Here is a 136498-nt window from a genome sequence, read left to right as displayed (position 1 = left end):
AATGATATGGTGCCTCTCACCCAAGGGCCCTGCTTTGACAAAGGGGGACAAGTTCTGTCATTCCCATTTAACAGAAGGGGAATCGGAGGTGCAGAGAGGCTGGGCCAAGTCCTCAGTTCGTGTAAATCAGCATAGCTGATCTGATCCTACATTTACCCGGAGTCAGGAGCTGGAGCCAGGTCTGCAGATGCTCAGTCCCCTTCTATAACTACGAGGTGATGCTGTGTCTCTGTAAAGCATCGTGACCCAAGAAACCTGCCTCTCTTCCTCATGCCCCCAGCCAGGCTCTGTATGTCTGTCCCTGGACACAGCCTGTCCCTGAGTTGGCTGACTTCAGAGCAGAGAGGAATTGAGGCTTTTGCTGGACTCTTCCTCAAAAACAGTCACTTCCCAGGGGCGGGTCCCTTGGTGACACTCAGTGAGCTGGTGGAAAACGAGCAGAAACACAGCATGGGCTAGTTGAATGCCCCAGTTCCATGCAACTCTAGGGGAAGCTTGCTGTGCTTGAGAGGAAACCGCAGGGAGGGGTGAGTCGGATGAAGTGAGCTGTAGCTCACGAAAGCTTACGCTCAAATAAATGGGTTAGTCTCTAAGGTGCCACAAGTCCTCCTGTTCTTTTTGCGGATACAGACTAACACGGCTGCTACTCTGAAACCAGGCAACACCGCTTATTGAAAGGTGTAAGGTCAAGCTGGCCGCCTGCTTGTGGTACCTCAGGCCCTCTTAGCTGCTCTTCCTGCTGCAACTCACCCTCCTGCCATCCACTGAATGCCCCTGAAGGCTCCATTCAACTTCACCACTCAGCCCTGACCAGACCCACATACACCATGGGCTGCTGGCAGCGCTGAAGAGGGCCCAGAGGCACCCTGGCTTCTGCCAGGCTGCATGTGGCTCCTGGGGGGCGGTTCCTGGCAGAAGCCCCCAGCGGATCTCTCCCAGGGCTGGGATGCACCAAGGTGTTTATTGGAATTGGTGTTTGATGTCAAGGCAAAGGTTGTTCAAAGCCTCCCAGGGGATTTAGACGCCCAGTTCCCATTAAAGTGGATGGGGAATGGGGCCTCCAATCCCTTCAATGGCTTTTGAAAATCTCTTCCTGAATTGTTCTGGGTTCCTGCCGTTCTCCACCACCCTGAGGTGGGCCCTGCTAGAATACACAGGTGGGAGGCGTGTCCTTGGGGGCAGGCTCCAGGTTGCTGTCCTGAAACTGACGGCTCCTTCTCTGCACTTTGCAGTCACTGCTGGTGCCCAATTAGCATCCTCCCCAGGGACGGCGCCGGCTGCCTGTATCGCTGGGCTAGAAATCTCTGGCATTAATTTTGTATTTAAGTTGATGTTTTAATTAAACTGGCCCCCAATTATCTTAACTAGCTTTTAAATAATAACTTCCTGCTGAACCATTCACATCAGCCACTAATTGGCTCCCTTCTGTTTACATAGATCCGACTGGCTCAGACAAACATGGTGACGGGAGAGGGGAGTGCGCACAAGCACCTCTGCTGTATTTGCCTGTGTGGTAATGCATCAGATCCCCGGGCGAGGCGGAGACAGGTGCCCTGGTGGGCGCTGCACCGCTTATGTCACCTGAGGTGGATATGCACACAAGTTATTTAGTCTTTGGGACATCAGGTTGCTGGCCTGAGGGCAAATTATTCCATAGCTGTGCTCTCTTAGCTCTGGGCTCTCATGCTGACTCTGACCTATGCAGAGAAAGCATGTGCTATGGCCACTGAGAGTTCAGGGGTTCACTGCCTGGCTTGGTCTCCCACTGGGCTAGCAAGGCTGGAAGGAGAAGGAACACAGGGCCTGACCTCTTGCTGCCCCTCGGCAACGTGGAGTCCCACCTTCAGTAAAGCCAGACCTGCTCTGGACAGATCCTCTCTCTGTCACTGTAGACAGTGTTTCTCATCCTGGGAGGAGATCGGTGGGGTGGGTGTGGGCAGTGGTCCTCAGCTCTCCAAGCTGTTTCTCAGTAGCTGGATAGTGGGCACAAGGAGAAGAACAATCCACCTGCTGAGTGCTCCTGTGTGGTGAGGGAGATCTGCTAGCCAGCCTCTGTCCAGGTCTGGAATGGTTCTAACCATCATAGAATCATAGAATATCAGGGTTAGAAGGGACCTCAGGAGGTCATCTAGTCCAACCCCCTGCTCAAAGCAGGACTAATCCCCAACTAAATCATCCCAGCCAGGGCTTTGTCAAGCCTGACCTTAAAAATATCTAAGGAAGGAGATTCCACCACCTCCCTAGGTAACGCATTCCAGTGTTTCACCACCTTCCTAGTGAAAAAGTTTTTCCTAATATCCAACCTAAACCTCCCCCACTGCTGACCATTACTCCTCGTTCTGTCATCAGCTACCACTGAGAACAGTCTAGATCCATCCTCTTTGGAACCCCCTTTCAGGTAGTTGAAAGCAGCTATCAAATCCCATCTATCAAATCATCCCTGTGTCATGTGCCTGGCTGATCCCTGCTCTTCCTGCAGGGCTGGGCAAGGATGGCCATAGGCTGGCCTGTCCCTCCTGTGTATTTACCCTTTCCCTGCTCGGGAGATTGAGGCTGGCTGATCCATCAGGTCAGAGGAGTTCATGGAGCCTGGGAACAGGGTTAGCGAGCCAGGCTGAGCTCTGGCAGAAGCTGCAAGGAGTTCTTGCAACCTGAGTAGTGTTTTTTTTTTTTTTAATCCTTTCCTGAGATCAAAAATAACTTTTTCTAAGATCCAGGGGCACAGATAAAAGGAGGGATGATGGAAGCCTTCGTTGTATTCACCTCAGAGCCATTCCAGACTACTGAGACACTAACATGAGATGAGGGCCTTGGGGAATGGGCTCTTTGCGTCGAACTTTCCAGCAGCTGTTCTTGTTAGTTTGGGAATATTAGACGTTGTAGCTACCTCTGTGTTTGCAGCTGTAGCATGAACACTAAACTTTTGCCAAATCTTGATGAGCAGCAAGTGTTAGGGGGTGTGGTTTTGTGGTGCATATGTGTGATTGTTTTTGTGTGTGAGCGCACATCTGGAAGCGGCTGTATATTTTTATGTGTAGAGGTCCACATTTATGGCTGAGTATTGTGGTTTGTGGATGAGGGCATGTCTGTTACAGCATGCGTGTGACTGTGTACATGGGGTGTGTCTGCGTATTGCTGTGTTACTGCGGGTATATTTACGTGGGCATTTGTGCATATGTATGCATGCCTGTGTCACCAGTGTGTGTGTGCATAGCCGTGTGTATGCAGCCACGCTGGTCGGTGTGCGAGTGACTGCATGCTGTTTGTTAGCATGTGGGGGTCGGGTTCACTTTGCTACCTTGCCACTGTGCTTTATTTAAATGTTCTCTCCTGGATTGCGTTCCCGAGGGTCCAATCTACATATCATCTTGCATGCAGTTTGTCAGCCTGCTCTTTCGCTCCTTGTTTTTGTGCATTTGTTTAAAACCTCTACAATGTCAGACAAAACACTTGGTGAGAAAAGGGGTCCCAGAGGTAGCTGGAGGACGTGTGTAATCCTTCATTACTTGTGTCACAGACACAAACCCTTCCTCCATGCTATCTGCTCCCATTTAGAGTCCTGCGCTAATTAATAGACTTTTATTACAATGAGTATTTGAAAACAATTAGAATGATGGTGTCAGCATATGGCTAATTCAGGCTGGCGGTGCTGATACAGCGAATCCAGGAGGCGGGGACTTAGTCTGATTGCTCTGTGTGTGAAGAAACTTAGGACAGGTGTCACTGCACCCCAAAGCTGTCAGAGAGAAACCTACACACAATAGATGGACACGTTGTCCTGTACTCTCCTATTTGAATCAATTTACTATAAATACCCTGGGGCCTGTGGGAAAGGATATGCAGTGTGGGTGGCATTCTCTGCAAGCCGGGGGCTGGATTCATGCTCTCAGGGGTGTAAATCCAGGTGTATCTCCACTGAAGCCAGCATAGTTCATTCTGTGCAAAGCCATTATGGGAGGAGAACCAGGCTCTGTGTTTGCAACCATGTGGCCACATTTCAGACAACTCTTCCGTTTGGCCCCGTGTGGCCACAGACCAGGCTCAGCATGGGCAGGGGCAGTGCCAACTTTTCCCCCGCATGCAGCCTCCTACGCAGCCTGCAGCAAGTGCCAGCCTCCAGAGCCCACTGAGCCTTCGATTTCTCTGCCAACACTGCCAGCGGGGATGCAAGTTTTGTGATGGGGTCTGTAACAGGGTGGCTTTAAGGGCTTGAGGCCTGCAGCCAGCCAACCTGAGTTGCTAAGGAGGCACAGCTGAGCAGGAGTCCGCTAACTTCATTATAAAAAGCAGTGGGAAGCTGCAGAGGAAGGATCCCCAGGGAGATTTAAGTGGGGATGGGGAGAACATGGAGGCTGCTAGGATCGAGTAGGCTCCAGCAGAGACACCTGGGATGTGAGGAGTGAGACTACAGGCAGGGAAGGCCTGGGAGTCACCTGATAAAGTGCTAAATGGATGGACTTGAGGAGTGACCTGAGAATGTTATTTTGACTGTTTCTTAATTTAATAAACCAGAACCTGTGAAGGAAGAAACTGAGGCCGGGATCTCTTGCAGGGCTGTCCTGAGGCCATGAGGGGGCGTGGGAGGTGGCCTACCTCATGTCAGTGGAGCTTGGGAATAGAGGAACTAGACTGAGATTGCAAGCTCATGGCTCCTGAGATCAGTCAGCTGGCAATCACTTCTGGCCAGTGGTCACTACTACTCTGGTGTAAGTGTTGACTAGAAGAGAGAGGCTTTCCCCTGCTCCATCCAGTGAGCCTCCAGAGATCTTCGCTGCGTAAGGATGCTGAGTGTGGGGAGAATAGTCTTGGAGATCATCAGTGAATCTTCCCCCTTGAGGCACTGAGCATTCTTCCTGCCCCCTCCTGATTTCCCCTCGTTAACAGCCACGTCTCACAACAAAGCCACTGTGATCTGTGTTTCCAAACTGTGTAGCTTGGCAAACCTGCTAGCGGAACTCTCTTGCCCCCTCCTCCATTTGTTTTCACGCAGCCCATCAGGAAGCCAGGCTGTTTTTTCCTACTTTAATAACCAATATTTCTTCTCAGCTGCTAATCCTGTCCTCTTTGTAAAAGCCAGCGCTGTTGCAGGTCACAATCCTGATAGGTTTAGCCTCTGCCCTAGCTCTTTCTTGCTCTAAATCCTGTATTTGGTTCTCCTATCCTACGGCTGTGAGAAATTCCGGAGCTCTGGAAAGGGATGAAGGAAGTGAAAAGGGATATGGGTTTTTGCAGAAAAGGGCCAATGTTTGTGCCTGGGTCCCCTCCTCTCCTTTGAATACATTGACAGGAGTCTCCTTTGGAAGCTTCTGTCTAGCTTTGCGGCTTCACATCTCTGCCTGTATTAATGCAGAGATAGGGTGGGTTTTAAGGACCTTGCATGCAAGCCAATGGCTGTAATTGTCAGTTAAAATTTGCTAATGGATTGAATTAAAGACCCCTGAAGGTATAAAAAGGTGAAGCTGGAGATAAGAAGCTGTTTTTTATTGACTTTCATTCCAGACATTGGAGGAGAAACATGGGTTTTTGTCATCTGAGCGAAAACCTGTATGCACAGACAGGGCTCGCAAGGCAGGAAGAGATACAGATTGATGGATGAACAAGGAGGATTCAGGGAGGAAGCGGAGAAAATAAAGCAGCAAAAGGAACAATTTCCTATGCTTTCATTTCCCCACTGTCTGGCATTATGTTCCTGCTTCTGGCTGCTCCGCAATTGTGAAGGTGCCTTGAGGATTTGAGCGGTACGGTGCTTGGGCTTCTCTCTGGCAGTCGAGGGGAACAGAGGAGACCTGTTTGACGACGTTCTCAGAGGAATGGCTCACTTGCCAAGGGAGAGTTACCCCTTTTTTGCAGGCAGGAAGAAAAATGAATGGGATGGGCCATGCCCAGAACTGCATCTGCCTCCGAGCTCCTTCACAGAGGCAACTGCTTCCATGCTGGAGCCAAACGCAGCAGGGTCTTGCAAACCCTTACCCAGGTGGGCTCTCCTCTGGCACCTGAGTCGATCCATTGGCTGCTGCCAGAGTAAGGGCTACGGGACTGAGTCACAGCCTTAGTTAAGTTTAAAAAAAATCAAAGGCTCCAAGTAAGAGACTCCATTTAAGTCAAGACTAGAGGGGAAATCCTGGTTCCACTGAAGTTAAAGGGATTTTTGCCACTGACTTCATGGGAACCAGGATTTCACCCTGGATGCCTTTCTTGAAGGCACAGTCTATTCAAGCACAAGCAGCTGGGCTGAATGCAGCTGTTGCCAGATGCTGTGGCTTATGCTATCCAGGAAGTTAGACTAGATGATCACAATGTTCCCCCTTAAAACCTATGACATCTGACCCTAACACCAAAGACCTCCAGTTCCTCCATTTACATCAGATCAGCCCCATTCGTTTCATGGCGTTTGCAGCAGTATAAGTGAAAGCAGAATCTGGCCTGTACTCTATTGCTGTTTACACAGAGGGGAAGAAATAGATGGATCTTGATCTCTCTCTGACTGTATCTATCTCTTTGTTTGAATTTGGGTTTTTGATCCCCAACCTCACCCTCCCTCGGAACGCCAAGAAGTTCCAGAGAGGATCATTGTTTCTAGCTGAAAGGTGACATTCCTGCCACTGCCAGGCTTCTGCACCACTCAGTGCCCACTTACGCCCTTGCTTAAAACAAGCTGTGCTCGCTCCCGCTTTCGCCCAGGTCCCAGTCGTGCCGGCCAGCTTGAGTCACTAATGCCGCACAACATGACTACTGGCGGTTTGTGTGCAGATGGGGTTGAGTTAACAGGAACAGTGGCCGTGATAGGCACTGCAGCCCTTGCAACCATAGGAGCCCCCAAGGCAGCAGGGGATCCCCTGAAAGCCAGATCCGGCCCATGAGCTCCTTCCATTTGGCCCCCTGGGTGTCAGCTGCTCCATCCTGCTCCTCACTGGAGGCTCTTTTGAGGACAACCCCCTCCCCAACTCCAGCTCTGCCCTGCACTCCCAGTGGCAGCATTCCCATGCTTGCCCGCCTCTGGGCACCTCCCCCACACTGGCTCACTTTGAAAAAGGCGTTAACTTTGCAGTGAAGACAAGCTCTTTGGGAGACCGTGCTGCTTCGCACAGGGATAATCCCACCTGCCCCAAATGAAGCAGCTAGGGAGTGCTCGCGGGCTTGGCCAGAGAGAAGCTGATCTGTGGGTCAGTTGCCTCCTCCGTGGCTTTTAGTGTTACCAGCACTTCAGCACTGTGTCCTCTCCATTTCTCTCTCCTCAAAATGTGGTTGCGATTCATCAGTACAAAGCAAGGGTGGAGGGAGGAGAAAAATTGGATGTTTGTGGTTTCCATCATTGGCTTTAAAAAACAACCCATTTTCCTGCTGACAGGATTTACATGGGTACTTAATCTGGAGCTACACATAATCCCTAACGCACCACTTCCCATGGCCTGCCTGCTGGAATACTGACATTTACAGGACTGGAGTGGGCGATCCAGGACACACAGAGGCTTGTGCCAGCCCAGTGCCTCTAGCTGAGAGAGACAGCTTGCTTGCTTTTTGTGAGCCTCCCCCAACCTTTAAGCATCCCTTGATTACTGTTTTCTTGAAATTAGCTCCTTAAAATTCTTACAGCCGAGCTCCCCGGCCTCCCAGCTGACACATCCATCTTGCGCGGCTGTTCTCCTCCTTCATAAGCATTCAAACAGAGCATGTGAAGTGCTTCACGTTTTGCTTGCTAATAAAGACCATGGAGGGATGTTAAACCAATAGAAACTATTCCACAAAGAGGGGGGTTGGGTGGGGAGGAAGAGACCTTTGCCCCTTTCTCAGCTTCACGAGCTCAACTCAGTCTGACTAGGGTTGTTCAGTCCAGTATCACAGGACGTACAGGACTCGGAGGTGGAAAGAGGAGGCAGTGTTTCCTAGTAGCTAAGCACCAGCTTTACAGGCAGAAGACCTGGGTTCTATGGCCAGCTCTGCCATGGACTCTGCTGCATGACCCAGAGTGAGTTGTGATGCCGTTGTGTGGGTCCATTTCCCTGTCTGTAAAATGGGCGCAGCACGGAAAAAACCAGTCAGGTCACATCTGGTTCATCCTCCTCGCCTGTTTCAGCATTAGCCTCTCCAGGAGCCTGCTAGTGCTTTGAGTCTGCTTTAAAATGTAGCAGTGCTCAGATTTGTCTTTAAACTCAAACCACTGGTGCACTGTAGAAATGATTGGGAAATGGTCTGCCAGTTTGTTTACCTTTTCCTGAGGACCCCAGGGTGAAATGTCTCCAAACAACTCCCTCCCTTATACCCTTGTCTCCTTCCTTCCGTTTTATTAATTAAAGATTTATTTAAAAAAATCTGTAGCTGCCTCTAACATCCGGAGGAATTGAGAGAAATGATTAATTCATCATTTTCCCTCAACCCCTGTCCTCCTTTTGTCTCTGAGCTGTTTCTTGGGGAATTCCTCTTTCTGGAAGTGCTGGGTTTTGTTGGCTGCTTTATTGTGTTGCGGCTCTAAAGAGTTTTATATATACCCAATTAGCCAAAGGTGATTTGTTCAAACGGCACACCAAATAATCCATAAGCAGCCGGTGAGGTTTGTTTGTAGCAGGTTTTCTTTTAAAGTCAGTGATTTGCCAAAATCTGCTGCATGAGCATTTAGCAATTTTTTTTTGTCTGTGGCTGTTTAGAGGAGGAAAAGTTGACATTGATTGCACACTAAAACAGATGATGTATACAAATGCTCTGCATTCCTGTGCTGTGTTGCTCTCTGGGTTGACCCTGCATGCGATTTTCCTGCACATGATTAATGACTAAGTGGGCCAGATCCTCAACTGGGGTAGATCAGCATAGCTCAGCTGGTGCATTTTTACACTGCTAGTGATGATGGATTTCATCAAAGCTGCTGATGCTACTAGCAGGGCAGACTGTAATAAGACCAGGATGGGCCAAGGATCAATAGCATTTTGATTTCCTAGATCTGCAGTCCTGTAGTTAGCACATTGCCTATTTTTTTAATCCTTTCAGCACCATGGCCAGCAGCCAGACTGGTTCTAAGCGTTGCACTGAGCTCTCTCTAAGGCATTAAGTCATGTCCATTGGATGCTGATAATTGCATTCAAGTCCCCAGTGTGACTGTGCAAATGTACTGCAGGCCTGTAAAATGGTGAAACAACTCCCCAAAGACATCTTCTCAATCCTGGAATGAAGGAGAGTAAGGAGCAACAAAACAAAACAGATGCTGCCTTGTTCTAACAAAGTTTCCCTTCCCTGTTTCCCCAGGGACCCGGTATTCTCATTATCCCTAAAGTGATGGCAGCAGTCACAGACATGAAGCGATTTAATGCATAGGCAGCCACTCATCTCATTTTACAGATGAGACAAATATGGGAAGAGCTGGCGGGGGCAGTTAGCAGAGAGGATGCAATATCGCTGTACTTGACTGCTGAGGGTTTAAGGCATATCCTTAGATGTCACCAAGGCAGAGAGAGGGTGGTAATGAAAGAAACAACATGGTGGCCAATTTATTGTAAGCACAGAGTTGAAGGAGTAGCATACCTGCATCAAGGGGTGGGTGGGTGTGAGGGAATTAATTGCCTCTTCTCATCAGCCCAATTGCACCATTGTAACTGTCTGTTGAATCCAGTCTCCTGCCCCACAAATGCTTAGCTAGAGCTAAACCTAGAGGGGGATGCTTGCACTGAGGAGCTGTTAAACTGATGGCCCTATGCAAGACAAAGATAATAAGGTAAAATTAGTTGCCATTTTTGTAACACGAGTGACCGCAGAATTCCATAGGAAGCATAACTGTGACGATGTGACTCAGCAGGGAGGGGGGAGTGTTGACCTGGGAATGTGCCCTGGGGATGGGAGACCTAAGAGCCTGTCACCTGAGCCAGGAGGGGGAGGGGGAGGTAACACCTCTGCCCAGGAATGTGAACAGAGGCTGCAGCAGGGAACCTGCTGGGTGGGTTCAGTTGGCAGTTTGGAGGCTGGGGAGAGGAACACAGGGAACCCCAGGGCTGGGGTCTAAGCTCCCTGCTCCCCCAGAAGGACTTGATTGAGGGGTCCTGGTTGTACCCACAAGCTCTGTTGTGGACTGTGTTCCTGTTGTCCAATAAACCTTCTGTTTTACTGGCTGGCTGAGAGTCTCAGTGGATCCCAGGAAGAGGGGTGCAGGGCCTGGACTCCCCCACACTCCGCGACAACTGGTGGCAGCGGTGGGATCTACTGCACCCCGTGAACGGCGCTTCCTGCAGTAAGTGACTGGGGAACAGTAAAACGAAGGGGAATTGACGGGGACCAGGCGTGCTGAAGATTCAGAGAGAGATGGTTTCGGGGGGCGGCTAACCCCTGGGAATGTGTGACCAGAGAGAAAGACTTTTGCAGTAACAGGGTCCCCCGGGGGATTGCAGCGAGCGGTCCCAGGGGCGGAGGAGTCTGCAGCTCGACCCTGGCAAAGAGGTGGTGACCTCAAGAAGGACTGGCACACTAAGGGCTTTTCCTGGAAACCGTGGGAAGCTGCCCGGCCTGCGAGTGGCCAGCAGGGAGATGTACGCTAAACGCCTTAAGAGTGACCTGGTGGAGCTGTGCAGGCAGAGGGGGCTGCGCATCGGGAGGTCCACCAAGGAACAACTGATTGCCCAGTTGGAGGAGAGGGATCGCTTGGATGACCCGATCCCTGTCCCTGAGGGGAGCCGCCCGGCAGACGCAGCGTGGGCCCTGGGGCCTGACCGGGCTGGGAGGGGTCAGACTGCTGCCGAGGACATCCCGAGACCCTTCCTACCTATGCCTGGGGGAGGGGTTGGGGGAAGCCCAGCGAATACCGAGGGCACCCTGACCCCAGCAGCCAGCAGGGGATCCTCCCGGCGGAGCTCCCCATCCCTGGAGCAGAGGCGGCTGGAATGGGAGAGGGAGATGAAAATGAGGGAGCTGGAGGATCATGAAAAACAACGTCAACATGAGGAGAAACAACGTCAACATGAGCAGGAGGAGAAGGAGAAACAACGTCAACATGAGCAGGAGGAGAAGGAGAAACAACGTCAACATGAGCAGGAGGAGAGGGAGAGGGAGCGTCAGAAGAAGGAGAGGGAGCGTCAGGAGAAGGAGAGGGAACGTCAGGAGAAGGAGAAACAAAGACAGCATGAACTGGAGCTGGCCAGGCTGAAGAGCAGTGGGGCCCCGGCTGTGGTGAGTGAGGGGGGACCCAAGACTGCAAGGAACTTTGATAAGTGCTTCCTGGCCCAGCGTAAGGAGGGGGAGGACATAGATAGCTTCCTGACGGCCTTTGAGAATGCCTGTGAGCTGCACAGGGTTGACCCTGCAGACAGGCTCCAGTTTCTCACCCCCTTACTGGACCCCAAAGCCGTGGAGGTGTACAGCCGGATGACAGGGCCGGAGGCAGGGGACTATGAACTGTTCAAACAGGCCCTGCTCCGTGAGTTTGGGCTGACCCCCGAGATGTACCGGAGAAGGTTCCGGAGTCAGCGTAAAACACCTGAGGTCACCTACCTACAACTGGCCAACCGGATGCAGGGGTATGCCCGCAAGTGGACAGCTGGGGCCCGAGCTAAAGAGGACCTGCTTGACCTAATTGTACTGGAGCAACTGTATGAACAGTGCCCTTCCGACCTGAGGCTGTGGTTGGTGGACAAAAAGCTCGAGAACCCCCAGCACGCAGGGCAGCTGGCCGACGAGTTTGTGAACAGTCGGTCAGGGGGTAGCCGGGAGGAGTCCCAAAAGAACAGGCCCCCCCCGATGCAGAGAGAGAGTCACCAGGGGGCCTCCCAGCAGGGAAATAGGGAGAACCCCCTCCCAAGGGGAACGTCTGGCGTCGGGCCCCTCCGACCCGCTCGAGGGGACCAACGTGACCTGAGCTGCTATCACTGTGGCCAGAGAGGCCACATACGGTCCCAGTGCCCTGGGCTCAGGGACAAACTGAGCAGACCCAACCTACCCAGGGTTAACTGGGTAGGGACCCAGCTGGACGAGGGGCAGACGACCCAGAAAAGGGGGCCTACCAGTTTACCACCTGCTCAGGAGGGAAGAGTACCCCAGGCCAGCTCCACCAGAGGGCTGGAGGCTCTGGACTCAGGGTGCTCAGTTTACAGGGTGGGCGCGGGGCTGTCCCTCCGGAGAGAGTGCCTTGTTCCCCTGGAGGTGGATGGGAGGAAGGTCAATGGATACTGGGATACGGGCGCGGAGGTGACGCTGGCCCGGCCCGAGGTGGTGGCCCCAGATCGGGTGGTGCCCAACACCTACCTGACCCTGACAGGGGTGGGCGGGACCCCATTTAAGGTGCCCGTGGCAAGGGTACACCTGAAATGGGGGGCCAAGGAGGGCCCCAAGGAGGTGGGGGTACACCACCATTTGCCCACTGAAGTTTTGATGGGGGGAGACCTAGAGGACTGGCCAAGCAAGCCCCAGACCGCCCTGGTTGTGACCCGTAGCCAGAGCCGGCGAGGGCCACTGCTCCCTGACCTCGGGGAGGGTACCGCACCGGAGGCGCAGGACCCTACCCTGGTGGGAAGGGAGGGCCGAGGGGCACGGCTCAGAGAGGCAGAGGCCTCAGACCTGGCCACTGAGGGGGAACCGGTCCCCATCCCTTCCCCAGCCGCTGAGTTCCAGGCCGAGTTGAGGAAAGATCCCTCCTTGCGGAAGCTGAGGGACCTGGCCGACCTCGGTGTGGTACGGACCATGAGGAGAGGCTGCCAGGAGAGGTTCCTGTGGGAGAAAGGGTTCCTATACCGAGAATGGGCTCCCACAAGGGAAGTAGAGTCCTGTGGGATCAGGAGGCAGCTGGTGGTCCCCCAGAAGTATCGCCGCAAGCTCCTGTACCTGGCCCATGACATCCCCCTCACAGGGCACCAGGGAATCCGGCGCACCCGGCAGAGGTTGCTACAGAACTTTTACTGGCCCGGGGTCTTTACCACGGTCCGGCAGTATTGCCGATCCTGTGACCCCTGTCAGAGGGTGGGGAAGGCCCGGGACAAGGGGAAAGCGGCTTTGAGAACTTTGCCCATCATAGAGGAGCCTTTCCAGAAGGTGGCCATGGACATCGTGGGGCCTCTCAGCAAGACGACCCGGTCGGGGAAGAAATACATTCTGGTCGTGGTAGATTTTGCCACCCGCTACCCCGAGGCAGTGCCCTTAGCTTCCATTGAAGCAGACACCGTGGCCGATGCGCTCCTGACCATTTTCAGCCGAGTGGGGTTCCACAAGGAAGTCTTGACAGACCAAGGCTCCAACTTCATGTCGGCCCTGCTCCGGTGCTTGTGGGAGAAATGTGGGGTCCGGCACGACTGGGCCTCAGCTTATCACCCCCAGTCCAACGGGCTGGTGGAGAGGTTTAACGGGACGCTAAAGATGATGCTGAAAACCTTTATGAACCAGCACCCGCAGGATTGGGACAAGTACTTACCTCACCTGCTGTTCGCGTACAGGGAGGTGCCACAGGAGTCTACCGGATTTTCGCCTTTCGAACTGTTATATGGAAGGAGGGTGAGGGGCCCCCTGGACCTGATGAGAGACGAGTGGGAGGGGAAGGCCACTCCCGATGGAGAGTCAGTGGTGGAGTATGTCCTGATCTTCCGAGAGAGACTTGCTGAACTCATGGGCCTGGCCAGGGAGAATCTGGCCAGAGCCCAGAAGAAGCAGAAGGTCTGGTATGACCGCACGGCAAGGGCCCGTGCCTACGCCACCGGGGATCCGGTGATGGTTCTCATCCCAGTGAGAAAGAACAAACTACAGGCCGCCTGGGAGGGCCCTTTCAAGGTCGTCAAGCAGCTCAATGAGGTAAACTATGTGGTGGAGCTGTCGAACCGGGCGCACCACCGCCGGGTGTACCATGTGAATATGATGAAGCCATATTATGCCAGGGGGAATGTGGTGTTGGCCGTGTGTGGACAGTGGGAAGAGCAGGGAGATGACCCTTTAGTAGATCTATTCCCTGGGACCAGAGCTGGTTCCCCCCTGGAAACAATCCCCCTCTCGGATCAGCTAACCCCTGCCCAGCAAGCTGAGGTCAGGGAGGTGCTGCATCCGTACCGACAGCTGTTTTCCAACCAGCCTGGACGCACTAATCTGACTGTCCACCGGGTGCAGACAGGGTCGCACCCGCCGATCAGATGCTCCCCCTTCCGAGTCACAGGGAAAACTGCTCAGGACCTGGAAAGAGAGGTCCGGGACATGCTGGCTTTGGGGGTGATCCAGCCATCTGCCAGCCCTTGGGCCTCGCCGGTGGTGCTGGTCCCCAAAAAGGACGGGTCGGTCCGGTTCTGCGTGGACTATCGGAAGCTCAATGCCATCACTGTATCTGATGCCTACCCCATGCCCAGGCCGGACGAGCTCCTAGACAAGCTGGGAGGAGCTCGGTACCTTACCACCATGGACCTTACAAAGGGCTACTGGCAAGTGCCGCTGGATGCAGATGCCCGACTGAAATCGGCCTTTATCACCCCTCTGGGGCTCTATGAGTTCCTGACCCTGCCTTTCGGCCTCAAGGGAGCACCGGCCACCTTCCAGCGCCTGGTGGACCAGCTCCTGAGGGGGATGGAGAGTTTTGCCGTGGCGTATATTGATGACATCTGTGTCTTTAGCCAGACCTGGGAGGACCACGTGTCCCAGGTTAGACAAGTGCTGGACCGACTCCAGGGGGCTGGGCTGACTGTAAAAGCGGAGAAGTGCAAGGTGGGGATGGCGGAAGTGTCTTACCTGGGCCATCGGGTGGGGAGCGGCCGCCTAAAGCCGGAACCAGCCAAGGTGGAGGTGATCAGAGACTGGCCCGCTCCCCACACCAAAAAGCAGGTCCAAGCCTTTATTGGGATGGCAGGATACTACCGAAGATTTGTGCCCCACTTTAGCGCCATAGCCACCCCCATCACTGAGCTATGCAAGAAGGGGAAGCCAGACAAGGTGGTCTGGACCGAGCAGTGCCAGGAGGCTTTCCGGGCGCTGAAGGAGGCTCTGGTCAGTGGCCCAGTTCTGGCAAACCCAGACTTTGACAAGCCCTTTGTGGTGTTCACTGACGCCTCAGACACAGGACTGGGGGCAGTGTTAATGCAGGAGGATGAAAAGGGGGAGAGACACCCCATCGTGTACCTGAGCAAGAAGTTGCTACCCCGGGAGCAACACTACGCGGCCATCGAGAAGGAGTGCCTGGCCATGGTGTGGGCCCTCAAGAAAGTAGAGCCCTATCTCTTCGGGCGGCACTTCACCGTGTACACCGACCACTCTCCCCTGACCTGGCTGCACCAGATGAAAGGAGCCAACGCCAAACTCCTGAGATGGAGCCTGCTCCTGCAGGATTACGACATGGACGTGGTCCACGTGAAGGGAAGTGCCAACCTGATAGCGGATGCGCTGTCCCGGAGAGGGGGCCCCGAACTTCCCCAGGTCACTGGTCACAGTGACCCCGCTCAGTTCAGTCTCAAAGGGGGGAGAGATGTGACGATGTGACTCAGCAGGGAGCGGGGAGTGTTGACCTGGGAATGTGCCCTGGGGATGGGAGACCTAAGAGCCTGTCACCTGAGCCAGGAGGGGGAGGGGGAGGTAACACCTCTGCCCAGGAATGTGAACAGAGGCTGCAGCAGGGAACCTGCTGGGTGGGTTCAGTTGGCAGTTTGGAGGCTGGGGAGAGGAACACAGGGAACCCCAGGGCTGGGGTCTAAGCTCCCTGCTCCCCCAGAAGGACTTGATTGAGGGGTCCTGGTTGTACCCACAAGCTCTGTTGTGGACTGTGTTCCTGTTGTCCAATAAACCTTCTGTTTTACTGGCTGGCTGAGAGTCTCAGTGGATCCCAGGAAGAGGGGTGCAGGGCCTGGACTCCCCCACACTCCGCGACAATAACCAACTGGGGAAGTGCATTGGAACAGCTGATTAGTGACAAGGGGAATGCAGGGCTGTTCATGTCTTCTGGGTTGCTTGCTCATCATGAGATCTGTACACTGTGAACTGTGTAGCAGTTATGGTTGTAATATCTTGACAACATCAAATATCCTTATTAGAGTGATCTAAGGGAACTTGTGAATGACCATGTAGTTACAAGGTGTTTGTAGAATAAATACCAATTAATGTTGTACCTATCTGTGCTCAGTAGATTATATTGGGTATCTCTGAGCCCCACACTATGTGAAGGAGTGTGGGGAAAAAGTAGTCCGAATAAAGTGCAACCGAGAATCGGCACTTCTGGGGTCTCTTCCCAGATTTGCCACTAACTTGCCCTATGACCTCGGGCATGTTTAGCCTCAGCTGCCCAGTGTGATGTGTTTCTTATCTGAATGTAGGCATCCTTCAGTCTCTCGAGACCATGGGTATGCACCCCTTAAGAGCGAATTGACTCCTTCGGTTTTATGGCAGCCGCGAACATGGCTGAAGAGACCCACTCAAGAGAGACAATCTCTGCTGCATCTGTCACATTTAAAGAGGATGTTTCGGCCCTTTTGGGCTCTGCCTTCTGCGAGCTCTTTTCTCCTCTACTAAGCTGGACAGCTTCCTCTTGGAACTCCGGATACCTTTGTTAAACTCTTGTTTCCAAAGGCTGCGTCTTGAGTGTGATTCTCCCATTGTCCACATCCACGTCCATTTCTTTGAGGTCTCACTTGCACATATCCCTGAAACACAATTTTGAGTGTCCTCTGGGTCTTTTTCCAGATGCCAATTTGCTGTAGAGAATGTCCTTTTGGATGCACCCGTCATTCATTCGGCACACAGGCCCAGGCCAGTGGAGGCATCTCTGTTTGAGGAGTGTTTGCATGCTGGGTATGCTGGCCCATTTGAGCACCTCAGTGTTGGTGACTCTGTCCCTCCAGGAGATTCCAAAGATTCAACAAAGGCAATGCATATGAAACGTTTCTTACCTAATGCTGAGAGAATGATTTAATGTTTGCAAAGTGCTTTGGGTTCCCAGGACAGATCCTAGGCTGGTGTAAAGCGGGCTAGGTCCATTGACGCTGCAGCTGGGGATCTGGCCCACAAATGGAAAGTGCAATAATATGAGATGAACAGCCAAGGAGGGCACTGTTTTTTCATCTGGTACACCAGGCAATAGGACGATGCAAGCCTCCTATTCAGGAGAGCCCAAGTCAAAAGATTTATCTTTCAGCAAGATGTGTGTGAGACTCTCCAGTGTCTAGCTTACAGGCAGGCTGAAGGACCTTGGACCAGTACTACCTAGGGAAGTCTCGCTTTAGCTTAAGTGTCAGAGGACTGTGTTGTTGGAGCTACAAGACCAGTGTTCCAGGCCCTACTCCCACAATTCTATAGTAATTGTGTCTGTTTCAAGAGGACACTGGAAAGAGCTTCTATGCAAAGAGAGTTCAGGCCTCACTGAAGGGACTGAATTTCTGTCATGAGCTGCAGTGTTTTGAGTGCGCCTGAGATAATGTACCGCACTGCTAGTCTCTGAAGGGTTTATATCTCTTTCTAATGCACTGGCCAGGGAGTCGTTCCTCTCCTGTGTCACACAGGAAAAGGGAGTGAGCTCCGAGTTGACCAGGGCTTGTTTCACAAATGGGATCTGGAGAGTGAGTTTGTATTTCACTGTGGGCAGAAATTGCTGATGCTGGTTTTCTTCTTCCGTTGGCGGCAAATGAGGCCTGGGAGGGAGACAGACAGCAAGGTAAAAGAACAGCCCACAGCCTGTCAGTGCTCTGATCAATACATCTTTTCCCATTAGGAGCTAAGGAGACAGGATGCGTCTCGTGGTGGAGTGGTTGGGGCCAGATTCTGACATCACTCTGGCATGGAGTCAATTGAATGATTCCAGATTTACACTGGTGTCACAGAGCACAACCTGGCCCGTTTTGTCTAATATGTTCTCTGTGACAAATGCCTAAAATAACGCTGCATTATGACCCAACGGCGAATGCTCTCCTCTTCCCCAGAGAAGAAAGCTGCCTTCCTTCTTGGGGTTATGTTCAGGCCTGGTTTGTGGGGTGCAACTCCACTGGCTCTGTTCGTCCACAACTGTTTCTAACCTAAAGGCTTTTGTCTCTTGGCCGGAATCCCCAGCTACTGCTGGGAGTGAAGCAATTGCTTTTCGTAAGGAGAACTTGGAAGGGGCAGAGAATGGTAGAGCCACGCTGGGACGGTGAGGGGGCGGCAAGGCGGGTGGTGAGCAGAAGGGGAGGAGGGAATTGAAGAGACAGGACCAGGTCATCAGCTGATGTAAATCGGCATTGATTTCAACGGCGCTAGGCCAATTTATTGTCCAATGAGGATGTGGCTTATTGTTACCTCCCCCTCCCCACTTTACTCTTACATTAAAAATTTGTCAGCTGAGCCCAGCCATCACACAGGTGAATACTGGCAGGACCAGGCATTGTCAGAGGTGATGTGGAAAGGCCTAGATGAGGAAGTGACTTGAATATCAAATGCAGATCACAGCCGGCGAGAGACTTTAGATGTGGTGGCTGGGACATGAGCACAAGAAGGGACATGGAGAGAACATCCCAGGAAATACTGTCTGCTGGAAAGGCAGCAGCTGTCAATGCAGATGATTGTATGATGGATTGTCACTGCGTTGACAGAGATGAATTGCTCTTACTATGGAGTGGGGAATTTATTTATTTTTTTTTGGTAATGACGCATTACTTTTTTTTGCTCTCCTGAGTCAGCCAGATGTTGGGCCAGATTCTGATCTCAGTTGGAGATCAAAATCTAGGATAAGGCCAAGTCATGGTGTCATGGAAGTTTTGCTGTTCACATCAGTGGGACCCTGATTTGGCCCTAATGCCAGTGATGTCAGTGAAGTTGCTGTGGGTTTGCGACAGTGAAAGAGAAACGATGGCAAACTGTCCCCTTGATGATATCGGTGTAACCTCTGACATCAGTGGGCTTGTGTGCTTAGGGAACTTGTCAGAGCTGGGTTGGAGTCCTTGCTTTGTTATAAACTCCCTAGGTGACCGTGGGCACCTCACTTAGCTTCTCTGTGCCTCCATTCCCCATCTGTGAAACAGAGATAACAGCACGGCCCTGCCTCACCGCAGTGTTGTGAGGATAAATACACTAAAGACTGTGAGGCTCTCAGATGCTGTGGTTATGGGGGTGAGTGGGCGAATAGCTTAGCTTGATAGTATAACTGAGGGCAGAATTACGCAGTGTCAGAATTGCCCGGGGATTTTTCGGAGTCTGTGTATCTCTCCTCCTTCTCCTGCCTTGAGCCTGATCAAGGGTTGATTTCCAATTATAATCAGATTCATAAAGCATGCATATGTCACTGCTGCATCAAACCACTCCTATTCTGTGCCACTATTAAAAAATATCCCTGCAACCCTCTGGCATGAGAGAGTCCCTTCTCCCCCTATGCCAACTGCAGAGTCTTCATTCTATGTGTTCAGCTGCCTAGCCACTTCCTTCCCTGCGCATGTGGGTTCCATGTGGTGTTCGGCCATCAGGGAGTCTTTGGGAGTCGGTGGCTTTGCCAACGGATAGCAGCCAGCTTGGGGAGTGAGGGCACGTTTACACTGCAATAAAGCACACATGGCTGGGCTGTGTCAGCTGGCTGGGGCTCGGGCTGTGGGGCTGTTTAATTGCAGTGTCGCTATTTGGGCTTGGGCTGGAGCCTGGGCTCTGGGATCCTCCCACCTCACAGGGACGCAGAACCTGGGCACCAGTGCCTCTCCAAACATCTGCCCTGCTGTTGTATAGCCTTTCAGCCTGAGCCCTGTGAGCCCTAGCCAGCGGACCAGTGTTTTACTGCAGTGCAGACATATCCTGCTGCGTCTGGAGCAGGTCACCGGGGCACCAGCCTTTTGCTGCTGCTTCATTTGTCCCTGTCCCCATTGCCCCCTCTTGGAGCAGTGACGTTGAGGAAGGATGTTGTGGTGTTTTAGTCTGTGGGGAAAGAGGCCATGTATTGTGCCTGGACAGCGTGTACCGTTGTGCAGCCAGACTGGGGGAGAGATTCAGGAGCACGGTGAGGAGAAGCTGTCTGGCAACGAGACCTGTCAATCGGGAGAGTTTTCATGTCAGCTGGGAGAGTTGGAAACTTCAGAGACAGGGAAGTGCAGAGTGAGGGGAAAGGGAACTGTCGGAGGAGCCATGCAAAGGCAGAGAGGGACTGGCAGGGGAGAAAGCAAGAAAGAACAAGCATGAGAGTGAGAGAGAGAGACCGAAAGGCAAATGAAGGCCTGATCCTGCCTGCTGCTGGGCCCCTCCTGGGAGGGGCTAGGTGATCTCTGTGGAAGGTGTCTTGTATGTATGTATCAATCTCTCTCTTAGCCCTTTGCCATAGTTACAAATGGGATGGGAGCTGAGCATGTCAGTGCCTGGCAGGATCAAACCCAAAATGACAGAGAAAAGCAAAAGTCGGCTCAGGGAACAGGAAAGGGAGTTATTCTAGCATGTGGAGTAGAGAAAACTATCCCTTTTAAGTTGGTAAGGGATTTCCTGGGCCTGCTCCCAGGCTACGAGGCTCTGTAGGGAAGCCTGTGATCTGGGCCTCACAGCAGTCTGTCCAGAGAGCCAGCCTAGTGCACGGTGGGGTGAATTATGCCGCTCAGCTTCAGCAAGCAGCCTGCTTTGTGTCCCTCTGTTTTTGGGTCCTTGTATATGAGAATTTTGGCATCTAAAAACTATGTACATAGAGAGATATAAGTGTGTGTGTTATGTTGCAACCTTCCAGCAAGAGTATTTTACCGTTTTCATCCAACTTCTGTGTGCTGCGAATGTGACAGCTCCTGTCCTCCCAAGGTCTCTGAGCTCATTCCAAACACAACTGAAGTCCTACAGCACCCTTCTTGGGCAGGCAAGTAGTATTAACCCCATTTTACAGCAGAGGAAACTGAGGGTCAAGAGAGGAAGGCTCCGATTTCCAGAAATGAGCCCTGATTTTGGGAGTCTTCATTTCAACCTTAGCCACCTAGCTGGTTTGACCAAGGTTGCAGATTTTGTTAGCAGCAGAGTCAGGGATGGAACCCAGGAGTCTAGGCTGCTAGTCCCTTGCTTGGATCATTTCCTCCAGGAGCATGATACAAAGATCCAAGAAACAGTCAAAAGGAAGAGCCCTACAGCTACGTGAGGGAGGACTCGGTGATTGTGCAGCCAGTGGATAGTAACAGGGAAGAATATTCATCTACCCTTAATTATTTAGAACCAGAGTTAATTTTACAGTTCTGCTGGCAGATTTTCTCTTTGTTTTTGTAGTTAGAGAACTGGCTTTGACTCATTTCCAGCTCTCCAGCTATTGATAAAAGTCTTGTGAAGGTTAATGTGTCACCGGAGCCAGCAATGTCTAAGGGCAGATCCTGAGCAAGGCAGAATTTATCTGCACGTTTACACTTCTCTCTCTTCCCCCGCACCCCCTTTCCTAAAGAGAGGATAAAATAAAGATACATAAACTCAGAAAGAAAGAAGAAAGGCTTTGCCCTGCTGAGGGTCTGTATTTTAGGGGTTTGGCTAGATTTCATTGTAAATGCTGCTGACTTGAATAAATTCTTTTGATCATCTAAATCCTGGCTGGATTAATTCACCAAATCTCTTTAAACACCCTGGGATATAAAATGCGAGATCACTCCATGGGCCCAGCCTGGCCAGCCAGACCTTTCCCCAGAGCCCCCTGTCCCCAAGGCTGTGAGACAACGTTGGAGGAATCCTCCTTAATCACTTGGCTATTGTTCAAAGGGCTGAGGGGCTGTCTGATCCCACCCCAGAGACATGGAATAGAAGGATGACAAGCCAGGGATGCCCCAGGCTCTCTCAGAGGGGGAGCTCTCTGTGTGTGTCAAATGAACCCCAGGAGCCGTTGCGTGCAGCAGTCACAAAGGGTGGCGGAATGCAGGGAAGGGAGGGCAGATGACGCTAAGGCAGCATTGTGTGATATTTATTAGTCCCAGCATTGCAGATCTGTCACTTTAACTAGTCACCCCCTTCTCCCCCCGGTTTTCAACCACCCCTATGTGTCTAGGACACTGGGAAGAGCTTATGTTATTCATAACAGTAACTAGTTCCCAGGCTAACCAAGCCAGAGCAAAGCCAAAGCTCCATTTCATGCCCTGTTTCCATTTCCCCTGGCTTGACTCTTCTGCTCTATTTGTCTGAAATGAACAGAGATGAAGTGAAATGAATTATTCTCTCTCTCAGGACCTAGAGCAGTGGGGAGGGAGAGCTAAGTGCCAGCCGCAGCTGACTCACAGCCTGTGACTCCTTCACTGCCAGGTAGCTGCTTCCTAAGAAGTGTCTCCTCCTCTCCCATTTTAATCCTCTGATCTGCACCCACTCCCCTCCTTCTCCCTGCTTCCCCTCTCTCCTCTCCCCCCTAGTCCCTTCTCCCCTCCTAAGGATGGTGTTTTAAGTCACACAGGACTTGATCCTGCCAGGTGCTGAGCAGGTTCTAGGAGTTCCCGTTGAGGGCCTGATCCAGAGCTTGTTGAAGTCCAGGAAAAGAGGCCCATTGACATCGCTGGACTTTGGAGCAGACCCTGAGGGTGCTCAGCACCTGGCATGGGTGAGCCCTAGGACTGTGTGATTCAGAGTCGTCAGACCTCTGCTGGATGCGAGTATTTGCTCTTAGTCCCAGTGTCTGGCGCATGCTCATCCACCCTTAGTGTTTGGCTTGCGGGATGTGGCACTAGTCCCCTGAGCTGTCACAGCAGGCTCTTACTTTCTGCCCTTAGGTGGATTGGGCTGTGGAGCGATGCCTCCATTTTAAGCCCAATTCAATAGACGGGCTAATCTATCCTGAGCCCTGGCTTCTAGCGAGGTCCCCTCCCTATCTCTCATCACAACTTTGGAACAACCAAAGGAAAGGTAACGCCCAAGAATCCTGCCCAGGTTTTACAGTGAGCCCAGTGGGGGCTGGGAGAGGAGATGTGTGTGTATGGGGGGGCAGTTAGGCCGTGCCTGCTGTGTAGACACCCAGGCAGTACAGACATGATCAGTAGAGCGGGTAGTTATGTCCCTCCATTGAATCCAAGGAGCAAACAGGAGTGACCCAGGGCACAACAGAATCTGCCCCCTCACCCCGCTGCCAATTCCTACAGAAGAGCCAACAGGCTGTGAGTATAGGAATTAGACTAGACTCATTCTTAAGCGTTTTCTTTGGGAATTAGGCACAAATAATGTTATGAGGGCAAGGTAGATAAACCACACCTAATATGACAATGCACGCTCAAAGGGACATTGATCGATATGACCCTACCCTAGGGGTTGAGCGTTCCGCCTTGAGTCAAACTGCAGCTGGAGGGCCCCTGGGTTTTCTGAGCAACACACAAGTTCGCACCAGGAACACCCACCCTATTTCCCCCTGAGCTCTATTCCGGTTGAGATGTTCCTCCAGTCCCCTGTTCTATACAGATGTCTCCAAGAGTGTGGGTTTGTTCCTCCTGCTTCGCTAAATGAGTTTTCAAACACCAGCCTGAAACTTAGTGGATGGTAATTATGCTTTGTCATTAATATTTAAACCACAAACAGAGTTAACACTCTAATATCATCCTTGAAGGCTATCGCTCATTTAAGTTTGATCCTTATGAGACTTAATTATTGTCAGCGATGACTCCTAAAAGGCAAGAAAGATTAAGAATGAAGATGGAACCTTCCCTTGATCATTGGAGCCGTGGGGTAAGGGCAGAACATATGAGGAGCTCCTGGGTGGGTGGTTACCATTCATGTTATCACTGATGCGTGTATGAAGCCCCATTTTTAGGGCATATTTAGAATACTTTGCTTAGCACTCTCCATACAAGGGTCTCAATGTTCTTTACAGTCCTCAATTAATACAGCCTCACAAGAGCCCTGGGAAAAACTAAAATGGCATTGCTCCTATTTTACAGATGGGGAAACAGAGGCAGAAGGAATTTAAGTGTCTTACCCAAGCTTACCCAGTAAATCAGTAGGAGAGCTGGGAATAGACTCCAGGTCTCCTGGACCTCCCTCCTAACTATCCTTTAACCCATCCCTGCGGTACAGCCTCCTGGCAGGCTGTATATAAGAATTCAGCCCAAGATCATACATTTTATCAATCTGTACAACCACAGTTAAATTACAGGGACATCACAGAACTAGCATGTCATTTTACATGCTCTTTGGCATTCTGAACAACAGTGTTTTATTTGCAATTCAATGGTGTGTGCACGTGTATGTGTGTGTGTATAATAAACTGTCTGAATTATTGCTTTATTGTTTACAAATTGGCTTCTGCAAATGCCATATAAATTTACTTCTGATCTATTTTTGCTCCACACATCTCTATTAACGATATCATAGTCCCAATGACTGATCAATAGAAAAAATATGAAGTGGTGCATCTCAGCCATTCTGGATGATTTACCTCTTTTTTTTTTTTTTAAAGTACCATTGTGTTCTACAATAATACCTGGTTCTTATGTAGCACGCTTCATCCTTAGATCTCCAGGCCGTCTACAAAGAAGGTCACTCTACAGATAGGGAAAGTGAGACACAGTTTGGGGGTGGTGGTGAAGTGTCTTGCCCAAGGTCACTAAGCAGACCAGCGGCAGAGACAGGAGCAAAACTCAGGTCTCCAGAGTTCCAGTCTAGCGCTGGATCTACTAGACCACACTGCATCCCAATAGTGCCAAACATGGCAACTTACCCCGGCGACACCGTAGCCTCTGGTGCTGCTACTGTGGGATGCTGCAGTAATTAACAGAGGACCCAATCTTCTGATCATTTTCTGGTGTTTAGAGTCACCAGTCCATGCCCACTGGGGTTTCACTTCACCATCAGGTGAAAATCCCAGGATCAGATCCTTTGGCCTAGTGAAGGTTTGATCAGCACAAGATGGGAGGAAGTGTGGGGCAAGATTGCTTTGTAGTTGCGACGGGGTGGGGTAGACCCCTGAGACTGGCACATGGGGGGAATCCTCAAAGGGCTGGTTAAGTTGGCTTTAGGACTGCTTTGCACAGATCAGGACTAAGGCTCTGGGCCCTAATGCTTGCTGATGGGGATTGTATTGACTCCTTGTCCTTCTCCAGATAGACATGCTGAGGGCATTCATGCAGGGCCAAAGGAATTGAGAGCCCAACCCTCCTTACTCTCACTTGTTGGGTGGGTTCTGGATTGGTGACTCTTAACGTCAGTACCTGGACTGCAAAAGTGAAATGTATCTTACTGAGAAATCCAACTGCTATTAAGACAGATCTCTATCTCCTTCTTCCCATGCAGCCTCTCTTCCCTTCAATAGCCAAACCAGAACCCAGAGCCTCAGCAGAAAACCCTGGGAATCCTGCAAAATTTGTGTTACTCTGCAGTTTGACCAAATCTGCAAACACCATCAATTGTACTGAGAATTAATGCCAAAAATTCTATCCTGCCCCATTTAAACTGCTGAAATTTCATTAATAACCTCCTGGCCAAAATCCCGCTGAACTTGCCACATCCACTGCAAAAGTCAATGTGAATTTAAACTGCCCTTTGACTGGAAGAGTTTTATGGATAGTCTTTTGTGGGTGGAACTTCAATCCTTTTGAATCTGAATGGACAGCTTCCTATAGAGGGTCCAGTTTAGAGGATAGCTCCTCTGTGCAGAGGAACCAATATAAGGAGTTTACACCACCTAAGTCCTAAGGATAAGTAGCTTTGCCAACCCTCCAGGATTGTCCTGGAATCTCCAGGAATTAAAAATTGTCATGTGATGAAACCTCCATGAATACGTCCAACCAAAATTGGCAGCCCTAATGATAAGTCTTAAGTGGGACTGAAGCGGTGCCTATATCTTGCTTTGGCCTCTCAGAAGTGGATTTCTCCCAGAGTGAGTCATCTCCAACTTCACCAGGTAAAGAATATGAGCCAGTTTCAGTCCAGGTGTCACTCCATTGTCTTCAGTGAAGTTCACATCACAGATTAACTTGATCCAATCGATGGGGGCCCTGGCAGTGTAGAATCTGCCCCAATGCCTATTTTCCCAAGGCATTTACCTGGTCCTAGCTTCCAGTTTCCATGTGGAAAATTTCCCATTGACCTGAAGATGATTCCTGAATGCAGATCTGGGCCCCCCATGAGCATGTCTGAGGTGAAGGAAGCCAGGTGGTGCTGGGGAGTCGGGGGGGGGGGAGTCCATTTTAAGTTTGAAGTGAAGATACATTTAGTCATCAATAGCCTGCAATGCAAAAATTGCTGAAAAAGCCAGCATCCATTGTGGCCACTCTGCTTAAGGGAAATACAGGCAAGTGAATTTTCCCAGCTGATCTGTTATAGAAACACCTGAAATAAATAAAGCCAGATTCTCTGCTGGCACCAATGGATTTATGTGGGTAGAGAATTTGTCCCAGTATCTTTGTGTTGATCCCTCAGTGCTCGGTTACTTTTCTGAACATTTCATGCCCGTGAGCTCGTGGCTGCACCCTGGGTGGCAGCATCGCATTCTTTCCGGAGCAGGGAGGAAGACTTCCTAGCGTGCTCCTTCCTGTGTAGGCACCAGCTCCCAGATAATACGGTGACGGGAGGGTAGAAGGGCCTAACGTAATTACACAGGGCGCTGCTGGCTGGATTGGAATTGCGCACTGTTTTGGGCATAAGATGACTGGGCTCCAGCCCTACAGCATCAAAATCTGTCTTGACAGCCCTACTGGTGTAAAAAAGTTTCATGGGATGGAAATGCCTGATCCAATGCCCACTGGGGTTAATTCTTCTGGTCTTCAATGAGCTTTGGTTCAGACATCAAATCAGAGCAGAATTGGGTCCACTTTATGATTTTACACTGGTATATTGGGGTCAGATTCTGTTCTCAATTTTGCTGGTATAAATCAGGATTCAATGAAATTACACCAGTGTAAGACTGGAATGAGAGGAGAGTCTGGTTAAATTGTATATTGTCCAAGTGAATATGGATGGGTTAAAACCAGAGCTCTGCAGAGCTTGTTAGTTTCTATTCAGGGACCTCTTCTGTGGTTCTGGTTCAGGTGCATTTAGGTTAGTGCCTCCTGAGTTTTGCTTTGTGTTCTGAGTGGAAATATTCCCAGTGAAACCCACCTGAAAAGGGAAATTCCACCGTGTTTTGTATAGAGAAACTGCCTGTTTCCTATAGTTTGGAGGGGAACTCGTGAATTCTATGAAGTTTGATTAAAATTGGACTCAGCGTGAAGCTGGACTGAGGTTTGCATAGAAATGGGTCTCAGATGATCTTGATGTTGGGCTCAGGCTTGCTTGAAAGGTTCACAGGCTTTAGTAAACCTCTGTCTGAGCCTGGGCAGAGCTTCAGTCTTGTGGCCAAATTAGCAAGTGAGCTTTGCCTGGTTTGAGATTTCATCATCTCTGCTTTGCATGGGTCTAATTAAAATGAATGCGGGAAGCTGAGTTCTCTCTTCTCCACCCCCCCCCCGCCCTTTGGAGCCGAAATGGTATCGTGTGTATGTGTGTGTGGTGTGAAATCTAAGCCCCATTGTAGGTGAGAAATCCTCAGACACGACTCTTCAGATCAACTACAGGCTTCTTGAATAGTTACAAAGCTCTTAATGGAGGGCAGCACCAACTCTACCACCTGCATCCAAGGGAAGGCAAGACTGATCCCATCTGCTCCATCAGCCTAGAACTAATGAGCGCATTAACTTCCAAAGGGAGATTCATTAGCTTCTGTGACCTGAGGATTCTGACCTGGGGATGTTCAAAGAGTAGCCTGCAAAGATGACTTTGGCCAGCTGCACTCTATTATGTTTGGAGACACCCATCAGAAGGCTCCATGACTCACAGAAGAGCTCACGGTTTTCCTTGGGGTGAGAGCTGTGTGAGGGCAGATTAAGCAAATCGTTTCCATGGAGACCACCTCCAGGTGAGGAGCTCAAAGTGATTAGCTGGCATTTCTGAAGCCTTGTGCGAGTGTGGTAGAAGCACGCTCACCCACCTGGCAGAGGGCTTTTTTTTAAAAATAGCACTAAGGGGCTTGGTTCTGTTATCCTTCACGTTGTGTGGCCACTTATACCAGTGACAAATGGGTGTAAAACATGACCACCTCAGAATGGTTAGTGGCTTACATCCCCGTGCGCTGGTGTAAATGCTTGGGCCTCATTCTTCATTGCCTTGCACCAAGAGTTTAAGTTACTCACCCAAGGGAATCAGTGACAGAACCAGAAATAGAACCCAGGAGTCCAGTCCTTTCCCCCCGCCCCCACCACTTCAATCCCTGTACAATGCTCCCTTCTATCATGCCCTAGCACTGCATGAATTTTCTCCATATCCCACTATTCAAAATAGATTTGTCCTCCCTTTGAGTGTCTAATTAGTTCCTATTTAACATGCACTTGTGTTCTGTTTTCAACGAGAGAGCTTGATTTGTGGATTGAAGCTTGATCTGTATTTAAATTTATGGGCAAATAGCATGTGGGGAGAGACACAAAATGACAAAATTGGTGAGGTTCCCAGTGAGGTTGATGCCATGGGCTTGATTCACCAACATGTTTACTCCAGTAAATCAGTGGAATTACACGAGCATAAAACTGGAGCGACACAGAAGTGAATCGGACTCTGACTTTAACCCATGCTGGTTTGCTGGGGAAGAGGTGGGGGGCATGGTAGTATGTTACATGCAAATGCCCTAGCTTCGTTGCATTGGGTCTGTGCTGAGCTGAGCAGAGGCGGTGGATGTGTGTTTCTCTGGAATTTGAACAGCAACCCTCTCCATTGGCCAAGTAGCTCATATGGGGCTTAGTCACGTGACTCCCATTCAAACAATGGCAGCCACATGGCTAACCTCGTTTGTAACTGTCTGTCAGAGCATCATGGGATGTGACTAGTGGGAGCCATTCTGCATTCGCCAAGCTTGTGTGGGCGGTCAGTGTCCATGCTGTGTTTCCTGACGAAACACGGTGCGGCAGAAAGCTGCTGGGGACCAGCTTCTTTGCAAGGGGAGAAAGGAAAGCTGCTGCTGCTGTCAACTTGGTTGAGCGGATGAGGGGAGGTGCAGCTAAGTGGGTTGCCTGTAAAGTAGAGGCAAATTCAGAGAGGTGCTTGGTCTCTCAGGACTGGGGTTCTGCGCAGGCAGTTCCATGAAATTTTAAAAAATCCGAGGAACCGGTGGTGGGGTTTAGATGTAAACTCTCCCCTGTCTTGCTGTGCAAAGGAAGCCGTTTGCAGTGCACTGCAAGTTCTATTGTGAACAATATTGTCTCTTCTGGAGCGCCTTCTATGGGCACCTAATCTATCAATGGACTCTCTGCACATACATCGGCATCTCTCTCATAGAGCACTCTTGTAACACCCGGGACTCCAACCCCAGGGCATTAGGCTAGTGCAGGAGAACTGGGGAGAGACATGGCTATAAAATGGAAAGCATTGCTGAACAGGTTAGGGCCCGTTCCTGAGGGGGGTGCCCCACCTACCCTGAGATGCTGGGGTGGCTTTACCGCTCAGCTGAGAGGGCTTGGCGATTCAAAGGAAGTGTTGGGCATTTTGCAGGATTCAGCCCTTCGATGGCAAGGTGATGGGTGTTTTACAAATACCTACAGCAGATTAGATTATCTCAATTGAGGGCCAGATTCTGAGGCACTTGCTCACTCACAGAGAAATCCCGCTGAAATGAACTGGATGTCTTGTGGAGTAAAACACTGCTCGCTATGAGTAAAGGGGATTAAATCTGGCCTTAAGCAAACTGAAAAGAATTAAAGTAAAAATGGTGAAAAATAAATTTGGATTAAAAACATTTCTTCATTTCCAACAATCTGAGCTTTGTTTAGTAACATAGGAAAGAATAATTTTATGTGTGAGTAAAGTTACATAGATGAATTTGGCCTGTGGTTTTAATCTTTCCACTGTCTCTTTACATTTTAAATATATTGATCTCTTTACATTTATTTTTTTGGTTCAGTATTTCCAAACGGAGATTATTCCATGCTGTGGTGCAATCTCTCGGCAGATTGAAATCACTGGATATACAGGCCACGCTGCATCACTCAGTGGAATACAACGGAGAGCCACTTATCTTGTTCACCAAGGTGTTCGTTTGTTTCTTTCTTTCTGAAAACTGGTAACATTGCACGTGAGCTGAGAGATTCTGGGCCAAGTTGTGGCATGGAATTAAAATTTCTGTGCCAAGCCATGAGAAAGAGAAGCTGGGGGAGAAAAGGGTGTTAAGATGGAAGTGTTGAGATGACCTTAACTGTAGTATCATGCACTGCAATGCTTTAATTTATTCAATCAATTTCAGGGCCCCTAGGCTGGGAGAGGATAATGCTGGGATATTAAATCTGTCCCTCTCACCAATCTGTCACTGCTGTGTCAGAACACATTGATTCTTCTAGTCCTGCCTTTATTAACTGTCTCCTCAGTGTGGCCTCTCAGTCTATCAGACTCTAACCTGCAGCCACTTGCGGTGGCTTGAAAAGCCACTCCATTCCCTGTTTACCCCACCCCTTTGCACAGTTGGCACAGAGAGGAGTGCCGTGCTGCTGAAGTGTTGACTGCACAGCCCCAGCGCCCCAGAGATTGTCACAAAAGAACAAGCCTGTGGTCCATCTTGTCCTCTGTTTGTGAACAGTGACCACTGATGGGCACAACAGAAGAAGGTGTAATGCACCCCATTGTGCAGTTCTATCCCAAGGGGAGACATTTCTTCCTGACCTCAGCTGGTGAGCAGATTATGCCCTGAAGCATGGGAACTGATAGCCCTTGTAATCTGCTTGCAGCTTCTCCAGTTTAATTGCACATGCTATTCTTATTCTCATACTAAGGCTGGTACTTGCAGCCTATGAAAGGGTTGGGCCCTGGGCCTGGCTCTGCCATGCAAGGGGTCGCCTAGGGCAGCAAAGGGTTTAATAGTTGCTTGCTACGCAAATGACTTGGAGCTGAAAGGCAGACATTTTCCAGTTGGATTAAACCACCAGAGCCCCTATAGCTGGCCTGACCAACTCCTACAAGGTCCCTTCACTGACAGTATTAGAGAAATCAGAGATCGGTAAGAATAGCTAATGGGCCAAACTAATCCCTGGTGTAACCTGATTGGCTTAAATTCAGGTCAGTTTGGCCATTGTTGGAAGACAGGATACTGGGCGAGATGGACCATTGGTCTAACCCAGCATGGACATTCTTGTGGTTCTTAAATGGCTTATTTGGCTAATTAAGTCGACCCGGGGCAGATTGTTTGGAAACACACCGGTTGGCTAAAAGATTTGGAATAGACTAGTGATGTTTATGGATGACAGTTAAAGCCCCAGTCCTGCAAACACTTATGCACAAGCTCAACTTTACTTAGGGTGACCAGACGTCCCGATTTTTAGGTCTTTGTCCCATGTCCCGACTGATGCACGGTGGGGACACCATTTTGTCCCGATATTGCGGCTTTGGCCGCTCTGGTGGGTTTTTTTTTGTTTTTTTGCTTTGGCAACTTCTCCCATGTGTCCCGATATTTTCTCCATTTCATCTGGTCACCTTAACTTTACTACCATGAGTGCTACTCACGAGGGCCTAGCTCAGCGCAGAGCCCTAAAGTCACACCCTTTTAAAGCCAGAAGAGACCACTGTGATCATCTAATCTTACCTCCTGCATAACATAGGCCAGATAACCTCACCCTGTAAACCCTGAATCCAGCCCATGACTCCAATGTGGGCTAGGACATGTCTTTTAGGAAGACATCCAGTCTAGACTTAAAGACTGCAGGGGATGGAGAACCCACCATGCCCCTAGGTAGGTGCATCACTGTTTGCAGGATCAGGGTTGAAGACACTTTGAAAAAGTGTGTTTGTTTTTTCAGAGGGTGACAATCTTTATCCCCAGCATTTGCTGAGAAAGGCCCCTTTAAGGTTTCTCAAGTAGGGCACCCCAAAAACAAAAGCATCCAGACACACTCCTGACTTTTGAAACCCTCAGCCTTTGTGCTGCAGGTTGTGGAATCAGGAAATGGCCAAAACATGAGGCCTCTGACTCCAGTGTTGTGAAGATTGCAGGTAGAACCTGCTAATGCTACATCGACGACCCTGGGGCTTAATACTTAAGGACTTGGGGACTAGCAGAGGAATCCTTTGAGTCCTATACTTTGGAAACTCTCTGTTTGGGACACCCCCCAGGGTACAACCTGGACTGTGGGACCGCTGCATCCCCTTTCACTCTCTGGATCAGGGTATCCTGTGCACCGCTCTGCTAGTGACAAGCAGCCCCTTCAGGGTTTGTTCTCACTCAGCCATTAGCATGTGAGGCCCACCCAAAGTTAAATGCAGGCTTCCTCAGCCTCTCATGAACTATACACGGGGACACACCAGCAAATCCCCCCGACAGCCTAGCACCCCAGAAATGTACCATCTGACACTGCTCCAGACCTTCTCACGAACAAGGCAAACTCATTAATTAGTTTGCCATTTCATCAAAGGAGAGTGGATGTTCACCAGCCTTTGTGATATGAGCAGATTCCCCAAACACTTTAGACAAACTCACTGGTAAAGATAAAACATTAAAATAAGTTTAACTACTACAGAAAGAGATTTTAAATGATTATAAGTGTTATGCAAAGAGGTCAGAGTTGGTTGCATAAGAAATAAAAGGTAAAATAGCGGTCTAAATCCTAAACTTTATCAGACTAAGCAAGATTTGAATCAAGCAGTTTTTCTCACCCCACTAGGTGTTGTAAGCAGTTCAATTTTTAATACATAGGCTGAATTCCCAACTCAGCCTAGGACCAATATCCCCAATTCAAAGTCTTTTCTTCTAAATGCCTTCAAAGTAGGTGGGGGAGGAGAATGGGAGACTCATGATGCCCCTGTCCCTTATTTTATTCTCTCAGTTCACATGCCTAGAAAAATACTGGCTCAAACATGGAGTCAAGCATCACATGTCCTGATACCTTGCTGAGTCATGGAGTTAGGCAGCCCTCACTGTGTAGAGCTAGTGAATTGTAAATCTCTTGTTTACAGCTCCCTTGCTGGTCAATGGCTGGTGATGGTCACTTACCACCCAGCTGAGTGTGGGTCACCCCCTTTGTTGCCAGAGGGGAGTTAGCTGTTGGCATCTCCCAGTCTCACCCTATTTCAATAACCATATAACAGTATCTCATAACTCCATATACAATGATGGCATATTTTGACAGAACAATGAGTTTCAGCAAATTATGACTTCATAGGACATTTTACAAGGCATTCTTGGTACAAAATATCATAGCCACATACAAGTGGTGAATGTGGGGGTTACAGGGTGCTACTTTGAGGGACAATATGTCACAGTGTTGCAAGGTGATTTTCCCTGGGTCTAAATAATTGTGGCGTCTTGCTTCATGATTTATTTGCCCATAAAATTCAAGGTATGTTTGGCTCCATCATCCATCCCCCACCCCGTAGCATAAGCGAATATTTATCAGCAAGTCCTGACCTTAATTTCATTAAAATATCTGTTTAAACTGAAAACCTCTGAGCTAATGCCCAATTTATGTCTATAAAAATCTCAGATTTTTTTTTTAAAAATGAAGTTCTCATGTTGCTTTCAAAGGACATTTCCTGTCTTGGTCCTGAACCACCATTTTTCTTTTTCTTCTCCCCCACCCAAGGTCTTTCAAGATTTCCCCCTGTTTAAGGTTGAGAGCTATAGGTAATTGTGTTTCATCTCCATGCATGATGCAGCCTGATCTGGTGACAGGTTCCCAGCCGTGCGAATAAATAATGAAATAAATGCCTCGATTGAGCTGAAAGCGGGTTTCTTTTTCTTCTTTGTGTGCGTGCGCGCATGATTATTGACTGCTCGTCTCCAAAGATCACAGTATGACAGGGGAGGTATGAAAAGCCAAGATGCATTATCATGCAAATCCTGGAAGAATGTGTTTTCTGCATGGGGCTGGATTCTTCACTGGTGTAAATTTGGCCTAATCCCATTGGAGCCAATGATTCTCCCCAGCTGAGGTTCTGGCCATGGGCCTTTAGCAGGTGGGACCGAGGAAAGATTTGTTTCTAGGAAAACTCATGAGTGCCGCTTCTCAGGAAGGCGGATCGCCCTCCGGTGGCATTTGATCGACAGCCCTGATGTGCTTCCCGCTGGCCCCTTCCTCTGCTGCAGCTTTGGGACTAGGAGGAAATTAACAAAATAGAAGACTTCCTCCTTTGTTTAATTAAAAATTAAATATTAATGGTAATGGAGGATGGTGCTGGCTGCCCAAATCCCCCCTATCTTATTGAAGGGGGGCACCCATCGCAGTCCTCGTGCAGCATGAGAATGGGCTGCCTGAACAATACCGGAGTAGCCTATTAGGCTGAGGGCCAGCTGGTGCAGGCTAAATTGGCTGACATTGCCCTGAGGGAAACAATCTCCGATTCCAGCTTTCCGGTGGAAAACTTCCACTCATTTGAGACTCCTTATTCTGTAATTGGCAATTGAGAACTCTGGCTCGGTGAGGGGCACGTTTCCCCTTCCCTGCTCTGGGTGCGAGCTCGGTGCTCTGTGAGACTGACAAGACATGGATCCCAGAAGACAAGGTGGCTGCCTTGGTTGGGCTGGAGCCTGCAAACACTTGCTCCCAGTTACTGGGTTTTTTGTGAGTGGCTCCATGGGTGTAAATGGGCTTCTCATTGGTGGTGAGCCCTATTGCTGCTCGGGGCCTGATCCAAAGCCCACTGCAATCAATGGCAGTTTTACCATTGACTTGAACAAGCTTTGGATCAGGCTCTGTTAGCGTGGAGACTGCTCTCTGGGAAGGCTGGTCACAGCTGCTTTTAGACGAGGTTCCTGGGGTTAAATGTGAGCACTCTTATTTGCAGATATGCCACCTTGGGCTGTGATCGGGTTGGCTCCTATAAGCTAAGCAGGGCCAGGTCTTGGAAGGGAGCCCTCCAGGGTGCTGTAGGGAAATCCATTGATGTATTTCAATAGATCACACACTGATCTGCAGCTCCAGGCCTGCTAGGAAAAGGTACTGGTGGTTCAACAGGACGGGCTTTCCCCCCAAAGCGAACATGGGGCTCTGCTGAGCAATTCTACACAGAACACCAAGCGTCCTGCCTGCTAGCAGGCACACCTTGAAGAGCTCTTGGCATTGCTTTTGCAGGAGTCGGTTATTAAATACAGTGTACTGGCCTGATCCTGCTGGGAGTCAGTGCCTCCTGCCTGCCCCCCTCCCCCCTGCACTTTCAACAGGCTATGGCTTGACTCCCATCCCCTAAAGTCAGTGGAACAGGATCAGACCCTCACTCCCCTACCCCATTGTGTGTAGCATTGCCGTGCGCGGCTTAAACAGCTGTTGTGTCCATCCCAGATGTGGCTGCCTTTCAGGGGTGAGTGTAATGATTCCTATGTACAGCTAGGGTGACCAGATGTCCCCATTTTATAGGGAGAGTCCCCATTTTTGGGTCTTTTTCTTATGTAGGCTCCTGTTACTCCCCCACCCCGTGTCTCGATTTTTCACATTTGCTGTCTGGTCACCCTGTGTACAGCATATAGGGCAATCTTGTGCCTGTAGGGCCTGAGCCAAAGCCAATGGACGCTTCCACTCACTGCAGTGGGCTTTGTCTCGGCCCCTAGCTCACAGCCTGGTGTAGGGTGCATTGCCCCCGTGGGAGGGATTGCGTCAGCAGTTCCTGGAGCTCGAGGGACCTCGCCTGCTGCACTGCCTTGAAAGGGCAGCACTGTCAGCGGCAGTAGGACAGGGAGGCTACAATTCCCTTGGCTCCACTCTGCCTCCTGGGAGAGGCTTGCAGCGCTCGCCTCCATGCAGTGCTCTCCTCCATACAGTCAAAGGCTGCTCTCAGGCTCCCCCTCCTCTGCCCAGGGGATGGAGACCGTTCTCTTGCGCAGCCGATGAGCAGGCAGAGAGTTGCCTGTAGTCTGTCTGTCCCGTGGGGTGGAATGGTGCTCTGTATTTGCAGCTGTCCTTTGTGCAGAGTGCTCTCCCGGCCCCACAGCGTTGTGGGCAGGAGAGTGGCACTACAGGGTTAGCAGAGCAGGAAGTTAGTTGGTGGCTCTCCCAGCAAATCAATTTCTCATATGTAAAACATTGCCATAAACAAGGAGCAGGTTTCTCATCTAGCCACTTTTTTACTTCTGCAACCAAGAGGTGGCCCTGATGTCTCAGACAAATGAAATACACTACATGCAGGGCAGCTCAATGTTCTCGCTGATGGGGGGAAGGATAGGGGAGAGCTGTATTAAAGATTAAAGGGGGAGACAGCTGCGACCAAATGCTTTCCAAATTGTGTTAAAAAATGGTGCACCGAGAGGTAGGGGCACAGGGGTGGGAGTTTGTGTGATGAGAGATCAGGGAGTTTGAGAAAGGAATGCATTTAGGTTTCACCTAGGAGGTTGTTTTCCTGTCACTAGTGATAAATGATGTGTAACTTGCAGTTCATATATGGCAGCCTTGTACAAGAGCAATAAGTATGGGTAGTAACATTTATTTTGTAATGTTATCATCACTGGTTAATTACATGATCGTTTACTTACAGAGAGGAAGGATGGGCTAGCAGCTAGGAGACCTGACTTCAAGTCCCTGCTCTGTGTGTGACCTCAGCCAAGTCACTTAGGCACCTAAGTCCTAGTTTTAGGCTTCATTGCGATTCACCACTGAACCCTGTAGGCACCTAAATTCACTCGTTGCCTAAGGTTTTCCTAAGCATCTATGTCTGTCTCGGAGCAAGTGCACGGCTGCCTCCCTCTCATGCCTGGATGCCTGGCTCCTGCCTGAGCCCCAAGCGCTTCGCAAACCAGGGGAAAACCTAAATAGCGGGTCGGGCCCAATCTGGTAGGCGAGCTCAGAGACCACCCATTGAATTGGGCCCCTCAGGCGATTTCATGCAAGACTGTTGGGCTGGACCTCCCTTGTGACTTTTAGCCCAGTGTGTTAGGGTACTCACCTGGCATGCAGGAGATCCCCAGTTCAAGTCCCCCCTCCACCTGATGAGGAGGAGGGATTAAACCGGGATCTACCACCTCTCAGGGGAGTGCTCTAGCCATTGGGGATGCTAATGTGGGGCTCCCTCAATCTCTGCTGTTGAAGCTGTTTCACTCTGGTTAAATACTGAGTCATCTGGGCCAGAGAGAAGCAGAGCATCAGAAGGGAATGACTCTGTGGCCTGGTGGTTAGAGCACTCCCCTAGGCTGCGGAAGACCCACGATCCAGTCCCACTACTCCAGTGACATTGATTATAGTGGAACAGCATCGACAGACGAGGCTGGAGGAGCACTGTGATGGGATGTCAGCCCTACACTGGCCCATAAGGGATTAGTGCAACCCTTGGGAGGCTGCACAGGAGGCAGCCAATCAAGAGAGAGCTTATAGGAGTGCAGGAGGCAGCCAATCAGGACCAGGCTGTGCCATATAAGAAGGGCTGCTGGGTAGAGCAGCTGGAGTTGCTCCCGGGAGCTCAAGGAGGGAGGACTGGTGGCCTTGCAGAAGGAAGGAAGATAGATAGGACCTGGGACAGAGCAGTGCTGGGCAGGATCGGGGCGTGGGCGCTCGCTCCCGGCTACCTGCTAACAGACTGAGGCCCTGAGACAAGGGCGGAGAAGGTGCTAGGGCTGCGGGGAAGTGACCCAGGGAGGTAGACTGCGGGGTTGGAGGGGATGCAGCACGTGACTGCCAGCTATTGAGTCCCCTCCACCTTTTGCCGCCACTCACCACTGAGAAGGAAGTGGCTGGACAGTGGATTGCCGGTCTCCTGGAAGGGGGGAGAACCAAGTGGGGCACAGCCGGAGGGCTATGTCTGGAAGAGGACGCTGCGGTCCTGGGAGCAACATGGGTCCTGGGACAGAAGTGACGGTAGCAAGACATCCCCAGATGAAGGCGCACTGGTGAACTAAGCTAATTCCCCGGACAGCCAGCAGGAGGTGCCACAGTGGTGAGGCCACACCGTCACACGCCCCCAACAGAATATTCCGTAGCCCTAGGCTAGGGGACTCACTGGAGAGGTGGCAGCTGCTCCCAGTGGGCCATTGTACTTGGGGTCTCCTGCATGCTAGGTGAGTACCCTAACCGGAGGGCTAAAAGTCATGGGGGGCTCCCCCTCTATCTCCCCGCAGCTTGTTGCGCAAAAAAAAAAAAAAAACCCCACAAAAAACAACACATCTTACATGCCTAACAGATGGCTCCTGTTCATGGATCGCCAGCAAAGCTAGGCCCCTCCCTGCAGCCTGGATTTAAGCACCTATGTCAGAGATGGACTGGGCTTAGCACACGTCTCTGACGTCGGCATCCCCTATTGGCTGGCTTAGGTGGCGCCCCGCCTAGTGTGCTGGCTTTCATGAGTCGCCGTCTCAGCCCCCTCATTCAGTGTAGAGGGAGCCTAGACGCCAAGCTCAGGCTTTGTGAATCACCATGTGTTTCTGTGATTTGCTGGGCGCCTAGGTGCCTTTGTGAAATGAGCCCTTAGCCGCTCTCTGCCTCAGTTTCCCATCTGTATGATGAGGATAATAGCCCGGCCCAACCTCACAGGGGCATTGTGATGATCAGTACAGCCACCGTTATGATGCCCTGGTGATGGGGGCCAGAGACAGACATATGTGATGGTTCTGCCTCTCCTCGTGCCTTACAGGTTTCATCGGGCCCGAATTCCTGCGGGATTCAATGAGACCCAGGATTTAACGCATAGGGAGTACATTGGAAATCACTATAGCCATCGGTTAATACCTTAAGTGGTATAAAGACCAGCAGGACGTGCCTCTACCACTCAATTTCTAAGCAGCCTGACTGGATGGGGGTGATGGGGCACTTCACGGGGGAGAGCAGTATGTGCAGCTGGTCAGAGTGCTTTAAACCAGTCTGGGATGGGGGGGCAGGAATGGGGGAGAGAAGTTATTTCACGGTTAATGACTGGTTTATATCCAGAGGGCAGACTATGTCCCTAATTGTCCCTCATCAGAACAGTTCCATCCCCAGATTGAATTGCCGAGTTAGGTCATCTCTGGGTCTCCTAATGTGTGACATCAAACGCTTATTCAATGAAACTCTCTTCCCCAGAGCTAATTATTACACATGAAAAGCTGATATTGAGCGAGGCCATTGAGCCAAGACGATTCAATAACTAGTGGAACTGAGCAGAGATCATTTTAATAAAATAAGTCCTCCCGAGCCAAATGGCATTCCCGGGGTGCGCTGGGAGAATGATACATGAGATTGTCCTCTGGCTTGCGTTGGCGACTCTAACCGCGCTATTAAAAAGCCATCCAAGAAACCAGTGTTAGGGCTTGTAAGAAGGGAGACCATGAGAATGAGGGGGAAATTCAGGGGATTTCAGACAAAAAATAGGGCACATTTCCATGGCACTTTTTTACCTCTCATTATTACCTGTATTAGCGTAGTGCCTAGAGACCTAGGCCAGAACCCCATTGTGCTAGGGCAATTGTCACCTTTCAGCTGTCACCAGCTTCCAGTGTCCCTGTTTTGTCTCAGCTGCTACTTCTGCAGGCGTGCTGGGGAAGAAGGATGGCCTTGTGGTGAAGGCACTGGTCTGCGACTTAGGACAGTTAGGGTCAGTTCCCAGCTCTGCCACGGACTCAGTGCGTGACCTTGGGCAAGTCACCTTGGCCAACATTTCCAAAAGGGGCCTGGTCTGAGGTACCATATTTTTCCAGTGCCAGATTTGAGACAATTTAAGATTCAATTCCTAGATTGAGAACTAGAGTAACAAATGGCAGAGAAACCCCCTGACTCCAAGGGGCAGATGCAAATCTCTCTGTATCTTCTGGTTTCGTCAGCCAGCCTGCGAACATTATTTCCACCTCCTATGGAGCAAATCTCAGCCGGCTTGCTCTAATCCCTGCCCCAGTGCTGAAAAGCAGTTCTCAGACCTCCCCCCGGAAGGCTGCTCAGCAAGAAAAGACCGCAGCTACCCCATCCACCCTGGCGTGGCTCACAGGTGAGTCAGCAACGCCTCCTGCTCAACATCACATGTGCTGATATTTTTAGCACTGACTCTTCATCCATCCCCAGGCAGGGGTCACTATTAGACAGCTTAGACTCTGGGGGCCAAGCTTTTCAAAAATGGCTGGTGATTTCAGTGGCCAACCTGAGACACCTTGAAAGGGTCTGATCCTCAGAAAGGCTGCACAAAATCAGCCTGCTCTGAGGTGTCTGAATTTGGGCACCTAAACGTTGAGCCAACCAAACCACCGGATTCTATTGGCCTCGCTTACGTTTGGACTCCATGGCCCTGCTTCGATGCCATCTCTTAGGAGGGAGATGTGTGAACTGCTCCCTTCTAGCCGCGTCTGTCTTTTCATTTACTTCCTCTTGCTTTTCATTCCACTGCTCACCATTGGCCACATTTTCCAAAAGTCCTCAGGCTGCTGCCTGTGTGCACACCCACCTGTCAGACTGCACATGCGCCGACTGCGTTAGCCGGCGGGTTGCACGCACACAGAAGACTGGCGGGTCCATTTTGTGGCTCGCAAATGATAAATGTGCAAAAATTGCATGTGATGACATGCACAAAACGGTATGTGCACAAAACAGAAGTTGTGCTTTGAAAATGAGACCCTCGCAGTCTCTTTACCCACTTTCTCCAGCTCCCTCTTTCTCTCGCCCTCTTCTCTGATCTCTTATGTTTGTCTCTCTTCCCTTTTCATTCTCTCTTTGCCTGCTTTGCCTCTGTCTGATATTTCCTTCTCTCCCCATGTTTGCCTGATCCTTTGCATTCCCACCTCCTTTGAAAGTCAGTGGGCGTTGTGAGTGGTCAGGGCCTGTCTATCCACACCTCCTTTTCCCCTTCCTCCTTTCCCCCATACTGTGTGAAACCTCTGCCTTGCACCCTGGGACATTGCGAACAGCCTGGATAGGGAAGGCAATGCCATCCTATCACAAGTTGGGTGGTATATGACATCCAATTATCCGAAGAGGATATAATGTAATTTCACCCATGGGCAGCGCTGAAAGGAATGAATTTCCTCTGCGTGTGATGTATGAAGCTGCTCCTGCTATCTCTGTTTGCCGAGCCTCCTGCTTCATTCTCGGCTCCTTGGCAAATCTCTAAAGCTCAGAAGATGCTGGCGCACACCATGTTTCACAGCTGAGGAACCAAGATAAACCCTCGACATAGCAGCTTGTTGTTAAAATCCCAGAGCAAACAGAGGGAAATTAATGGGTCTAGCTATACCCCTCCTTTTCGCTATTGTGTTTCTTTCCCTTTCTTGTTTCCTCCCCTCTTTCCTCCTTCCTTTGTTCTCTTCCTTCCTTTGTTTCTTGTTTATGATAAACATGATTCATGCCTCAGTGGCATTTAGCCCTAGGAGCTTTGCTTTACATCAGGGAAAGGGCTTGGACAAGACAGGACAGTCAGGGGATATTAGCGAAGAGAATGTAACTAAGGCTTTTCCAAGGGAAGAGGAGACTGGAGGAGCTGAGCTGTAGGGAGAGTGTGACGGGGTTAGGACTCACCACTGCTGGCACCTCCCGCTGGTTGCTCCGGGAATTAGCTCTGTCCAGTCATGGAGCACCTTTAGCGTGTGGTGCCTTGCCCTTCATCTGCTCTACTGCTTTGGGGACCCTCGTTGCTCCCCGCTTGGCAGCATCCTCTTCAGGACACTGCCCTCTGGCAGTGCCCACTGCTCCGCTCTCACCCCCTTCTGGGGGTTTAGTGTTATCAGCAGTCCACGATCTGCACCTGTTGTAGTGGCTGGCTGCAGCCTCTAAGTCTAGCCCCTTATGGCAGGGACCAGCCACAGCCTGGATCAGGCCACACTCCTCTTCAGCCAGGTGTAGCACAAGGGGAAGGAGGGGACCCAGGCCCACCTGCGACTCTGGGTCCCGACCCAGGGACCCTCTAGCAGCAGCCTCTCTGTCCTCCTTCTCTCCTCTTGCCCTGCTATTGTCCCTGGGCCACTTCCCCTTCGACCCTATGCACCTGCCTGGCCTAGGCCAGCAGCCTGGGTTTTCCTTGGCCTGGGCTCCCCAGCTCCTTCTGCCCTTCCCCAGCACTGCTCTGTCCAAGGTGCTACCTTCCAGCTCAGGAGTCAGTCCTCCTCCCTTGACCCCCAAGGAGAGATTCCCTGCTCCCTTCCTGGGCAGCCTTTATATATGGCTGAGTCTGGCTGTCTCTAACTCAGCCTCTGATTGGCTCCCTAGCAGGCCTTCTCTGATTGGCCGCCCACATGCACCACTTCCCTGGCCTGCTGAAGCCCCGTCTAGTAAGGGAGTGGGGCAGCCACCCCACTACAGAGAGCCACCCCACTACTGGCTGGAGTGGCTGGCAGGAGGGGAGCTGGGTACTTTCTAACATGTATTGTCCTGTCTATTTTGAAAATGCTGTGAAATAACAGACTGAGCAATAGCAAACAGGGAATCTACAGTCTTCCTGCATGGATAGTTTGGGCCGGCATTTCAAAGGTGTGTGTAGGTGCCTACAGGTGCAGCTAGGTGACTAGTGGGAGCCACAAAGGCTGTGTCTACACTGCATTCGCAACAGCAGCACACCTCCGGCGGCGCAGCTGTGCTCCTGTAGCACCATAGTGTGGATGCGTCCTACATCGATGGAAGAGGCGCTTCTGTCGGTGTAGTTAATCCGCTTCGAGAGACGGGAGCTAGGTTAACGGAAGAATGCTTCTGTTGACCTAGCAGTGTCTACACTGGAGGTTGGGCTGTCTTAAATAAGGCACTCAGGGTGCAAAATTGTTCACAGCCCTTGAATGACAAAGGTTGATTTAAATTTTAAGTGTACACCAGGCGAAGTGCCTAACTCCCCTGGGTGCCTATCTGCATCTCTTGGTGCTTACATACCTCTGACAATTCGGCCTTTTGTTCTAGGCTCTGGTCCATGAGTAGGACTCCTAGGTGCTACGATAATACAATGAATGAATAATACATGAGGCTGGTGGGACCTTCGCTAAGTGCCTTGCGCTCCCGCAGCTGAGTCTCAGACCCTGAGCTGGAATCTACTCGATATAGTGCCATCCCCTAAACCACAGTGCCTCAGACAGCTCTGAAAGGGCAGTAGAAAGACTTACAGGCTATTAACATGCTAGCCCAGTGTGCCTGACACTTGCCTTTTAGTGGAGAATTGTCCAGCTGGGAGAAGCAGATGACACAGTGATGAATGAAGCCCAGGTGTGGGGAGGAAGAAGGAGAATGACCCCCACCTACTGAGTGGGGCAATAAAGACCTGCCAGCACAGCCCTGGACCCAGCGCTGCCCTCATGGCCCCTGAGGGCAGCTCCCAGTGACAGCAATGATCTCGGGGCAGAATTAGACCCAAGTGTGACTCAGCCTCAGCAATTGCTGAAGAAATGTCTTGTTGGAGTTGATTGACCCAAGGTCAGAACTCCGCCATGTTGCAGGCTGACCCTGAAGGGGGACCTGTTTTGATCATTTCTGGGGGGAGGGGGAGTTCTCCATGTGGGAATCTTAGGAGCGGATGGCGATGTCCAGTTCTCATTTACACCACTGTAAATTGGGAGTAACTCAATTGACGTCAGTGGAGTCGCTCTGAATTTACACAAGCGTAACTGAGATCAGGCTTGGGCCCCAAGGAATTCCCAACTGTCTGTCTAGTTCAGTATTCTAGCTCTGGCAGTCGCCAATTCTCAGTGCTTCAGAGGGCAGCATAAAACACGCTGCACGGTCTTCGTCAGACAAATGCATTCTCCAGTAAGAATTGCTACAGTAATGATCTAAACGCCCACTTCAATAATGATTCTAGTCAGGTAGTGGGGCAAAGGCAGGCAGGGAGTAGCAGGAAGGCCAGGAGATGGTGGAGGGAGCTGAGCGGTGTGGAAGGACACGGGGTGAGGCAGTGGGGTAGGATCAGAGTCAGAAAGGGGGCTGGGAACTGGGGTGTTTTGCAGACATGGGGGAAGAGCTGGGCTGTCACTAGACAGGATGATGGAGACTGAGGGTTGTTAAGCCAGGCCCTTGTCCTCTGTGGGGAGTGGGGGGGCACCTTGTCCTACAGCTGCTCATTCCCACCCCCTCTCTGTCGAGGACACCTGTTTGGATAATGGGGCCGACAAAGTTGCTCTAATTGTGAGCTGAACTGTAAAAGTATGTGACAGTTCTGATGTCACAATAACCTGTAATAACAAACAGTGATAGGAAAAGGTACAAAAGGGAGACAGGCCGACTGAATTAGTCTAAACAAAATGGCCTATTGGTATGGTTCAAGGACTAGCCAAAATCATGCCTAGGGTAAACAGAAGACATGGAACCAGAGGTTAATGAACCAAAACTGGACTGTCAGATGTTAGGCCTGTTTGGTGGATGAAATAATAAGGGGTTGGGCTACTCCACCCATCCACCCCTTTGTGGATCCTTAAAGAAAGACTTTGTGAGGGCAAGGAGGACTTGTGGCACCTTAGAGACTAACCAATTTATTTGAGCATAAGCTTTTGTGAGCTACAGCTCACTTCATCGGATGCATACTGTGGAAACTGCAGAAGATATTCTGCAGTATGCATCCGATGAAGTGAGCTGTAGCTCACGAAAGCTTATGCTCAAATAAATTGGTTAGTCTCTAAGGTGCCACAAGTCCTCCTTTTCTTTTTGTGAGGGCAAAAAGAGATGGAGGCTACTGGGGAGAGCTGCTCTGTCATGGCCGCCGCCCCCACTGTTTCCTGGAACCCGGGGCCTTTGTCAGTCTGATGCTCTGACCAGAGAGAGGGATCCAGGTGGCATCACCACCCTCGCTAGCTCCAGTTGAATCCCAACCATCACCTGAGGTAGAACGGGATTGGCTAATCCTCCACTGGCAGCAGACATCACGCCAGAGATGATGACATACCACAAAGGGGCCCGGGCCCACTGGTGACTGGTTTATGGGAAAATGACCAGACAAGCTTGGTGGTTTCCTGAGAGATCCTGGAGGTTGCATTCCAAATGTATCACCTACCTGAGCATCAGAGCTGGGGTTCTGCATGGCCGCCGGGGAGGAGCTGTCTGGGATATAATGAGGCAAAAGGACACAGGTGAAAAGAGTCAAAAACCCACTGAGATACTAGGAGTTTGCTATCGGTCTCCAGCTGGCCCTGCAGTGTGCTGAGTGGATCCTACACTGGCACATGTTCTGAACAGACAGTTGGCAGGGCGACTGACAGAAAGGGCCTATGTCCTTGTTACTTAGCAGTTGTGAAACAAGAAGACCCAGTACCTGGACTTGGACTTCAGGCTGATTGGGCAACAGGTGCCTGGTGGAGCACAGGAAAATCAGAACTGGTCCACCTCTCACATCCTGTTCCCAAAAGCCTTGGAGGCAGACTGCTTCCACTCAGTATTTGGGGCTTGGCTGGGGGTGGACTGGAGCTCTCCAGTCAGTGGAAGAACACACAACATCACCCTTGCTGATACAGAGTCAGCTTGGAAACAAGTGGTCCAGGTCCCAAGGCCAAATTCTGCCTTGGGTCCCAAGGCCAAATTCTGCCTTCTGCCCAAGGTCTCTGCAGCCCTGGAGTTGATGGCTGAATGGTCCAACTGCCTTGTTGATGAGGAGTGTAGCAGAATGGAGATGCTCACTTGGGGCGAAGCGTGGTGGTGAGGGGGAAGACAAGTAGCCAAGAGAAGGTCTGGGAGGAGGCCCGCGACCAATTCGACTAGACAGGTGGACCCATTTGCAAGTGGTGTGGGGAAGCCAGCTATGCTGAGTGGAGTTCTCAGGGCATAGGGCAGAGCTCTGAACAGAAAACAAGGCGGCCTAGCATCTGGCTGGGAATGGTCTGCGTTCATGGGGAAGTCCCCAAGCATCTCTGTCCTCTGCAACAGCATGGGAATAGCTGCCCTGTGGGACACTGGCTTGCATGAGGCTAACATCCAGCAGGGAAGGTTCTTCAAGCACTGCCAACAGGTCCAGTCAGTTCCTTCATGAACTGCCTGAGCTGTCAGTGTATAATTGCTCTGGTTAGTTAACCATGTGTGTAACTGCTGTACCTTGCTCCTTTCATTGGCACTGGTTCTGAGACACGGGAGGGTGGCTGATAAAGTGTTGGAATACGGCCTTGTGTTATAATGATTCCTGGGTGAATTCCTGCCTCCCCAAGGGTTACAGGAGGGTTCTCCACTCCGCAGCCAGTGTGTGAGAATTTGGGACAGTGGAGCAAAGAGGACAGCTGCTGCTGCAGCACTGAACAGTCAGGAACCATGAAAGGGGAAGTTATATGAGGAGCTTTAACTCTTCCCCGCTCGGTGCGCACGCTGTCACTCGGCCGTGAGCGCACACGGTCTCCTACGTAATGCAATAGATCGGGAACTGTGCACTGTCAGTTCGAACTGTTCAGTTGCGGGCTAGGACTGCAGCGTTTTCGTGAGGAGAGCTGGCCCTGACGCCTGGTCAGCCTACCCATTGGTAAATGCCAGCAAAGGTCCCCAAAGCCCATTGTGCAGACCCCCATTCTGTTGGGTGTTCCTCGTTACTCCTGGCCTTGCCAAGGCCCCCATGCAGGGGAGCCATCTTCCCAGGCAGAGTAGCACTATTGCATTTGTCTTCCCTTCCTCCTCTGGACCTGTAGAGCAAGGTTCCCTCTTCCTCTTCCTCCTCCTCCGCCTCGCTGTCCCGTGTAAATGTGACCAGGGTGCTCCAGCCCTCTGAAGTGGCGGCACCCGGCAGATCTGCCCTTGGAAAGGGCCCCGGTACGGAGCCATTTGCAGTGTGTTCGCCTTTCATGTTTACTGGGCGTGGGTTTGTCAGGGGTAGAATTTAGGACTAATTAGTTCCCAGCTCTTGGAAAGAGCCTGAGCACCTGACCCACTCTGTCTGAGGAAACTGACATTAGAAATGAGCCTGTTGGTCTTTCATCTCATGGTATAAATTAGAATAATTCAACCCAGGCCCTTTGGGATGCAGAGCTGGCTTAAAGCAGTTCTCTTCACTGGCTGGCGACACTGGCCTCCCCACCGTAGAAGAGCTGATTGCGGAGAGTGTTTGAGGGCTTCTGCTTTCAGAGGCTTCTTGCATCGTCTCTGTGCCCCAGAGGGCTCCAGTCCTTTCCAAGGAGTCGGGCTGAGTCAGGCCTGAAAGTTAACATGACACGCCAGCTTGGGAATGGGGGGATGGAGTGCGGCCAGGGTGTGTGAGCATCACAGAGTCTGTGATGCTTCCCCTAGCGTTGCAGACAGGTGAATGGTGCACAGCCACGCTTCAGTGCTATGGTGGGGTCTGTGATCCCACCTGGCTGGCTCAGGCGAAGGGCTCACACTGGGGATCTGCAGGATTAATGGAGTCTTGTGACCGCTCACTGTACCTGTGTACAGCTGAAAGTATGACGCTTGAATCTATCAGGCCTGGGACTCTCTCGCTGGCTGTGTGTACAGGTGTAGGGCTCACGCTTCCAGGTTCTGTGACGGCTCTTCCGGTTGTAGAATGGCTTAGGGTCTGCGAGTACAATGTGCTGTGACTCCACTTCTCCAGTGGTTCTGCGCTGTGGGTGACCTCTCTTTGGTCCCAACCAAGTGGTTCTGTGTGTGTCTGTGCTGGACCCATTTGTGTCCCGACAGCCCATGATCTCTGGGGATTAAATGCTAACACAGAGTTCTGCGTGAGAGTTTCCATGCCCCACAACGATTTCAAAGTTATGTTGCCCTCCCACGGCTGGGTAACTCTGCCCCCTCATGCACAGTTGATTGCTGCCTTGGCAATAAATTCCCAGGCTGTAATAAATGTGGCCAAGTTTCAGTTGCTGTGGGAACCAAAACTTTGAATTTCCTGATTTAAATTAAAAAAACGTATTTGTAGTGGGGGTTTTTTTGCTTATGAATCAACATGTTAATATTGATGCAAGGGAAGAAGAAAGGGAAACAAACTTCTAAACAGAAAATGCAACATCAAATAATGGTCTGTTTATTTTCCCTTCTGTACAGTCCCCCTAATAGGCAGAAACCCAGTGATAAAAGGAAATATATTTATATATAAACCAGGAAGCGGAGGGAGAGGAGAAGACAGTTGGGGAAGTGAAATGAAATTGATGAGAGATCAAATGAAGCTGTTTACTGGCTGGGGATTGCAACATAATTGGAACTGCTGGAAAACCCCAACCTATGAGCTAATCACTGAGCTAAGCAGCCTCTGAGCCTGTATGGGCAAGACGAGGCCGTTGACCACTCTGCTTGTGTTGGGCAGGAGTGTGCTGTGGGTCAGGGCACTGGTACCCAGGGCAGGCACTGAGGAGCACTAGGAGCCTGGTCCATTGGAGTGAATGGGAATCTTTCCACTGGCTTTGGATCAAATCACTGTGGGAGTGAAGCCCAGAGCAGCCCCTGTTTCACTCTCTGACAGGATACAGCATGCACCAAAGGCCTTATACACCAGCTAGGGGAGCAGGGCAAGGCCAGGCCATGGCCTTACCTCCTTTGCAGAGCCTATCTGCACTGGAACAAATATAGCAAATGACTGTGTAACCACGTAGGACTGTGTGGAGCTAGCTTTCAGTGCAGGCATCCCCATCCTGGTATGCACTCCTGTTACCTTGCTGCCCAGGCACTGGCCAGGAGACTGTCTGGGGTTGTCTGCACTGACCTTTTCCCTTAAAGTTTCCGAACTTTGCCCTGCCACCAGCACCGCTCCTCCACGGTAGCAGCGGTGGAATAATCAAGCTTCTGCTCCCCCAGGACCTAGAGAAAGCCGGGAGGTGTTTGTATAGGATTCTGGATAAAGGGCGGGACCTTCTGGGTGGAAAGTTATTCTCACTCTTGAAATGTGAAGCCTGATTCTGATCTCACTTTTACTGGTGTAAATCAGGACTGACTCCATTGAGGTTCATGGAGTCACATGGCATAAATCAGGATTAACAGTGAATAATCCGGCCCCGGTTGTGTGCCTTTTTGTTCCTTGCTCCAACAACAGGGTAGCCCAGGTGCTAGCATTTTGGCCACCTTACTGGCTAAGCCTCAGCACACTGAAGATGGTAAAACACCTGTGCCCTGTTGATGCTAGACTTCTACCATCATCAGTGGAGCTGCACTCATGGCAAATATTAAGGAAAAGCTCAGGGCAGAGGCTACCTATGGTGCTGGGGCCTGGAGAACTACCCGTATGTTAGTGCATTGGGGTGGTCACTCCTAGCCAAAGCTTTACAGCTCAATTATCTTCTTTTAATTGGTGTTTTATTTTTTTTAAAACATTAAATACTTTCCCTTTCCCAGCCAAGAGTTGCTGTAATAGTATTTTATTATTACTGGATTATTTATTTGTACAGCGCCTGGCACGATGGGGCCCTGATCCTTAACTCACGCCGATAGGGGCTACCTCAGTACAAACACAGAGCAAAAGGACAGTGGGAAACATGCCAAGTGTGGACAAATTTGGAAGGACAAATACTTTGGCCATGATTCCCAAAAGTGATTTTGGGCACCCGGTTTGAGATGCCTTAGCGGAGCCTGGTTTCCAGAGGGAAGTACTCAGCCCTTCCTGAGAACCCACCTTTCTGGCATCCCCTGCCAAACCTGAGTCACCTACCCAATCACTAGCTGCTCTTGAACCACTGGGCCAGTATGTTCCTGACCCAACTGATGGAATAGTTCAAACAATTTGAAAGACAAAATCAATCAGGCCCGTTCTGGAAGCTGTTGGGTGCAGAAGACAAAGGCAGACATTAGTGACGTGAAAAATTGATGGTTTCAAAAGCTTCGGCTGGGCCCTTGTATGACAAAAAGAGCTTTGTTTCCTAAACACAAACCGGGGATTTATTTACCCAGCAGCCAGCGCTGACTGAGCAGGAGTCACTCTGGTGTGCTCGATAAATAACGTGTTTGTAACATCATTGTGCACACCACAGCCCAGAGAAATCCTAATGGTCAACGGGAGAATACATCTCTGGAGCAGATTATGGATTTAACATTGGACCCAAGAAAGGGAAAGAAGCAGGGAAGGAACAAGAGGAGTTCTAAGCAGGGAACCTACAGGATGTGATCATTGCATAGATCTGTGATCTCCTAAGTGTATCTTTGTTCCAATTTTTAACATACGTATACAATGAGGAAACGCCTTTCCTTATTCTTGTCATTTTGAAACAAACTGCCAGTCTCACCTCATCTCAGGATACTTCATTGGTTCAGTTTCCTTTCCGGAGGGAAACAAAAGACAGCAGCTCACCTCCTAGTTAAGAATGAAATGGAAAACCACACATTCTTGCAAATGTCAGAAAACATTAATAATGATCCTAATGGTAAAAATGACCCAATCCTACATTGACAAGGATCAAAATATCCTGATAGGCATATTGTGTTCATCATGAAACATGATTCATGCACTATATTTTGGAACTGTCTCTCCACTTAGCTCAAATTAAGATTTTTTTTTTTTTAAATAATTTGGACTGCAAGATCTTGGCGTGGAATATGAAGAAAACCAGGCTTCTCAGACCTTTCAGAAGTGTGTATATAAACAATTAAATGCGACAGGGAACTTTTCCATTTTCTTCTCATTATGCAGCAGATTTAGAACGAGATGCCTCTGTTATTTAGCTTGTCTAGGAGTAGAATCCCATAACAATATCTTGCTTTTTTTATAGTTCCTTTCATTCTAAAATGCTTCACAGACTCCAGACGTGTTCAGGAAACGCTTCACCCACACTAGAATGCAGCTGCTTACTGGGTAGGACGTAGCACCTTTGAAACTGCATACAGCAATGCTCCATAAGGATTCAGAGCAAGACGTAAAGCTGTCAGGCCTGATAGACTCTGTCGCCTTGCACCTCATGTCATTTACAGCTGTGCAAAGGGAGAGGGAAACTCTACCATTTTGCTCTGGGAGCATTTGATGGCCGCTGTGCATGGGTGTTAATGATGCCACAGGCCCAATTCATAGATACCTTCTGTCTGCTTACTGCTAGCTAGGTTGCCCCAAAGTAGCCACTTGGCAGGCTTCGGGCGGGGCTTAATATTCCTGAAGGGTAACATGCTTTGGAATCAGGGCTCTAAATGGGAAACTCTTACAACTAAATCAACAGTAAACCACACCAAATCAAATGGACCCTGGCCGAGCCTGTACTAGGTGGGCAGCCTGTTCAGAACGTTTTGATTTCTACCTCCTCAATTCACCTGTGTAAACACGAAACAGCAGCTGTGTGTCCCAGCTAACCAAGGCAGAGGTCAGATAGCCCTCAGGGTCTAGCAGCCTGTTCTCTGACAAGGGCCACAAAGAATTGTATTTCCTAACCCTCTGGAACTAGGAGCAGCCCAGCTGAGCTGTGATAGGAGCTCCTTTGGGAGAGGAGGGCTGGATGGGGCCTCTGCAAAGGACAATATTAGGGAGCAGGCTGGCGGGGGGGGGGGTCATTGTGGCAAAGGGAGACATGCAAAGAGACTCCCCCCCCCCCCAATGAAAGAGGAAGGCAAGCGTATGCCCATACAACTGTGTGTACAGCCTTTAGGGTAGAATCAGACATGTCTCAGCCAGGAAGCTGAACCCCATGCGGGGGTGTGATGGGGTATACAAACCCCACACGGGGCAGCAAGGGGTTAACAAATTACTTTGGGCCCAGACAGCCTCACCCTGCTACACCTGCAGCAAAAGCTCCATCTGGAGGAGGAATTAAAAGACAGGGAAACAGCTCCTTTGGGGGCAGACTTGGAAGAGAGCAGACCTGCCACCTCAGCAGAGCAGAGGGAAGGCTGAAATTGCTAAGATCGCTTCCCCAAAGGCCCCTCCCTGAGGGAAGGGAGGACCCACCCCAGAAACTGTCAGAGAGGGAAGCGTTCCCCTCTCCCCCATGTATGGACCCTGGACATTGGGAATCCCTTTTAATTCTCTTGGTTTGGACTACCCCAGCAGAGCAAAGCCTTGGACTGAGCGGGAGAGGGCAGAGTGAGCACCCCAGGGAGAGCAGAGTGAGCAGCATCAGTTGCTGATAGCCGCAAAGGGCCCTGGGCTGGGAGGGCTCGGGTTCCCCCACCAACAACCCCTGTGCCGGTCACAGGTCGTAGCTCTGACCACTAGACTATGCCTCCCAACCAAGCCCCAAGTGAGGATCATTACAGGGAGAGAGCAAGGGGGAGGATGAGACAGAGATCAACGGGAGGCTTGTGTTGCAGAGGCAGCAGTCAAAGCACAGAGTATTCTCCAGCTCTGGGATTAGCTGGCTCCGGGGTCCGATTTCTCCCATTGTTCTCACTAAAACTAGCTCTGCATGCCTACTGCCTCCACCTTGCACGTCTGCCAGATGCGTCCATGGGCGCATCAGCAAGACAGCCCAAACAAACCGTGCCTGGCAGCCGCGTTTCATACAGAGCATTGTCCCAGAGAGGGCTCTGAGGACTCTGGGAATGCCATGGGGCTGAGAAGATTCTCCTGGAGTTGGGTGCTCTGGCCTGCTGCCACATGGCTCCCGGGAGTGCCTCGCGTTTGATTTCCTCAATAATTTATCAGTGTCTTTGGGGCTCATTAAAGTGAAGGACTAATAAAGCTAGCATCAGCATTGACTAATAGCAGCAAGCCCTGTGGGCCTGTGCTCGGGGAGCTTCCCTTCCATCTCTAGAACAGAGATGGTTAATTACTGGCTAGGGTGTAGGGCTCAGAGGTGGCACCCTAACCCCCTTCCCTAGAGGGCCCTCTGCGCTAGGCAGCTCTGAGTGTGAGCCTTGGCCTGAGCAGCATGCCCACGGCCTCTGGAGCAGTGTTCCACACGCAGCCTGGGGATTGCCCTCAGCTACACTCTTCCCCATTGAGGGTTGTAACCACCTGCCCTTGTGATACAGCACTGTCATCACATACCCGCCAGCACCCGAGCCTCATCCCCTGCAGGCTGCTCTTCTGCACACTCCATCGCATATTTAAAGGCCATTTGGAGTTGGCTGGTTGGGCCTGATCAATCCTTAATGCCTCCCTCGTGGGAAGGTGCTAACACTACAGTAATTAGGGGCCAGGGCTCTGCTGGTGGAAACTGGCGTCACTCCATGTGATTCATCGGAGCTGCGGTGACTTACACCCATAGGAGGATCAAACCCTGGTGTTGCTAGTTAGGTGACTGGAAGGCCTGGTCCCCTTGCAGTTGAATCCATGGCATGCTGCAAGCCGCAGCAGGGTCTCCTGCTCCTTGAGATCTGTAGAGAGAGGCAAGGCTGCCTGAGAATCCACCACTTGGTTGCCTGCTGCTTCTCTGAGCTGGGCAGCTAAGCCTGGGGACTGCAGAGAGGAGTCCAGCAAAAGGCCTTGCAAAACTCATTCAGGCACCCAGTTTCGGGGATCCGCAGAGCATTCCAATCCCGCTCTCTCAGATGTGCGCAGCCCTTTAATTATGGCCACATCAAATATTTGATTTCAGTCTAATGTGAAAGGAAAGGAAACTTCCCATCCTTCCTGGGACGGGGGGAGGGATGGGGGAGCAGTGCTCTTGGATTAAACAACATGAATATGTATGAGGCTCTAATTGGCTCCCACACGTAACCAAGGTGCCTGAAGGCCCAGGCATCCTGGCTAATTGTTGTAGACAATTAATAACTTGGATTTTGTTAATTCCATATCGTGCTGTGCAATTCATTCGAGGAGCAGGCGGCGGGAACCTCTGTGAGCTGCCTGGAGTCAAGGAGGTTTTGTTTCCAGGCTCGGTGGAATGGCAGGTCATAGCGAGGCAGGCCCTGTTCCCAGCCTGCAAGTCATTGCTAAGGCAGCCCAGACTCCCCTGCCCTCTCGCCGTCCCTGCACCTGTCTCTTATTCGCTGTCTGGGCTGTGCGGCTGCACCTCGCCCTGGCCCACGGGCCCCTGCAGGCAGGAGCCTGGGAATGGGTCCATGGGCTCAGAGCGGGGCTACCGTCAAAGCTGGGCAAGGAACAGATTCTGTGGTGCGGTGGCAATTTTGAAAAGCAAACCGAAAAAGCACTTCAGGTCGGACTGAAATCAACAAATGTTGAACTTTTCGGGGAGCTGAAGCAGCAACTGCAACGTTGTTTCGACGCTGATCGTTTCTCAGCTTTTTTTGAATTTGTAAATGAAATGACAGGCAGTGTTGGACCAAGCATTTTGTTTTGAGAAATGTCCAGATGAAACGTTTTGATTTTCCCCTGAATGTTTTCTAGGGGCTGGGGGCTCTTGGTGCAATTCGCGCTGACGCAGATTCACAGAACGTTTCATTGCTGCTGAATCTGTGGGTTTTTTTCAGTGGAAAAAAAGAGTTCTGGAATTTCACCCAGCTCGACCGCCCGCCCCCAGCCAAACTGAGCATGTGCACAGGGTGTCTGTATGGGGTCAGGCTGCCGACTCCTCTCCCACTCCAGCTGCAGAGGAAGGAAGCAGGGCCCAGTGATTAAGGGAGAGGACTTGGGTTTTAGTCCTGGCTCTGCCACTGGCTCACTATCCCAGAATGTCTGTGTGCCTCAGTTTCCCTGCCTGCAAAATGGGGATAATGTGATTTCCCTACCTGACAGGAGATTGTGAGGCTGTATGGAGACAGTCCATCACCTCTCAGTAGCAGCAAGGCTCTGATCCTCTTTGCAGGCTGGTAGAATGTGCCAAAATCACAAAGAAGTGAGAGGGATCCAATTATACCTGCACTCAGGCTAACCCGCACGTTCCAAGTCCATTTGGGACTGACCAGGAAAGGCAGAAGCCTCCCACCACAAAGCTGTCAGGGTGGCTCCATCTTGTGATGCTTTGAGTCCCTCGTGCTAGAAAGGCTACAATTCTGTCATGCTCCATCCAGGCTGGGCTGGGCCCTCTGTGGTCAGATGGGCTCTGGCTGTTTCCTGGTGCTATTCTTTACTTCCCAATGGCTGGGACCCTCCCTCCAAAGAGGCTGGTGTGGAAAACAGCCGGGCTGCAACTAGACAGTATATCTGGATGTTTTGTGACTCCACACTTCAACCCTTCATGCTCCGCACCCTTTGTTCTCCCGTGTCCACACCCTGCCCTCCTCTCCCCATCGTAGGCCCAGAGCTAAGAGACCAGACAGAAGGAAGAAGGGTGAGGCATATTCCAAACTCTCCCTCTACAACCAGCTGAAGCTCCCAATCTCCTGGCAGGCCCACTTGTGCTGGTGGTGGGGACTCCTGCCGGTGCTGGCGGTGCTTCTGTAGAAGCACGAGCCTGACGGTTTTATCTGTGAAGTGGTTTGAACAGCGACAGGCCCTGCTTTGCAGACTCTAATAAAGTCCCCTTTCCCCGGGCTTAATTCTGTGTCCCAGCAGCGTTCCTCAAATGTAAACAGCACTGGGGAGAGCATGGCTCAGTCAGCCTGGAGAGCCTGGGACATGGATGGTGCTTGGAGGCTGAAGCGCGAGGCCTGGCAGCTACTGATTTTTCATGGCATTTGAACAAGCAGCCATTGGTTCCCCCCCTCTTTCAACCCATCAGCAGCATCAGCCCTGGATTCTCATGGCAGCCTGAGCATCCAGCAGCCTCAGCTTGCTGGGCTTTTAACAGCATGGCCCCAGCTAGTCTTTGTACCTTCTCATTCCCTTTATTTGCTTTTCCTTTTTCCCACACAGGAAAGTTTCCCTAGGTATTCATTCTAAACATGAGCCAAGCACCCCTGTCTATATGTCTTCCCGTGTGTCTTTTGTATACCCTTCAGCATAGTATCTAGGTACCGGATTCATACTGGGCTTTCCTTTATTGTCTTTCTCTGACCCTCCTCTTTCTCTCCCACACTGTTTCTTTCCCTCTGTTTCCCCTAGTCTCTCCTCTTCACTCCTCTCCTTTCCACGCCCCCCCCACCCCACCCCGTCTCTGTTTGAAAAGCTGGTGGGTGATCTGTCAGCCAGCTGCTGGCATCTAGATCCCAGATGTTCAATCAGGAGATGACATCTTGCTCCTAACCTGCCTGTCAGCCTCCCAAAGCTCCACTATAGGAAACATGACTGAATGGAAAGGTCCCTTTCCCCTTTCTTGCAGCAAGAGGCAGTCATGGGGCTGCATTTCTTCTGTATGATCTTCTGGCTATAAAGCTGACCTTTCACCGGGGATGGCAGAACCTCTGCGGTGGGGCTCTGCTGGCGTTCTGTAACTTTTTTTGGGGGTTTGCCAAACTTTTCTGGAGTTTTCTGAAGCAGTTTCCCCTTTAATTTAAACCATTGCTCTTCCAAAGGGGGCACTGAATGTAGGAAATTGCCCCCCTGAATTGTCTCTGAAACAAGTCATTCTAGTGCCTGCTTCCAGGCTGGCCAGGGGAATAAAATTAACCAACAAATCCAAAGCCAGGCAGCAGCCCAGAGCTCCTGTACTCATAGAATATCAGGGTTGGAAGGGACCTCAGGAGATCATCTAGTCCAACCCCCTGCTCAAAGCAGAACCAATCTCCAATTTTTGCTCCAGATCCCTAAATGGCCCCCCTCAAGGATTGAATTTACAACCCTGGGTTTAGTTTAGCAGGCCAATGCTCAAACCACTGAGCTATCCCTGTGAGAAACTAACACACGTTTGAACCTCACAAGTGTCTAATCTAGTTCTAACTCTATGTGGCCATGTTTCATCGATCAGTGTATCTAATCTGTTTCCTATCTATAGATTCTCTCTCTCATCTCTATCTAACTTGATGACTTGTCTTATCTATGTATCTACACATGATTTCTATTTATATCTTGTCTCTTTATCTAGTTAGCTAGCTACATTGAATTGATCTCTTGTCTAATCCATATCTTTCCTATATCTAACTTGTTTATCTGTCTCTTATCTATCAGTCTAGTTCATCTCTCATCCATGGTATTTATATACTACCAATCGCCATAGTGTCTAGGGAACCAGTGAGCGCTCCTTGGTTTCCTCCCCTGTAGCACAGAGAGGTCCCTTCCTCAGCACTGTGCTTCAAGCAAGGGCTGAAGCCTCCCTGTGAGCTGCAATGTTTGCATTAAATGAAACAAGGCTTTGGCTGTGCATAAGCAGAAGTATTTCCTGCTTGCGCTGGGTAAGAAAACAGTATGGGTTTTTATTCCATTTCACCTTCTAAGGCAGGCTGTTTTTCTTGGCTCGGTTGAAGGACCTGGAGATGAAAGGAGCGCTTAGCTGCTTAGCGTCCCAATGTATAAATAGCTGTGGCTGAGATAACTCTGTCTCAGCTATTGCAGACTGGGGACAAAAGGTTTATTAGCCACACAGTTACCCTGCAAAATGCCTCCCGCCCCATATTTCTGTAGGCGGGCCACAGCTTCAGCTTCAGCGGGTGTAAATTGGCCTAACTTTGCTGAAGTCAATGGAGCCAGGTTGCTTTACAGCAGATGTGAACTTGGCCCATGGTCTTTTTCATTTGAAATTCTCCCACGAGAATGAAATAGACGCACAACACAAACGAGTGGCGTTTGAAGAGGGATGATGAGCAATGCAAAACCCTCTTCTCCTGGGGCATTAAGGTGGAGCTTGCACAGCCTCGCTGGGGGGACAGCGCCATTCAGGAATACCGAGGGCACTACTAACTTATGGCTGGGTTAGTGAGCCTGGTTTGCATATGTTCTGCACACCCGCAGGTCCCACTGACTTCCACGGGGGATGTGGCGCTCAGCAGCGCTGAAAATCAGGATCATTGTTGTTATGCTGTAGGAGTTATAGAGCAGTAGCACGCAGAATGGGATAGGTGCTGTAAAGACAGATAGGAAGACATGGGGTCTGATTTTCCAAAGAGCTCAGGGCCAGGTTTTCGAGCGCTTAGCCCCCAATGTGCACCCAGCATGCCAAGCTGGTTTGCAAACCTGGCCCAGACTGTGAGCACTGATCTCTTGATATTTCATTGCCCTGCATTGTGTGTAGTAGTTTATACCAGTGCAAAGTGTATGTGAAATGCAGCCATTGTGATTTGGTAGCTTTCTGCACCCGCTCATTCACTTTGTACTGGTATAAATGACTACACAACAGCAAGGCGGAGAGCAATGGAGACCTGGGCATAGAGTCCCTACTCTGAAGGGCGTAGGTGTATCATCACCTAATGAGCTAACTCCTACCCTGTTACATTAAAGGCAACAGAGTTGCACAGATGTAACTAACACAGGGGTGGGCAAACTATGGTCCGGGAGCCACATCCAGCCCTTCAGATGTTTTAATCTGGCCCTCAAGCTCCAGCTGGGGAGCGGGGTCCGGGGCTTGCCCCGCTCCATGCGTGCCATGGTTCCACACAGCTCCCGGAAACAGTGGCATGTCCCCTCTCCAGCTCCTACATGTAGGGGCAGCCAGGGGGTTCTGCACCCTGCCCCCGCCCCAGCACCTCTTAGTCCCTTGAATCTGGCTGGCTTCTACTTGATTCATCTGCTCAATCTGCACCCATTTCTCCTTATCCTGCCTCCTGCTTCCTCTTCCATTTCACAGTGTCGCCTCCTGTTCTCCATTGCCTGCCTGTCTCTCCCCCACCTGCTCCTGCTTCCCTCTACCCACCCACTTCTGTCTTGCTGCACCTTCTCCCCCAGTACTTCCTCTGCCCACTACTCCCTCTGTTCTCTGAGTCTGCCATTTGAGCCTCCTGTACCCCGTGCTCCCTTCCTCCTCCAAGGCACCCCCTCCAGCAACACCCTCTCAGGAGGAGTTAAAGATCCTTCAGTTAAGGAGATCCAAGTTAAGGATGGTTGGATTAAGGGAATCTCATTTAAGGATGTTTCCTTTAAAGATGCCTAAATCAGGTGTGATTGTATTAAAGTTTTCTTTTCTTTTCTTTCACAAAACCCCTAAGGAAATACAAAACCTATTGTTACAGGAGCATTAAGGTTGAGAAACACAGCAGTCAGAACATTCCAAAAAGTTAGGTTTCTAGCCCTATCTGCTGACCCCCCCCCCCCCCCCGCCAAAAAAAAGTGTCTTCTTTTTGTGGAAAATTTTGATTAGTTTTTGTCCCCCAAAAATGTGAACACTCAAAATATTTCAGCCCAGAACTGACATATTTAGATTTTCAACCACAATTTTTGAGGAGTCAAATGGAAATAAAACACTTTCCAGCCAGTTCAAGCTCCCACTTTCAAATTTAGGTATCTACATATAAGTGGCCTGATTTTCAGATGGGGGCTGAACCCCCACAAATAATGTTGAAATCAATGGGAGCTGCAGGCCGCTTATATTTTGGTGTTTAAATCTGGATTTGGGAACCTAACTTTAAACACCTTGGTCTGAAAATGTCCCTTAAATTCTGGACTGTCCTGACTTCTGAGGGTTTGATTTCTTTCTCTAACACTGGATTACTCTTACGGGATTTTTGCCTTTAATATATGTATCTAGGTCAGGCAGCTGCTCGGACGTTACTGTCAGCGAAAATGCAGTTGAGGAGCTCAGTTAACAGCTCACCCTCTGGCGTGACTGGGTGGCTTGAGGGATTGGTCATGGAATAAAGAGCTCTGGGTCTCAAGTTCACATCCATCTCTGGTGGGTAATGACTGAAAGCTATTATCAGCTGAGAGCTTGTTCAGCAGCCTCTGTGGAATGAACTTGGTGGTGAACTCTCAGCAGGGGTGCCAGAACGGGGGGGGGGGGGCGGGGGCCTGGCTCCATCACCTTTAAAAGTAGGAGGGTGATGGGCAAGTAATGGGGGGAGGGGGCAGAGAGGAGCAAGCACAGGGGCAGGGCCACGGTTCAGATGCCGATGGCTCCTCCCGCCACTTTTAGGGAACTTCCGCTGCTCCTGACTCTCAGCCTAGTTCTTAAAGGCCAGAGATCAGTGGGATTGAAATACCATGCCCAGGAAGGGTGGAAGAATACAGCCCTGAAGTGACAGCTGTGAAGGTCTGAACCCTTGTATTCACCCCTTGCACACGACTGTGGTAACCTTTCTGCAAAGTCTGCCTCGTGAGGTATCATTTGAAAACTCATAATTTGCTGATCAGTATTGTCCTGATAAAATACATATGGCAACATTGTATGGAAAGTTATAAGATTCCACTCTATGGTATTAATAACACCTGTTCCAAGCCACAGCCCTCCCCAATCAGGAGTTGGCAGACAGGTCTGTCTCAAACAAAAGTGTGCTCTGCTTACTTTGCATTTTAAGCAGTAAGCAGAGTCTCAAGGACAAAGGAAGTTCCAGCAGGAGATCTCCTCCCCTGGAGACTTTTTGTCTCCTCAACCCGAGGGCAGGTCTACATTTAAAACTCTGCATTGGCACAGCTGCATCAATGCAGCTGCGCCACTGTAATGCTTTAATGAAGATGCTCTACACAGCTGGGAGAGAGCGTCTCCTGTCGGCTGAGTTAATCCACCTCCAGGAGAGGTGGTAGCTGTGGCAGCAGGAGAAGCTCTCCCACTGACATAGCGCTGTCACCTACATTCAGAGGCGCCGACTTTACATGACCCCTGGCTCTGCCCCAGGTCCCACCCCCACTCCACTCCTTCCCCCAAGGCGCCACCCCCACCTGCCTCTTCCTGCCCCGCCTCTTCCCACTCCCTTCCACCCTTCCCTCAAGCACGCTGCTTCCTTGCTCCTTCCCCACCCCTCGAGCCTCCTGCGTGCCGCGAAACAGCTGTTCGCGGTGGGCGGGAGGCGCTGGGAGAGGGGGAATCTCTGATAGAGGGGCTGCTGATGGGTGCTCAGCCATGGAGTCGGTGCCTATGACTACACTGTCACTTAGATTGGTATAAATGTGTTGCTCAGGGGTGTGGATTATTCACACGCCTGGGTGATGTAGTTATACCAAAGTAATTTTGTAATGTAGACCATGGCTCAGCTGGAAATGTTTTCTAAGAGGGGGACTGACACTATAAAAGTGAGGGACAAACACCCCACGGCACCTTCTCTTCTCCTCTCTCACGCTCTGTCCATTGATGGACTGCTCCAGAAAGAATGAAGGAAGCAGTCGTTACACGGAAGTAGGGATCCTGACCCAGAAGTTTTGCCAGTAAGACTATTGAGAGCACTTGGTGAGAGAAACTTGATTTGAATTTAACATAGGTGTTAGTTGCGGTTTTATCTTCATTTCTCATGTAATCATTTCCGACTTTTATGTCTCGCTACTTGTATCCACTTACAATCTATCTCTTTGTAGCTGATAAATTTGTTGTATTGTTTTATCCACACCAGCGTGTTTCCCAAACACTTCATTCAAACTCCATTTGGGTTAACAGGATTTGTGCATATCATTTCTATTAATAAAATGATGGACTTTAGATGAGCTTGTATTGTCCAGGAGGGGCCTGGACAGCACGTTTCTGGGGAAGAGTCTGGGAGCGGGAGTGTGCTGATATCATTCAGGCTGGTAAAAGCCTGCGGGTGACTGGCAGGTTGCAAGTGCCCAAAGACGTAGCTGGGAATGATTTACTGTTTGTGAGCAGTCCAGGAGTGGAGGCTACAACAGCAAAGCAGTGTAAAGGACACCCCAGGTGAGAGGGCGGGATGACATAGCTACTCACTAGTCTCGATTGGATCCTGGGTATGGCACGCAGGTGTGGGGGTCACAAGTGAGCTCTTGTGGGCAGAGAGGCCGCTGAGTCTGTGCTCCCCTCCAAGCAGCTACAGGGGTGGGGTACAGAGAAAGCCTCAGATGAAGGAACGGAAGACAACTGTGCCACAATAAAAAGCACCCAGGCCTCTCTCGCCAGCTCGGGATCTGCCCCACACTTGGGCAGCGTGCTGCATTGTTGTGCTGGGCGCTATACAGACACATAGTACGAGACAGACCTGCCCCAAAGAGCTCACTATCTAAATAGACAAGACAGGCAAAGGATGGGAGGGAGAGCAGAGGCACCGCGTGGGGAAGTAGCCCAAAGTCTCACAGCAGCTGGGGGGATGATCTGGGAGGAGATCCCAGGTCTCCTGGCTTCCAGTTCAATGCCCTGCCCACTGGACTGTGCTGCCTGGCTAAAATCTGTGATTATTATTGATTTTATTTTATAAGCAGAGGAATAATTAAGAAAATATTTGAATTGAAAGCTGTATTTGGGACATCCAACTTCCTGCCCCTTCTGGGATCAATTCCCTTTGCCATTAGTATGATGGAGCTTCTCATGCCCAGCCCAGCAGCTGCATCAAAGAGATTATTTGTTATGAATTATGTGCTAATAAGCTCTGATTATTATCCTCATCCGACAGATGGGGAAACTGAGTCCCAGAGAGGGGCTGTGACTTGCCCAAGAGGATAAGCGAGTCAGTGGTAGAGGAGGCCCACACTCCCGTGCTCCTTCCAGCAGACCCCAGTGCCTCTCAATAGTTAGAGGCAGGTTTTTAACTAAAGGGCAAATAAAGTGGTTGGTACTTCCAAGTGGGGGCGTAGGAGAAGGGTTTGCCTGTAGGAGATGGTCCTTCGTGTAGGTTTCACTGCTCGGTGAAAATTTTCCCTGGTGGGTGAGTGTATATTATTAGCAGTCATGTTAATTACAGTCGTGACTTGGAAGCAACCAAGATCAGAGCCCCATTGTGAGAGGTGCTTTACAGACGCAGAACAGCAGACAGGCCCCGCCTCAAAGGGCTTACCATCTAAACAGACAAGACAGCCCAGGGGAGGGGAAGGGTCTAACTCACAAGCAGATGGTGATGGTGACTTAATATCAAGATTTGGTTTGCGGAGTGGGGTTTGGGAAGGGGATCAGCTAAACGGAAACACAAGGGGAGGGAAAAGGGCAATGGGGACAGAACAGGTGAGGAGAAGAAGGAGGGCAGGAGGCTATAAAGGGGAGGAGCATGTTGGGGCTGAGGTGAAGAGACTTGAGGGTGGACAAGAGGGGGGTTGGAGCCAACAGCCCATCACCCCAGGGGTGGGCAGAGAAAGACCAGTCAAACCTGTAGAAAGTATTATCGTTGTCGGTCAGTCCTAGTTAAGCTCTTCCACTGGCTCCAATGTCATCATAACCTGTAACAGGTAACCTCAATAACATGCAGCATTACCCCCCCCCCACGCACACACACACCCTTTTTGTACCGCTGGGGAAACTGAGGCACAGAGCGGGGCAGGGGCTCGCCCCCGGTTGCCAAGGAGCCGGTGGAAGTGGGATCTCCTGACTCCCCAGCGTGCGTTCTATGGACTGGAACGCGCTGGGCTCAGTGTTTGTTACGAGGCGATAAAGCTTTGCTGTATCTGCCTTTTTTTTTACAGCATCTTTCAAAACCCAGAGTCTGATTTGCATTTAAAAAAACACCAGGTCCCTCGCAGGAAAATGCTATTCAGCTGTTCCCAGAGCTCAGGAATAAAAATTCCCTCTCTTGCTCTCGGTTCTTCTGTCTCAAATATATTTGGGGCCAAATTGCACAATACTTATTGCTAATATCTGGGCCATGAATATTCATTGCGGCCTGGGGCCTCGAGACTCCAGCGGAAAAGCAAGTGCAGGCGGTGTGGCGACTCTGCACGCCGCTGTGCTCTGCTCTTCGGGGAGGGTAAACACATCGGGGAGGGGGAACTTGTTTGGATAGGATGGGAGCTGTGGGATACTAATGGCATCTTGGAGTCTTCGGGGAGCGCTGGTGAAACTCCATTAAGCAGCGCAGTGAAGGCCTTTTAAACAAACAACTCAAAGAAAACCATTAAACTGACTTAATTGCAAGGAAAAAGCCCTGCACTCAGCTGGGGTTCTGAACATACTTTGTCTCGCTCTCTGTCTTGTTTTCTTTCTTTCTCTGATGCTCTCTTTGGGGGGTATCCCTGTCCCAGGCTCCCCAGGCCACAAGAGATTCTCCCATTGACCAAACTTATAGGGTCAGACTAGTCCCCACTGGGAAGGCTTTACTGGATTGTCAAACAACCCTGTGCTGGGGCATCTACCCCACACAAGTCCTGCACAAAGAAAAGGAGTACTTGTGGCACCTTAGAGACTAACCAATTTATTTGAGCATGAGCTTTCGTGAGCTACAGCTCACTTCATCGGATGCATACCGTGGAAACTGCAGCAGACTTTATATACACACAGAGAATATGAAACAATACCTCCTCCCACCCCACTGTCCTGCTGGTAATAGCTTATCTAAAGTGATCATCAGGTTGGGCCATTTCCAGCACAAATCCAGGTTTTCTCACCCTCCACCCCCCCACACAAATTCACTCTCCTGCGGGTGATAGCCCATCCAAAGTGACAACTCTTTACACAATGTGCATGATAATCAAGTTGGGCCATTTCCTGCACAAATCCAGGTTCTCTCACCCCCTCACCCCCCTCCCAAAAACCACACACACAAACTCACTCTCCTGCTGGTAATAGCTCATCCAAAGTGACCACTCTCCCTACAATGTGCATGATAATCAAGGTGGGCCATTTCCAGCACAAATCCAGGTTTTCTCACACACACCCCCACCCCCATACACACACAAACTCACTCTCCTGCTGAGTGTCAGGGCTGATTGGGCCTAATTAGGGTGACCAGCTCGTAAGTGTGAAAAATCAGGATGGGAGTGGGGCATAATAGGTGCCTATATAAGCCAAAGCCCCAAATAGTAAGACTGTCCCTATAAAATCAGGACATCTGGTCACCCTAGGCCAAAGGGCCGATGAAGCCCAGCTGGTGGAGGAGCTGGGACAGGCATAAAAAGAGGATGTTGCTAGTAAGAGAGAGGACTGCAGGAAGGAGCTCTCTAGTCACTTCCCAGAGAAAGTTGAGTCTAGTCTAAGGGGCATAAGCCCTGGAATCCTGCCTGCGAATATAGACTCTGGCAAGAACCTGAGAGAGGGTGGAGTATCCACAGGCAGCAGAGGCGCCTCCAGGGGTGGGCCAGAAGACAGAGAAAGGAAGGTAGGAGAGAGTCAGAGAAACGACAATAGGGTCTGAGGCTGGGTAGACTGTAATTGCTGGGCACAGGGTCCCTAGAACCCTGAGCAGTGGATGGACCCAGGTTCCCTCCCCAGCCAGTGGGGTAGTGGGACAGTCTGGACCGTGGAAGGGAAGACTGCCTGAGGTGGATCATCCAGTGGGACTTTGATACCCCAGAGGGAGAGAACGACAGTGTCCTGGCTGGAGCCCCAAAGAAGGAGCCCCCTGAAGAGGCAGCAGTAGAGTTCAGAGGGAGCAGCCGAAGGTGGGATTGTCAGACTGGTTGAGAGCTAATCCCTAGATGTGGCCCCAAGGAGTGGTGAGTAGTAAACCCCACTCCCTAGCTGCAGATGTTACTCAAATAAGGGCAACCCTCTCTGCTGCCTGGGGCTTTTTTCAGACCTGCTCAATGGTCACTGTCCCACCTTAGAGGGCAAGCTAAGGTCTATATTCCACCTGTGAGCTGAAACTGGTGCTGTGTGCACATGCAGGTCTGGATCACGTGTTGTGGAGAGGATGCAGGCTTGCTGCCTTTCAGGTGGTGCCATCTGGCTCTTATGAAATAGAGGAAGCATATTATTCTATTAAGGATGGGAACTTGCCAGCTCAAGGCTTTCACCTTTGTGCCCTCTGGGAAAGGGGCCGTGTCTGTGTTTTGGGAGCCCCCAGCACACACTGGGTGCTCCTGGTTTCTAAATAATAGGCTGGCAGTTTGAATCCCTATCTGAGCCTGTAGTAGGAGTGGTTCCCACTTGATGGTTGTTTGGTGAGAAATCGGTTCCTGGACTGAGTGCAGTTCGCAGGGCATGGATGTCCACAGTACAACCATCACCAGTGGCCATGTTGAGACACTCAGCAGGGTCCAGAGATTGAGCAAGCCATGGAGACTGAGCGCCCCGGTCCTGCTGGATGTGGGTCCCGGCAGTCAGGGCGGAGGCTCACAGACAGCATGCAGGGAACCCTGCACTGCAGCTCTGTGTCTTGTGCATAGAGAGAATTTCACCCTCCATATTAAGAACAGGAGGACTTGTGGCACCTTAGAGACTAACCAATTTATTTGAGCATGAGCTTTCGTGATGCATCCGATGAAGTGAGCTGTAGCTCTCGAAAGCTTATGCTCAAATAAATTGGTTAGTCTAAGGTGCCATAAGTACTCTTTTTGTGAATACAGACTAACACAGCTGCTACTCTGAAACCCTCCATATTGGTCCACCTAAAAGGAAAGTCACTCTTAGAAAGACGAGTGGCCAGGGGAGGAATGCTCTGGCAGGGGAGATGCTAGGAGGCAAAGAAAACCCCCATCATATCATGCCTGAGTTTGCACTGGGTACTGAAATGTGCACCAGAAGCAGGTTTCTGACCAGAGATTCTGCCCCTTCTCAAGGTGTCCCAGTTTCAACAGACTTTGTTGTCTGCTAAACATGTGCTTGGTTTGGGATTGTTTTGCATGTGCCTTTTTGCAGCAGCCCCCAACCTCTGCTAGAGACACCTGCATAGGATCCATGGACCCTTTGCCAGCTGCTTGTGAAGCAGAACCTCCCTTTGTTTGTGGACAGGGCCCTTTCTCCTTGTCCTGTGAGTGGTGGACTGGATGTCTTCGTTTTTCTCCAGGACCTCATCCTTGGCTTAAGCTCACCGTTTTACTCAAACAGCCTCATTCCCCCTCACTTCCCCTTGCTTTCAGCCCTAGCTGCAGTTATAAGGAACTTCAAGCATTACCTATTTGATTGGCAGATGGCTAAAGCTTTTCAAATAGCGGCACTGTAGACTCCCAGGGTCTGACTCTCTGCCCTCAGTTCCTGTGGCGTAAACCCAGAGTGACTCTCCTGACTTCACTGGAGCGACTCCGGATTGGTGCTAGCCTAGCTGAGCCCAGAATCTGGTCCGCAAACACGGCCTGCCCCTTTTCACGCTCCCACGCATGCAATCTCGCATTCGGTCATGCGGACCATCACCTTCCTCTCTGGATGTCTCCTTGCAATCAGCAGGCACTGCACACATCACCATGCAAACCCTTGTAGGCCCATGTACACTTCAGGAGCACGCAGGCGGGCTCCATGTGCACACGCACCCATCAATGTCTAGCTCCCACGCCACCGAGGCTGTTGAATAATGTTTGGTTCTTGGATGTTACCCAGCTTTCTGTATGGCTGGCTGGCTGGGTACAAGCCTTTCAGGCAATCAGGCAGTAATAGAGCTAGGGGAAGCAGAATGTCCCCAAGATAAAATTTACAAGGCCTGAGTGAGCCTGCCTGGCGGTGTCAAGTGCTTTGGTAATGAGCACCTGAGCAGACGAGATTGCTTGGGTAGTTTCATTCTGCATAGATGAGCAGACAGAATTTCAAAAAGAAGTCATAAATATAAGCGTGCCCAATACCCAGCAGTGTTTCATTTCAGCATGGATGCTGGCCCGGATGGGGAGGGTCAGAAAACCTGGAGGAAGGAAAGGTTTCCAGCTGAGAAATGCTTCCAGTTAGAAGCCTTAAGCTCCCTCCTCCCTAACCCTAAAGACATTCTTTAGCAAAGTTTCAGTGGGTTTTTAATCCATTGACAATTCTCTTTTCTTGTTTCTCTGTGTATGTTGTGTGTGTTCTCAATAAAGATTTCAATACAGTGCTAATAGCTCTTCCAGTGTATATGTATTGTGAATGTCGATAGGATAGTGTGTGCGAATGCTGGTTGGGATACAGTTCTAATGTGTGGGTACAGTATGTCTAATGGCACTATGTTTAAAATACAGTTCTATTACCTAGGTGTGTGGGTGTGCAGTTCTAATATTACTAGGTTTACAATGCATTTCTAATACCAGTGGGTAGCTAAATATGGAGCAGATTACATGTGATACCATTTGTGTATCTGTCGTGCAGTTTATGGCTCGAGTTTGAATGTCTGAAGATGTATGTGTTAACATGTGCACTAAGGTGTAGCTGAGGTCACTGGGAACTGTGGTACAGTACCCATGTCTGGGTGTATGGTAGGGTAAGGTGTTTCACCTGTGTGTACATCTCATGTGTGTGATCAATTCTAATACCAGTGTGCTGGGAGGGAGGCGTTTGCATATATTGTACATGTTTGTCTTGTGGAAACTAGAACACAAATCTAATGTCTGAGTGTACAAAGTTTGTGTGTTGTGAAGTGCTTGAAGTGATGTGGAGGATGGTGATACAACTTGTGCATGTGAGTGTGAGCTGCCCTATGAGGATGGGTTTACATCTGTTGGCTGGTGTGTGTGTGCTCAGCCAGGTGGCAAAAGGAATGTCTGTTTGAGGATGGGTTTGCAGGTATGTGCCTACTTGTGCTGGCAGAGATGGTGCTGAGGAAGACTGTGCTTGGCTGAACGCCTGTGTGCAGCACTGAATGATAGCTCACGGCTGTTTCTTGGGCTCTGCTGTGTGACTGAATACTGTCCCTCGCATCAGCGTGGGCTCAGCTCGCATTACTGAAAGTTAGAAAAAATGACTTTTCTTCTCATTTACAGCACACTCTTCACTTTCAACAGAAGCCCTACCCCCGACTGCCGCCCTCTTTGCAGAAACTTCCATCACTGGCAGACAGGCTCAAAGCTGGTGGGGTGTAATTTTTTTTTTCTTTATTCAGGAGCCTCATTAAATCCCCATTCACTGGAGCCTCCGCAAGCCAAGGGTTGGTCTAGTTTTGCCTGCACAACTTCTTAATCCCTGTGGGTAACACACTGGAAAAAGATCAATACCTCCCGTATGGACCACCTGCTTGGAGATGGTGACTCAGGTCTGTTCCCTGTTTTCTCTGCTGCTCTCTGGATTTTGCTGATTGACACCTCTGTGTGATCGGTTAGGGGTGGGGTGTCTTTGTGTGGAAAGCGTCAGAGGCCCTGGTAGGCTCAGGGAGTCTCTGACTGGACATAAGATGGAGCTTTACACTTCAGTCTGGCGCAGGCTGGAACTGCTTAAACGTTATCACCATCCAATGGCCGTGTGATAGCCTGTGTGAAGCAATCTCTGCTCTGCAGGTGTCCACACCACTATAACTGGGAGCATTATTGGCAGTCCCAGCAGACAGGCCAGGAACTGAATGGGGAGAGAAGGTTGAATGGCCATCTCCCATTGGTGTAGGTAATCCACCTCCCAAACAAGCGATAGCTAGGTTGATGGGAGAAAGCCCCAGTTGCCCCAGCACTGTCTACACTGGGGCTTAGGTCAGTTTAACTGCACTGCTCTGGGGAGTGGATTTTTCACACGCCTGAGCTACATAGTTATATGAACCTAATTTTGTAGTGTAGACCAGGTCTAAGTGATACTGGCACATGCCATTGCTCCTGGTTGTGCTGTAGATAAATGCATGACTCCAGTTTCTGGTGCTCTCCCTACAGCACCACCTGTCAACTACCTCCCCTCCAACACTGAAAAATGTCTGTTATAAACATGACTCATTAGATTCCAGAAACCCAAGGTGAGTGACTGTTGCTCCAGTTATAGGAGAAGCTCTGCAGGCTGGTTAGCTGTGCTAGTGAGGGACAAGAGCATAAGGAGGACTCTCCATCACTTGAGCTAATAACCACAGTCTCCCACCTCTCTTCGCTAAATGTTTTGTTTGGCCTTTGTCAATGGGTAATCCTCACATGACAGTCTTATAGAAAAAAGTGTTCTAGATAACTCCTATATGGAGCATTTTCAGAGGCAGGGGTACTTGGCTTGTGGCTTAAAAAAACAATTCTAATAATTCTAGAGTGATGGATCCCAATGCTACTCTACTGCAGTGCTAAGGCATGACTGCAGAATTCTGTCATAGGTTTGTTCTAAGGTTGTTTTATTAAATCCCAAATTGGATATGGATAGGTCAGCATGATGCTGGAGAGATTCACTTGCACCAACAATAACTAGATTTCCATGCCCACTAACTGCTCACTGCTCTAGAAATCTCTGTCCTTAAAGTTCTGTTCTCTCTGCCATCCTCTGAGATAGAGGGAATCTGACTGGCAGCAGTGAGGTACAGGGAAAGGGCACTCATCATACCAGAGCTGCAGAGTGCAACTGGGGCTCCTAATCCAGCAGCGGGTGCTCCCAATTGCTTCTTCTGCCATCCACACCCTTTGGGAGAGAAGAGGTTGCAACAGAATTAGAGGCTGTGTAAATAAGAACTGCCCTATAGGACAGGTGGGTGGTCCCTCCACTCTGCCAGTGGCTTGCCTGCCACCAGTGGCCAATAATAGAAACACTTTCTGTGCAACATTAACAAGCAAATCCTCACAATATTCAGCAGAAGAGTCTTGTGGCTAAAGCCCAGCAGATCTGGGTTCCAGCCTGTGTCAGAGCTAGGAATTTTGGTGTGAGCTTGGGCCAGTCACATAACCTCTCTGTGCCTCAGTCTCCACATCTATAAAATGGGGGTAATATTATTGCCTTCCCTGGGGATGTGGTATGGAGGCTCTTGTGTTCCAATGATAGCTGTCAGAAGTTTTAACTTATCATAGGCCCTCTCAGGCTGAACAGGGCAAAGGGTGGGGACCAGATGAAAAGCAGTCTTTTGGCCCTCCAGGTTGGGGTTGAGCAATAAGCCAATAACCTATCCTCCTTTTAAAAAAAGAAAGAAAAAAATGAAGTTCTGGAAACCATGCTGGCCCTTCTTTGTGCCTCAAAGCCACGTCTGATGGGTCAGGAAAGATGCTCAATATTATTGAGCTGCCTTGTGGGCAGGGATGGTGTCCCTAGCCTCTGATTGCCAGAGGCTGGGAATGGGTGACGGGCTGGATCACTTGATGATGACCTGTTCTGTTCATTCCCTATGGGGCACCTGGCATTGGCCACTGTTGGAAGACAGGACACTGGGCTAGATGGACCTTTGGTCTGACCCAGTATGGCCCTGTTTTTATGTGGTGTTTGTGAAGTTTCCTTCATCAGTGTGGAAATGGTGAGCCTCAAAGGAAAGGCAGAAGTAGAAAGCTCCCCCTCACTTACAGGGGAGGTAGTCGAGCCAGAGGCTAAGCAGTGCTTCATTTGTAATGAAAGAGGTGCCAGGGCTCAAGCAATTTTTTTTTTTTTTGCATTCATAACTGGTGGAGCAAGCCCAGAGGGGCCAGGGCTATGAACAGCCGTGGAGCAAGCGTAGAGGTACCAGGGCTCAGTCCTGGCACAAATTAAGCACTAAGTGACTGGTGCAAAGTGCAAGTGGGGGAGCCAGGAGCAGAACTGAGGGTCTGGTAATGTACAGCACCTCTTCAGGTGGCCACAGCCAGCTGCTTCGTGAGGAAGGCCTGAAACACTCTGCAGGGCAGCTACTGGTGCGATGCTGTGACTGCCAGTGCTGGAGCAGAGGAAGGCTTCCCCCCTCTCAGCCTGATGCATGCAGGCAGGCAACACGAGCAGTGTAGCCCAGCTGCCCTGCACAGGAGGGTGGGCCAGGCAGGCCGGGTAAGGAGCAGACCAGGAAGCGCAGGCTAGGTTCGGGAACGCACCAGGCAAAGCACCCTCCCCTCGAAGCCTCAACTCGCGACTGCCCAGCGCCAGCCTCTGCCGGCGGAATATATAGCTCGGCCGAACCAACGCTGCCGTCCGTGCAGGGGGAGAGGAAAGCCAAGCCGGAGCACAGGACGCCGCGGGCGCGGCGCAGCGCTGGCTGAGCCCCGGCACGGCTGTCACCCCGCGGGCAGAGCGGGGCTGCCAGCGGATGGGGCGCGCGGGGGCCTGACTGCAGCCTCCCCCCCGACGGCGCGGCGAGCGATGGTAGGAGCCGAGACCAAAACAAAGCGGGGCGGCAATAAAAGGCAGCGGCGGCTGCTCGCTGGGCTGGGTGCGGGGGAGACGCTCCTCGCTGGTGGGGCTGCGGGGTCCGTGCGGCGGGCGGGCCGGTGCGCTCCGAGGGCTGCGGGGTCCGTGCGGCGGCCGGGCAGCCGGTGCGCTCCCGGTGCCTTGGGTCAGGGCCGGAGGAGCCGGTGCGCTCCGGGTGGCCCCAGTCCGTCCCGGGAGCGAAGGGGGCCGGGCTGTGCCAGGCGGGAGCGGTGCCCTGCGAGGCGGTGGGGAGCAAGCGCGCTCCGGTCCTGCGGCAGGAAGGGGCGCCCCGGTCCTTGGGCACCGCAGCGCTCCCCGGGGGGATCCAGCAGCCCGCTGGCCGGGCGCCCGCTGGGGAGAGCGCCTCGCCCCCTGCCCACCGCTGTGTTCCTGCCATCGGCCCCCCGCACGGCTGCTCCCACCGGCTGGGCTGAGGTAAGCGCTGCCCCCACGCCGCGCAGGGGGGGATGCCAGTCCGGGGGTGCTGGGGAGAAGGCTGCGGCTGCGGGGAGGGAGAAGAGGGAGGCGGCAGAGGCTGCGGTAGCAGCAGGGGGTGTCCCGGCTGACCGGGCGAACCCAGGAGCTCGGCACCCAGCTGCTTACGATCGGGGACAGGATCCCTCCTGTCCCAGCTCCAAGCCGCAGCCGGCCCTTTAGGCCCCTCTGGGACAGGTCACTTGCCTCCAGCCCTTCACCTCCTCCCAGCTGGTTCTGCCTGTGCCCCGTGGGGCAGGGCAGAGGGCAGGCAGGGGCTTGCGATGGCTACAGCGGATCAGTCCCTGGGGGGTGCGTGCGGCGCGCTCTCCAGGCGGGCTTTGGAGAGGTCCCGAACGGGCACCACGGAGAGTTCCCCCGGGCGCTGACTCTCTGTCATGCACCGATTGCGCTAGCGGCTGCGGCGGGATCCTTCTGTTCGCCCCAGGCGGAGCGTCAGGAGGGAGCCGCGCTGTGTCCCAGGCTGTGCGGGAGGCTTGGCGCCGGTCCTGAGTCCCAGCGGGTGGAGAGGGTCCGGGGAGCGCACAGAGTGCGTGCTGTGTGTGTGTGTGTGAAGACGGAGGTCTGATCCAGATTGGCAATTCCTGAGGTGCAGCTAGGACAGGGTCCTGTCTTGGACAGTGGCCCTCACCAATGTGTCCGAGGATGGCGTAAGAACCACACAGCAGCAGTTGTGGGTCAATCTGCTTCCCTCATTAGGTCTTACCCTAACAGAGATCTGGACATGGGTACGCTGCAATGTAAGTCCAGGGTTTGAACTCCGGCTAAATCCTCCCCGCACCACCTTCCCTCAACACACACATCCTGCTAACCTAGGCTTGAACCCAAGACCCCATGAAAGTGGAGGGTCTGAGCCTGAGGCAAGCTGGGACCCAGGGTTCAAGCCCTATTGCTTTGCAATGAAGAGGCAACCTCCGTGGACTCATACTTTGGGCAGGCTCCCAGAGTGGCCTGGGACTGACTTCCTTTGTCCTCTGGACAGTCCGGTTTGGTGGACAGTGAAGTTTTCCCACAGGGCACCGTGAACAAAGGGCTAGAGTGGCCACATTGTGGGAAGTCTGGGATGTGGGTGGTTGGACCCCGGCCTGCATAATGCAGTGCAGATGCCGGAGCCCCAGGCTGGGGCCCAGGGTTCGACAGCTCCAAGCAGAGTTACAAATGAGGGTAGACCCCCAAACCCTAGGTTAACAAACCCAGGGGCTGTTACCTTGAGTTCTACTAACCCTGGGCTTACATTGCAGTGACTTCATCAGGATAGTAATGTGCGCACCAAACTAGACCAGTTTCTGAGGATCATTGTGTATTGTTGGCTGTTTTGTTTGTATTGCTGCAGCTCCGGGGAGCCTGGGTAGGGACCAGAGCCACATATGCTAGTTGCTGCAGAAACACAGAACAGAGAAAAAAGAACAGGAGGACTTGTGGCACCTTAGAGACGAACAAATGTATCTGAGCGTGAGCTTTCGTGAGCTACAGCTCACTTCGTCGGATGCATTCAGCAGAGAGAGCTCCTGCCCCCAAGGGTTTTACTGCTTGTTCTGGTTTATTATTAAAGTGCAAGGGGCTGGGCTGTAGGGATCAGACTTTCCAAAGTGCTGAGCATCCACCAAAACAAAGGGAGCTACTCTGAGCTGGGCTCTTTTGAAAATCTGCCTCTAGGGTGGCTAGGAAAGACCCTTTTGGTGAAGGGGGGCAGATGGGAATAAGAGAAAATCAGCCCTCCATTGGGACAGGTGCAGGATGCTACACATGTCCTGCACGGAGCCCAGGCTCGGTCCTGTTCCATTTGTTTCCCACGCAAAGCGACCCTTGTACTCTCCGGGCAGTAGCATGCCAATTATGTTGCTTCTACGTCTGCAATTACTGGGGTAGCATTTTGACAGCTGAATGAAGTCCGTTAGGGTTTAATGTAATATATCGGCAAATCAGAGCCTTTTAAAACCAGGCTGGTGCATGCCCGGTTTTGCCTCTGGAGGATGCAGGATCAATGCAATAGGGTGAGTAGGTGTGTGTTAGGGGGATGAGTCTGTCAATTTGCTGCTGTTGTGCTTGAATCTGAATATGCTGCAGATGACGGAATAAACACACACACATGTAATTCACCACCCTACCAAACTCAATTAAAGAAAAAGAAAAAGTCTAGCCAAAATTGGGAATAGATCTTGGACCTGGATTCTGTTCTTTCTTATGAAACCAAACTTTATTCAGGGCCACTCCATCCCACCCACCCCGTCAAGTACTGATAAAGATATCCACAGCAACAGCGCCTCTCTCTCTCTGATTGCTCTTTTAGGCTGTGTCTGGATGGAAATCGAGCAACACAGTAGCTGTATTGTGGGGAAACGTTTCAATAGCTGGATTTCTTTTATCATACTCAGAACATCTTCAGAGGTTAGAATCATCAAGCCAGCCTCTCTAGCACCTTGCAGAGGCTTGTAAGTTGATAGGCTCAGAGCCTGGAATAATAGAGACGTGGGCTGGTGAGAGAGACAACAGATGGAACAAGTCTCTTCAATATGGTAAAAGATCTGCTCCCCATCACTCTCCCTGCAAAGACTGCTGTTCCTATGTGGGGAACACTTCACTGGGGAGGGGCAATTCATATCTGATAGAAAAATCGTTCAAGGGGAAACTAGTCATCAGTATTTTTGACTGTTTCCCCTAGATACACACTGGGAAAAGCTAAGGGTCCAATGGCCCAAAGCAATGTATAAGGGCGCAATATGCGCGATCCTGACTGGGGCCTGGAAAATAGTATCCGTATTGTTCCAGTCATCCACTGCGATTAAAAAAAAGTGTTCTGTTTCTGCAGTATATTGGGCCAAATTCATCCCAGGTGTAACAAACCTAAAGTCCCTCATTACACGATAGCTAGATTTAGCTCTCTGGGCTGGATTCTGCCATTCTTACCTACAGTGAGAGATACCTTACCCTGCGAATAGTCCCTTTGATCTGAGTGCCCAAAGGTACTACTCACAGTATGTAAGGGCAGGGGAACCTGGGCATGTATATTTAGTTTTTAGGAGTATTGCAGAATTAAATGATTGATTTAATGTGGACAAAGCCTCAACTTGGTTTGTCTAGAGCTGGTCACAGGTTTTGTTACCTGTTTTTAAAAATAATACTTCGCCCTTTAGCATCCATGGTTGATTCCATTCAAAGTTTCATGCTTTATGAACGTTAAGCCCCACAAACACCCCTGTGAGGCAGGTGAGAAGAGATGAGCGGTTAGGGGAGAACTTTGAACAGTTGGGTGTTTCTCATTCATCGACTGCAGATCAGGAGGGTGAGCATTTCGTTTCATACTTTGTATGATATGAGTATGTAGGGGTAGGCTGCGTGTGTGTGGTATTGTGAGAGATTATGCTGGGCTGTTAATTTGTTGGTGTGGATTGGGGCGGAGATTGTGGGTGTGTGTCGGTCAGTTCACCTCCTTCTCCCACCCCCTACTCCAAAATCATCTTATGATGCCAATGATCCAAGATAAAAAGCCCACTGCTTATACAAAAACTTGCCTGTTGTGTACAAGTGCTCAGCGAATAACCTTCCCTGAAAGCGAAGTGGGATTGAAGTTCTTGCCCTGGCTGCATATGGAATATCTGGATAAGCCGTGATTTTTATTTCTGAAGTTACAGCTGGTCATACCATGAGTCCCCACATCTCGGGGTGATATTGCTGTGATCTCTGTGCATGCCAACGCACAATAAGCCCTGGCATGGCTCTCTTAACAGGGAGCATTTAGCATAAAGTTGGTTTAATCCTCTAATCTTATCAAGCGAGGACATAAATTAGAACTCAACAGTTTAATTCATTTAAAAAAAATCAAACCCTGTTATGTTTGTCTGTAGAGCATATGATCTCTCCTTTCATTTGCTTTATAGGCTTATTTTATTATCCATTGTTTGTTTAAAAGCCTCTAACTATAGATACAGGATTGGTGGTGAAAGGTACCCAGTAATTAACTCTCCTCTTCTATAGGCTCATCTAGTATTCATGGAAGTTGTTTTCAGAGCTAAGGCCAGCAAAGTTCAAATGAGAGAGATCCGCCTGGCATCCCCCCATCTGTCGAGAATCTGGCACTGTTGCTGGTTTGGCAGATGAAGGAGACAGTGGGAGTTGAGGGTCTTGGGATCAGGCCCCTCAGTGAGGAGAATTCCCATTTACTTCTTGCCTCCTTTATTTCTATCAAGAGGAGCAGGCAGTGCCCTCATTTTTCCCCAGTGCTGAGAGAGAACGTAGTCATCACCAGGAGTATGCCTGTCTATATGTGTGGGCAGAGGCAAGGAAATTGTGTGTCCAGACCCTGTAATAAGGCTGAGCAATGAAACTTTAGATGCTGTGGTTTCCTTCCATCCCTGACACGGTACCCTAATACTCTCTCTTTAAAGGTTTGATTTTGTGCATAGATGCACAAGTTCATTCATCTCTGTGGAGTTGCACACCAGGGTGAATTCTGGTCACAGTTCTCATGACCATCTTTTCCGAGGGCTGAATTCTGCCTACCTTACTCACGTTGGGCAGCACCGTACTCCTGACTTCAGGACAGGGGCTACTCCAGGAGTAAGGAACTACACTGTGGATGTGACTCAGCATTCATTGAAGTGCCATTGCTTTCAAAGGACTGTGAATCAATCCCAGTGCAAGTCAGGGTGGCAGAATCTGGCCCTAAATTAATGACTGGAGAACATGAAGATGACTGTAGGCACTAAAAGCCCAATCCAGCTCCCAATGACTTCCGGGGGAGCTGGGCTGAGGTCTGCAGTGCTGATTCTGAATATACATAAGCATGTGCTTAACTATGAGCATGGAGTCATTGTATTGAAGGCAATGTGTTAAAGATCTAGATGTGGCTAGATACAGTAACCACCAGCTCCCAGGTCAGAAAGGTAAGATCATTGGTGATGATACGGTACATGGGGCGGTCATGAATACACCTCTGCAGCACCGTGAGGTAAGGTGGTTTTTTTTTTTTTGAGCTCTCTGCTTCACACTGAGTCATGCAGAATAAGATATAAAGACAAATGAGTAACCAGAGTGCTATACCAGAAACGGGGGGGGGGGGGGGATACAGATCTTTTAAAAAAAATCTGTCAAAACAAGCCACAAATATATAATTTTGGCCACTTAAGATCTGCGGGGCCTTTTCTATGGGGGGGAAATAAATAAATAAAAATGCTAAACCAGCGACAAAAATAGAAGCAGTCTAGTCCTTTGGAGCATCCCTTCAGAGGAGTTAAAAACTCGCATTGAGGGGGGAAAAGCAGATCAGATTCTTGCTCCAGCCACTGGATAAAGGCTGAAAAAAGAATGCATCTGAGTGGGTGAAATATTAGGTTGTCTCAAGAAAACATGATTGCTTTTTTGTAGCTGCATACTTTTTCAGTGCTGGATTATGCCTGTTTTTGTCGCTGGAAGTGAAGCCCCTGGTCCTCTGCACTCCATTCCAGTTCAGCAGAGCACGTAAGTGCATGCTTAACTTTAGGCACATGCTTGGGGCTTGAAGTTAAGCACGTGCATTAATGAATAAGAATGGATTCAAGCATGTGCTTAGAGGCTTTGTTGCACTGGGGCGTAAAATATGTACATTCTGCCCCTTTAAAGTAGTGCCAGGTAAGGGACCCTTCTGAAGGCAATTGGATTGTGAACTTGTTGGTCCAGGGACTGTCTCTTACTGCGTGTGAGTGTTTGTGAGCCCAGGGCCTGGCCCACTGGGATCCTAACTTTGGTTGGGGTGTGTCAGTGCTGCAATAATAGCAATCAGAATCCAAGGCCGTGGAATGACTCTTAGGGAGCCCAACGGGGTTTGGAAAAGGATCCAAAAGAATAGACTGTTTTTAACCGACTGTTTTCCATTCTTTAAACCAGAGCCCCCCGGATGTAGAAACCTAGAATTCTTAGTTCCTACCTGACCATCTTATTTGATCTGGGAGAAGACATAGACCTGGTTTGGGCTGGATACGTTTTCTGTGTCTCCTCTTGAATAGAACAGCCAACCCTTTCGAAAGGGGCTCACCTGTGGACCTGGTTTGCTTCCCAATATTCCTTTACTTGTTTAACAAATCTCTACTGGATTGTCGCTCAGTATATTGTATAATCCAAGCTGTCCAGCCCCTTAGCTTGTTTTGTGCTGGCAGACTCCCGGAGCTCCTGTGGGGTTGTTGGAGGAAATGTGCTCTCAGATGAGCAGTATAGAGACTTCCAGGGTCCTTAATCCCCCTGCGTTTGGAATTGCTTCAGAAAGAGAGAAAATAGAGTAACAATGAAGCCATTCATCTGTGCATGGATCAAAACGAACAATTTGGGGCCTGAGTCTGCCATCCCTTGCTCAGGCAAAACTTCCAGTGATTCCAATAGTTAGGCCTGAGTGAAGACAGCAGGATCTGGTCCCTGAGTGGGAGCGTTAGCTATTGAGAACGGTGACTCTCAGGTGGTTTGACAGTTTAGTCGCACTGCCTTGAACAGATGTTCCATCCAGCTGGAAGGCGGTGGGGTTGTCTGTGGAGGAAGTCCATTCACAATGCAAGGCTGGCTTCTCTTGGCCTTTTTGTTAAGACGCCTGTCTGTGAGCCTCTTCCTGCTCTCATTGAAGCTGGTTTGGCCATTGATTTCAGTGGGAGTGGGATTGGGTGGTCTGGGGATAGAAGAGCCCATCGGACACTATCTCTGAACGCTATGGTCTGACCCATTCAGGCTTCCGTCCTGGAGGTCCACAAGACACAGGCCTTGAACTCTGTGGCTTGTCCAGCAGGCTTGGAGTCCATAGTCCAGTCCCTTCCTGGGCCCCATTTCTGGCCAGGTGCCAGCTCTCTGCAGATAGCTAATTGAGTTGGTGATGGCAGGGGGTGGCTTTGTTCAAAAGCAATGCAACAGTTTCATTAATTGGAAACCTGTTGTGGCCGGAGTGGGATCTGCTAATGAAGGTAGCTAGATACCTGCTTGTCTGAGTACATCCAGGGTCTTGCTTCTCCTGTGGGTAATGGCCCGTTTTGCCCTATGGCTCATTGTCTCCGTGGTGAGCAACGTTGACACACACATTTCAGGCCCCATAGGAGAGCTATGATGATTCTGATTCACTATCAGGCTGAACTGTGGGATTTTTTTTCCCCTGCAGACTTTGATGGGGTCAGGGTTTGTCCCACTGTTTCAAGGTGATGAGGGTGGAATGGAAAGGGCTGGAGACTGAAACCCTAATGGGCAGCAAAACTGCCTGGATGTCTGCCTAGAAGGCTCATGACAGAGATCCAGCATGTCCATTTCACTTGTGAGAACAGCATTCCAGAGCTGGGGGGAGGGAGGCAGGAGGAGGAATGAGGAAGTAGTTGCTTTTTAGCTCAGAAGTGGGGAGAAAAAGCACCTGGTGGTAGCACACAGATTTATTTTTTTGGGAGGGATGGTAGGGTATAGAGGTGGCTCTGGATAACACTGGTGCCGTCCCTTTCGGGGGTTCATGATGGCCCCATAGATCAGATGCAAGAGGCTGTCAAGGTTCCTTCCCCACTCTGAACTCTAGGGTACAAATGTGGGGACCTGCATGAAAGACCCTCCGAAGCTTATTCTTACCAGCTTAGGTTAAAAACTTCCCCAAGGTACAAACTTTGCCTTGTCCTTGAACAGTATGCTGCCACCACCAAGCGTTTTAACCAAAGAACAGGGAAAGAGCCCACTTGGAGACATCTTCCCCCAAAATATCCCCCCAAGCCCTACACCCCCTTTCCTGGGGAAGGCTTGATAATAATCCTCACCAATTGGTTCAGGTGAATAGAGACCCAAACCTTTGGATCTTAAGAACAATGAAAAATCAATCAGGTCTTAAAAGAAGAATTTTAATGAAAGAAAAGGTAAAAGAATCACCTCTGTAAAATCAGGATGGTCAATACCCTACAGGGTAATCAGATTCAAAACATAGAGAATCCCTCTAGGCAAAACCTTAAATTATGAAAAGACACAAAAACAGGAATATACATTCCCTCCAGCATAGCTTATTTTACCAGCCATTCAACAAAAGAAAATCTAACGCATTTTCTAGCTAGATTACTTACTAACTTAACAGGAGTTGGGAGGCTTGCATTTCTGATCTGTTCCTGGCAAAAGCATCACACAGACAGACAGACAACCCTTTGTTTCCCCCGCCCTCCAGCTTTGAAAGTATCTTGTCCCCTCATTGGTCATTTTGGGTCAGGTGCCAGTGCGGTTACCTTAGCTTCTTAACCCTTTACAGGTGAAAGGGTTTTGCCTCTGGCCAGGAGGGATTTTCTGGCACTGTATACAGAAAGGTAGTTACCCTTCCCTTTATATGTATGACAGAGGCTCATCACTTGATGGGGCTGTCAGTGGTTTTGGGGAAAAGGAACATGGTGTGTAGGTGTGATTCTGGCTTTATGGCTTTGCAGCTGGCGTGTGATGGTGCTGTTCTGGGAACTGGCAGAGCAAACAGGTACCACATCTCCTCCTGCCCGTCCCTATTTGGGAAGAGACTCTGGCTTCCGTGCACCACAGACAGCTGTAGCTTTGTGATTTACTGTTCATCAGAGATGAAAGAGTCGAACCTTGCTTCATTTCTGGCCTGGTTATGTAGAAACATCCAGCTTTTCCATTGTGATATTAATTTGGTCCTTGGGTGAGTGAGAGAGTGGCCAGCTGAGTAGAATTACATGGGATGGGAAGATGACAATCAGCAGGCTATGGTTATTACTGAGTATGAGCTATTTATATTGCATTCGCCAGCCTGCGCTTCTGTCTATTAAGGCATGTGGATTAGCTTTATTTTCTGTAGGTCTCTGGAGTAAATGGTTCTACCCAGACAGCAGCTGGGACAAGCAGCAGAGTTAGGATTTAAGAGCCGTTGATTGGAGTTTATACCTTCCTGACCTTGGAGCTCTGCGTCCTTAAGCTGTAACGGTAGGTGGCACTGCTCTGTGCATCTCTAATCTCGGAGGCAGCTTCACCCACTCCTCCCTAGCCACCTTCGGCTGTCAGCAGAGAATACCTCCCCTTGACAGCGCTGTACAGTCAGGAAGGGGGTTTGAGCTTGGATCCCACAGTGCCTTTGAAATACCTTAGTCAACCCCCCAAGAGAGCCAGACATTCTGCGACCAGATTAATGTAGAATGACGGACTCGATCCCTGAGGTGCTGAGCACTCCCAACTCCTCTGTATGTCACTGGGTGCTCAGCACCTCCTAGACAGAGCAGGATGTAGTTGAGGGACCCCCGCCTGCCTTTCCTGATGTCAGTAGCCAAGATCCAGCTGACTGGACGAGAGCAGGATCAGACCCACTTTGTGCTGGGAGCGCAGCGTGCTCTGCTCCCGCTGGATCCCGCAGTTCCTGGCTGTTGGCTAGCAGCGTTTTTAGTCGGCGGAAGCTGAAGGTGCTGCGCATCCTGCCCCCTCCACCGTCCCCCCGCGTGAGGGGTCAGCGTGTGTCCTTGTCCTGCTGGGATTATCAGGAGCTGGACAAAGAAGAAGGCAGGAGCTTGGGTGCTGCCTGATTTGTTTTCCTTCCCCAAATGCAGGACTCGGACCCCCTGGTCACTGGCATCACCGCACTGCCTTTGGTGGGAGCAGACCTGCATCCTTGCCGTCTGTCCTGAGAGGAGTAGGGCCTCGCCCTCCTGAGCTGAGGGTGAATAAAGCACCCAGCAAAGGCCTCTAAGCGGTCCCGTGCCCTTGCAGTCAGCCCAAAGGCCTGGCAGGAGTAGAGAGAAGCCAGGTTTTATGGGCCCCGAGGCGCAGAGCAGAGGGTGCATGGCGCAGACCAGGGGCCCCCGCGTATGTTCGATGTTGGATACGGACATTAGGATTCCACAGAGGGCTGTAACCTTGGATACCTGCCCCCTTTATTCTTGCCTAGAGTTCTCTGTTTGCGGGGAGAGGAGGTGGGGGAAGCGGGGCTGGAATACTTTCCCCACCATCTGCCTTAAGGCATCAGACTCGTGAGTTGGCACTGTTCATTTCTGATCTCTGCCAAACCTTGTTAATAGAGAACATTCCTGCTGAACTGAAGGCAGTTCACGTTCCATAGACGCTGGGGAGGCAGCTGTTCGTGCAGGGGACAAAAAGAGAGGCTCCGACAGTTGTCTGTTCTTTTTTTAAGTTGCTGGTCACTCCGAATAGCCGCTTCCTCGTGCAGGGGAGTCAGAGGTGAGAATCGTTTATTTGCACACTCTGGCCTCGAGGGCTTGGATGTTACTGCACCTGGGGCCAGATGCTGATCTCACTCACTCCAGTGTAGATCTGGTGACATCAGTGGAGTCACTCTGGATTTACGTGGGATATGTGAGCTCAGGATCCAGCCGGTGGATCACTGTGTAGCAGAGTCCTGAGTTGTGGGTGTCAGTGACGTCTGCTTGCGGTTGCCCACTCTCTTCCTTCCCAGCGTGGCTTTGCCTGGCACTTGTGTAGTTAGTAGAAGAGCCCTCTGTACTCTTAATTAAGTCCACGGGTCTAGAGTTCAAATCCCAGCTCTCCTGACTGACCTTGGGCAAGCCACCTACCAACCCTGCCTGAGACTCCTGCCCTGCCTGCAAAGGTGGATAATGATACTTTTTGCTGACGGGAATTAATCAGAGAAATGGTTTGTACAGTGCTCAGTGCTGTTAAAGGAAGAGGGTGGTCATGATCCACATCACACCACTGTTCATACATGGGAGTGAGGGGACAGCACATGGGCTGTCTGTCTTATCAGAATCAGGACCATCCTCTGCCTTTGCTTCCTCCTTGCTGCGTCAGCAGGGTGTTTGTAGTGGAGGAAGAGGAGACATATCAGGAGAGTACTGACTGGCCATACTGCTGCTGTGTTGAAGGATTAACATGAGGGACCAGGCCTTGTGTCTCTCACAGCCTGCCACCTGTGGGCGAAGGAATTCTGGTTGGACTTATCCCAGGCTGCCCATGGCGGTTCTGTGCAGCTGCTGAGAGGTGGGATGCTGGGTGTTCCTTTTGAGCGACTGTCTCTCCCAGCCAGGATGCTCCTCAGGATTACCGGCCCTAACGATACCTGTAGAATGATCTGATCAGCTGCTGACTGTCATGTGACTGCGTCGTGTCCTTTGCATGGGCTCGTCTCTTCCCGTTCTGTTTTCTCCCTCCCTCTGAATGGAAGTCTCTATCCATGCCATGGCCCAGCTTGGATATAGGCACAAGTGGGCACAGTTCCATTGATTTTAATGGAGTTTCACCTGTTTATGCCAGCTGCGAATTTAATAAATAACAACACATTGCATTTTCATGGCACTTTCAATCTGAGGATCATTTGGCCCAATGTTTTTTCTTTCACAGTCTAGCTACAGAAATACATAGCTGGAGTTGTGCCAGCTCCCCTCAAACTGTAGCGAAAAGACCCTTAGGTTTGCAGAATGACAACAAAGAAGGAAATCTGGGTCTAGGCATCACAAGGTTTTGCTTAATTACTGCTTTACTCTCTGTTGTGCTTGGGCTTTGGAGGGGAGTCAGGATCCCTGGCTGCTGTTTAGGGTCTGCCACCAACTTGTGTGACCTTGAGCCGATCACATAGGTCAATAGATCAAAAATGGCTTCCGATTTTTGGTGGAGTACCCAATTTGGGCCTCCCTTCACTGGAGCGATGGATGCCATTGCTTTTGAAAATCAGGCCCGAGGTCCTGAATTGGGTACCCTAAAACTGAGGCAGGTGGGATCTGGGGCTACTTGATAATTTGAGCCATAGGCTGCTGGGCCTCATCTTGCTCTCACTAAAGTCGATGGAAGCTTTGGCTGAATTCAGGGAGAGCAGGTGCAAGTCCCTCGTGCGTTCATTTATTAATGTGTAAAGTCGGGTGTAATCTTCACAACCTCCCCAGGGAGCTGCGAAATGTAATAGGTGTTAGTGAAAGGTTTGCACAGCCTCTGGTAAAAGAGGATGTGATCTCGAAATGTGAAGTGTTGGCTGCTCTGAGAGAGAGCTGCGATGTGCTGGCTGGTCCTCGTCTGTCGTAACCTGGCGTTGAGTGACCTGCTTTGGAGTGCTGGGTTAGAATCTATGGAGAGAGTTGGACAAATCCTGATTCTCCCCCTTACTCAGGGGACAGCCACACGTGCAGCCCCCACCTCCCTGAGTCAAAGGAAGGGCTTTTTGTTCTCTTTATTTAAACAAGTCAAACAACCTCCCTGGGAAGAGGGAGCTGCAGACTTGCCATTGAACCCTACCCTGTGGGAAGGGTTAAAAGGCTTGAAGTGAAAGAGAAGTGAAGCGCAAGCCTCCCTCCTGCTCGTCAATCAAAACCAACCCAAACAATTTTTCTTGAAACTTTCTTCTCCTCCCTCTCCCTCCCACTCCCCCAGTCTTTCTCCCACCTACAACTCATGCCAGAGTTTAATCTCCAAGCCGATTTTTCTGGGTGAGTTGAAATGGAAAGGCGGAGACAGGCCCACAAGAGCATGAAAGGGACTCACTAAAACAGTGGACTCCATTTCAACTGGGGTCTGAGAATCTGGACAACCCAGGCCGAAGCTTGTTTCGAAAGCCAAATCCATTTTTCTGTAGAGCTTGTGCAATTGCTTAAAGCAGGCAGAACGCTGCTCTTTCTGGTGCTTGCTGCCAGCTGCTGCAGGCTCGGAACGCCCTGGTACTGGGCCTGTGGAAGAGAGAGACGCTTGGGTCTCCAGACCCACTGGGCTTTTTTGCAGTGGCTTGTACTCTAGCTAGTTTCAGACTTGTATGGGGATCCATGCATGCGTTTAAATAGAGATTTCTGGGAGTTCTACTCCCTCCACTGAAGTGTCTTTGGCATCAGCAATGCAGGTTGACATCCATCATTTTTACACAGTCGAATTCAAAGTTCTGAGATCAGCCACCCCCAACCCCTAATTACCAGTCCGCATCTCAGCTCTAGTGGGTCATGCGTGTTTCTTGGAGAGAGGCTTTGGTCTTTGGTGTTGCTCTTTCTTTTTGGTCACTAGTGTCTATACACCCAGGCACAGAGTGAGATAAAAATTCTGCAGCATCATACACAGCAATAAAACACTGTTCAGGAGCACGATACATCAGCAGGTAAACGTTTTATTCCCGATGGAACTGCTTAATCTGTAGATAAGAAGCTACCGTCTTGTAAATCTGATGCTACTACACAGAGTGAATTCCTCTGTGAAAGTCACTGTGTAGTTACTCTGGAGTTCACAGAGCAGTTCGTCATGTACCTGGCGCAGCAAAGAGTTGGACCTTGTTTAGATCCCGGTACCTGAGAGCTAGGCTTGGAATAGCACTGATAGTAAACCCGGGATGACCTTTCCATTGGAAAAGCCTCTCTTTGTTTTGTCTCCTGTGGTTCATAACTTGCTGGGTTAAGACATCCCTACTGACCTAAAATCTTTGGCACAAATTCACCCTTGACAACTCCAGTGAAGTCAATAGAGTTCCAGCAGGATGAGTTTGGCCCCATATATCCCATCAACTTCAGTGTGCTCTGGGTCAGACCCATGCCCACCAGTGCTGCCTCTGTCCCTTCCACTCCTCTTGTCCCAGTTGTGGGCTGGCTCCAGTGAGTCTGCTGAGGCAAACCGGGGGACCTGACATCTGCCTGACTTCCCGAGGGACCTGACATCCACGGCTCACATTGGCTCCAGTAGGAATTGGAGGAGCTCAGGTTGTCCATGTCTGAACCTTGCACAGCCAGCTGGTTTCCTTGCTGCCTTGGGCCAACACCAGCTGGGAGCCGGCCCTGAACAGATAGAATTTAAAGAGCCACAAGTATGTCAGGCTTGACAGATGGTGGAAATTGCAGCACATTCACTTAAATGACTTGTCCAAGGCCTTGTGAGAGAACCTGTGGCAGAGTCAGGAAGAGAACACAGATCTGCCTGGACTCTCACTCCTCTGCCTTAGCCACAAGGCCATCCCCTGGAGAACTGCAGTATTTGCCTCTGGCCTTAAATAAGAAGGGGAAGCAGCATCTCAGCCTATGAAGGGCTCTGTGAGGGTGTGTGTGGGATGCATCCTATGGGCAGAGCCCCTCGGCGACCATGTGGTATATTCTGTTTATTTCCCTTGGGCTGGGTCATTGCACTTCATAGGGGCTAGGGGAAAACTCCATGAGGCTGGACTTAGGAGACTTCCCTTGAATCCTGTGTGTGTGTGTGGTAGGGGAGAAAGGGAGGCTGGGAGGTTATCTGTCCCCTGCAGAACTGGCCTGACAGGGAGATCCAGGCTGATCTCAGATCAGCGGAGTCCCATCCCATCCGGGTAGGGGCATTTTTCTACCACAGTCTGGCCTGTGGTCAGCACAGTTCTTGTAGAATCTGTGCTCCCTGGGGGATGATTTCCCCTTCCACACAGCACCCCTAACAGGGTGGAGGGGGAAAGCATGTGACACAATGCTAATGGGAATCGATACAAACTTATCAGCAACAGATACTGGGTGTAAATCGGGGGTGGGGGGGTATAGGAGGGGGAGCATAATCCTGTTTCTCCATCTGCCTGCCCAGCCCAGCCCAGCCCAGCCCAGGCCTCCTTGCCGGCAGCTCCCGCACCCTATGGAGCACCCACCCTCCACAGTGCTGCAGCCCAGGACCCACCCCACCCGGCCGCAGGTCACCCTCTCTCGGCTGCCAGCCAGGCCAAGGCTGGGGAATACCTCTTTGCAGTGGCCCCTGTTTGCATTGGAAGGATCCTGGGCTCTAAATGAGATTAAGGCCCCACGAACGCGTGTTTGCTCATTCTACCAGTCTATCCCCTCCGTCGGCCCCGTGCGAACGGTCTGAAGGGATGTGGCCGTTGAGCTGTGGGAGCTCTTGATGTGAGTTTCTGCATGGCTGGTACAGTGGGCTGGAACTCTAAGCCCTTGTCCTGGCAGGGCAGCTGCAGCTGTGCAGTTTAAGCACCAAAGCACCCTCTTCCCCCCACACCCCGCCCATCCCTGGGGAAGTTTTCGGTTAGTCATGATGCTGCTTCCCTCCCGCGCTTGGCCAGAGTTGTGGTGGTGGAGACATTCCAGTCTCTGGGCTTTATGCCTCTGCTTCCAGATTTCTCACTGATCCTGGGAAAATGAGAAATTAGTGCTAATTAATCTAATTCTGGAAGTGTCAGGTTTCCATGCGAGAGTAGCAGCTGGCTGAATACATTTCTAAGGGGGAGGGCAGCCCGGCAGGGGATACGTGTGCCTACTTAGATCCTGCCCTGCAGGCTGCGAGGACCTAAATGATTTGAACCCTCCTGGGCCCAAAGGGCTTCTGTGAACCCTCCTGGGTCCAAAGGGAGCATTCCCATTGATTTCAGTGAGAGCAGGCTTTGTCCCAGTGATCCCCAAACCAGCTGTAGTGATTTGTTATGATAAGGGGTCACTGGGGAATGAATCCAGGAATGCATTCAGCACTAAAAGCATGAGTCTTCTTCACTTGACTTCAAGGGATAACTCCACCACCTGGTAGATGTAGGAAACTCTTATCCTCTGTGGACCAGCCAGTAGAAGGTGGTACCACAGACATGCACTGAATAGTGGGTTACACAGGGACACGAGAATTATTGGGGCAGTTGAGAGGAAGGATGGGCCAGGGATTAGGGCTCTAGTCCTGGACTTCGGAGAACTGCATTCAGTTCCTGTTCTGCCACAGACTTCCTGTGTGACCTTGGGCAAGCAGCTCAGCCACTTGGTGCCTCAGTTTCCCCTCTGTAAAAAGAGGGTAGTAGCATTTCTATACTTCTCAGGAGTACAGTGAGGATAACTACATTGAAGACTGTGGGGTGCTCAGATGCTACAGTTGGGGGAGCAGATAACTACCACAGACAGATTCGCCTTATGAGACTCAAAAAACTCACTGCTCCCTCTTTGTGCCTCCATTTTGTCATCTGTAAAATGGCTATGACAACACTTACACCCTTTTGCAAAGCACTTTGGGATCTAGGGGTGGAAAATACCATGGAAGAGCTGAGTGCTGTTCAAGTGCCATTGGGATCAATTTTCTAGCACAGATAACGTTCCCTCTAACCTCAATGTCTGAGTCTGGCATTTCTGGTGTCAGTAAATTATAGCAATAAAAGTGAGACCTTCTAGTCCATGTGGAATGGAGGTTAAATTGTGTCTGGAATGAGGGATGGCTGATGTGTGTGGCTCGTATGCACCTCCCTCCACAGGTTACTGTTTTCTCATGCCTTCCAGGCCTGGGAAGCAAAGGGGGCACGTGGAACTGGTAGAGGCTAGCTGTCTCAAATGGAAAGAAGAAACCCTTGATGTGTGTGAGGCTGGGTTGCTGCTCCACTGAGGCAATGGCTGAAGTCGAAGGGCAGGCCTGTTCTGGGGGTTGTTGTACCAGTGTAGCTACACGGATGTGTAAATGTGTCATGCCAGGCTAAGCAGTTCCATTGCAAGCCTTGAATTACACCTGTGCCGTGAGTCTACACCCCTGTGTGCCATCGTTAAACTGACCCCAGCCTTGGTGCAGATGTGGCTATGCTTACAAAAGAAGTCTTCCGTTGACCTAGCTGCTGCTGCTCTGGGATGTGGATTACCTACGGCAGCAGAAAACCCTCTCACATCGAGGTAGGAAGGGCCTGCACCATGCCGCTTTGCAGTACCGCTACAGTCGGGCCCATAGCGTAGACAAGGCCTACGGTAGGGATTTGCACCGCGGTGTGGCTATGCCGGTACAAATAGCCCCCGTGCAGGCTGGCCCCCAGTGGCACTGGATTACTGAAGACTTTGGTGAGCTAAATCCTGGGCTTCCTCCCACTGGTACAGAGAGCTGATCAGGAGGTGGGCTCAATGCTCAAAATGGGCTCAATGCTCTCCTTTGCATTCAAATAGCAGGAGTGGGGCCCCCCAAATTGTGTGATTTTACAAATCGTGATTTTTCAGCTGGTAACAAATTTTAGGGTCACTCTCTTCTTGCCCTTTGGTTTCTGAGCTTTTTAGCAGTCACATTTTCCCAGCTTTTTCTCTGCATCCATGAAGTGTAAAAGAAAGCTGAGAGTCGCACATGAATCCAGGAGCTGGGGCTTTAAGAAAAGCCCTGACTACAGTAAACCTCGCCATAAAACCAGGAGTGTCAGCAACACTGTGGCCGTTACTCCAGCTCTGTGTTACAGCGTGAAAAGGAAAACAACAGGGTGAAAACACAGGTTTGGTGGAGGGGTATCGTGGCCAGGCCCTCCCTTCTCCAGGAATACCCATGTTCTCCTGCTGTGCCTCCATTTGCCTGGAGTAGAGTGGTTGAGTGGCAAAAGGGCTCCTAGTTTGCGTCTCAGTCCCTGACACTGGCGTGATTCTTCCTTGAGCTACGTGTAAGGGCTGATTATTCTGGTGATACAGTGGAAAGCAATGGTCTACGCCCAAGGATCAGGCCCACAGATTTTCCTCTTTACCCTCTGTGTTGGTAGGCAAGTGGTTGGTATATTGGAGGGGGGGGAAGGGAGGCTGCTCTCCCTACTGTCAGGTTACGGGGAGACTCTCAAAAGGGGAACTTGGGGGTTAATCAGTACATGCTTGTCAGCGTCACCATGCATTAAAGAGCATGTTATTGCAGGGGAGCTGTAGAGAGAGGCCAATGCCCAGCCACTCTCCCCCTTGTCAGTACTCCCTCGCCAGCCCTGAGCGAAGCAGGTGCCAGGGAGCTAGGTCAGAGCTTAGAAGCATGCCCGAGGAGGCAGCTGAGCAAAGAACGGCATTGCTGCCCACGGTGACGTAAACTGGGGAGCCGGCGAGCATGGGTTGGAATAATAAATGGACCAGAGGGGCTGACAACAGCACACCGCCTTGTCAAGGGTGGGGGTGGAGGGCGAGCTGTGGGGAATTGGGGATCAAATGAGGGTCTTGGTGTGTGAGATTCCTTCCTGGAGTGACACACCTCGCTATAATCCTGCACAGCTTTCATGTAGCAGCTGTTCCTTTAATGGTGTACCAAGGTGTGGCTCTAAACGCAGGAACGTGAGGGGTAGAAAGCGGAGCACTGAAATCCACCCACCCTTAACAAGCTTGTTCTTGCGGGCCCCCCGCACACATGGCTGAGCATTTTGCTCAGCCCCAGTGAGGGGTTCTGGCTCAGACACCAATCCCAGCAACTTTTTAACCAAGCTTGTTACTTCTGAAGCACCTCGGCGGCTCCGTTTGCTTGGTGCGGCCGGGTGGAAGCCTGTAAGGCTGTCGACGCTATCGCCGGGAGCAAGCCTCTCAGCCGGGGTAGACAGCCTTGGGCTAGCGGGGCTTGTGTCAGTGTGCTAAAAATAGCTCTGCCCCAGCATAACCCCCAGATCGGAACTTGTGCGGCTAGCCAGAGCCTCCGCCAACGCCACGGGGTCCACGCAGCTGTTGTTCATGCACTGGTGCAAGCCCCCCTAACTCACGGCCGTCCCCCCTAACTCACGGCCGTCCCCCCAAGCTGGGAGGCTCGCAGGGTAGACTTACGCCATGGGCCACAAGCCTGAGTCACACTGGGGTTTAGCATGAAACGATACATAAATAACTCCCGTAGCGAACACGGCAGAAGGGGGTTTGTATGATTAAAACCAAGGTGCTATGTTTCATCACCCCCCAATAATTAGGTGCGATAACCAAGAGAGACACATGATTAATTTTCTTCGCCAGCCTCCCTCTGATTTCCAAAGATCAAGTGTCATTTAAGGTGTAAAATGTTCTCTGGGGGTGGGATTCTAGTCTGCCCTTTATTTTATTCTTTGTGTTGTGGTAGTGCCCAGAGGCTCCAATGGAGATCAGGGCCCCCCAGTGCTAGGAGCTGTACAGACACAGAAATAGACAAGACAGGCAAGGAGAGGTGAAAGGACTTGCCCAAGGGTCACACAGCAGATCAGTGCCTGAGCTGGGAACAGAAGCCAAATCTCCTGACTCGTAGTCCAGTGAATGATCTGCTGGAGCAGGATATTCTAGGTGGGGCTGATAGCACTGCCTGTTAAGGTTGTCTGATGCTTCCCATGATAAGACCCTGTTTTCATTTTTTTATAACTGCGAGATTTTAATAATTTGGGCTGAAATTTTCCATGCCGAGTGTCTGCCTCAGGCGGATCATTATTTATTGTTTCGTTTTTAATTTCTGTCCAAATGGTTCAGCTGTTCTTGAGAATGAGGGGGAAAATGTATCTTTTTTTAAAAAAAAACTCTGGTGACTCTTTCTCCGGAGAGCTCTCACAACGTCACGCTTTGGAGCAGCGACTCGACACTTGGTAGGCGGGTGCTTTGTGTCATGCATGTGTCTTTTGCTGTCCCTGTGAAAATCCACCCACATTTGGCTGTTATAAAATCTGTGGGGAGGGGAAAAATCACAGTTCTCACATGCTCAGTACAGATTCCTTAGATTTGCCCTGAAGATTCCATCTGCACCGGGCATGTTCCAGCCCGGGGCGACAGGACTTTCCCTGCAATCGCAGCTCTGGGATGCCATAGGCCATGCTTGGTTGAGGTTCATTGGCACAGATATACCCCCAAAATGTCACGCTAAGTACTCTGAAAAAATCAGGTCCGAAGTGTCCCAATTTAGTCACCCCAAAATTAGTGGATACTTTTGACCTTAATTGGTGTGGGTCTCGGTTCCCCAGCAGTAAAACGAGGATAATACCACCCCTCACCTCAGAGGGGCACTGTGAAAATGAATCCATTCATGTTTGCAAAGCACTCAGATGTTACAGTGATAAGCTCCAAGGAAAGTCTGGGAAGACACTAACAATTCTGTCTCCAGAGCAGCGTTTGAATAGCGTGCAGGAAATAAGGCCTGGGACCACACAGTGGAAAAACAAAATATTGAATTGCTGCTCATTCTGTGAGCACCATCCATCCAATACCCTGACTGAGGGAGAGAACCCGTAGAAAAAATAGTACGTGATCATGGCATTAAAGACTTTATCAAAGCGTACACACAAGGGGGATGAATTAAGGTTACACAAGCAACCTTAATTCTGGCATTTCCTAACTTCTGAGGCTTTGACTTGGCAACCCTATTGTTCTTTCAGTGTAGGATTTTTGTGTGTAATTTCAAATAGGTCCAATCACCACTTGTAAGACAACTGGGATGGCAGTTGCATGTGTATCACAGGTGTTGCAAACTACAAATGCTCTAGCCGGCCTTTCTACCTGGTGGAGACAAGACCTTAGATCTAACTGGCCTTGTCTGTCTCTAACTGTGCTGATTTTAACCAGGATGAAAACTTTCCATGCAGCGTGCCAGGCATGCTGGAAATGAAAGTGAGGGCAAAGGTGAGACAGAGATGGTCACTGGTGTGAAAGAGAAGGCCTTAATTAGGAGTGTGAGTATGCTTCATTCTTTGAAGAAGGGCTGGGAGTTTAGTCAGCTTTCCCTCTTGCATATGGCCCATTGTGAAGTCTTGCCCCCCTCCCCTCCCGGGGTCTTCAGATGGCAGAGGATGGCCCCTTTAAAAGAAAAAGAAGAAGAAAAATCCAGGGGAATTAATTTCCTCTGACTTCTCTCCCAGCAAACCCATGTTTGCATCCTCGCATGGCAGTTCCGACACCAGCGTGCTGCTGGGGCGTCCTGATGTCGTTCTGATCTGTAAAGTGTCCGGGGGGGCTGTGTGCATCTTTCCAAAGTATCTGGAGCGAACGGAAAGGGAAAGGCAAAGAGCCAGAAAGACCATTGATAAATGCCGTGTCACTGATCTGCGTGATTCAGTACCAAAGGCGCCGACTCCGGGGGTGCTCAGGGGCTGAAGCACCCATGGGGAAAAAAAACGGCTGGGGCTGCTGCTCTGGTGGCCTGGGGGCTGGCTGCCAATCAGCTGGTCAGCGGCTGGCCCTGCGCCCCCATCAGCCGCTGAGTGGGGCTGCCCTGCCACTCGCTCCTCTCTGCTCCTCCCCCTCTCACTGCCATGAAGGCAGGAGGGGGCAGAAAGGAGTGAGCAGTGGGCAGGAGGCACTCAGGGGGAGGGGGCGGAGCTGGTGTGGGGCACCCACCAGCAAAACCAAAAGTTAGCACCTATGTATGGTACAAGGAGCGAATCTGGCTGGCTTGCAACATCAGGGGGAAGGATGGATGGGTGGCACCAGCACAGGAATTCAAGACAGGAGGCCTGGGCCCTGATTCAGCAAGTTACTTAAGCACATGCCTGACTTTAAGCTTGCGAGTATCCCCATTAACGACAACAGGGGATGTCCCAGCTAGCACCCATGCCGAGCCCCACAATGCCAGGGGGGTCTCTGCATTTCTGAAAATCCAATGCTTGGTATCTCCTGTTAGGGACACTCTCAAAATGTGGCCTTCCCCTCTGTGTGTCGCGTTTCCCCCATGGGTGAAATAGGGGTGACACCGCCCTACTTCACAGGGCATTGTGAGGCTTAATGAATTAACCAAGCCATGGTCGTGTTGGCGTGGGGAAGTGGAGACCAGAGATGACCCTGGACCTCATCAACGCAGGGTTTTGCTGGCTGTTTCGCATGGCGATGGGGCTGCTCCTCTGAGCTGGAACCTGATCAACTGATTTTGCAAGCTGTGTGAGAAGGCACAAAGCCCCCCCATAGAGACTTTATTTAGATGACGAAGAGGCCGAAAGCTGACTCCTGTAGCAACTCTGTGAAGTTTCAGGAATACAAATTCAGCCGCAGAATGGTTAGCTGGGCTCTGGAAGCTTTGCCCAGGGGGTCTGGGAATGTGAAGTTTAATTATTTTGTCCATCGGGAGCTCGAATTTCACAGAAATTGTCTTTCCCTCCCATTTCTTTTTCTCTGTCTCCGTTTCTTTTTGTCTCGCTGGTACACACGGTTCCCTTTTTCCTGTAAAAGGAACAACCGAGTAATTGAAATGGAACATTAGCAAGGATTTTTTTAATCTGAAAGTTGGCATTAATTAGTCAGGTCAGGTATAATTAGCTTCCTTGTCTGTCACTGCCTCTCCCTGACTTGGTGATGGCTTGCTTTTTGTCCCAGAGTTTGCCAAATGGAAATCATCCTTTATCATGGAGGTTTTGCTGGGCCTGGGTGTGAATTAATGAAAGTGCTTGCAGATGTTTGGGGGCATGAGCTGTAGGGTCAGATTCTGCCCGTTCCAGTGACTGTTAAAACTCTTCTGATTCCAGTTTGGCCCAACCTCTTTTTGTATGCTGGGAGTTGGATATGATTTCAAGAGCTATAGGAAAAATGACCCAGGGCTTGGTGCTTCCCTGCTCCGCAGCCCCTTAAATGACTAATTAACCCATTAGTCAGCCTGGTAAATGGTAACAAGATGCCAGGTTGACTTGCTCCCAGGTAGAACGGTAAGGTTTGGGTTTTACAATCTGAGTGGATTCGGGTCCCAAGGGACCTGTGGGCCTGGTTCTACCTGGCCTTGCCCCTTGTGCCATCACATACGCCCATGCTGCGGGGGCGTGAGACCCCCCTGGTAGCGTTTGACGTGGCCCACTCTGCTCAGGTGCAGGTGATGAGCCCTGGGGGCGAGGCAGGGGAGAATGGGGCGCAGCGCAATGGTGCGGGCTTGGCTTCTCCTGTTGTGGTGCCCATTTGTCTGCAAAACTGGAGATCGAGTCCAAGCAGTCACCATGACTTCTCTCCCGGCCCCCCTTCAAATTGACATTAGCATTACTGTAGTGCCTAGGATCCCCAGTCATGAACCGGCACCCTCCTATGCAGTGCCTAGCACAAACCCAGGCCACACACGTCCCCTTGTTGTGCTCTCGCGTGAGATGCAGGCCCAGATCCTCAGCCGGTGCCCGTTTGCATGATTGACTCCACCATCTTCAGGAGCGCTGGGCCCTTTTACACCAGCTCAGGCTCTTGATCCTTTCAGGACCATGTGCCGGTCCCAGCCCCTCCTAGGGGGCAGGCTGAGCTCCCTGATGTTGGCAGCCTTGGCAGGCATCCCAGGAGGATGAATGGAACTGAATCGTGGCTGGCTCTGGTCCATAGGACTGGATGCTGAGGAACCACAAAGGCTTTTTATTTGCTTGATTAGGGACTCATCCCCGCCCCACCCGCTCCCTGGGGCAGATCGTTTTCTGCACCGTCGCTCCGAGCTCAGCTGTGCTGCTGAACCTGCGTCTTTCTCCCTCTCTCGCCATCCTCAAATGGCCCTTAGTTGGCAGAAGGAGGAAGGCACCGCAGATGAGCACATGTCTGGGTGAGACTGGGGTGGGTGAGGTTGGCTGCACGTTAGACGCATAGTCCCCACTCAGCAGAAGCAAAGCGAGATCTCCACCCAGTGATTTCCCGGGGAGCTGGTGCAATGCGTGGGGAAGCAGCCACTGTTCAGACCAGTGTGTTAGGCACACGGCTCAACTCTCCACTGTGTGGCGCTCTGCCCGGGCTGCTTCGCTGGGTCCAAGTGGGCGCTAGACCCCTCTACTAGTGACTTGCACCGACTTGGCACTTGTGAGGGGGTTCTGCCATGGTGCAGTCCCGCAGGGTGGATCTGGGAGCGGAGGGTTAGCAGAAATTGACACTGTGCGTGCTCTCCAGCTGGGGGTCTGGATAAAGTCAGTGCAAGTGGCAGGGGCTGACTAGAATGGCCATCACGTTGCTCAGATCACAAGTACAAAGAGACCCCACTCAGCAACAGCAAATAACGCTACGCTCTGTGTCGGCCCCTCTGCCTGTGTCCCCTTGCTGGACATGTCCCTTTCCACGCTGCCTTTTCCGGTTCCCAATTACTGCCCAGAATGGGCATCAGCAGTGGGAGTGGCGATCTGAAAGCCAGGGCATGGCCTGTGCAGTGTGCCTTTGCGTGGGAGTGCAGTGAGTGGCAGCCGCAGAGGAGGACTGTGCTGGGCGGGCTGTGGGAGGGAGGGATGGAAGAGCGAATTGTGGCAGAACAGCTCAGCAGATTAGCAGCTGCTTGAAAACCAGATTTTTTTCACCCAGGGGTCATCTGGTGTGGGGCAGGGCGTGCTCACAGGCAGATCCGGGCCTGCAAATGAGGTCGCTGTGCCAGGGGAACAAAAGCATTTTCCTCCTCCGCAGATTGAACTAGCATTTGCTTTGCGACGGCTTGTGTCTGTTTTTACAGGCAGCAGCTGTGATCCCTCGTGTCTTGGTGCCAAGCAGCAATGGTAGGACCGTTTAGTTTTCAGGGATTCCCCTGCCCCCTGTAGAAAAGGGGATGGGTGCGTGGCTACAAGGCCCCCAACTCTGATTCCTCCTGAGCTTCTCTCTGCACTCGGACATTCCTGGTGTAAAACCCACTGGAGAATCAGGATGGTGTAACCTGGGGAAGGGCACCAGAGCTCTCCACTCCCACATGCAGCCTGGAAACAAGGGTCTGGGCTGTGCCATTGCAGAGGGGACTGGTCCCTGTCTGGAAAAGCTTGCAGTCTATTGAGGCCGAGCAAGCTGCGCAGAGAAGCCCTGGCTACGTGGTCAAGAGTGGAGCATGCAACTTGGGCAGATGTTTGGCGTCTGGGCATTTCTTTCATGCTTTTGGATTCGACTTATTTTTCCACGTGTCTCCTCGTCCCCCCCCCCATCCTACAGGACAAGCTGGAGCTGAGCCTGCAGGGGGGTCCTCAAATCTTGGCCGCCTCTCCTCGTTTCAGGGGGTTCAGCCACCCTTTGGGATCCAGGATTGTTCCAAAGCTGGAAGGGGGAGTGACAGCCCAGGAGAGCCCCCTGCCATTGAAGCCTAACCTAACCCTAGCCCTGGTTTGGCCTCTAATCCAAGCCCAAATATGATCAAGGTCCCAACGGCACCCATTTGTTCCGTCTCTAGTGCAGCCCCCCCAAGAAGATCCCTGCTGGTGCCAGCCGTGGCAGAGAGAGTCCCCCTGAGATTCCCCTTTTCATTCCGCGAGGGGTGGGCAGTGTCCGTGCCTCATCTCCTCCAGAGACATGGACCTAGTCTGGGCGTGTTTGGCTGGTGCCTCTTCATCCTTCCTTCCAACACGTGGAAAGCTGCTGGCCAGCCTCACTTGGCTGTTCCCAGTGCTGCCTAGGTCCCAGAGCTGCCGTCCCACTCGTGCCGCCTCGGGGTGCTGTCCGCTCTTTAGGAGACGCATGTGAGTCTCAGCAGCTGCGTAACTGCAGCCAGCAAGTGGCTCTTTGGATGGCGAGTGACGACTCGCATGGCGTGTGATCTATGGCTGGCCAGGGAGTGCCGGGCAAGGCTGGGGGAGAAAGCCAGCCCTTTCTCTGCACAGCGTCGGCAGTCAGAGCTGGCCTTGTCCTCTGATCCTGGAATCCTGATGCAGGCAAAGTCCCTGGAGGAGGCAGCTTTGACTAGGGCTGTGAGATTAGGGCCTGCTGGCTTGATGCTGATGCTAAAGGAAAGGTAACACGGCCGTATGTGAGCACTGGGAGTCCCTAGACAACACAGCAGCCAGCAGAGGGAAGGCGAGCTTGCCCCTGCATGGTAATGAGCAGAGGAAATGCTGTTCTCTCAGAACTCTCTGCTCGTGGCTTGTCCCAGGGTTTGTCTGCTCTTGGAGCCACGCTCCCCGTCTTCTTTGGAGCAGTGCCGGGGGTTAGAGCAGCTTTCGACCCAGGCGTGACCCGATGAGGGGCTGTGTGAGAGCCGAGTCCCAGGGGTGAGGCTGGGCTGCGTCTGGCTCTGCAGCTGCACCCGTGGTGAAGTCTCCTTTGGAGGGAGTTCAGAACAGGGAGGAGGTGCAGAGCTGAGTGAGGGGGAAACGCTCCCGATGGCTGGCCCCTCCACCTGCAGAGAGGAGCAGGAATTGTCAGACTGAACAACCCTGTTCTGTTGTCAACCAGGCCCTCCTCCAGGTCCTTCCTTTTCCCTGAGAGCAGAGGCTAGGCCCCGAAGATCCTGCCCCTGCCCCGCCTATTTCCTCCTGCCCTTTCCCCTCCCCTCCACTCCACCTCCCGGAGGCAACTCCCTTCAGATCCCACCCAGGGGCCAGACTCCGATGTCATTTACACTGGGGTGTGTCATCCTGGAGCCGAAACTCCATTGGCTTTAGTGGAGTGACTCTGGATTTACATTAATAAAGGCCCCAAACCTCTGGAAAGAGGAGGTGTCCCGAGACAGGGATACAACATAGCTCCCCAGTTATAAGCAGCTTCCCAGCCCCACTTGGGCTAGAAGCAACAGGTAGGGTGGGGATCTTGACTTCTGATATCCTGCCTCAGGCCCGATCTGCACTACGAAGGTAGGTCGACCTAAATCGACTTGTCTCAGCTCGTGGTGCATGTGTTTCCGCCTAAACTGGTTTCCTGCTGACATAAGCCCCCTATTACAGTGAGGAAATAACACCACCTGTCTGAATGACACTGGGGCATGGTCAGCCTCCTTCCGTCAACACGGTGCAAGAGTAGATGCTGCAGTACCAGTGTCCGCCCTAACAGTCTTCCAGCAGCTGTCTCACAATGCCCTGCATCATGGGATGGAAGAAGTGGCATTGTGCATACTTGACCCCCAGTTCCTAGCAAATCTCTGGGCGAATTGCTGGCGTCTCACAAAGCCCTGTGGAAGTGTCCCACTAGGCTTGTGCCAGCCAGCGGCATGGGGCACGCTGGAAAACCTACCCATGGTACACAGCTTTTTACATGGACACAACCGCTTGTGAGTACCCACAGCACTGATGTAAGTAGCCAAGCGTTCATGCACCCGAGCAATAGACAGTCAGTGGCTGCACACTGATGCAACGTGAGTTGACTGAACATTGTAGTGTAGACGTGGCCTCCAATTGCAGCTTACTGGGCTTTGGTCAGAAAAGAAGAAGGTGTGATTATTTTTCCTCCTGCACTGTTACCATCTCAGGTTCTCTCTGTGTCCCCTCTTCCTTTCTTGTCACGCACAGGCACTCTTGTTTAGGATTACTGGCTTTCCCTGCCTCTCCTCAGAAGCTCAAATAAATGCAGAATGATTATAGCTCTTTACCTCCCTTTCTCATGAAGATTATTTTGAAAAAATTATGTACCTGCCCTTGGCTGGGTCCTGCGGAACTTCCATCCCTTGGGAGGGAAATGGGGGCCCTGGTGGGTGTCTGGGCAGTGGGAAGGGAGGTCAAAGGAATGTGGTGGTAGGTAATTGCATGTCTTTAACATCGTCTCCACATGGGTCATCAGCAGGATTTGGACCCAAGATCTCCAGGACCCGTACGCAAATACTGGCTGGGTGGGGCCTGGCTTGAAATTGATCATGTTGAGCAACGCTAGCCTCTCTGCTCAGCGTTGTTAATCTGCTTTTGGCTTTGCCCCAGGGCCTCAATCCCGTGCAGCCCCGCACGGATGTGCAGTGAAACCCAAAGGGTGCCTGTTTTTGGAATGTGCACACTGGAAATTGAATAACCCCTTAGCTGATCCTGAACCCAGACCCACTCCCTCGGTCCCGTCCAGGATCTTCCTGAATGCTCTAACGAGACACCCCTTTGCTGCCTTCCCCTGGGGATAGTACTAGCATTCTGATTTTTAGGGTGAGGAAATGGAGCAGAGTGTGGTCAGGCAGACTCCAGACCCCCTTTTTGGCCTGAGTCCCCCTGCACCCTCAGATATGCACTAAGAGTCTGGGGAAAGGGACACTCTGTGGCTGTCCGGACATCAGCCATGTCCCCTGCTCCCGCACCCTTGGAGAGCGGAGCAAAGTGAGGGGCAAGGGTGGGAGCTGGGCCCTGCAGGCTGGTGGAGGCAGGCAGGCCGGGAGCGTACTCGTGGGAGTTGCTGCTGAGCAGACTCTTCCCTCTGCAGACGCGGCAGGTGGGCGGAACAATCCCGGCGTCTGGGGCTGACGAGATGGGATTTAATGTGTTGTGACAATTCCCAGTGTCGCTGGTGGCTTCTTTGGCTGGGCTGGAGTGGTGGGGGGGAGAGGTTGGGGGAGACGGGAGCTCCTCACGGAGGATTCGAGCGAGCCCGGAGTGGAGTTGGGGCAGTGACTCAGGGTAGCTTCTCCCACAGTGATGTGAGCGTGGGCTAGTGTACAGGGCTACTGGCCAACTGGGTAGGATCGTGTGCTACAGGGGAATGGCCAGGCAGTCGCGACCTGTGTGTCCGGGGAGGTGCTGAGCATTATGGGAAGGTCCCTGTAAAACTGGACTCTGGGCCAAATTCTCCTGTAGGTTACACTGCCGTAAATCTGGGGCAACTCCTCTGAGGAGGCTTCTTTGGCTGGACGCTTGTGTGGCTGAAAGCAGCACGTGTCCCTCTGTATCTCCCTGGTGGGATGGGGGAGGGGATGCATGGCCTCAGCTCTAGAGCTTTCTCCTCGTGGAAGCAAAGACCCCCGCCCCTGCTGATCCCTGTGCCCTGCAGCTCTCCAGCTCCTTCCCCAGGACATGCCCCACAGCTTGCGGACGCAGCAGCAGGGAACGGGATGCAGGCTGCACAGGGGATGAGGGGCCTGTTCTGTGCGCCCGGGGCCTTGTCGGTACCTGCTGCCCCAGCTGAACGGATGTGCAGAGCCCCCATTGCAGCCGCTGCTGGGCGGGAGCTGCGGGACTCAGAGTGATGCTCCGCGCCATCCTCTCCTTTCCCCTCCTCTTGACTTTGTGCCTCTCCTCCCCTTGCACTGGGCAGTAGCAGCAGCTGGGGGCCCTCTTAGCCCTGTAATCCAAACCATGGGGCGTGCACTGAGCCCTCCCCTGCCATGCCACACAGCTGCTCTGGCTGGAATCCCTTTGCACAGACTGCCCCAGTGAGCAGAACTAGGGAAACCCTTGGCATTGCCCAGTGGAGAGCTGCTGTCGTGTATGGCCTGAATGCAGGCTCAGTCCCGCACAGCGAGATCTTCACAGCCCCGGGGACTGACCGTTCTCGAAAGTGGCTGCTGACTGAGTGCCGTGTTTGGTGGGTGCTCCAGAGGGGCCAAGCACCCGCCGCTGCCATAAGCTTCGGCTGGAGATGCAGGTGCTGAGTAGGTTTGTGAGTTTGGGGCCTTAATTTGTACTTTAAAAATGGGGGCTTAAATCCTGTAGGAGCTGGCGAGGCCAACCCAGGAGCCCCACTACGCCCCCGCCACCTGCAGCCCGGATCCCCGCTGCACTCCCACAGCCTGCGAGCCCCGCTGCGCCCCCAGCACTCCTATCTGCTCTGACCACAGCTAGCTCTCCTCTGGCCTCCCAGCTGCTACACTTGTATATTTCTGGGCATGGCTCCAGCAGTACGAGGGCACCGGGAGGGGGGGGAGCTGGGGGGGCTTCCGTTAGTCCCCCGGGTGTTTGGAGCCCCATTAAAGCAGAAGCCTGATGCTGTTTCTCCCCTGGGGGTAGATTGCTTGTGGCTCTGGACCGGGAGGGAGGGGAGGAGGGGGAGGAGTTTGCAGGGAGGGGGAGGAGTCCAGCCTTTGCTGCCGAAAGGAAGGGCGAGGAAATAGCTAGACTGCAGGGTCTCAAGTTGGGCTTCTCTACCAGGTGTCCAGGGTTCCCTGGCTGGCTGGAGAGGGGGGGTCCCAACACACTTCTCTTTAACCCGGGATCCAGGATGGGCGAGGCCAAGGACCACCATGCTAATAGTTTCCTTATGGAAAGAAGCCCCCCTGCTCGAGCTTTGCCCTGAGGTGTCCGTCCATCTCCAGGGTGTGTTCTCCTTGTCTTCCCCGCCGCCCCCACCATGAGCAGGCCCCACCCTCCCCAGAGAGCCCTAGCCGTGGGGATTGCTTGTAGCTTCCAGTTGTTCCATAGCAAGGGATGCAAATTCAAGCAGTAAACCCTGGTGACGGACTCCCACAGCTAGGAGTTGGGGGGCCCTGAAGCTGGGCAGTTCTAGGCTGAAGTATTGATGTAACTGCTGGTAAACAAACCCAATGCTTTCGCCCTCCGAGACCATGGTGTTGCAATTATCTCCTGGAAATTAGAAGCATTTTTTGTGTGTTGCCCAGGAGATTCCTGCCTGGCTGCCTGTTCCCCGCGCCGGCAAGGTCTGGAGACTGATACCAAGGACCAGGATGAATTTGTGCATGTGTGCGCTGTCAGGAAAGATACATAACCCGGCTATAAATATCTGGGTTCTCAGACTTAGTGCGAGGAGTCCTTGGGAATGTTCATCTGACGGCATAAACTATTCCCGGGCACGAAGTGGAGCTGGCTAACTGAAATGGCCCAGCTGCTGCAATGCAGGTGAGGGCTGCATGCCCAGAGGATTCCCCCTGGTCTGCGTCCGAGGCCGTTGGAGTTAGGCAGAGCCCCTCTGACAAAGCCCCGGAAGTTGGGACAGTGATGCAGGCCGCTTTCAATCTGTGTCTGAAGTGCCTGGTGTGGATGGAGCTGGGCAGGGTCCCAGCGTTTGGTTGTTATGGGAGCTTAGCAAGGAGGCAGGGTTGGCACGGCGGTAGCCACAGAGCAGCAAGGTCTAGGCCGGGGCATCAAAATAGAGAGGCTCTCTGCTGCCTGACTGAGCTGGGAGCATGGGACTCCATCCCTCCCCCACCGCGGCCTGCCTAGGTCATTGCTGTGATGCTAACTCTGTGCTGTCTGGGACAATTCCTCTGCCACCCCCAGCCCCTCTGCGGTGCCGTGGGCCCACCCGCAGCTCCCTGCCGCTCTCTCTCCACCCTGCGGGTGCCCCGCTCACTCCTATTTCTCTCCCCCTTCGCTGCAGGCGCTGGACATGGACACTGAGGATGACCCCTTGTTCCAAGATGCTTGGCTCGAGGAGGAGGAGGAGGAGGTTGCCTTTGGCCCCCGGAAGAGGAGCAAGGGTCCCCAGCTGTGTGGCAAATGCCAGTGGAATCCCAGGCCACTGCCGACAATGCTGCCAGCGTCCGGCTTTTGGAGCGTGCTTGGCTGGGTCTTCACCAACCCATGCTGCGCCAGCATTATCCTCTTTCTGGGCTGTGCCATCCCCGCTGCGCTGGCTGTCGTCATGTTCCTCCACTACCCTACCCTGGATATCGACATCTCCTATAATGCCTTCGAGATCAGGAACCACGAGTCCTCGCAGCGCTTCGATGCGCTCACCCTGGCCCTCAAGTCCCAGTTCGGCTCGTGGGGCCGGAACCGCCGGGACCTGGCTGATTTCACCTCGGAGACCCTGCAGAGGCTGATCTTCGAGCAGCTGCAGCAGCTCCACCCCAACGCCTCTCGGCTGGGCGGTGGGGCCAGGCCAAGGCGCAGTGTGGCGCTTCCCGTGGGCGGAGGGAGGACCAGCCCTGCTGGGCCCGAGGCCCGGCGGAGTCTGGTGAACCAAACCTCCCGCCTCGCCCGGGGTGCTCCGCACTGGGACTACTCCAGCGCCTACGTCAGTGCCAATACCCAGACGCACGCCCACTGGCGCATCGAACTCATTTTCCTGGCCCGAGGGGACGCCGAGAACAACATCTTCACCTCCGAGCGCCTGCTCACCATCCACGAGATAGAGCGGAAGATCATGGACCACCCCCACTTCCGGGAGTTCTGCTGGAAGCCCCACGAGGTCCTGAAGGATCTTCCTCTGGGCTCCTATTCATACTGCTCCCCTCCCAGCTCCCTCATGACATACTTCTTCCCCACCGAACGGGGAGGCAAGATCTACTACGACGGCATGGGGCAAGACCTGGCCGACATCCAAGGTGAGCCCAGGGAGTTGGGTGGACTTGAACTGAGGCGTGTCCCGGGTCTGGGTCTCCTTGTATGGTTGGTCAGCACCTATGTTGTGGGCCCGGCTAGATTAGATAGAGTAGTGCTGATCTCCATCTGCCCTGGGGGAGGCTTGGCCTGACTGTGGAATGGGGAGCTCAGGATTTTAGGACAAGGGGCTCACCTTTTGCTTTTCCAGCCAGTCTCTGTGGTTATGCCCCTGGAGTTTTCCCACCCTGGCCTTGTGGGTTTGTCAGTGCATCAGTGAATCCGACTCTGAATTTGGCCTCTCGTCCCTGTTTCAAGACTTAGTACCAGTTGTCATGCCACTGAGATGGGGACCTGGCAGAAGCCCTGCACTGCTGGGCAAGGACCCTGGGTCTGAGTCCTTTCAGCTTGCCCCTCTGCCGCCCTGCCCCTCGTATTGTCACAAACGCCAGTGCAAAGTGGGTGCCCTTCTGCTTTAATTGCACTGGTGTCAATGACAGTGCGAGGTGCAGAGCGATGGGGAATCAGGCCCTTTCTCCCCTCCATCATCTGCCCGATCCCCAAGTCAGACAGTGAGCCCTGGACCCGCTGCTGGTGATTATCGTAGCACCTAGGAATCCCAGTCAGAGGTCAGGTCCCTCAGTGCTAGGCCCTGTACAATCTTTTTGCCTTGGAGAGCCTCCTGTCTATGACTACGTCTATACTTGGAGCTGGGGGCAGGGGTGATTCCCAGCTCATGTAGATGTGCTCGCACTGGCTCTCATCAAGCTAGCCTGTTACACATACTAGTGTAGCTGCAAGAGCCCGGGGAGCAAGGGCTATCTGCCCCGAGTACCAACCCGCCTGGACCCCCTAGGTATGTACTTGGGCCAGCTAGCCCATGCCTGCTACCTGTGTGACCGCAGCCCCACTGCCTACACCAGCTGGGATCGCCCCCCTAGCTCCGAGTGTAGATCTCGCCTATCTGGGCCGATACAGATCTGCTGCTGCTGTGGGGTGAAATGCTCCCGGTGAGTCGCCACCAGGAGGCGGGTGCTGGGGGCGAGGGAGACTAGTACTGACTCCACTCAGCAGCTCTGCAGGGCTAATGCCACCCCTCCTGCAGGGGCGGGTTTCAGGGGAGCTGGAGGTGAATCATGGGTAGTCTGTGGGAGGGATGTGGTTGTGGGAAGCAGCTTCCATCTGTCTCCCAGGCATATGCTGCCGATTGAAAGCCAGCCAGAGCGGCGTACGGGCAGCAGGCAAGTGATTTACTCCATCTGCTCCATTGCAAGCAGCAGCTCTGCTACCTGGTACCTGCTCCAAAATAGGCCCTGGGGCCTTGCTGCCGGAGCCCGCCTTGTGGACTCCTTGCAGCCTGGAATTCACAGATTTGTGACTCAGAGCCACCCGGCTTAGTTCGTTGCAGTGCCCTAGAAGAAATGTGCACTGACGCTCCATTCTGTAGGACCGTGTTTTCAGCATGCACGGGAATCCCAGCTCCTCACCTGAGTTGGGTGGAGCAGGAGCCTCACGCTTTACAGTATTGGCCACGGCAACCCTACGATCAGCGCTGGCCTTTGGCCTGCGTGATATATGATGCTGCGTAGGGTCCCACTCTTGCTAGTGCAGCCCACCCTATAGGATGCCACTCCCGGCTTCCCTATCCTGATCCCGTGGGGCTGCAGAGTATTGCTGTGGGGCAGAAGCAGGATTCCATAATGCCCCCCCCACCCCCCATCTCCCATTGGGAATGTTTGGCTCCATCTTCTCCTTGTGAGCTTCTCAGATGTGGGTCGCTGCCCTCAGGAGCCTCTCCTATGATCATCTTTCTGGGTAACAGGGCCGGGGGTTTCTGAGCTCCAGGCCGCCTGTTCAGAGCAGCTGTGATTGATAGCGGTGTGGCTGCCCTGTAGCACCGAGCACAGGTGACATGGGGAGCAAAGCTGGCTGCCACAGCCGTGAGCCTTCTTGTCAGCCTATCCCCTTCTCAGGCCGGGTGAGCAGAGGCTGGAGATGGATGGGATGGGAGAGATCCCCCTGAGCCGGCTGCTCTCTCATGAGAGAGAGGACGAGAGCGTGCGGGGCTCTGCAGCGTCAGGCTGGCCCCATGTGCCACGCCCAGCTGGCAGAGCTTGACCTAAAGGGTTCTGTGCTGGTCTCTCCTGCAGGGTCCCTGGAGTTGGCCATGACCCACCCGGAGTTCTACTGGTATGTGGATGAGGGGCTTTCGGCAGAGAACATGAAGAGCTCCCTCCTCCGCAGCGAGATCCTTTTCGGGGCCCCCCTGCCCAATTATTACTCGGTGGAGGATAGGTGGGACGAGCAGCGCAGCAAGTTCCAGAGCTTCGTGGTCACCTACGTGGCCATGCTGGCCAAGCAGTCCACCAGGTGAGGCGGGAGGACCGTGTACGGACTGGGTGACTTAGTATCCAGCTGGCAGGGAAGGGAGGGGACTGGAGAGGAGGTGGGAGATTGTCTGTCACTTACATTAGAGGAGCCGCTGGCGTGTCAGGTGCACGAGGGGTTAATCCAGCTACCTTCAGCTGTTACTCTTTGCGCTGATGCTGGGGGGCGAGGCTCTGAGGTTAATGCAGGAGGTGCCAGGCAGCCATGCTCCCACGAACCCTGCCGGGGTAAGTCCGATTAGGAGGCTCTTCTCAGCGTTGGAATGAGGAGTGCAGGATTTGGCAGAGTGGATCGGACTACTGGCCAGCCTGGGTAGTCTCCTCCCTTGGGCAGTGGCCAGCACAAGGAAGGAAAGAAAGCAGGCCTCCAGAACACCCTTGCCACGGGTGCTGGAGCATGTGGCAATGAATGGTTCACACAGTTCCTGTTTGCTTTAATACTGCATGGCCCCAGCAACGTGCATGAGACAGTGCAAGGACCTAATGCCTCAGGCCAGTGCTAGTTGGCATGGGGTTCGGCTTGTGAGCCCAGGGCAGCCGTTCCTGCAAAGAGCCATGCAGAATTACTCCCCCACACAAAGGGTGCCCCAGTCCAGAGGGCCAGATTCTGCTCTCATCTGCCAGGGGCTCAATCAGGAGTAGCTGCAATGGATGGTGTGGTATACCAGTATAAAGGTGCCTCACATCAGTACACCTTAGTCCCCGTCCCATACTGGAGTTGCTCGAACAGGATAAGCATCTTTATATGGCTATAACTGCATCCACACTAGGGCGCTTGTACGGTTTTAACTATACCGGTACGGTTACCATGGGACAACTTGTGGGGGTGGGGAGCAAGACCTGAGTCTGGGGGGTTCCTGGGGGTATGCACAGATACGGCTGTCGGCAGAACCTGGTGCTAGGTGAGGCTGTCCTTGCAGGGCCCACTTCAGTTAGGTGGAGGTGTATACAGATACATCGGGCTAATCTTGGTGTCACTTGCATCCATCCTGCACCAGTCTAATTCCACTGGCTTCAGCAGAGTTGCCTCTGTTCACACCGGGTCTGAATTTGGCTCTTGATGATGTACTGGCCTGTAAAAGGGGCGGATGAGTCAAATTAAAGGGCCTGACTCTCCTCTTGCTCCTCGTGTCAGGCTGGAGGAACACCACTAAGCCTAACAGAGCCAGTGAGTGTTACCTGGAGCAGGATTTGCCCCGGTAAACATGAGCTTGTCTCCCTGGGGTTCTGTGCTGCTGGGAACCAGCTGGTCAGATCTGGGCCTGCTCCAGCATTTGCAGGGGGAACCTCACTACAGCTTGAGGAGGGGATGCATCTGGTCAGTACAGGGGCGTGGTCGCGGGGACCCAGATGGTCAGGCAGCGGCTTGGAAGAGTGCTTTCAGCCATCTCTGGCCATCTGCTGCTCTGGATCTCAGTACCCCTGACCTGCAGGGACTCTGATCTTCATCAGCCAAGTGAAATACAGCCAGTGTGGGTCAACTCTGAAACTACAGCCGTGGGAAAGTCCTCTCAGTACGGGCCTGGGGAAGGATTGCAATTATGGGGAGCAGGGAGGGGAATAGGGAAGGGGGGGTGTATAAGCCCCCAAAAAGACTGGATTACAGGCACGCTCCTGTGATGCAGGGCTATTGTATTCCTGGTTTTAATTATCTCGGATTACCTCTGCTCAGAACCAGCTTCCAGCAGCAGAGGCTGGTAAATCATGCAGCAGTTCACAGGCCCGGGCTCCGCCTGCACCCAGCTAGTTATTACATCTGCGCTTAATATAATAAGCAATGATTTAAGATGCCAGATGGGATTGGCTTTGGAAGCTTCCAGAGCTGTTTGTTGACAGCGAGAACTCTATTAACACCTTTGACTGCAATGCACTGGAGGAATTTTAAAAATCTGAGACCCGCTCTTTGTTATCGCCTGCTCTCCTGATGCAAACCTAGGCCACCGCTCCTTGCAATCTGACCTGATCCGCGCACGTGACCTCCCTCTGGTTTTGGAGGAGATGCATGTGGTTTGATCCTCCAGCCCCACTCACTGTATATTCTCCTCTGTGCCTTCTCTCCCGCCTCTCTCTCCACCCCAGCAAAGTGCAGGTGCTGTATGGTGGGACAGATTTGTTTGACTATGAAGTGAGGAGGACCTTCAGTAACGACATGCTGCTGGCCTTCATCAGCAGTAGCTGCATCGCAGTCTTGGTCTATATCCTCACCTCTTGCTCTGGTAGGTTGCATTCAAACTCTCCGTCCCTGCTCTAAAGCAGAGCAAGGGCTGCAGTGAGCAGCCTGATGGGAGTCCCTGCCTCAGGCCCCAGGAGAGTCCCTGGGCAGGTCATTCTCCAGCCTGCTCAGGAATGCACTGCCTCGAGCTTTGATGTTAGGCAGAGTAGCAGGGCCTCCCATGGCCACAGAGACACAACCCGAATTGTCCAAGGCAGAGATTGGGGGGCGGGGGCAGTCGAAGGGCTCCCTTGAGGGGATTTGGCCAACTGAGAAGCAGCTTCTCCTCTCGCTAACTCTGGTGTAAATCTGGAATAACTCCACTCACTTCAACTGAGCCCGTATAGATTTACCCCAATGTAACGGAGATCCAGCTCGGGGCCTGTTTCCCTATTGACCTGGACGAGAGTTGAACTGGTGGGAAGTGGAAGGCTCCATGTCCCATTGTGGGGTCCTAGACCGTCCCCACCGCTTAGGGACAACTTAGGCCAACCCGGTCAAGAACAGCCTCTGACTTTGGGTGCCCAAATTGAGACTCCATGCATTTAATTTCCAGAGGTGCTGAATGCCCGCAGCACCCATTGATGCCCGTAGGAGAGTTGAGTGCTCAGCTCCTCTGGATATCAGGCCCATGATGCCTCAAAACCACCACTCGCCTTTGGAAACATCACCATGCCTTGCCCCAGCTGGAATCCCTCCCTCCTGACCAACATACCCCCTGTCAGGTCAAAGCTCTTCCCGGGGCAGGAGCAGGCCAGGTGCCCACACCCCACGGGCAGTACAGGGATTGCAGCCCATGCAGTTCCAGTACCGAGATTCCTAGCATCGCTCTCCTCCCGCAGTGTTCCTGTCTTTCTTTGGCCTGGCCAGCATCGGGCTGAGCTGCCTGGTGGCGCTGTTCCTGTACCACGTGGTGTTCGGGGTCCAGTACCTGGGCATCCTCAATGGCGTGGCCGCCTTTGTCATTGTGGGGATCGGTAAGTCTTTCCTAGCCTCCTTCCTTTGCTCTGCCCCAGCTGCTCCCCACGCAAAGGCCCTGCCATACCCGCGCCAGCCTGCAGAATGGTCTGCCCTTGCCTCGCTGCGTGGCAGGAGGCGCAGGCTTGACAGTGAGCTTAGGCTTTGGTGGGCCAGGTCCACAGCCGGTGTGAGTTTGTCTAGCCTCACTGACTTCAACAGAGCTGTGACGCCTTGCGCCCACTGAGGATCTGGCCCCATGCATCTCTCCCCAGTGCGAGCGGCATTTCTGCCCCACCTTTCCTCCTCCCCAGGTGTCGATGACGTCTTTGTCTTCATAAACACGTACCGCCAAGCCACCCACCTGAAGGACCTGCAGCTGCGCATGATCCACACCATCCAGACGGCAGGGAAGGCCACCTTCTTCACCTCCTTGACCACAGCTGCGGCGTACGCTGCCAACATCTTCTCACAGGTGCGCCAGGGCTTTGCAGTGGCCTCCCTGAGGTCACGGCTGCCTGCTAGAAAACATCACCCCCGGCCTTTCAGCAGTTCCCTGGCCCACAAGAGGACAACCGTGGGCCTGCTCTGGAGGGGGACTTTCCCTGAGCTCTCAGGCTCATGTAGGTTTCAGAGTAGCAGCTGTGTTAGTCTGTATCCGCAAAAAGAACAGGAGGACTTGTGGCACCTTAGAGACTAACCAATTTATTTGAGCATAAGCTTTCGTGAGCTACAGCTCACTTCATCGGATGCATCATGTAGATACTCCTTGTGTGCTCTTCCCGCTTGAGACTGACTCCCTCCAGGCCAGCTCTGTTGCCCTTGGCCTGTGGCAAAGCCAGCTCTCCTGGGGCTTTGAGCCATACAGCTTTGCAGGGAGCTGGAGCTCAAGTGATGTCCTTGGGACTCCTGTTCCCAAGGCCTGTGGCAGGTGCAATGTGCTGGACCTGGCAGGCAAATGGGGCACGTTGCTAACGTTGTCATCTATGCCTGGCTCTCCTGGTCTGGCTCCCCCAGCCCAAGCTGGGAAGAGAGGCTCAATGGGAAGCAGAGCTGGCATGTCTAAGGATCACAGCGTCCCTCCACAAACAGATCGGGAACTTTTTGGAGTCCCTTCCAGACTCCAGTCCCATCAGCCAAACAGGGGAGCTCTGGGGCCTGAACTGCAGAGGGAGGAATCCCAGCATATTCCACCCCAGGTTTTCCCTCCGCTTTGGGCACGCTGGTGCTGCTGTCCCTGGGAGCACTGTGCTCATCAAGCACAAGGAGGGAATCTGATTAGGCCTTCCCCTGAGCCACTGGCAAGAGCTCTGTCCCTCTCCCCTGCATGTGCCCAGGGCCAGATACACGAGAGAGCTCCCCTGGCCTGGTAGCAATGCAGTAGGCACCCACCCTGCGAGCACCTCAACCGCTGGGCAGTGTCTGCCATGCCAAATGATCAAGTGCCACTCATCAGCTGAGCCCTAGACTACCAGCTTTCACCAGGGGCAGCTGGCTCCATGGCTTTTGGGCAGCATGGACTGGCCAGTGTTCCTACCCCCAGGCTCCTCTTGAGTTCGCTTCCCTGTGTTGCCTTAGCGGGGTCTCTTGCTGGAAGGTCTCTGGGATCCACCTCCTCTGTCCTAGCTGAGCGTTCTCTCTGCAGATCCCTGCCGTGCATGACTTTGGTCTCTTCATGTCGCTCATTGTGTCCTGCTGCTGGGTGGCCGTGCTGTTCACCATGCCGGCTGCTCTTGGAATATGGACCCTCTACATGTCCCCCCTGGAGAGCTCCTGTCAGGCCAGGTGAGAGTCCTCGCGGGGCTGTTAGGAAGAGTCCACATCCTGCCGCTGATCAGTCTCCCCAACAGGAGCCTGCCCATGCCAGGCAAGGAAACCACAGCCTGGGCATTGACTCCAGGGAGCAGCTGGTCGCTTGGGTTGTCCTAGCCATGGGTTAGTGCGTCCACATGGCAGAGCTGTCGTGGTGCATCCAGACACAGTGCGCCTTGTGGCTGTGGTCATGCCACTGTATCCTGGGAATTTGGAACCGCCCACAGTGCACTGCGGGATCGAGTTCACAACCGGCTGCCTCAAGCAGCTGCAGCCTCGTCAGGTGTCCTTTCCAGACCTGAGCTGCAGGTGTTGCAACCAATGCGTCAGAAGTACCATTGCGTGTGGGCAGCAGGCCCTGTCCAGCACTGCAAGCACCACGCATCCCAGCCGGTCGCGTGCCTAGTGTAAACACACCCCTCTCCCCTAGCAACACCCTTCGCCCCCCACGCCTCCAGCCCCCGGGCAGTGGAGGGGCACGCTCTGGCCTCAGAACTCTGCTGCCGGCAGGATTCCGCCCTTACGGGAGGGGAGGTTTATTCTCCACCTTCGGGATCAGGCCGGGAGTCAAGGCCGGATTTGGATCTCGTTTCTGCTGGTGTAGACCCAGGGTGGCTGCCGCAGAGTGACTCCAGACGTATAACCAGAGGAGCCAGGTTCCCTGCTGGCATCAGTGGGTGCAGCCCCATTGACTTCCAGGGAGCTTCCCCCCACTTACACCTGCAGAGAACTTGTCCCAGGATCTAATCTGCGAACTGGAGGCATGCAAGCCCTGCAGACAGACGGACCGGACAGCCCAGCCCCTGGGGGCACGGGGATGCAGATTTGTATCTGGGTAAATCAGTGCGCCTTCCCCTTCCTCCCTCTCAGTGTGGCACAGCAGCCGGCTGGGTTTAATTCCTTAGCTGGGTGATGAAGAGCAGAAGCACCTGGGAATACCCCGCCTCCCCTCCCGCCCCCACACACATCTAGCCCAGTCTCTGATGATTTGCTAGCAGCAGCCGAGCTCCTGATATGCCCCGGCGCATTAGCAGTGGAAGTGGCTGGTTTGGTTTTGGCAGTTGAGTGCTTAGCAGGTCACTGGAACAGTCACTCTCCTCTCAGAAGGAGAGGAGGCAGCAGCTGTTCACACAGTACGTAGCCCAGAGCTGCTGACTTTGGCTCCCCCCTCCCCATTCAGCTGCAGTCAGAAGTGCGGGAAGACGAGCACTTTGCCCATTGCCGATGACCTGTTACTTGCCTCGGAGGATGCAGCCGGTCCAGGCCAGGGGTCACTCCCGTACCTCGATGATGACATCCCACTGCTCAGTGTGGAGGAGGAGCCGGGTAGGTGTTCAGAATCCTGTCAGCCCATTCTGGGGACAAGGAGCCTCCCCTGAGGGAGTGGCAGTCCTGGGTTCTCCTCCTGGCTCTGCCACTGGCCTGCCAGGAGACCACTGGGCTGCTCTGTGCCCCGGTTTCCCCATGTGTGAACTGGAGCTAATGATCCTTTGCTACCTCCTGGGATGCCGTGGATCTGCATTCGCTGTGTGTGCATCCCTTGGCTGGATGTTACTTGAGGCATGACATTATTATTCCTCAGGAGTCCAATTAGGATCCAGGTTTGGCCCGAATACCTAGCTACCCTATGAAGGGACCCAGGAAACATCTGATCTAGAGCACCTGGGCAGTACAATCCTCCCGAGGTGGAAGGCAATACTCAATTAAAATCCCAGTCCCCTCTGTAGTCTTTAGTGTAACATTGGGTGAGCACATGTGAGCAAAGGTACTTCGTCCTTCTACAGTGCCCAGCGCCTGAGGCCTCGGAGCACTTCACACGCATAGGGAGCTGGGCTTCACAGCTTCCCATGAGGCAGGTCATTTCAATTATCCCTACTTTCTAGGTGGGGAAACTGAGGCACAGTGCGGGGCAGTGACTTGCGTGAGCTCAGAACTGGGAAGAGAACTTACGAGTCCTGGTGGCATTGCTATGCCTTAATCACCAGACCGTCCGATTAGCCCTGGCTGGAGTGAAGGGTATTTCGCTGGGAAGGGCCTCTCATCCTTGGATTTTAAAGCTGGCTGTTAGTGCTGCCTGGTTGAAACTGCAGCCCCGAGCTCTGGAGAGTCCCTGTTAGACACAAACCCTCGGGGATAGCAGCAGGCTCGGCCTGGTGACCGGGGAGATGGGAGCTACGATGCTGGGTGATGAAGAGCAGAAGCACCTGGGAATACCCTGCCTCCCCTCCCGCCCCCACACACATCTAGCCCAGTCTCTGATGATTTGCTAGCAGCAGCCGAGCTCCTGATATGCCCCCCGCAGTAGCAGTGGAAGTGGCTGGTTTGGTTTTGGCAGTTGAAGGGCACAGGGCTGAGGAAGTTCTAAGAGTGTCCTCTAGTCTGTCCATCTGCCTGGCTACTCTGGGCTGCAGGAGAACTTGCCTTAGGGCAAGTTTAACCCTTAGGGCAGGTTTAACCCTCCTCCACCTGCGAATACCTCCCCCCAGCCCTGTGCTAGTGAATTCACCAGGCCCAGAACAAGCAGAGGTCAGGCTGCTCTTAACATGCTGCCGGGCTCCTGCTGCAAGTGCTGAGCCTCCTCAATATGCCAGAGCCGCACAGGATGGTAATTTATGGAAATAGCTCGTCCTCCACGTCCCTGGACCGTACTAAACAGAAGGACAGTTTCCGGTAGAGCCCCTGGGCAACTTGTGAATGAGGCAAGGATGTGGCTCTGTGTGGAGGCCCCGTGTGGTGTGCTGGGGCTGCCGGAAGGCACCTGGTGCCCTCACCAACCCCGCCGGAGAAAGCGCCATCTTGCCAATTGCAAATGAGAGGTTGATTCTTGGTGAGACAGAGGTGGCACGTGGCCGTCGGATGGAAATTGGATGCAGCCATTCTCCTGCCACGTTAAAGAGACTGGAGTGCCTGCTGCCCCAGCAAAGCCCTGGGGGTTGCAGTCTGGGGGGTGAGGGTACAGGGGGGACCCGGTTGTATTGGGGGAAGAGGGGTGGAGGGATCACTGTTTCCTTGTAAAGGTGCTAGGGATTGTGATGGGGTTCCTACTGATCCCCAACATCCTGCATCGCAGATTGCTTTGCTTTCTAGAGGGCTGGATGCTGCCACACACTGAGCGAACCCACACCCCCGCACAGGCAATGGGAACAGAGGGTGTCAGGACGTTTGCAGGATGGGGACTCATTTCCGACTTGGTCGTTTGCGGCCATGGGTTTCCGTGGGGGTGATTCCCATAACAGGCAGACACATAGGTTGGTAAGTTCCCTGCTACGCATGGACACACCAGGTCAGGCAAAGGGTCAGATTCTGCCTGGATCCACATGTGTGCTGTATTGATGGCAGAGTTCAGACCAAAGTGGGGGAAAGAATGAACTTGTGCCTAAAGCATAGTATGGGGACTCAGGGCAGCTGGGGTCTGTTCCCAGTTTGCCTCTGGTTTAAATGTGTGATCTTGGGTAAGTTCCAGCCCCTCTTTGTGCCTCAGTTTCCCCATCTGAAAAAAGAGGATAATGGTGCTTCCCTATCTCGCGAGGGTGCTGCGAGACTCAATTGCAATGCTGTTAAAGGGCTTGGAGATCCTAGAGACCTGCTGAGTTATTTATTGGCATTTAAGAACGCCCCCAAACCTTCACCCAGGGCCTATACTGATGCCAAATATATTAGGAGGTTTGAAAAAAAAATGTAACATTTTCCCCCCATTTCTTGGTTCCGACTGGTAGTAACTGTGGAAATGCTAAACCCCAAGAGAGACAGGGTGTTATCAGGGCATCCCAAGCCGGAACAGAAATCCTTCAGCGCTGCTCTGCAGTCTCCAGAGGTTTGGATAGTTCAGATCAGCAGCCCAGCTGTTGTTGGGTTTTTCTCCAAACCAAGCCTCTTGGAGGGCTGCTGGCTGCTCTTCCTAGCAGTGTGGTATGTGCCCGAGTGAAGAGGGCACTAGATTAGGACTTGGAAAAGGGCTTCGTTTCCTGTCCTTGACCTGCCCCATGCCTTTAGGCAGCCCCTTCATCTCCCTGCGCCTCTGTGCCCCTCCCACGCTCCGTCAGCTTAGCTTGTAAGAGTTTATGGAGCACGTAGCACGCCGGCGCCTATAGGGGCTACCACAGTATAGATGGGAGCAGCAGGTTGAGAGGCTTGCTGGGCACATACGTCTAGTCGTAAGAGGAGCTTTAAGTCGCTGCCTTGCTCAGCTCTGGCTCCTGCTCCAGCCTGGCCAGTGGGTTTGATGCACTGAAGGGCACAGGGCTGAGGAAGTTCTAAGAGTGTCCTCTAGTCTGTCCATCTGCCTGGCTGCTCTGGGCTGCAGGAGAACTTGCCTTTCTCATTCTCTTTGGCTCCTTGCTCTGTGCCCCTGCAAGGGGCTTGGGGGCCGAGCCAAGCTCTGAGCCTGCCTTTGGTCTCTTTCTCCCCTAGCGGCTCTGGAAATGGGGGATGTGCCCTTGGTGTCTGCACTGCCGGAGAACTTGCAGCTCCCGGCCGAGAAGGTCAGGAAAGGTCACTTGATCGCCCATCTGCAGGAGCTCCTCCAGCACTGGGCGCTGTGGTCTGCGGGGAAGAGCAGATGGGTGATTGTGGGTAAGGATGGCCAGAGGGATGCCCTCCCCTATGGTGCGTCTCACAGGCTCTAATTGGGCAGCGCTCCCAGAATTCCTCAGCCTTAACGGTGAGGGGAGGCCGAGGTTGGACACAGCCCTGCCCCTCCGACAGGCACATGGGACATAGATCTCCCCTCCTCCTGCTCTCCCAGGGGAATGACAGTGTCCTGAGACCCTGCTCTGTCTCTGCTACTTGCATAGCTCTGTATATGGCAGATAACTCTGCCCTTTCCCCGCTGGCACAGTGCTCCCCCCTGGGCTTTGCCGGCCACTTTACATTTAGGGAAGACATGGTGCTGCAGTGTTCTGGATGGCATTAGGCTCTCTCTCTCTGCGCCTGGGCATCCAGCACCTGTCGCTTCCCTGCTAGCCTGGGGAATCCCCCAGCACCCTGCTCCCCTGGGTGCTGCTGGATGGCCAGCCCCTGGGGGCACCGTGCAGATGAGAGCTCTGTGTGTGCAGAGTCCCACATACTGGTCGCACCTCTCATTGCAGGGCTCTTTGTCATGGTCCTGATCCTGTCCATATTCTTCGCTAGCCGCCTCCGCCCAGCTAGCCGCGCTCCTCTCCTGTTCCGGCCCGACACCAACATCCAGGTGCTCCTGGACCTCAAGTACAACCTGAGCGCCGAGGGCATCTCCTGCGTCACCTGTTCAGGTGAGAGTTCCTAAGGGTCGGATGGGGGCAGCCCTTCGCCGCTCCTGCGCGGCACGGATGGGGTGAATACCCCCAGGGCATCAGCGCTCCCCTTGCAAACCCTGCCTCCCATCAATGCTAATGTCTCTAGCCTTCTTCTGAGCCCTCCTTGGCTGCCCTCCCTTTCCCCTCTGTACTGCTGGCCTCCCTGGCCCGCTAGACATGCCCAAGACAATTCAGGCGGGAGAGTGATTCCTGCTGCATTGGACCCCTTTTCCCCACGCTCTCTGGTGTTCTCAGCTCAGAGGCATTGGAAGGAAAAACCCAGGGATTAGGGAGCAAATGTTCCCTTCCCGCCATGGTGATCAGTGTTAGCCCCGTTCTTGTGAGCAAGACCTGCCCCTTTCTGGACAGCTGGGGTTGCCCAGGGAATTGCCTGTTGCCCAGGAAGGTGGGTTTTGTCACTGTGAAATCCATGTATACTAGCTGGCAGTGGGCAAAGGCCGGTGCTCTGAACTTTTGTCTCTAAGCCAGCCGTGTAGGGCAGGGGTGGCAGCCTGCCAGCCCCGGGGGCTTGGGGAGGGAAAGCACAAATGCAAGTGCTCAGGACAGGGGCAACTCCATGGGAACTCCCTTCCACTGACGCCAGGGCAGCCGCACTGCAGCTGGAGCTGACGGAGACGTTCGCCCTGTGCAGAGCCCCGCGGGGGTTGATATGGAGGTTGGGCTCAACCCTCTCGTGTCCACCTACGTTGCTGTGAAAGCTGGCCGCCTCCTCCTCCTCCCGTGCGCCCCTCTAAGGGAACGTTGTCCGGCCGGCTGAGGGGCAGTGCCCCGTTCTACCTGTGCTGGGCTGGGGCTGAGCTGACAGGGTCTGGTGTGTTACTGGCCCAAGAGCGCTAGGTGTGGGGCCGAGCTGATGGAAATCCTGGTGTGACCAGCCAGGAGCAGGAACTCTGGGTGTGGGGCCGAGCTGATGGAAATCCTGGTGTGACCAGCCAGGAGCAGGAACTCTGGGTGTGGGGCCGAGCTGATGGAAATCCTGGTGTGACCAGCCAGGAGCAGGAACTCTGGGTGTGGGGCCGAGCTGATGGAAATCCTGGTGTGACCAGCCAGGAGCAGGAACTCTGGGTGTGGGGCCGAGCTGATGGAAATCCTGGTGTGACCAGCCAGGAGCAGGAACTCTGGGTGTGGGGCCGAGCTGATGGAGGTCCCGGTGTGTTACCGGCCCAGGAGGGGGAGTGCTGGGTGTGGGGCCGAGCTGATGGAGGTCCCAGTGTGTTCCTGGCACACCGAGCTCTGACAATGCCATTCTCCTTTTCCTCCCTGACTAACCTTGTGGGACAGGTTTGTTTCAGGAAAAGCCCCACAATCTGCAGAGCAACATCCGAACCTCCTTGGAGAAGAGGAAACGGGGCTCGGGGCCCCCTTGGGGGAGCAGAGGGGGCGCGGCTGATGCTGTGCAGCAGGGTGAGTGCACAAGGGGACTGGCCGTCGGTCATTCTAACCTGTCGCTGATTTCCGGCTGGGCCCGAGATCCTGTCTGGGAAGGAAAATAGCAAAGGTGGGCTCTGAACAGACAGAGAAAAGGGACTTGGCTGCAGACACCTCCCTACCAAGCCCTGATTTGATGCTGGGCATCGTATGGTTCAGGGAGTGACGAGCCGCTGAGAACATTTTCCTTCCCTCTGCCCCCAAATTATCATTGTTCATTGCTCCCGGCACTTCAACTCATCAGAGCTGCACAGCAGACAGGCACTTGGGAAGAGCAGCTTAACAGAGTGGCGGTGTGGTCTAGTGGTCTGAGCATGGGACTGGGAGCCAGGAACAGCTGCCTCCTAGTCCCCCCCTCTGCCACTGACTTGCTCCCGGGCTTTGGGAAGTCATTAAACCTGCTAGTTTCCTCAACCTGCACCCCAAGGGATTGGAGGATGGGTCAGATCCCAAGCTTCATAGCCCCAAGGGGGTCAGTAGGGCTTGCACCAGCTCAGGATCTCGCCCTGTGTTCATAGAGCACGTTGGAAATGGCACCATCCTGTGGAGAGGCAGAGGGTTGTGTTTGGCTAGTGCTGGGGAGAGGATAGACCAGACGCCCTCTGCGTTCGCTCCCCTGGTTTGTAGCGTTAGCTGACCGATCAATGTCTTTCACCACCGCCCGGCTGACTGTGGTGTGTTTTCTAGATCCCCAGGGGACTGTGTATGTCTCCAAGTCCAAAGGCCAGGGAAGGCCACCCATCTACAGGTTCTCCCTCAATGCCAGTGTTCCTGCCTCGTGGCAGATGGTGTCCCCGGGAGATGGGGAAGTGCCCTCATTCCAGGTAAGTTAAGTGTGTGCATTAGACTCTTCTATGGCATGCTTGCACTGCAAAGCCTCCTGCTCCGCAGGCAGACAGCAGGAGCTCAGAGATGGGATCAACAGGGCACTTCTGTGAGAAAGCTCGCACTGCTGGCTTCCCAGCTGGCATGGGCAGGAACACTGCTTGTGTCCTACCCGGTGCTGCTAGGATGCCAGGTGTTGATACTGGGCTGCTGTTGTGTCACTGTTCATCCCAGAGCCACGGCTGGAGAGCAGGTGGGAGGTGGCAAGGGATAAGAACTGGCCTGGGTTCCTCAGCTGAGCTGACCCACAGGAGGTTTCTGAGCCGTTCTGGGGTCCCGCGGGCTGAATTCTTGCTTTGTCCGTCTGTCCATGCACAGGCAGGGCAGCCGAACGGATCAATCCCAGCCTAAGGGGCTGAGCCAGGCCTGCACAGGGCGCCTGATGGCTGTCCAGCGGAGATCCCCCAGCATTCGATCTGCAGCAGGACTGAACAACCACAGCTCCAGCTGCAGTCTGGGGGGGCTCAGCTCCCGCGACAGCCAGGCTCTAGTTGTATCCAGCTCCCCATACTCGGGAAGGAGGCAAAGGCGTGGGAGGGCCAGGTCTGGGTGGCAATGGATTAGCTCCTCCCTGCAGAACCTTTTCTCTCTGGCCCTGTGAGGGCTCAGGGTAAAGCAGGGGCGGGGGGTGTCTGATGCTAACGTCTCTTTGACCTTTGCCTGCTCTGCAGCACTGTGCGGTTAAGTGTCTGTTTTCGTTAATCCATTGCTTAGGTGTATAGAGTTCCTTTCGGTAACTTCACCAAGAAGCTGACAGCTTGTGTGTCCACAGTAGGGCTGCTTCAGCAGACGAGCCCCCGGAAATGGATGATGACCACTTTATCCTGCGACGCCAAGAGAGGCTGGAAGTTCGACTTCAGTTTCTACGTCGCGGCCAAGGAACAGCAGCGAACGCGGTAACCGTCCCAAGCGGGTAAACGCTCAGCAGCCAGGGAGTGCCGCTGCCTTGTGGTCAGTGCAAGGAGTGGGGAAGTCAGGATGCCCAGGTCTCTCCTCAGCTCTGCCACAGACTCGCTGTGTGACCTTGGGCAAGAGGCTTCGTTTTGCTGCACCTCAGTTTCCTCATCTGCAAAATGGGTCTAATTCTGCTACGTATTGTGCACTGCTGCCCTCTTCTGGGTAGAATTTGAATTACTCAGCTATGCACCATAGCCCCTTATGGCTAATGGAGAGTCTAACTCAAGTGGCAGAGGCCTGTGTGTTTAGAACAGGAGGTTCTGAGTTTGGCATGCGGCCGCGGCGCCCTGCCTAGGAAGCTCGGTGAAGTCATGAGCTTGGTGTGATACTCTCCCACCTTTGCAGAGGCCACCGGGGTCCCAGGGCGGGAGGTGCTGTCCAGGAGTGTGGGATTATCGATGCTGTTAGTGTAATGAATAGAGGGTTGTTAGTGGATTCTTTATGTGATAGAGAGAAATCCCACTCTTGGCTAATGTGTGGCCTTGGGCAGCGCAGATACACCGCTCCCATGGGCACAAACTCATGACACCTCTGAGTCGCTTTCTCCCCTAATTCTTTTCACTGCTTCTCCAGAGCTTCCTTCCCTCACCTGGCCTCTCTTTCCCTCTCCTCCCCCTGGTGCACTTTCTGTTGCCAAACGCCTAAGCCTGCTTCCTAAGGGCCCGGCAGCATGGAGCTGCTTTGTGTTAACATCTCGTGCCCGCCTTGCTGCTGGGCTGGACGCTCCATCATGCCCTCTCTTTGCCCTGCAGGAAGCTGTATTTCGCCCAGTCGCACAAGCCCCCTTACCACGGCCGAGTGTGCATAGCGCCCCCTGGCTGTCTTCTCAGCTCTAGCCCGGACGGACCCAACAAAGGCTTCCTCTATGTGCCCAGCGAGAAGGGTAAGCTGGAGAGAGCGGCAGAGGGCACGTGGCCATGGCTGCACTGGAAGGACTCGCCAGGTGGAGTGTTGGCTCAGCTCCTCACTTTCTCGGCTTGTAACCCTCCCCTCTTTGCTTGACAGGGTCCCCCAAGATGAAGCTCTCGGCCACCTCAGGCTTTAACCCGTGTGGGAACACCGGCTGTGGGAAGCCAGCAGTGCGGCCGCTGGTGGACACGGGGGCCATGGTGTTTGTGGTGTTTGGCATCCGCGGGGTGAATCACACCCGACACCCGGATAACCACGTCATCGGAGACATGGTACACGTGCTTTCCTGCATGCAGGCCCGGCAAGCCCTGGGGTGGCTGATGCAGGAGGACTGTTCCCGAGTTAGATTGCGCTAATGCCTGCCTCCCCGAATTCTTGCGCGCACCCCTGACTCTCCAGCAATCCCTCCCCACCTCTGACCAGCTAAAACAGCAGAGGCAGCGGTGCTGCGATGAGGCACCTAATAGAGCACATTCGTTGTTTGCGAGCTTACTACAGATGTAAATCAGGATCCCCTGGTTCGAATTATTTCCAACTTTCCAGAAAACCCCACCTGAGCCCAGGATCTAACCACTTACGTTTGAGACCCTCTGGGACTCGTGGATTTTAGAGGGGGCCCCAAATCAGGCTTAGAGTGGAAACTTGGCTGAAAGTTTGATTATGGAGCACCAGCCATTGCTGCATAATTATTGTCTGGCCTGTGGCGAGGTATTAGATTAAATAAAGACGATTCAGTTACTCTGGGAAAGTCTGAGTGTCCATGTGCCGCTTAGTTCCCAAATCCGCTAGCCGGACACATGGGTGCTGCTTTCCCAACAAACTCCCGCTTACCTTTGTTTCCAGGTAACTGCAGTTACTTCCCATAGTGCAGTACCAGAGCAGCATGGGAATAATTAACCTTTGCCACTTGGGAATGCAGCCAGGGGATAGAGCTGCAGGTCAGATAAGGAGCTGTCTGGGCTGCTCCTACAGGAGTGGCAGGGGGTCCGTTTGCTTATTCAGCATCCAATCAGCCATGCTGTGAATGCCCTTGCTGTCACTTGCCCACACTCCCCTCATCTAGCCTGGGGGTTTGATTGGCTAGGGCCCGCTCTGCCCTGGGTTTGTACCAGTCTAATGATGTTGGGTAGTTTTAAATCAGTCCAACCCCTAGTCTGGACGCAGTTATATCGGTGTAACGGTGCCTCTTCCTTGCAGGAATAAATGATACAGCTGTAAGCGCCGTTATACCAGCAGGGGGTGTGCCACTCTAACTATACTGGGCTCGTTAAAGGGTGTAGACAGGGCTTGTATCTTGCATGTAGAAAAGCCCTTGGGGCATAGCTGTAACACCTCTGGAGCTCTGGTTGGCTCGCCAGACTTGTCTGGGTGCTGTTGCGAGCTGGGCAGGGTTATGGGTGCAGGGGCACCCCAGGCTAACCTGCTGAGCAACCCACGTTGCCTCTTCATGCCACTGCTCCTGGGGTCCAAGGCAGGACTCCGGCTCTGGGAGCTTGGATTGTTGGTGCCAGTTGTTCTCTGTGCCCAAAGCTGGGGCTCTGGACCGCATGCCCAGCTGGGGGAGGTGGAGAATGGGCAGTTGGCGTTGTGTGGTCAGTCATACGCCCGGGTCCTGCCCCACCCCGCCAGGTGCTGGGCGTGTGCCTCACGTGTTCGGCTCTCGCTGTTGTGTCTCCTTGTGAAAGGGCAGCGTTATCTACGATGACAGCTTTGACCTCTTCAAAGAGATTGGCAACCTGTGCCTCATCTGCAAGGCCATTGCCGGCAATGCTGAACTGGTGAAGCCGGGAGGGGCCCAGTGCCTGCCCTCAGGTATGTAGGACAAAGGCCAGCCGGCCTGATCCTGGGGACAAGTGCCTGACAATGACAGGTCCCCATGTAGAGGCTGAGCCCGCGCTGCGGGTGGGGTTGGTAAGAGCCATAGAAATTGCACCATCCTGTCCTGCTCTCCATCTTGCTGCAAATCTTAGCTGAAATCATAGCGCCCGAGTCCCAAGGGCTGTGACCCTTGGCTCCGTCGCTCTGTCTCATGCTTTGGGGAGTAGTTAAACAACAGACACTGGGCCCAGTGGAGCTGCTACCCTAACCGTGCTGCTAACCTTTTGCCGTGCTCAGAACTGGGTTTGATCAAGACGTGGCCCTAGCCAGACAAGCTGCAGAAGGGATTGCGGCCTCAAGGTATCTTTCAGCTTCCTCCATCTCCCAGGGCTGTGTATCTTTGTGGGCTTGCTCCTAGAAGCTCCATCACGGAGCTTAGAGATGGAACGGACTGGATGATCTGTTCCCGTCATGGTGGCTCCATGATGTGAGTGGAGTTCCTCCACTTTTCCCCAGTGCAAGGGAGAGCAGGATCTGGCCCACAGTCCCCACAGAGCAGAGACTTCAGCTAGTGAACCGGTAACCCCTCCTGGGTACGTGGCACTGCTTCGTAGTCACTTACCCGGCATGTCACACCCCGAGGAGGTGTCCCCCTGTGCAAGGAGGGCAAACTTCTGTATTGGGTTTGGAGGGAGCTGCAAGTTAACCCGTATCGAGAGGAGCCCGGGGCCAGTTTTAGACATGGGTAGGGAAGGGCACCGCAATCACCGACAGCAAGGTCAGCAGTGTTCCTGGAGCCGGCCACCCCTGCCGGCAAACACCTGTCACCTGCCAGCAAAACTCTTCTGTTGATTTGGGGTGTCTGTGTTGTCTCCTGACCTTGCAGCTTTGCAAACCGATGCCACGTCTTTCTGCCCCAATGTAAATGCCACCGAGAGTTCAGGAGCTGCCTCTCGGGGGAGGAGGGATCCCCAAGGGCCAGCCCCACCCTCTCGCACCTGGGGAAGAGAGGTGAAAAGCTACCAAGGCAGATCCTGAGCTGGCATAACGCGATGCCACTGCGTTGACTCCGGCGAGCTGTGTCAACCCACATCAGCTGAGGGCATGGCGCAGAGAACACAGGGGGTCACTGGCCTACCACCCCATCCTGCTGGGAGACTAGGGTGTCCTGGGAGGTACCAAATGCCCTCTGCTCCCTTCGAAGCCAGCAGGAGCTGAGGGCTCTCAACCCCTGGTAGGGACAGGCCCTGGGGTGCCAAGAATCCAAATCTGTAGCCAGGGCAGAGCAGGTGACAGGAGAAGCAGCTGTTCATGGACAAGAACTGCAACTCTGTCTTCTCTGTCCCTTCGTTCCTGTGTGTCCCTCCCCCATCTTCCCCTCTCTCTCTCTCCAGGCTACAGCATCTCCTCCTTTCTGCAGATGCTGCATCCTGAGTGTAAGAACCTCCCAGAGCCGAACCTGCTCCCCGGGCAGCTCTCCCACGGGGCGGTGGGGGTGAAGGATGGCAAGGTGCAGTGGATCTCCATGGCTTTTGAATCGGTGAGGGCACTTCCATGTTCCCCGGGTCAAGTCTCCTGCTACCAGCTCCCCTGGCATGTGGGGCGGGGCGGGGGCAGGAGGAAAGCAAGCAGCCGCTTTTAAGGGGCTGTCCAGATGGCATCATTGGCTTCCGCACCGATTCTCCCAGATGTCCATGTGTTAACCCTGCTCTCTCCAGGGCTCGGCTTTGCAGCACCAGCCCGGCTTTATCTGCAGGAGTCATTTTGCACTTGCCAATATCTGTGCTCCCGCTGCAGGTGGGAGTCAACCTGCTTGGGGCTGCAAGTGACGGAGACATTCTCTTGCTTCCATTCGCGCCCACAAAATGGCCTGGACAAAGGGGCCAGGCTGAGAGCAGGCTGCAGGTCCCCAAGGTTTTTCTCAGCTGCCAGGGCTGTGGACTCCAGCTGGGAGCTGCAAACCCAGCTGCCTCTTCCCCAGCCCTAAAGAGCCTGCCCCGGCGGTTGTGATCCCTGGTTTTGGCCCATCAGACGAGCTGGCTGGCACTGGCTTTGTGGCAGCCGGGGCGCCACACCCGTGGTTTGGCTGTCGGGTGTGCGTGGAGCAGGCGTGCTGCGTCAGAAGGTGCCATTTGGCACGGTCACTTTTCTCGCCCCCACCTCCTGTTGGGGTCTGCAGACCAATTCACCCGCTACTCTTGCTGGGCTCCGGAGCAGCGCAGCTACCTGATGCCAGCTCTTCCACCCCAGATGAGTGGGGAGAGCCAGGGTGGGTAGGTGTGAATGGGAGATGTTGGGCTTGTGTTGGCGACTCTAAGGACCGTCCCATGCGCTTCCTTGCAGACGACCTACCAGGGCAAGTCTTCCTTCCAGACCTACTCCGACTATCTGAAGTGGGAGACTTTCTTGCAGCAGCAGCTCCAGCTCTTCCCTGACAGCTCCGCTCTCCGGCACGGATTCCAGACCTGCGAGCACTGGAAGCAAATCTTCATGGAGATCATAGGCAGGGGGCTTCAGCACCTATCCCTCTCCCTCCCCAGCACCCTGCCCTCCCGTCACCTGGCTTGGTCACAGATCTTCACCCCAATTTCCTTCTTATTCTCATGTGGTGCAGGAGCACCCCCAGACCCCAGCCAAGATCAGGCGGCCATCGTGTTGGGTGCTGTATGAACACCTGTCCAGATGCTCACTGCCCCAAGGAGCTCACAGGCTAAAGAGACCAGACAGAGCCAGGCTGGGAGGGGAAACCGAGGCCTGGAGGGAGAAGCGATTTGCCCACGGTCACCCAGCCCGTCAGTGGCAGAGCAGGGGTAGAACTTGGCTCCCCTGACTCCCACTCCATTGCCCCATCCCCTTCATCCTCCCCTTCACGTTTGCCCCAGCTCGAGTTAGTTCCCAGGTGGGCGACCTGCCCCACAGCAAGGCCCTGCTCAGCTCAGCTGGGAGCGCAGCTGTGGCTGCAGTCTGGGGCTGGAACCAGGCTGCTTGCTCTCTTCCAGGTGTGCAGAGTGCCCTGTACGGTCTCATCCTCTCGCTGGTTATCTGCGTGGCTGCAGTTGCTGTGTTCACCACGCACCTTCTCCTCCTGCTGCCGGTGCTGCTCAGCATTCTAGGTAAGACACCCCCTGATGTCTTCCACTTCAGCTTGCCAGCAGGAATCGCTGTACCGGGCTTGATTCTCCTCTCGTTTACACTGCTGTGCTCCTGTTCACGGCACTGGAGTCACTGCTCATTTACAGCAGAGTGACTCCAGGGGGCCTGATTCTGATCTGGCTTTCGCCAGTGTAACTGCACCGGCCTCACTCCTGATTGCACTGGGAGAGAGTGGGAAGGGACTCAGGATCCGTGTTTGCAAAGGGTCCCCATCTTGAAAGTAGAATTTTCCTGTCTAGTTTCTGGAGCGTTTTCTCTACACAATCTCCTCTATTGGTTTAAATAAGGGTTTTAGCTACCCAAACTCCAGCCCTGCCTCTGGTGTATAATAATGTGATTGAGGCCCATGTGCTCTGAATAACAGTCATTCTCCTTTCCAAAGATGGGATTATAAACACGGAATATTTTAGTGGGTTTGTTAGTGTTTTAAACACATTTGTAAATAGCCTGGTTGGTGATTTGACCATATTATGGACCAAGCATGTTGCTAAACTTCCCTTTTTAAAAAGCAAATCTATCATTTGAAAATGACTTAGTCTCCCACTCATGACTCACAAATAAACATCACTTTCTTCTAGAAACCAAACACGTGCATAACTCAGACAAGCAAATCAAAGGGGTTTTGTAACATGAGTGCTCCACCCCTTCCCGTTTGGGCTGTGCCTCATTGCCAAAGGTTACTGTAGTGAGCTGTAGCTCACGAAAGCTTATGCTCAAATAAATTTGTTAGTCTCTAAGGTGCCACAAGTCCTCCTTTTCTTTTTGTAGATCAGTGGTTCTCAACCAGGGGTACACGTACCCCTGGGGGTACTCCGAGGTCTTCCGGGGGTACATCAACTCATCTAGATATTTGCCTAGTTTTACAACGGGCTACATAAACAGCGCTAGTGAAGTCAGTACAAACTAAAATTCCATACAGACAATGACTGGTTTATACTGTTCTCTATATTATGTGCTGAAATGTAAGTACAATATTTATATTCCCATTGATTTATTTGATAATTCTATGGTAAAAATGAGAATGTGAGCAATTGTTCAGTAACAGTGTGCTTAGACACTTTTCTATTTTTATGTCTGATTTTTGTAAGCAAGTGATTTTGAAGTGAGGGGAAACTTGGGGGTATGAAAGACAAATCAGCCTCCTGGAAGGTTTAGAACCACTATCAGTGGTCGGTCAGTCTGTATATCCCCATACAGAGTCAGTCGGTCTGTCTCTCTCATACGGTCCCCCATCACTCTAGTATCTGAGCACCTCACAATCTGAGAGTGTAATTTGGATTCTCAGATGAGCTGCTTGGGAATTTTTCAGCAAATTGTTTTTCACCGAACAAATAGAGATTCTTAGAAACAGAAATTGTTTGTGGAACCAGGTCCGTGTTGGAGACTCTCCCGACTTGAAAAAAGTCGTAAAAAATGAGACATTTCCAGTTTTCTGGTTCGAAAGGATTTTTTGTTTTGCAATTTAAACTAATTAGACTGAAACAAAAAAAAAAATTTTGTTTAAAGGTCCAAATCAAAATAAAACCTGTCAATCAGCTGAAATGGGAAAGGTCTGGGCCTTTTTGAGACATGAATGTTTTCGAGCTGTTGACTTTCCATCCCAACGGTAAGAATGTTCAGACGCTCGGAAAACATCAGTGCTACGGGAGGAGGGCAGCGTGCCCAGTTCTAGTTCGGGGTCTCTCTCTGTCTGATGCCGGGAGGAAGGGGTTGGCTGGTCGGAATGAGACTGGCTGGGATGCTCTGTGCTAGACAGTGGTGCACAGGGCTGTAGCTGCTTCATTGCCTTCAGTGAAGCAGCTCGGATTGATGCCCCTTGTCCAGGGAGCCCAGGCTTGATCTAGCCCGAAGCCCAACTTCGCTTGCTGTTCCCCCCTCTTTGTGCAGGGGTTGTCTGCCTGGTGGTGACCATCATGTACTGGTCTGGCTGGGAAATGGGGGCTGTGGAGGCGATTTCTCTCTCCATCCTCGTCGGCTCCTCCGTCGATTACTGCGTGCACCTGGTGGAGGGCTACCTGCTGGCGGGAGAGAACTTGCCCCTTCACCAGGCAGAGGTGAGTTCCGCCCCAGCCTCTTCCTCATGCTGATGTGAGGGCATGTGGAGCCGGGCCACGGCAGGGCCTCTCTCGCATGGAGCTGGGGCGGAGGGGGCAAGCTGCAAGGAGGCTACCTCCTCCCTGCGGGGATTCCTCCCCCCATCAGCCCCAGAGGAGCTCCCTGGTGCCCAGGCTATGCCCCTGGGCTTTGACACAGGACTCAGCTGCGCTGCGACTGGCAGAGTGGTGGTTCTGAGCTGGGGCCTGTGACCCCGGAACTGGCCCCTCCCTAGTACTTTGCCCTTATGAAGACAGTCCCCGTGCTGGGGCAGTCACTGGAGTCCAGGGGCACCCTTCTCTTCCCCTCCTGCTACGGGTACGTCTACAGCGCAACCAAAACACTGCAGCACCAAGGCTCAGAGGCCAAGACGACTGGCTCAGGTGGGTCTAGAAACAGCAGCCTAGCTGTTTGGGCTCGCCTTGCAAGGAGCGGGGTCTCAGCCTGGGCTCTACGCTGCTGGTTTTAGCCCTGCGAGCCCAAGGCAGTTGGCCAGGGCTCTGAGGCTTGCTGTTGTGGGTCTTGTATTTGCAGTGCAGACACACCCTGAATGCTGTGCCTCGCTGCACTTGGCCATGCTCTTTCGGGGCAGGACTGCTGAAGGGCCAGGAGGTGCCTCTAATGCATCTTTGGCCCCGTGCACACTTTTCCCGCTCCAGGGGGACGACTGGGGCTAGGCTTCGGGGAATCTACAATGCAAGGGTCAGAGTTACATCCCTCAAACTGGAGTAACTCCGCTGGCTTCAGGGGAATCCCTCCACATTGACACTGGGGTAGTGGGCACCAAACGCTGCTTTACAGGTCTTGCCTCTGCTGGGATTGTAACCCCGGGTGCAGGCTGGCAGCCTCTGACTCGCACCAGTCCCGTGCGATCTGTACTAGTTCCACTTATCCTGGGCTGAGAGCACCTCCGCACGAGCGTCTTCTACTGCTTGCAGCTGCGCCAGGGGCTAAAAACCCCATACAGACGAGGCCCCAGCCCTCCTGTGCCTTCTGGGTGCCTTCTAATGCTGCCGTCTGCCCCGCCAGGACCCCACTTCCTGCCGCCAGTGGAGGACGATCGAAGCCGTCCGGCATGTGGGCGTGGCCATCGTCTCCAGCGCAGTCACCACGGTGATCGCCACCGTCCCGCTCTTCTTCTGCATCATCGCCCCCTTTGCCAAATTCGGGAAGATCGTGGCCCTCAACACGGCCGTCTCCATCCTGTACACCCTGACTGTGAGCACGGCCCTGCTGGGCGTCCTGGGGCCCAGCACCTTCACCCGCAGCAGGACTTCCTTCCTCAAGGCTCTGGTGGGGGTTCTCCTGGCGGGCGTCTTAGGGCTGTGCGTTTGCCTGGCCCTGCTGCAGAGTGGCGTGAAGATCCCCCTCCCCAGCGGGACGTCCCTGTAGTCCCCACACCGGGCTGCCTCCGTCTCTCTTTTGCCCTGTTTTTTTTTAAAGGATATTTTTTGTAAAAATGAAAAAAAAAATCCCTTTTTCTGGACGTTTTTTCAACTCCAGAGGCACTTTATTTTCTACTGGGTTTTGCTCTAAACTCGTATTTATTTTGGCGGTGGCGGATGGACGGACTGACAGTGCACCAGGGCCACAGTAACTCTCAGCCGCCGCCTCCTCCTCCTCCTCCTTTTTCTTGTTTGTTAATGAATGGAGGGTTTGGAGATCCTGGCACCCCACCCCCTGTATGACACCCCCCTGATGTATGCGCCATCACAGATGTTCCACTGAGGCCTTCAAAATAGGACTTAAGTGAGAGATAGGCCTTGTGAGTTTCATCCCCTGGGCTCGATCCTTGACTCGGGTAATCTACTTCTGCTGATTTACACCTGCAGAGAGTCCGGCCTTCTGAGATGAGGAGGTTTTGGGGGCGTTGGGGAAAGTCCACTGAGGTTGTCGAAGGGTCAGTGATTCCCAAGGAAGCTCCTGCTGCCACTGGTCGGTGCCCCAGCCTACGGGGATCTAGTGTGTGCACCAGCCGGGTTGGCTATCGTGGGAGTTCTTGTTGGCTGAGCTCACGTGTCGCTTTGGGGTTATCTGTCTGTTCGGTTTGGCTGGACGCAGCTGCTGGTGTGTCCTTTTCAGGTGGAGTCCCAGAGCCAAGAGCGCAGCGGGGTTTAGGGGTCCCTTTTCCTGAGCGTGTGTTGTGTGCTGGGGATGAGTTTGCCGGATACTTTATGGGCACATACCCCTGTCCTGGCGCTAAGGTGAAGCCCACAGGGTCATCTTCTTGTCGACCTGCCCCCACCCCCTCTCTTTGCCTCCCCACTTAGCCCGTGATGGCCACTCTGACGCATTCCCACCTCTGTGCCCCAGGTTCATTTTGTCAAGTGAGCCGCTTCATGGGGCACTGGCTTTGGGTCGTCAACAGCTAGATTGTCTGCAGGTAGCATCTTCTCCTCTTCACCGGGGGCACTGCAGGGGCTCGCCCCGGCTATTCTAAACACCAGCTCTAACGGATGGGCCGGGGATCCTATCTCCCTCCTGGGGCAGGGACCCTCCATAGCATTGTGCAGTTAGCTCATGGGCGTAGTTACAGTCAGCAATGCAGGGAGCAGGAATGCAGTTCCCTACTCTGTCTCTCTCCAGGCCCAGCCATCGGGCTAAGACAGTGACAGCAGCCAGCACCAAAGTTTCCTCCTACTCATCACCTGTGCCGCTCGGCGTGGGTAACATCTCCCCCTGCCACCGCCACTGGGGAGAGAATCGTGGGCCTTCAACCCACCACACAGGCCTCTCCCACTGGGAGCAATGATGCACGTAGCCCCCGTCCCATTGATAAAGGGCGGGGCTCATCCTATGTGGCAGTTTTGATGCAGCCCCCGGCAGCTGCCTGCTTGGAACAGATGGTTTATATTAAAGTAGAATGAAATTGCAAAGTGGCGCCATTAACAAGTACATTTTTAGGCATCACTGATTTCATCATATTCTTAAAGTGGAAATAACTAAGTGTGTGCATTGATATGCGGCACATCTGTTCCCCGGCAGAAGGGGCGCGGGTCAGGCCCAATGGGAGCTGCATTAAACATTATTTACCAGGAGACGCGGCAGCAGGAGTGGGGCTGGGCTTATCATTTGTTTGCAGATACTGAATCCCTGGTGGATTCGTATTTGCTCTCTGGATTGAATGGCCCCTTTTAAAAAATGTAAGCGCCCAGTGGGATTAGATCTCTCCGTACCCCATTCGTTGCCTGGGCCGGTGACCACTCTGCTGAGCTCAGCAGCCCCTTCTGCTCGGGTTCGTGTCCCCAGCTCAGGTCCCTGGCAGAGTCCATGATAAATTAATTTCATGCATTTATTGGTGCCTTTTGAGGTGCAGGATTTTCCCTGGGAAACTGGATTTAGGACCAGACCTTACGAGGGTGCTCAGCTTCCGTTGGCTTGAACAGGAGCTGGGGGAGGGCTCAGCACTCCTCTCCTTGCAGGACTGGGCCCTTCATCCCTTTCACCCCCTGCAAATTCAGCTACCAGATTGTCTCCTGTGTGGCTCAGAAGGGACCTGCATGCTCAGAATTAGCCCAGCTCTGGACGCAGCCTGTCAGTGGTCCTGAGGCCGAGGGAAATTAGGAGCAACTCTACTGCTGGCAGAGAAGTCACGCTGGTGTGCGAGCAGAATCAGGCCCAGGGTTTTCATTACCGTGTTGCAGCTGAGTTCCTGCCACAGCTGCTTTGGCATTCAATGAATCCTGGGCCCATTAGCTCAGACTCCAGCAGGGGCAGGTTTCTGTGTCTCTGACCTGTGCTTCTCCATGGGCCTGCAGAGCCCTATGTCCCCTGATTTCCAGCGCTGCTTTCCAGGCACCAGCTTGCTCTGACGTTCCAACCTTAAGATCAATTAACTAGCGCCCCAGAGTGGCACTTGGTTGCACGGAGCATCAGTGGCAGCGTGGCTGGGGTACCGGGTGTGTGCATGTGACACAGGGAGAGGGTGAGTGCAAGGAGATGGACCTGATCAGCATCACCAAAGCGATGGCGGGTCTGACAGCAGGACTTGAACTGAGCAAATGCTTCAGCCTCCTGAGACTGATTAAAGCCACTGTTTGTTTGTTTCCAGGTCAACAGACAGACAAGAGGAGAAGGGGCCTGTGTGTGTGTGTGTGTGTGTGTGTGAGAGAGAGAGAGAGAAACAGAGACAGCCCCTGGAGAAAGTCACTCTCGCTGTGTGTGAAGGGAGGGATTGGAGTGTCTGGGTAAGGACACAGATCTGTGTCTAGCCCTGCAAACTGCTCATTAGAGCAAATGCGAGCCCAGGAGGTGGGTTTTTTTTTTTGTTTTGTTTCCCCTCCCCGCATATACAAAGACTTCTGATGTAAGTCTTTCCCCCTCCGGATGGGGCTGAGAACTGCATGCTGGGATTGCCAGCTCAGCCACTCCTGGGAGGTGTAACAAAGCAGCTGGAAACCTTTTATATCTCTTGGGTCCAATCTGGTGAGGTGCTGGGTTTCCCTGGGGGTGGGGTTGCCACTGGAGTTTGGGAGTTGGAGGGCACTCAGGACCTAGCAGGATTAGGGGCTGTCCATAAATTATGCCATGCATTAGGGATGGGTGGGTGGGAAGGCGCTTAACCTTATGGGTTTGTTTCAGTGTCACAAGGGGTGGGCAGGTCTTGAAAATCACCAACAAAATGTGTGTAATGTATGGACAGCCCCTTGGGGCTCTCACCCTGAGTGCTGGGGCCTGACTGCAGAGAGGTTCCCATTGTTTCTCTCTCTCCCCATCCCAGCTTTAGTAGGAGAATGGGGTTTGGCTAGTGTCAGGCGCAGGATGTGATGTTCTGCTTGTAGCTTTGGAAGGTGTTCGACAGGGAGGGGGAAGTGAGAGCAAATAGCAGAATAAGTTAGAAAGTGGGGAGACTGAGGCCTCATTGTGCCAGGTGCTGTATAAATGCACAGTGAGAGGCAAAACCTACCACAGAGAGATCCATCTATGGGGCAAGACCAAGCGTGGGCTGGGGCGGGGCGGGGGGAAACTGAGGCACAAAGAGGTGAAAGCGACTTGCCCAAGATCACCCAACAGGCCAGCGGCAGAGCCAGGAATAGAATGCAGGTCTCCTGACTCCCAGGCCAGTCTATCCACTAGAGCACACAGCTCGTATCCTCTAATTCTAATATTTAACTTCACATATCAACCTGGTTTTAACAGCTCTTGCCTTAAGGGCCCAGCTGAAACATCCCGGCCCCCTCTCGCTTTTATCCAGCAACCCCGCTGACCATCAGTGTACCCGAAAGGAGAGCACAGCAGGTTCAGTTCAGCCGGTGAGAGGACGTGAGTTTCAAAGCTTGCTGTCTCCTAGCAGCACCCCGGCTGTGTCTCCCCGCAGGGCTACCTGTAAATAGCTGTCGGTGGCTCTCCCCTGTTGATGACCCTGCCTGCTGGCTGCCTTTAGGATGCTTATGCCTCCTTTAGCAAATACCACCCTAAATGTATAATGGAATGGGACCAAACCGCCCTAAAGGTGCTTCAGACCCTCCACCTCTCCCCAAGAGTCTGAGGAGAGGGCCCCTCACTGGCAAATGTGTATGCTTGGCCCCAGGGGGCCAAGGTTTGCTTTGGCCTTATTTCCTGGAACAACCCCACAGTCTCCAGATTAGAAAATGGCCCATTTGCTTGAGCAAATGCAAAGGTGGGTCTGATGCTGCCATAGTGGGAATTGGAGCCCTGAAACAGCTGCTCATAGCACTGGGAATCAAGAACTGGCTAGCATGGTGCCAGCCCTTCAGCAGATGCTGTGTCTAAATCAGCCCCTCCAAACCTTCACCTGTCTCCCTCCCCTAATGGCTCCTCTGCAGCCTGCATCTGAGAAGAGGCTCTGTTGGGTTCCTGTCCCTGCAATCTCCTGGCTGGGAAAGGAGTACGGGTTCATCTCTCTCTCTCCTAGAGAACGCACACTGCTAGACTAGTCATGGACTGCCACCCGAATGAGGAGTCCCGTTGAAATCTATAGAGCTGGGCAGGAAATGGTTTTCCCATCCTGCAAAACTTTGAGATCTCCCACATCCCAGGTGAGTGCCAAAGCCACTGGGCTACAGGGTCAGTCTCTCTCAGGGGCCCCAGGGATACTGAATTATTTACAAAGTGGAACAGCTCCAACATGAGCGCTTGAGAAAGCTTGGGGACTTGAACAAGGGTCTCCCAGGAGAATGTCCTGACCACCAACTGATTAGCTATTCTGGGTGCAGGGAGGGTCTTGCTCACTCCATCTCTCACCAGAAATTCCCTCCTGGGCCTGAGAAATCTTTCCTGGTGAAACTGGCTTGTTCCTACAAAAACTTTAGGTTTTGCCAAATGGGCATTTTTTCTGATGCAAAGCCGTTTTGTCCAAAAAATTCCTGCCCGGCTCTAAAAGCGATAGGCAAGCTCTTGGCGTAGGTCACTGCACAATGCAAGCAAGGCTGGTGGTGACAAACCCTGCGAGTCTCCATGGAGTAGCAGGGCAAAGGAGGGGACCTGTATTTAACAGCACTGTGGTGTCAAAAGACTGGAAGGGCTAAGATCAAGTGTAGTTCCTGTTGATATTGCCCGACCTAGTCAGGCTACGGGCTGCATGTGCAAGGCACTGTACTAACACACAGGAAGACCCAAATCCCTGCTCGGAAGGGTTCCAACAGGTCAATCTGACTCAAGGGATCACACACAACATCTACACCCACACACAACGTTTGAACCCAAACCACTACTGAAGAGCCACACTGCACAGAAAAATGAAAACTGGTGCAGGACACACACAACATCGGTGTGCAGGCAAAGCCTGGCTTTCTGGGGGGTAAGCTGACGCTGCAGGCTCATTAATTCTGTCATGGCTTTTAAACCACTTGATTCCTGCACTACGCCCTCGGAAGCCTGAGACTGAAAGATTTGCCATGCAGCATTACCTGCGTTGCATGGACTTGTGAGTTCTGGTCCAGTTGCTGGGGAGCTGGGGATTAGCTGGTTCAGGGGATCGGTGGTAGAACTGGTTGGAAATTTGCTGGTGGAACGATTTTCACTGGAAAATGCTGATTTGCCCAAGGAGAAATGTTTCCCAGAAAGATGGTTGTGGGGTTTGTTTTTGACAAATTTGTGTTTTTAAAAAAAAAAAAATCTCAAGGGAGCGTTCTGCCCTGGCGCACATGCTCTGTTTCAACCGTTGCAGCCCAGGCTGTTTTGATTTTTCCGTTTCAAAACAATTTTTAAAAATTTTATATGATGTAATCCAAAAGAACCTTAAAAAGTCATAATTGGAACAAAATGTTTAGACTTTCCCAAAGTGAAATGTGTCAATCGACCCAAAATGAAATTTTTTTCAGAATTTTATTTTGCGGGAAAATTTCAAAATTGGGTGTTTTCATTACGTTTCGGCCTAGAAAACACTTCCAAAAGCAAGGAAAACCCGGTTCCTCCCCAGCTGTAAGCAGCAGCCTCCCACCACTTGGCCGTAGGTGGGGATCGAAGGGTGTTGCTATTTGTTGTTATTTGTATTACAGCGGCACGACTGTCCTGTGTACAGTACAAATGTAACTGTTGTTTGTGCTACCAAGAGGCCCCGAGTCAGGTCAGGACCCCATTGTGCTAGGCACTGTACGGACACACAGTAGGAGGCAGTCCCTACCTCAAAGAGCTTACAGTCTATGTTGAATGGGGTTGGGGTTGGGAAAATCGAGGGCAAGTGACTTACTCCAGGTTCTACGCTAGGTGAGTGGCAAAGCTGAGAATCGGACCCTGAGCTCACTCCTCGGCCTACACTGCCTCCCTTGAGTTACATGGTGATCTCTGCAATGAGCTGATAGTCTCAGCCCGGATCTAGGTGAGAAGTACCCATATCAAAGTTGGCCTCCTTTTGTGGCAGGTGCAGCCTGTCAGCTGCCTGGAGCATGGAGCCCGAACTCTCTCTTCGAGAGGGGTCCCCTGGCCGGTCAGTGAGGCCTGCCCCATGGTGCTGGCCCTGTCCTGTGGGGCATAGGGCACATCAGATGCCATGAAGCCAGCTTGAAAATTAAGTGTGGGGAAAAAGGAATGGAAAAAACCCAGCAGCATTTGCTGGGTGGGGGAGAGGGGGACAGGCCAACAGCCAAGAGGGGGAAGGACGAGACGGTCACTTTTGGGGGCCCTGACCTTGGATCTACTGGAGCCAGATTGGAATAGTTGGTTTCCCAGTCTTCAAAGAGACTTTTCTGGCCCTTAATTTTCTTGCTGGAGAATCCTGCTCTCCTGGAAGGCTATAAAAGGCCTGTTATTTATCACAGCAACTGACATAAATCGTCCCGCCCTCTCCTGCAGCTTAGCCTTGCCGATTGATTTATAGCCAAGCAGGGCAAACTCAAAGCCTATTCCTTTCAAAATCACTCCTCCCAGTGGGTAGCGTTTACAGCTCAGCTCACACGTTTTAATCAGTGTGGAGCATGGAGCCTGAACGCCACAGAGCTAGGGCCCTTGCTAATGCAGTAGTGGGGGGAGGGGATACCTCAGCTAACTCCCCATCTGCCCTGGGTTAGGTTCAGAGCTGCCTCTGCCTGGGGGCAAGTGTCCGTCAAGATCCGGTCTCCTCTCTCTATTGTGAGCAGGCAGCTGACCTGCATAGGGTCCCGATCTCCCCCTCCGCTGCACCTGGGCAGTGTGGCAATTCCATCCTGGTAGGAGGGCTGCTGGGAGGGCAAAGAGATGGGAGTGGGAGGCCATGCAAGCTGGGCCGGTGGAGGGGGGAGGGGGCACGGAGGTGGGAGGGTGAGGGCTAGGCAGGGAGTTCAGACACCTTGGAGGTGGGTGGGCAGAGACTGAGGGAAGGGATGGCTCTGGGAAACGGAAGAGTGAGGAGCAAGCTAGTGGGAGGGGGTGGGCTGAGAGCGGAGGGTAGTGAGGGCAGAGGGCTGGGCTACGGTGCGTTTCACCTTGTGTGCAGACGTGAGCGCGCTGGCTCTCCGAGGGCCGAGGCACAATCCCTGATGTCATGTACCCACGTTACTTTTGTAAGTCCTCTCCTGCCCACACTACTTTTGGTGTTCCTTGACTTTTGGAGACTGTTGTAAATAAAAGATTTTGACATTCACACTGGTGCCTCCATTGGTCTGTCTCAGGGCTTGCACCACCGTTTGGAGATTGCTTGGGACCTTTTAAAAGCTCTCCGAAAACTTCAAAAGACTCTGGACCAGATTCTCCAGTGCCCTGCCCGTTGTCACCATTTACACCAGTGTGACGTGCATGCCAGAGTGCCCTCTGATTTACTAGTGTTTCACACCTACGCAGTGCTGCCATTGTACTGGTGTGAGTGGTTCCATGAGTGTCAGCACAAGATCTAGATCTGAGGCCTTCAGCGTCTCAGCCCGAGGTTCTGAGCCCATTACAGGAGTGGGTGGGTGTGGTTCTGTACCCTGTGGTGTGCAGGTCGTCAGATTAGCTGATCATGATGGTCCCTTCTGGCCTTAAAGTTTGTGGATCGGGGCCTGATATTGGTTGCCATGCTCCATAGCTGGCTATAATTCCCTACGGATTGTGCTGGCTGGGTGGAGAGTATTTAACCGCAGTTGAGGATCTTGGTAAGAAAAGACAGGCCCCCTCAATCCTTAATGGTGGTGGCTGATGACCATCTTATACAGTGAGGGGCATCTTCTCATAGGATGATAGCAGGGAGCTTGTCTGCTGCTGTCCACCGTGTTTTATTACCCAGTTACCTGGTGAAGAACTGCTGGTCACAAGCACGTGGTGCAGCCTTGGCCTCTTCTCTCCTTAACATTCACGTCCATCCCCAAATTGTCCATCTCCTCAAAAGAAAGTAAAAGATTGTCACTC

At 52.3% G+C, this 136498-nt stretch overlaps 1 protein-coding gene across 4 annotated transcripts; it reads left to right on the top strand.

The window, feature by feature from the left end:
* The first annotated feature begins 67930 nt into the window (after window positions 1-67930).
* Window positions 67931-135758, top strand: DISP3 (dispatched RND transporter family member 3). Of its 4 annotated transcripts, XM_048824866.2 has the most exons (22): window positions 71340-71452; window positions 101171-101408; window positions 101890-102838; window positions 104984-105203; window positions 107300-107436; window positions 108275-108409; window positions 108704-108864; window positions 110035-110174; window positions 111382-111527; window positions 114612-114773; window positions 115289-115450; window positions 116777-116899; window positions 117611-117747; window positions 118523-118704; window positions 119518-119648; window positions 119771-119946; window positions 121360-121486; window positions 122887-123032; window positions 123836-123995; window positions 124492-124605; window positions 126533-126699; window positions 127769-135758. In XM_048824866.2, the coding sequence occupies exons 2-22, from the start codon at window positions 101403-101405 to the stop codon at window positions 128129-128131; spliced, it is 4044 nt and encodes a 1347-aa protein (XP_048680823.2). In that variant the 5' UTR covers window positions 71340-71452; window positions 101171-101402; the 3' UTR covers window positions 128132-135758. The 4 variants fall into 4 exon arrangements, 3 of the variants coding, with proteins under 3 accessions (XP_074977308.1, XP_048680824.2, XP_048680823.2); XR_012665461.1 differs by lacking the exons at window positions 71340-71452; window positions 101171-101408; window positions 127769-135758 and adding exons at window positions 67931-68021; window positions 125414-125607 and having other exon boundaries at window positions 126533-126673; XM_075121207.1 differs by lacking the exons at window positions 71340-71452; window positions 101171-101408 and adding an exon at window positions 67934-68021.
* The last annotated feature ends 740 nt before the right edge of the window (window positions 135759-136498 follow it).

Source organism: Caretta caretta, chromosome 18 (genome assembly GCF_965140235.1).
Source record: "Caretta caretta isolate rCarCar2 chromosome 18, rCarCar1.hap1, whole genome shotgun sequence".
NCBI classification, from domain to species: domain Eukaryota; kingdom Metazoa; phylum Chordata; order Testudines; family Cheloniidae; genus Caretta; species Caretta caretta.
The sequence above is the reverse complement of the archived record's forward strand: the minus strand, read 5'-3'. Positions and strand labels throughout refer to the sequence as shown.

What these genes read in the sequence shown, in the direction of transcription:
- DISP3 (XM_075121207.1), top strand. An exon ending in CTATGTGCCCAGCGAGAAGG is followed by an intron (nt 119,649 to 119,770) that starts GTAAGCTGGAGA and finishes TTTGCTTGACAG; the next exon opens with GGTCCCCCAAGATGAAGCTC. An exon ending in TCTCCATGGCTTTTGAATCG is followed by an intron (nt 123,033 to 123,835) that starts GTGAGGGCACTT and finishes GCTTCCTTGCAG; the next exon opens with ACGACCTACCAGGGCAAGTC.